General features: G+C 37.2%; 13 protein-coding genes, 3 long non-coding RNA genes, 1 other non-coding gene and 2 pseudogenes across 21 annotated transcripts; 11 read left to right on the top strand and 8 right to left on the bottom strand.

Moving 5' to 3' along the window:
* Window positions 1-11,286: 11,286 nt before the first annotated feature.
* On the bottom strand, window positions 11,287-13,223 carry LOC126610012 (probable cinnamyl alcohol dehydrogenase 1). The gene is made up of 6 exons (XM_050277980.1): window positions 13,079-13,223; window positions 12,877-12,990; window positions 12,555-12,785; window positions 12,036-12,321; window positions 11,783-11,933; window positions 11,287-11,636 (listed from the first exon to the last, which is right to left on the bottom strand). Exons 1-6 carry the CDS (start codon window positions 13,171-13,173, stop codon window positions 11,437-11,439), a joined length of 1,077 nt encoding a protein of 358 aa, XP_050133937.1. The 5' UTR covers window positions 13,174-13,223; the 3' UTR covers window positions 11,287-11,436.
* A 2,944-nt stretch (window positions 13,224-16,167) lies between these two features.
* LOC126612168 (uncharacterized) lies at window positions 16,168-24,758 on the top strand. Of its 3 annotated transcripts, none has more exons than XM_050280503.1 (16): window positions 16,168-16,690; window positions 16,977-17,665; window positions 18,705-19,784; window positions 20,055-20,777; window positions 20,892-20,963; window positions 21,093-21,161; window positions 21,313-21,344; window positions 21,443-21,530; window positions 21,632-21,784; window positions 22,383-22,574; window positions 22,655-22,734; window positions 22,841-22,913; window positions 22,981-23,088; window positions 23,240-23,345; window positions 23,459-23,546; window positions 24,229-24,758. In XM_050280503.1, exons 1-16 carry the CDS (start codon window positions 16,318-16,320, stop codon window positions 24,398-24,400), a joined length of 4,098 nt encoding a protein of 1,365 aa, XP_050136460.1. In that variant the 5' UTR covers window positions 16,168-16,317; the 3' UTR covers window positions 24,401-24,758. The 3 variants fall into 3 exon arrangements, with proteins under 3 accessions (XP_050136460.1, XP_050136459.1, XP_050136461.1); XM_050280502.1 differs by having other exon boundaries at window positions 21,093-21,173; XM_050280504.1 differs by lacking the exons at window positions 22,383-22,574; window positions 22,655-22,734; window positions 22,841-22,913; ... (2 more) ...; window positions 23,459-23,546; window positions 24,229-24,758 and adding an exon at window positions 21,902-22,337 and having other exon boundaries at window positions 21,093-21,173.
* A 4,887-nt stretch (window positions 24,759-29,645) lies between these two features.
* Window positions 29,646-33,354, top strand: LOC126610881 (zinc finger protein CONSTANS-LIKE 9-like). Its single transcript, XM_050279028.1, has 6 exons — window positions 29,646-29,862; window positions 30,548-31,259; window positions 31,383-31,601; window positions 31,813-32,099; window positions 32,408-32,543; window positions 32,637-33,354. Exons 2-5 carry the CDS (start codon window positions 30,672-30,674, stop codon window positions 32,541-32,543), a joined length of 1,230 nt encoding a protein of 409 aa, XP_050134985.1. The 5' UTR covers window positions 29,646-29,862; window positions 30,548-30,671; the 3' UTR covers window positions 32,637-33,354.
* A 202-nt stretch (window positions 33,355-33,556) lies between these two features.
* LOC126610882 (uncharacterized) lies at window positions 33,557-36,547 on the bottom strand. Its single transcript, XM_050279029.1, has 8 exons — window positions 35,898-36,547; window positions 35,709-35,810; window positions 35,523-35,604; window positions 35,378-35,397; window positions 35,189-35,249; window positions 34,387-34,445; window positions 33,965-34,072; window positions 33,557-33,823 (listed from the first exon to the last, which is right to left on the bottom strand). Exons 1-8 carry the CDS (start codon window positions 36,360-36,362, stop codon window positions 33,764-33,766), a joined length of 957 nt encoding a protein of 318 aa, XP_050134986.1. The 5' UTR covers window positions 36,363-36,547; the 3' UTR covers window positions 33,557-33,763.
* On the bottom strand, window positions 34,831-34,941 carry LOC126612742 (small nucleolar RNA U19). The gene has a single exon (XR_007619303.1). It is a non-coding gene; the product is annotated as a small nucleolar RNA U19 (small nucleolar RNA).
* A 3,361-nt stretch (window positions 36,548-39,908) lies between the features above and the next one.
* Window positions 39,909-40,527, top strand: LOC126610816 (uncharacterized). 2 transcript variants are annotated; one of them, XR_007618618.1, is made up of 4 exons: window positions 39,909-39,990; window positions 40,079-40,155; window positions 40,234-40,352; window positions 40,428-40,527. It is a non-coding gene; the product is annotated as an uncharacterized LOC126610816 (long non-coding RNA). The 2 variants fall into 2 exon arrangements; XR_007618619.1 differs by lacking the exon at window positions 40,079-40,155.
* On the bottom strand, window positions 40,428-41,261 carry LOC126610817 (uncharacterized). The gene is made up of 2 exons (XR_007618620.1): window positions 40,968-41,261; window positions 40,428-40,659 (listed from the first exon to the last, which is right to left on the bottom strand). It is a non-coding gene; the product is annotated as an uncharacterized LOC126610817 (long non-coding RNA).
* A 9,390-nt stretch (window positions 41,262-50,651) lies between these two features.
* On the top strand, window positions 50,652-52,617 carry LOC126610813 (probable E3 ubiquitin-protein ligase XERICO). Its single transcript, XM_050278948.1, has 2 exons — window positions 50,652-50,834; window positions 51,628-52,617. The coding sequence occupies exon 2, from the start codon at window positions 51,830-51,832 to the stop codon at window positions 52,295-52,297; it is 468 nt and encodes a 155-aa protein (XP_050134905.1). The 5' UTR covers window positions 50,652-50,834; window positions 51,628-51,829; the 3' UTR covers window positions 52,298-52,617.
* A 4,052-nt stretch (window positions 52,618-56,669) lies between these two features.
* LOC126611773 (ribonuclease E/G-like protein, chloroplastic) lies at window positions 56,670-62,601 on the top strand (annotated as a pseudogene).
* Window positions 62,602-62,905: 304 nt separating this feature from the next.
* Window positions 62,906-65,384, bottom strand: LOC126610804 (uncharacterized). The gene is made up of 2 exons (XM_050278941.1): window positions 65,212-65,384; window positions 62,906-65,001 (listed from the first exon to the last, which is right to left on the bottom strand). The coding sequence occupies exon 2, from the start codon at window positions 64,934-64,936 to the stop codon at window positions 63,242-63,244; it is 1,695 nt and encodes a 564-aa protein (XP_050134898.1). The 5' UTR covers window positions 64,937-65,001; window positions 65,212-65,384; the 3' UTR covers window positions 62,906-63,241.
* Window positions 65,385-66,311: 927 nt separating this feature from the next.
* Window positions 66,312-69,049, bottom strand: LOC126610808 (U-box domain-containing protein 3-like). The gene is made up of 2 exons (XM_050278945.1): window positions 68,650-69,049; window positions 66,312-67,341 (listed from the first exon to the last, which is right to left on the bottom strand). The coding sequence occupies exons 1-2, from the start codon at window positions 68,988-68,990 to the stop codon at window positions 66,516-66,518; spliced, it is 1,167 nt and encodes a 388-aa protein (XP_050134902.1). The 5' UTR covers window positions 68,991-69,049; the 3' UTR covers window positions 66,312-66,515.
* A 1,216-nt stretch (window positions 69,050-70,265) lies between these two features.
* On the top strand, window positions 70,266-75,338 carry LOC126610815 (uncharacterized). The gene is made up of 6 exons (XR_007618617.1): window positions 70,266-70,763; window positions 72,703-73,145; window positions 73,230-73,413; window positions 73,548-73,677; window positions 74,069-74,135; window positions 74,990-75,338. It is a non-coding gene; the product is annotated as an uncharacterized LOC126610815 (long non-coding RNA).
* A 3,450-nt stretch (window positions 75,339-78,788) lies between these two features.
* Window positions 78,789-87,556, bottom strand: LOC126610802 (GBF-interacting protein 1-like). Of its 2 annotated transcripts, none has more exons than XM_050278937.1 (10): window positions 87,093-87,556; window positions 85,455-85,498; window positions 85,141-85,246; window positions 84,252-84,719; window positions 83,987-84,166; window positions 82,809-83,202; window positions 81,872-82,172; window positions 81,419-81,577; window positions 80,126-80,617; window positions 78,789-79,661 (listed from the first exon to the last, which is right to left on the bottom strand). In XM_050278937.1, exons 1-10 carry the CDS (start codon window positions 87,253-87,255, stop codon window positions 79,368-79,370), a joined length of 2,601 nt encoding a protein of 866 aa, XP_050134894.1. In that variant the 5' UTR covers window positions 87,256-87,556; the 3' UTR covers window positions 78,789-79,367. The 2 variants fall into 2 exon arrangements, with proteins under 2 accessions (XP_050134894.1, XP_050134895.1); XM_050278938.1 differs by having other exon boundaries at window positions 82,809-83,199.
* A 3,252-nt stretch (window positions 87,557-90,808) lies between these two features.
* On the top strand, window positions 90,809-93,501 carry LOC126610809 (heterogeneous nuclear ribonucleoprotein 1-like). The gene is made up of 6 exons (XM_050278946.1): window positions 90,809-90,975; window positions 91,096-91,136; window positions 91,441-91,604; window positions 91,979-92,078; window positions 92,189-92,358; window positions 92,638-93,501. The coding sequence occupies exons 1-6, from the start codon at window positions 90,920-90,922 to the stop codon at window positions 93,142-93,144; spliced, it is 1,038 nt and encodes a 345-aa protein (XP_050134903.1). The 5' UTR covers window positions 90,809-90,919; the 3' UTR covers window positions 93,145-93,501.
* Window positions 93,502-94,877: 1,376 nt separating this feature from the next.
* LOC126610803 (long chain acyl-CoA synthetase 8-like) lies at window positions 94,878-99,992 on the top strand. Its single transcript, XM_050278939.1, has 12 exons — window positions 94,878-95,043; window positions 95,901-96,495; window positions 96,627-96,707; window positions 96,846-97,115; window positions 97,436-97,567; window positions 97,643-97,816; window positions 97,927-98,156; window positions 98,509-98,626; window positions 98,861-98,992; window positions 99,100-99,234; window positions 99,346-99,552; window positions 99,642-99,992. Exons 2-12 carry the CDS (start codon window positions 95,956-95,958, stop codon window positions 99,804-99,806), a joined length of 2,184 nt encoding a protein of 727 aa, XP_050134896.1. The 5' UTR covers window positions 94,878-95,043; window positions 95,901-95,955; the 3' UTR covers window positions 99,807-99,992.
* Window positions 99,993-100,331: 339 nt separating this feature from the next.
* LOC126610810 (uncharacterized) lies at window positions 100,332-104,788 on the bottom strand (annotated as a pseudogene).
* Window positions 104,789-106,155: 1,367 nt separating this feature from the next.
* LOC126610805 (ribulose-1,5 bisphosphate carboxylase/oxygenase large subunit N-methyltransferase, chloroplastic) lies at window positions 106,156-110,293 on the top strand. The gene is made up of 12 exons (XM_050278942.1): window positions 106,156-106,595; window positions 107,209-107,372; window positions 107,499-107,582; window positions 107,733-107,790; window positions 107,908-107,961; window positions 108,278-108,349; window positions 108,442-108,522; window positions 108,621-108,793; window positions 108,942-109,044; window positions 109,122-109,253; window positions 109,372-109,494; window positions 109,878-110,293. The coding sequence occupies exons 1-12, from the start codon at window positions 106,233-106,235 to the stop codon at window positions 109,962-109,964; spliced, it is 1,494 nt and encodes a 497-aa protein (XP_050134899.1). The 5' UTR covers window positions 106,156-106,232; the 3' UTR covers window positions 109,965-110,293.
* Window positions 110,294-113,091: 2,798 nt separating this feature from the next.
* Window positions 113,092-116,198, top strand: LOC126610806 (indole-3-glycerol phosphate synthase, chloroplastic-like). Its single transcript, XM_050278943.1, has 8 exons — window positions 113,092-113,381; window positions 113,491-113,760; window positions 113,929-114,105; window positions 114,473-114,547; window positions 114,642-114,686; window positions 114,786-114,950; window positions 115,239-115,317; window positions 115,818-116,198. The coding sequence occupies exons 1-8, from the start codon at window positions 113,238-113,240 to the stop codon at window positions 116,051-116,053; spliced, it is 1,191 nt and encodes a 396-aa protein (XP_050134900.1). The 5' UTR covers window positions 113,092-113,237; the 3' UTR covers window positions 116,054-116,198.
* A 2,602-nt stretch (window positions 116,199-118,800) lies between these two features.
* LOC126610807 (uncharacterized) lies at window positions 118,801-121,808 on the top strand. Its single transcript, XM_050278944.1, has 6 exons — window positions 118,801-119,277; window positions 119,381-119,683; window positions 120,292-120,331; window positions 120,486-120,738; window positions 120,964-121,042; window positions 121,239-121,808. Exons 1-6 carry the CDS (start codon window positions 118,957-118,959, stop codon window positions 121,422-121,424), a joined length of 1,182 nt encoding a protein of 393 aa, XP_050134901.1. The 5' UTR covers window positions 118,801-118,956; the 3' UTR covers window positions 121,425-121,808.
* Window positions 121,809-122,183: the final 375 nt, after the last annotated feature.

Genomic DNA, 122,183 nt, shown 5'->3' with positions numbered 1-122,183 from the left:
TAGATTCTTCTAGGAAAGGGAAATAAATCGTCACCAAAGCCTATTTAAGCCTACCTTAAGTAGGGGATTAAATCAACTTTGAATGGCAATTATTTATCCCTACAAGAAAAAGAGAAAGCCAGAGGATATTTGTTCCCCCTCCCTTAGTATTTTTCTTCGTTTGCCCGTGCAAAGAACCGTCTTCCGTTGATTTCTTTGTCTTCTCTGTGTCGCACCAAGGTAAGAAAAACTTAATTTTTTTTGTCTTCTTCTTGGGTGGTGCTGTCGCGGGGCAACCGTTGGGGTAGTGTAGCACGTTGGCTAGCAGGGGCCAGAAGTTAGCTTGGCGTGGGCCGAGGAGGTGGTGTGGTAAAGGCCACAGATTGGCTAGAGCCAAGGGATGGCTCAGCATAGGTCGAGGAAGTAACATAGCATGGGCCACAGTTTAGGCTGCTTAGCTTGGTTGAAGCGTCTTACAAAACTTTTAGCCATAAAACCATTTGTTGGGCACGCTGTTTCAAAAAAGGCTGGCGAACCCACAGAGTCACTATGGCCATGAGTTTTGGCTTCTTGGGGCATCGAGCTATTGAGTTCGTCGTCGGCTGCTACCCCATGACCATTTGCTACTTAGCTGGTATTTGAGTATTCACTCATTTGAGCTGTGTTGCCTGCATCACAACATGATAAAGATCTATGGAATATGAAAATTGTTAACTAATCACATCAAAATGAGTAGTTGTGTGGAAATTCATGGGCAGTTTGCCCCTTTCCGATGAATAGTAGACTTAGATGGGTGTTGGAGAATTGTTTTATCCTTTTGCACTGAAGAGCTTACACAGATGGGTGTTGGGGAATTGGTTTATCCTCTCGCACTAGAGAGCTTACCCATATGGGTATCGAGGAATTGGTTTATCCTCTCGCACTAGAGAGCAGACCTAGTTGGGTGTCGGGGAATTGGTTTATCCTCTCGCTTTGGAGAGCAAACCCAGATCGGTGTCAAGATATTAGTTTACCCTCTTGAACTGGAGAACAATTAATTTACCCTCTCGCACTGGAGAACAATTAATTTACCCTCTCGCACTAGAGAGTTTACCCAGATGGATGTTGGAGAATTAGTTTTCCCTCTCACATTGAAGAGCAATTAGTTTACCCTTTTGCACTAGAGAACTTACCTAGATGGGTGTCGGGGGATTGGTTTACCCTCTCGCACTGGAGAGCTTACCCAGATGGGTGTCGCTCGTACTAGGGAGCAATTAGTTTACCATCTCGTGCTGAAGAGCAATTAGTTTACCCTCTCGCACTGGAAAGTTTACCCAGATGGATGTCGGAGAATTAGTTTGCCTTCTCACATTGAAGAGCAATTACTTTACCCTTTTGCACTGAAAAGCTTACCCAAATAGGTGTCGGGGATTAGTTTACCTTCTCGCACTAGAGAGCTTACCCAGATGGGTGTCGGGAAATTAGTTTACCCTCTTGCAATATGGAGCAATTAGTTTACCCTCTTGCACTGTAAAGCTTACCCATATGGGTGTCGAGGGATTAGTTTACCCTCTCGCAGTGAAGAGCTTACCCATGGGTGTTGGGGAATTAGTTTACCATCTTGCGTTGAAAAGCAATTAGTTTACCTTCTCGCACTTGAGGGTTTACCCAGATGGGTGTCAGGGGATTGGTTTACCCTATCACACTAGAGAGCATAAAAGTCATTGAAATAATCTTCAGCCTGTGAGGTCTTGTTCGGCGATCTGTTTAAGACTTTGAACTACTTGTGGAACCCGTGTAAGGGTGTAAGTGGGAAGTGCAGTGAGCTGCTCTTAGACCTTCTCCATGTATTACATTATCCTTAGATGTTTCGTCATGTGTTCTTCTGAGGCTTAGTTAGTGGTCAGCTGAGAATCTGAATGGATTGGAAGCTTTTTCACCATTAAGTCTTTCGTTAGCAGGAGCTGCTAGTAGAGCCTCGTATTCTACTCCATCGTTGGATGCTTTGAAGTTTGAAGTACTGTGGGCATGATCGATGAGGTTAAGAGTCGCATGGCAAGATCAGCATGGCTATGAGTACGGAACCGGGGTCAGCTTGTGTGCAGCAAGAGAAATTGGACCACTAGGTCCACGGTACTCGGCTACTAGTGATGTGCTGCTCCGGTATTGAATCGTCTAGAGTGATGAAAATAATATATGCCCCTGGTTCTTGGTGGTTGGGTTGATGTGTCATTTTGGTACCCGTCTGCCCCCGGTGCGCCATTAGGTTGAGTTGATGTGTTTATTGAAACAGAAGTAATCTTTGTATCCGCCAGTGTATGTGGGATTGTTCCGTCTGCTCAATCTTGTTGATGAAATGTGACCTGCTTATGTTAGTCATGTCTCGTCAGAGCGCCCTGTCAATAGTGTGAAATCTCGTTCCCAGATTTCACTATTTAAAATTACGTATTTTTGTATTATTAATTTTAACGCATTATATTATGATGTATGTTTTTTTGGAAGCACATCGATCGTATAATGTTGAAAAAAGGGAAGCCACGTGAGTGGCTAGAAAAAAAAAAAAAAAGCTGATGAGTGGCACTGACAGTAAGAGAAAAGGGGAGAGAAGAAGAGTTTCAGAAGGGAGGAACAAGGAAGGAGGGGGACAAATCAGAAGAGGGGAGAGGAAGAAGGAGAACGAATCAGGGAAAAAAGAAAAAAGGGAAATAAGGGAGAAGGGACGCACGGGATCGGATCCCGACCCGTTTTGGTTTGACCCAACTGGCGGCGCGCTATGCTTCCCGACACCATTCATGGCTTTTCACGGCAAATCGAGTCAAATCACCACCTAGAAACAACTTCCTAGCCTACCTTGTACCAATTCCATCCCAAAATTCATGCAATTTGGCCTTGGATTCGCAAGAAATGCACCGGTGGGTGCGATGACGTCTTGGCGGTGATCTGCCATTTCCGAAGCTCACTCAATCGATTATCACCACCAAAATACATTCCTCCACCTCAGGAACAAAGCCCAATCAGTGGTTGGGGCGTCAGAGCATGTTTTGATGTCGAATTGGAGCACACCCAATTCTAGGGTTCCAGTGGTTCGTGGGCGATTTCAGGTGTTTTTCCGCCAAATTGGACTTCGGCCCAGGTATGAAAATTGTTCCCCTCACTGAGATATATTTGCCTGTAAAATTTGGTAATTTTTAGAAATAGTTGGAATTTTCCAGCGAGTCGGGATTGCTGGCCGCCACGTGCGGCGGCGCGTGGACCGAGACCCCCACCTACCCTTTCTAGACTAATTTGGATATCATGATTCCATATGTGAAGTTCGATTGACAAAATCTCATCGTATGATTATAGTTTGGATAGAGACCGCCCCTTGGACCTTAAGTGAATCAACGATCCGACCGTTGGATTGTCACCAAATTTTAATATGTTATAATAGGTAATATTTGAGGACACTAGGAAGTTACGAATAGGGAATCTGTCATACGGATCTTCCCGAATTGGGTTTGTAAGTTCGTAAAATAAAACGTTGACTGCCACTGGAAATTGTGATTGGCGGAGATCCGACCGTTGGATCGTGGTGAGACTTTAGTATGATGTTCTATGAGTATAATGAGGACCTTAGGAAGTTACGGATCTGGAAGCCGATGGGTGGATCTTTCGGATCAAATTATATAGAGTTGTGGACCATACTGTTGACCGAGAGTTGACTTTTGGTCAACATGTCTCTAAACGTTCTAGATACTAGAATTAGTACTATGGGACTAATTAAAGTCTAGTGGGCCTATATTGGTTAGATAGTGACTTGAATATATGAGATATGATTATTACCTTAATTTCTTATATTAGTAACATTGTGAATATGAATTGGTCTTATAAATATGATTTCTATTGAAATGTGATTTTTATATATTTAGCCATAGACCTATGCTTATTAAATATGATTTGGCTTGTGTACTGATGATGTTTGTGATATATATGTGTTTAATTATCTTTTTAATAATGTGATTGATAATTATGATGAATGTTATGACAATTATGAGATCTAAATATTGTTTGATAATTATTTGGATATGATTGCCAACTGAATACCTATTTGAACTTGGCATTACTACCTAGCATGAGATGGAGATGAAAGTCAGGAGATGAGTTAGGTACTTTATTAGATATTTTTAGTAGAAATAGTGATTAAGGGAATTACTTGTGTTGTGCTCCACATGACTATATGCTGGTTGATATGTGGAATCGATAGCATGTATGCGTATAATTATGTATAATGTGTGATGATGAGATTGCACCATGTAGTAGTGGTACATGGATGGTCTTGCTTGGTATATCCGCGATGAGGGACCATACACATGTTAGGGATGATCATGCTTGGTATATCTGCAATGGGTGATCATTGCCTATAGTATTAGACTATGCATATGGTTCTGATTGGTATATCCGCGATGGGGAACCATACGCATGCTAGGAGTGATCATGCTTGGTATATCCGTGATGGGTGGTCACTACCTAGAGTTAGGATGTGGTCCTGCTTAGTATATCCGCGATGGAGGACCATATGTATTTAGGGGTGATCATGATTGGTATATTTGCGATGGGTGATCACTGCCTGCACGATGAGATTATGCCTATGGTTTTGCTTGGTATATCTGTGATGGGGGACCATATGCATTCTAGAGGTGATGATGATTAGTTGTACTTGGTACATTTGACAAACGATCATATTTAGTTTGGTTCTGTTGAGTGGTCCGGAACCCGAGGTTGTTGAAATAATCACGGCCTCTAATTGACCCAGTTTAAGGTGCATGATGGGTCCATGTTTTTTTGTTAAGTCACTCAGTGTGGTGTGGCAGCACACCGACCACATGGTGCAAGTTTCCAATAAAAGGCGGCTTCCATGGCCCTGGGGGTGACTTTAGGCCTGGCTCTGGATCGCGTCCAAAAAATCACAAAGAAGGAAAGAAGTGAAGAAAGGAAAATAGGGCGTTTTGACAATTAGAAACATAATTCGATCCAGATAAGCTGTGATCAATTTCATCATTCGACTTTGGGGTATTTTACGTGCAAATCAAAGCACTTAAATTTGAATCGATATGTTGAGAGTGCTTAAGGTCTTCTCAACTTAAATACTAGTTTTGGATTGGAACAATTTTCAGTTGAATATCATAGTGTGCAATGAACAAGACTAACAAATAATAAGAATATTATTAAACAAACTAAGAATGCCGAAACGGCTACAAAACCCTAAAAGACTACCTTGTGACTAACTTATTCTCTAATGAATAACAAAGCACCTTATTTATAATAAACTAACCCTAATCTCTAACAAAACCTAATTCTAACAGGCTAAGCCCATAAAACCAAACATTCAAATAAACCAAAATACTAATATTTTCCAACATTTTCTATTTGTCGATGTATCATATTCGGCAGAGATTGAACATTTGGAATAAGACGATATTATCTACAAATCCCTTTTAACTTTCATACATTCATGTTGATTTATATTATTTAATTTTCTTCAAATCATTCGATTTGACGGCCAAAAATTAAGGAATGTGTGTAAGTAAAAAATGTCATCCAATAATTTATCACATTAATGAGAGTCATGTGATCAATTGATTGTTACTAAAATTAGACAATTGACTTGTTTGAAAATATCAGGACCTTCTAGCCTATAAAGTAGACCTCTTTGTCCATAACTACAAGTTTGGTAATGAAGTAACATTTTATTTGTTAATATAATTAAGTAACAATAATATATACATTGCTAGAGTTGATTTTGACGTAGTGGGAGGTAAAAAGAGATTTGGAAGATATACGAATTTGGAATCTTCTCTCCAACTAATAAAAGAAGCATTTTGAGTGAGATTGTAACGCAGTCACTCATTGCTAACTCTACTCAACTATATTAAAGCGTTTTATTCATCAATATTTTACCTAAAGTATATAGACTGGAATGAAATGGATTAAAATATTTAAGTGGTTCATTCATAAAACTGGGCTACATTCCCTGTGTTACTCAGATCAGTGGTGAAGTTAGGAAATGTGGTGGGGGGGGGGGGGGTTGGGCGAAATCTAAAAGTATAAACGGTTCCAAAAAATGTAGCCAACCTTTTATACGTTATTCATAATTTATCAATACAAACAAGTTACAATTGTAGTTGGTGAGGTTTCATGTCATGAAATGTCACAAATAGGCTCGTTATTAATAAAAACAAAAACAAAAATATATCTCTCTATTAAAATCTTGAGGATAAAATCGGGCGAAACAAACTATTTTTATTGGTTAACAGATGCAACAATTATTCACCAAGTTCAAAAATACATGCAAAGAAGCAACTCAGTGTTTACCTTATTGAAGCGATCATCCAATTCTTTGAGTTGCATATCAAGGACTTAAAAATAGAGGTACATGATAGTAATGGAAATTTGTGAGTCTTGGAGTTTTATGCTTTGATTTTCCTGGTACGAAATGCAAATCCTCCATGTTAGGAACATTAATATCATTTTCCTCACAAAACTTTTGTACATCAAGAAACTAGTTATCAAAGTCATCATCTCTATTAAAAGAAAATAAGATAAAATAATTTTAAATTTTGGAAAAATATCAAGAATTTAAAAAGACAATAACAAACATCAACTTTTTATTTTTCTTTAGGGGTGTGTGGATTTACTTCTCACACACCCCTTATTAATTTATGTCATTTGATCTTCTTCAATTCATCCCATCATACGGCTAAAAATTAGAAGGGTGTGTGAGAAGTAAAAAGGGGTGTGTGAGAAGTAAAAAGGGGTGTGTGGATATTACACCCCTTTCTCTATTCTAAACAAATGAGAGAGAGGAAAGAGAATTGAAATGGTGGGCTGGTTTCTTTGAGAAATTATGTTTAATCAACTAAACCATAGTCAACCACTAAACCACACCATTTCATTTAATGGAAAAGAGTTATAACTAATAGCACAAAACAAAGTAAATGACACCGTTTGGTTTTAAGTCCTCTTCTTTCCTTGAAAACATTAAAACCTAGCAACGCAGCTCACCAACCCCAAATATCAGGGGGTTCAGAAGATTGGATGGGCGAAATCTTCACTCTCAATGGCGATTTCTGACGACCGGAGGGGCGGCTGCCCCTCATTGCTCCTATGTAGCTTCATCACTGGCTCAAATTATACTCATTTCAAGACTAAAAATAATGCTTTCTAATACACAAACTATCTTTCCTTTTAGTCGACGCTCTTACAGGAGGTTCCCACCCTTTTATTTAGGCTCTCAATGACCACCCCCACCCCCCAAACAGCCTTGAGGCTTCCTAACTTTGCATTTAATGCGCCACCTACGTATACTAGCATTGACACCTTTTCACCTATCAATAAGACATTTGACGGTGAAGTGCCATGTGTTCAGTCGAGATGGCGTGTCTTTTTAGAGTGATGTGGGTCGAGTGTCCAGCTCGACCTTTAGTCCAACGTCATCCCTCCGAGTGTTGTTCTAAGCATCTTTACGTCCCATTTTAGGTTTCTGCCACTGACTGTGAGCCGTCACATGGCCTGAATGACGTCTAGTGCCTATTTTTGGAAACTTGTGTGCCATAAAACTGTCAGTTTGCCCATGTGCTCCTGGTGGTTGGAAAGTTTTTTTATATGTTATGGTCGAGTTAAGCTCAAAGGCGGTCGACTTTAGTGCTAGGGAGTATTCGATTCTAAGCCCCTTGAACCTTGAGGCTTTTGATCTTTCTTGAACTTCTTAATCTCGCTTGAGTTTTCCGTGACTTATTTTCCGATATGTACCATTATGCACACCTAAAAGGATCTCGTGTTAAAACAAGTGTAACCCAATAATTTATCACATTAATGTGATCAATTGATTGGTATTCAAATTAGACAATAGACTTGTTTGTAAATATGAGACCATGACCTTCTATCCTAAACTAGACCTCTTTGGCCATAACCAAAAGTTTGGTAACGAAGTCTAACATTTTCTTGTTAACATAATTTTAGAGATAAATTACATTTTGCACCCTTAAGTTTAAGGTCAATTGCAACATCATACAACATCTTTAAAACATTTTAATCACATATATTTACTTTTAGTTCATTTCAATTTCATACCATCATTAGAAATTTGTTAAGTTAATGGTCAAGTGATGATGTGGCAAATATGAGGACCACATTTGTGCTGATGTGGCAGCCAATTTTGCACCATGTGAATAAAAAAGAAAATAAAAAAATATTAATTAATAAAAATAGTTTTTTGTATAATTAAAATTTTGGAAAATATAAAAATAAAATAAAATTATTTCCTCTCTCCCGTCCAACACCCCGTCGTCCTTCATCCCCCGTCCCGCCGTCATCACCTGCATATCAGTACTTAGAACATCATCTGCATAGTCGAAACCCATTTCGAAACCCATCTTGAACATTCACAAACCCATCTCCAAACTCATCTCGGAAATCTCTTCCTTCGTAATCTAGATTCGGCGAGATACCATTCACAATCCCCAACTCCCACAACCTTAGATCCAATCCAGAATCCAAAACCCAAAACCCTTCGTCTCTCTCGACATTTCCGTCATTGCGACCAACAGAGTTGTACATCCTCCAAATCGCATCATCGCTATTCTTTTAAACTGCACCACCACAACACTGACCCACCGCTGTTCTTCCACACCAGCACTCATTTGATTGTCAAATACCAAAATCCCCTTCCGATTTCGTTGCTGGTTACGTCTCGTGGGTCTAATCGACACCAATTCGAGGTTATAATGATATAAATAGATGGATGAGGTTGCTAGAAATAGGTGGGAGGGCGGCAGAGGGGGCAATAGGTTCTGACCTTTCCTCTATTTTTTTTCTAGGTAATCTATTTTAGAACATACACACTGACACGCCCCGATCCCGATATTCCCTAAATACCAGGATAAGCACGTGTTGGCCAATACCCGAGGGTGACGAAAGTCGTTTATTGAATGCAAGTGCTGAGAATAAGGAATATATAAGACTTAGAAATATAAAAGAATAATGAATATTCATTTAAGGAACATGTTCAGAGCATACAACTAACTAGAACACTAAAAGAAATAATATAAAATTGAATGAGTAAAAGAATGGGTCATACACCGAGAGAACTCGAAGATGTCGATGCGGAAGTGCCTTGACGTCGGGATTGTATACCTCGATTCTAAGTCCTGAAGGGGGCGCAAAACAAACATGAGTGGACCAAGCTATATATATAATAAAACAGTTATCAACATACTAACCCCCAGGTTTTATGAAAACACATATATATCATGATAAACATAGGTTTTCCGAAACTTAGCATGCCGTGCAATGTCTCAAATCATAACTTGTATATATAATAATCACTAGTGAATGTCCGATAATCCCCAGGCCCCATGCCGGCTCCCCGTCTCTGAGCAAACAGTTAGAGGAAAATACACTTCAGACCCCATGCCGGCTCCCCGTCCCTGTGCTAAATAGCCAGAGGAAACACACTCCAGGCCTTATGCCAACACCAAACCATCGTCCGAGATGGACCGGAATCTATTCCTACGTCCCGTAGTGGAAAAAGACCACTAGGTAAGTACAAAACCATTGAACATATATATATATATACATATATTTATTGAAAAGCAACTTCATAGTATAAAGTCATCCATCATCTATACTATAAAGAGGTGTTCGAAACATGTTCTAAATATCATATCGTCATCCATCGGATATTCTATAAGAACACGGGTTATAGGAAAAATAGTAGTAATTCAATTTAGCCTCAGTAAGCATGTTATCTCAAAGCGTTTCATAGAACATAATCATTAAATCATGTTTTTCATTTATGCATTTCTACTATCAAAACATGCATTTTTAGAAATGGTCCACTCATAGATACTTAGCCGTCGAAGAGCCACGCAAGCTAGTAAGGACGGAATGCCACTAACAATTGTATCGTTAGTTTTCGAACATATTAGGTTTATAACTTATTTTTTTGCTTTTGGGTTTGTTACTTATTTTATTTTGGTTGCATGTTAATTTAACTTGGTATGAATGATTGCTATTTCAATTTGTATGAAATTTGGGAATACCAAACCATCCCGAAATACTGAAATTATTTTGGGATTCCTAAAAATTGGGAATACCGAAATTTTAGTTTGGGATTGGTCTTCAAATTCCCGTTCCGAAAATTTTCAGTTTGGGATTCAGGATCCCATTTTTGGTTTGGAGTCCCATACCGAACCACCCATAGTTTAGGTTGCGGGGGAGGGGGAGGGTTCGGTTGAGGGGGGGGTATTTTTGGGTTGCGGGTCGGTTCTTTGGGTGGGTGGGGGTTTGGGTAGCGGTGAGGGGAAGGAGGTTGAAGATGAATAGTAGTGGTGATGGGCCTATTACATATGTTTTAAAAAATATTCGCATAAAAAGGTATTGTTTATTTTTAATAATTTTTTTCTTATGTGGCATGTCAGTGACGTCCACGTCAGCAAAAATGTAATGCCATGTTATCACTTAACGGTCAAATTGATAGTTTGACTAACGGATGTATGAAATTGTAATAAAATTAAAGTTTGTATATGAAATTGTAATGTTTTAAAGATAATATATGAGGTTGTAATTGCATCCAAACTTCAAGGGGCAAAATATAATTTCCCCTAATTTTAGTAAGAATAAACAATATAAGTTTTTAGAGTTGGTTTTGACTTTGTGAATAATAATGTATAAAATGAGCTTATCTAATATTATTTTTTTCTAAAAAATTGTCAGTAACTGCATATTATAGACAAGATTTCTTTCTTTCTTGTTTGCCTCTTTGATTACGACAAGATTTGTTTCTTTCTTGTTTGCCTCTTTGATTACACAAGATTTCTTTCTTTTCTTGTTTGCCTCTTTGATTGCATGTGCCCATCATAAAGCAATTGACTTTCGGAGAAGAATTTACATGTAACTAAGACGTGAAGTGTGATGTTATCTAAAAAATTATGTGATGTTAAATGGGGAAATTAAAAATACCTAGAGGCATGTGATTGGCCTAATATAATATTGCCGTAACATCTCAATTGCATGTAATTTTTTACTCGAGTTAAGACTTAATAAATCAATGAATGGATTGAACAAATTACAATCTGAATACTCGCATTCATGGTCATTTTACACAATCACAACACTTTTACATAAAAATTTATCAAACATTCTTACACTACTTTTTTATTAAAAACACTTTTACAATACATTTTATCAAACACTTAATTGTTTTATTTTAAAATTGTTTATTCTCATATCACAATATAAACAATTTTTCAAAACCACCAAAATACCAAATTAGCCCTAACACACAAGGCAGAAGACGAATTCAAACACTTCTATTAAAAGTAAGACAAAAACACCCAACAAAAAAAACCACAACCCTATTAGATAAAATCTCTGTAAATATTTTGCATATATCTATGCCTTCTCATCGATGCTTTGGAATAGAATCTGAGTTTTCCTTGTTCAATATTTCAGGGAGTTCTCAATATCCACCACAAACCGGTACTTCACATCCTTCTTTATAAGCCTCTCAATTGCTTCATTCACATACTGAATCGGAACTATTTCTATGTTGGGATATATTTTCTGAGCTGCACAGAAGTCTAGCATTTCTTGCATCTCTTTCGTACCACCCGCCACGCTACCAGATATCGATTTCATACCTGTGAAAGAAAAAAAAAAAATTAAAGATCAATGCATCTTGTTCAGCTAATCAGTAAACTACTGCATTGTTTAATGTAGCATAAAATCACTAATTTTCCAAATTTTAAAAACAGCAAAACTTTGAGCAATGAAAATGTTGCAGTACCCAGAATTAGGCTCATAGGACTCAGTTTAACTTCATTTGGTGCCCCAACCATGACAAAAACGCCGGCAGTCTTCAGAAGCAACATGTACATATCAAATGAGTGATCAGCAGATACCGTATCGATGATGAAGTCGAGGGATTTAGCCATGGCCTGCATAAAATGAAGGTTAATACACTCATTACATTCAAATATGTAACAACTCATAACATAGTGCAAATAATGACCAAATTTGGAAGGCTTGTGCATTTCTACCTTCATCTGTTCTTGGTCGGATGAGACCACGAAATTGTCTGCACCAAGCAGAGTTAGAGACTCCTCTTTCTTTGATGTGCTTGTGCTGAAAACTGTTACATTCAGTCCGAAAGCCTTACCAAATTTCACGGCTAAGTGACCAAGACCGCCGAGGCCAATCACGCCTAGTGATTTACCGGGTTGGTTCATCTTATGGCGTATCATTGGAGAATAGACAGTAATGCCGGCGCAAAGAAGAGGTGCTGCTGAAGCCAATGGATAGGATTCTGCTATCCTGAAGCAGTACCTGTATAAATTCAAATACATAACCAACAATGTCATTGATTTCTCATGGAATTGAAAAACTTGACTTATAATTCCTTGAGCATTAGGCAATTAGGTTATATGATGCTGACATAACATGAAATATCAACCATGCCGTTAATGCTTATTTTAACACATTAATTAGTAACGTTACGTGGCAGTACGACTGTTATCAAACTAAAAAATTTCTGATGAGAGGACACAAACGACACCAACCTTTCGCAGACAACAATGTAAGTGGAAAATCCGCCTTTTGTCATGGTACCATCGATGTCGAGACGATTGTAAGTGTAAACAACTCCTTTTTCACAGTAAACTTCAAGGCCGTCATTACAGTAATCACAATTTCTGCATGAATTAATGTAAGTTCCCACTCCAACATGATCACCAACTTTGAATCCGCGAACATTTGAACCGACCTCTTGCACAATGCCGGCAATCTCATGTCTGTAATTTGTACATTGAGCAGTAGTTAACTAAGAATTAATCATATGACAAAAATAAAATCATGAGTTAATGGATGAACATATATACGTACCCAGGCACTAAAGGATAGGTGGCATCCCCATGTTTGTTCTTTGTCCAAACCACTTCAGCATAGCAAACTCCACAGTGTGTGATCTTTATGGAAACATCGTCACTCCCAACAGCCCTGCAGATTCATTAACAAATTCATTGTTAAGTAAGCAGTACGTTTTTAGCATGCAAATTATTAATTAATTAATCGAAATCGAGCGTACCGGCGGGCAAATTTGTAAGGGGAAAGAACCCCAGACTCATCTCTTGCAGCCCATCCCAGGCAATCCTCCCCCTTATTTGCATTTTCTGAGCTCATGTTGCTTGCATATATATGTAAGAGATCGAACGAGATCGTCAAGTAGTTGTGGGTTTGTTGATATATAGTAAAACGAGACCTATTTATATACTTGCAATAGGCTTTAAGGAGGATGTAACGATGACGCAAGGGCATGCGCATATATCACTTCATCATAACTATTTGAGAAATTAACAAGGAAAAAGGTGGTCACGAGTCACGACTCTTATCTCTTATGTTCATGGAAGTGGACCTATTCTTAAACCGTATTAACTAATTAAAATAATGATTATGGAATATTGGATCCTAATTAAGTGTCCTAATTGACTATGTACGAGGATTAATGTCCTTGGCCGACTCTATAGCTGAAAGGTGGAGAGAGAAAATTGATCTGAGAACCTATGACTGGCGGATGTATTGAACCTCGACCGAAAAAGCATCTGATCCCGCCAAAGATCGAGTAGGAGAGAGGAGACGATCGTCTTCTCTTAGTGTGGCTTCACTGCAAAAAGTAACTAACGTCATCTTCAACCGATGACTGACCAGATAGCTCGTTTTAACCCTCTGGTCCTTCAAGATATTAATATTTTAATGAACAGTACATGATCATATATGCCTTCGTCTCCGACCGAGGATCAAAGGCCATAGGGCTTGTTTTAGCCATGTCAGAAAAAACCATCTCCAATCGAGGGCCATAGGGCCAAACAAAATTTATTATTTAAATTTAAAAACTACAACAACTTAAATTAAAAAACTACATCTTAAATTAAAAACTACAACTTAAATTTAAAAACGACAAATTAAATTTAAAAACTACAAATTAATGGTGTAGGAATGATGAATGAATAGTTTAGGTATTTATTGGGAAAAAATTAGAATTTTTCAGAATTTAAAACAAAACAAAAAATGGGCCCAAAAAACCAAAAAAAAAATAAATAAATAAATTGAATCCAACGGCTAGCTAACTAGCTGTTGGATTCAAATTTTAGTTTTAGCATTCCTATCGGTTATAACCGACAGGATTGAGAGTTTTTCTGCCCAGCCCTCCAGCCCTTTTAGATTCCTTGGCGGCCTCTCAAATTCCACGAGCCATCTGGCCTAGCCCTCGGTTGGAGACTGTTTTCGAGCTATTTTCGGGCCTCTGGCCCTTTGGACCTTTCGGTTGGAGATGGCCTAGGTAGCTCCGAGGGTTTCCTTTTCCTTCTTAAATTGGTATGACATAATTCAAAGAAAAACTTATTAAAAAAATATCACTAAATCGTAATAATAATGACGTTTATAGTATAATTTAGAGAATGAAATAGGCATGTAATACTAATTGTTAATTTTTGAGCCCTCTGATCTAGCCCTTGGTTGGAGATAATTTTTGAACGTTTTTCAACCCTCTGATCATCTGGACCATTCAATTGGAGATGGTCTTAGGCCATCTCTAACCGAAGGGTCCAGAGGGCCAGAGGGCTGAAAATAGCCCTAAAACCGTCTCCAACCGAGGGCTAGGCCAGAGGGCTCTGGAATCTGGGAGGGGCCCACGTGATCAGAGAGGGCTGGAGGGCTGGCTGCTTTCGGCCAGCCAGCCAGCCCCGGGCTGGCTATTTTTTTTTTAATGTTTTCCTATTAACCGACATCATTAAAGAATAATTTTTTAATACTGTCGGTTATAACCGACAATAATAGTTATTGAAAAGCAAAATTTTTATTTTTAATTACTATTAGTGTCGGTTATAACCAACACTAATAGTTTGAATTTTTTTCAATATAACGGCTAGTAGCCGTTGTATTAACTTTTTTTTTTATGAATTTAAACTTCTTTTTTTCCCTTTTTTTTTCCTTTTCATATGAATCAAATTTTGTTTCATATTTTTTTTCAATTCTATTTTACAAAATTTGTTTCAATTTTTTTTAAATTCTATTTTTTTTCCTATAACTTCTATTTTACAAAATTTGTTTCATATTTTTTTTAAATTCCATTTTTTTCCTATAACTTTTATTTCACAAAATTTGTTTCAATTTTTTTTTAAATTCTATTTTTTTCCTATAACTTCTATTTTACAAAATTTGATTCATATAACTTCTATTTTACAAAATTTGTTTCATATTTTTTTAAATTCCATTTTTTTCCTATAATTTCTATTTCACAAAATTTGTTTCATATTTTTTTTCAATTCTATTTTTTTCCTATAACTTCCTAGGCCATTTATACAACATTAAATTAAATTAAGTAACATGAAACAACATTAAACAATATGAAATTGTAGTTTTTAAATAATAAATTATGTTTGGCCTTATGGCCCTTTGGCCCTCGGTTGGAGACGGTTTTTTGTGACAGGGCTAAAACGAGCCCTCTGGCCCTTTGGCCCTCGGTTGGAGACGGAGGCCAATATGGCCCTGTACTGTTCATTAAAATATTAATATCTTGGGGAATCTTGGAGGGCCAGAGGGCTCAAACGAGCCCTCTGGCCAGCCTTCGGTTGGAGATGGAAAAAAAGAAAAGGAAAAAAAAAGGGGAAAAAAAGAAGTTTACATTCATTAAAAAAAAAAAAAAAAAAAGAGGCCTAATAATACAACGGCTACTAGCCGTTATATTAAAAAACATTTCAAACTATTAGTGTCGGTTATAACCGACACTAATAGTAGAACTATTAAAAAAAAAGAATATCTTTAATGCTGTCGGCTATAACCGACAGCAATAGGAAATCATTAAAAAAAAATAGCCAGCCCGGGGCTGGCTGGCTGGCCGAAAGCAGTCAGCCCTCCAGCCCTCTCCGATCCCGTGGGGCTCTCCCAGATTCCAGAGCCCTCTGGCCTAGCCCTCGGTTGGAGACGATTTTAGGGCTATTTTCGGCCCTCTGGCCCTCTGAACCCTTCGGTTGGAGATGGCCTTAGCGTCTCAAAAGAGTACCCCCAATCAGCACCTAACTCAAATTTAAATTCAGACAGGAACAAATCCAACAAAACGACTAGTCGTAAATGATGAGACATTTTTAAACCATCAAAATAATTTCCCTCCACACACACACTCACACTCTCTCTCTCTCTCTCTCTCTCTCTCTCTCTGTGTCCCGCTGCGCAGTCCCACAATGACTGACACACAGCGTACTGCTCCGTCCTAATTCATACTGCAAACCCTAATCTCCCCAATTCCCCTCTCCGATTCTTCCATTTCCGATGGCCTCCGACGGACCCGATGAGCCCTGCAACTCCGAGACCGAACCGGAAACAATAGCCCTAAGAATCAAGCAGAAGCGCTCCCGCCGCGTGAGCTTCGCCGACACCGAGATCACCTCCGTCCACATATTCAACCGCGACGAGGAGTACGACACACCTCCCGACCCCAAGCCCCGACCCAGCTCTCAAAACGACGTCGCACAGGCCGAGAACCCGGTGATAGGGTTTTTTAGGGACTTGGGCGGTGACAGCGACGATTTTAGGGATTCCGATGACGATGACCAAAACGACGACGGGAGTAAGTCGTTTTTCAGGCCAAATGGATCGCCCTCTCCTGGGAGTAGTGTTCCGGGCTCTGCAACCTCCAACGACGGTAAGCTATAAACTTTTATCTTATTTTTTGATTAATTAGTGATTAATACACAATTAGGAAAGAAAAGGGAGATTCTTTAGAGGATGTTAGTACCTAATGCCTTATGTAATTGGTGCTTTATATTACCAGCTTACGTTATAATCGACTTTAAATTACTCGTCAGGCTGCAGATAATTGAATTTTTGACAGCATCGATTTTTGTTTGTCTAGGTAGTAATTCCACTGAGTAAAAAATTCAAGTGTCTTAGTGGAAAATTATAGTGCATTTTATGATTTATTTTTGCAGAAGACAATTTCTTTGGCCCTGTATCGGCCAATTTCATTAGACCAGGACGGTTATCTGATTCCGCGGCCTCAGATGATATTCATGAAGCTACATTGGATACTACAGCATTTTCAATGCATTACCGCAGTCTTGCAAGGTCAGACTCCGGAGGAGATCTCAAGACCCCAACGGCAGTGCGCCTTGCCTTTGAAGAGAGGACGCCAATCCATAGTACCAATGTTACTGATTCTGGAAGTCTCATGTCTCTAACAAAACCGAAGATGCTTACTCCTCAGTCTTCGGTCCCTGCTGATAAGGTTAGAAGCGGCGAAGATTCGAATGACATGAGTATTATAGAAGAAAACCCACATAAGTATGAATATGGAAGACTATCTCCGTCATTAGATGCACTTTTGGCAGCAGGCAGCAAGGATCTGCATGCTGACTCTGTTGCCGTCCCTGCCAGTTCAATGTCACCAAAGGGGGATGAGGTATCTGCATCAGATGAAAATGAGATTGGCCACATGAGAAATGGTAGAACTACTGACACGCCTAATGAGGCAGAATCAGTTTCTTGTATCAAGTTGAGTGAGGGAAATGGTGGTTCGTTTCATCAAACTGCTTATGATGCATCATCTAACAGAGGTCGTAATCCAGCTGCAGGTGACTTTGTTGATGGCCAAATCCAGACTCCGAATCAATTAAACAATGTAAGGATGTCTTTTGCAATCAGGATTTGATAGACCCATTAGCAGTTTGGTTTGATCTCATCCATTTGGTATTTTAAATTAGTAGATTTGATGATGCATGTCTTAAGACTCTTAGTTGTTGTTGTGAGGATTGTGGTTGTGGTGTTGTTAGAAGGGTGAAATTTCATGCACTTGAACCAAAAAGGTCCTGCCAGTGCATATGATTTTATGTACTTCGAAAATGAGTTTTAATAATGGTTCAAACAGAGAGTGCCAGTAGCTGATTTGGAAATTTGGAGTGTAGCCATCTTATAGCTTTTGTTGTTTGATAAAATGGACTGTGACTGTTTTGTGGGTGTGGGAAATAAACACTGGACTTTTCTATGGTTGGGTTTTGTAACAAAATAATGCGTGAGAAACCCCCTCTGTTTACCAAAAAAAAAAAAAATAAATAGTGTGTAAGAATGAAGGTAATGTAGTAGCTTTTTATGTGAGATTAAGTTGTTTGAGGTTGATGAAATTTGGCTGTTCAAACATGAAGGGTTTCAGTAGAAAAATTTGGAAGTTGGATATTTGGATTGGACAACAGAAGCTGATAGTTTAGTTTTCAGCTGGAGTAAATGGCCTCAGTTGCCAAAGATTTTGTCCAGTAGTCTAGTTGCTGTGATGGATGATGATTTATCGTATTAAAGTACATTTTTAATTTTAATTGTCACCATGTTATTATTGTAGTTGCATGTCCATAATCAACTTGTTCTATACTTAAATACAAATTTTACCATTATTCCATTCGATCTACACCAAAAAGAAACTAAATATCTGTTGTTATCTTATTAATAGCATCATCTTAGAGTTATCATGCTTAACAATTCAGGACTGGTCCTATTCCTGTCGACTTTAGCTTGCATAATTGATGCATTATTAGTGCTTGCATTCTAATTAACTATTCATTCTATTATATTATATGTTTACATTACCAGTGAAGAAAGCGGGAAGTGTTAAAAAATTAGATAAATGTGAGTTTTTGTATCGGTGAACTGATGCACAGGTTTGTTTGCAGGTGAATAAGGAATTTACTGAAGTTGGATCTCCAAGGGATATGAAAAAATTGGAGTTAACTGCTGTTAATGGCAAAGTCCTACCAGAATTCAATAGTGAAGCACTTCAGTTTAATGTGTTTGTCCAGCATGAACCTGCTTATCAACATTCAAGTCAAGGCATGGTTCAAGAATATTCTCTTAAGGAGAAAACATATAATAAAGATCAACATTTGGACCAACAATATAGATCACCGATGGAGGGGTCCATATTATTGTTATCTGCTAGACATCAGCAATCGGTTTGGAATACTCCTAATTTGGCAAGACACTCAAGGATAGTGACTCCATCCTCGAAACAACCAGGTTCCTTTTTAAGTGCGGAACACACGAAACATAATGAGTGGGTTTCATCAATTCAGAAAAGTATTTCTAGATTCACACTTCCTGAGCCTTCTCCTTGTGCTTCTAGTCTCAAAGATGGAATTGAAAAATTAAAATGTAGATTATCAAGTTACTCATCTGTGAATTCTCCCATAAAGAATGTTATGGCTGACATTAGCAAAGATCTCCAGTGCAAATTTTCTAATTCTCCTACTGCTTGTTTAGAGAAGCAAACAGCTATGCCTGATCTCAACAGTGGACAGAAAAGCTTATTTAACATGAATAGAAATGGGAATGAGAACCCAATAAACATCAGTATGTTGAGCCAGGTTAACGAGACCACAGACCTTGATAAAGATGAAGAGCCTCAGCATAGCATGGTTACAAACACTCCTTTGAAGGATACATTTGGCACACCAAGAAAAGCAGTGGCTTCACCCTCTCAGCTGTCATTATCAGGAAGCAAAATGACACACCACCTCCTGATGTTAGAAACTCCCACTGAAGGATTATTGGTTTCTGCTGGAACTGCTCCCATATTGGCTGGTGAGCGAGAAGATAGTCCTCCCCATCTGCAAATTGAATCTGAAAAGAACTTCCAATCACCTTCAAAAGGTGCAGTCATTCTAAACAGCCCAGATAAAAGCATTCCAGGTGGAGCAGAACCACTGCATTCTAAACCATATGTCTGCAGCAGCATGACTGAACAATACCTTCAGGTCTGTATTTGCTAAATTTTAAAAGGACATGGACACTGCGCCTATGTTTTATACCACACAGATTTGTTTGTCTTTGCATTCCATGTCCATTCTATACACAGTAGGCTGGGTGTTGGGCTAATATTTACTCAAATTTGAAAACAGCTTTATATAGTTTCCCATGCTTTAGTTGGCTGCTGTTAAATACTAGGCTGTTCTATTTAGAGATATCATTACTTGTTCTGTGTTGCTTAGGGGTTTGACATTTTGTTCGGCAAATGGTCAATGCAGAGCCCTTCCAGTAAAGAGTCAGCTGAGAACCCCTCCACGAAGGGGCGAAGTCAGGGTCCACCCTGGGAGAATCCAACCCTGAATTCTACTGGGAGAAAGGTAACTCAGAGTCCCCTCAAGAAAGTGCCAAGTCAGAGTCCCCACAGGAAAGAATCAACTCTGAGTCCTCCCAGAAAAGAACTTACTCCAAGTCCTGGAAGAGAACCAATTCGAAGTCCCTTTGTGAAAGAGCTAACTCGAAGTCCTATTGTGAGAGACCCAATTCAAAGTCCTATTGTGAGAGAGCCAATTCATAGTCCCTTCATAAAAGATATGAATCAGAGTCCCTCAAGAAAAGAGTCAACAAATAGCCCCTCCAGGCTGGATTCATCTTATGCAGCTGACACTGAGAATATGCAACCCTTTGCTGGGAAAGACCTAGTATCCCACGAGTCCAATTCAAATGGTCATCCTAGTAGTGATGACTGTTATCAGGGAGTGTATAATTCACGTAGTCCATTTACAGGGCAAGATTCAGAGAAATCTGTTGAACGGAAACGACGAAACCTAGGAATAATTTCTGAGGATGGATACTGTACAGATATGATCCCCAGAATCCAGAAAAGCCCGAAAGTTCCCAGAAGTGAGAACTGCAATCCAGAGTTCATGCTGCATCAGTCAAATAAAGGTTATGATGGCAGAGTGAAGTGTGGGGGCGATACAACATGGAAGTGCTGGACTGATGTGTGTGTACTATTTCCTGTTTTGTGATAACTACTTGAATAGCCAGGTTCTCTGGCAGATATGATAAGTATTTTATTTTCATACTTTTTCTTATTTCAGTTTTCCCTCTTGCAGATTTTAGTAAAATTCTCAGGAGATACAGAACAACTGCTTTCTCCATCGGCAAGAAAACTAAATTTAAGAGCGGTATATTCCTTTTTTTAATTACTTCCTCCCAAGTAAAATCTAATCTGGGTGATAGAATTAACCATCTTATGGTTAAGCTTGTTATCTGTATCTGTTGGTTGACATTACTGTTTTATCATGATCATGTAGATCGGTGTGCTGGATGATATGCTGGTCCACCTATTGAAGGCTAAAAAATATGGGACGTTGTGTTCTGAGGTCCAGTCTCAGGTTTGCTGAATTAAATGGTCAATCAGGGTCTGTTATGGACATGTTTACATATTATAGTCGGACCAGATAGCATTCTTTAAATCTAATAGAACTTCTACACTTTCAATTTGTATGCTAATAATGTATTTAATGTGTACAGAAGTTCGACTGCATCAATGTTGGGCATAAAAGGTGGTGTCTTTCATCATGCCTTTTTTTTTTTTTTTTTTAATTCTTACCTGTCCAGGAATGTGGGTTAGCTTAATAAGCATTGACATTAACCTTTGCAGAGTAGCTGAAGCAAGATTGCTGCTTTATAAAATAGTGTATGAAAAGGCAAAATTGCAGTTAATGCAAGTGAAGCGCGATAAATTACAGGTTTGCATTTTTTTTTTAATATTAATTAAGGTTGGCTCTCTTATGTTTTTCATTTCTAGATATGCATACAGTTTGTCACCTGGACTTACACTTGCCTGCAGAGTAGAGTACAGCTCTTACGCTCAGCAATTCAGAAGTCTCAGATGCTGAAATTGAATTACATTCGTTGTCAGTCTGAACCTAGTGAATGGCAGACTCATGTTGATGATAGTCATCATCAGTCCTCTTTAGTTAATTCTGAGGGTGAACAAGAGGTAATCATCAACTCTAAGATTGGGAATCTATTTACCATTTTCTTTGTCCCTGTAATCGTAGCTTCAGTAATTGTTCTTGCCAATTTATCTGTCCGGTGTTTCTCTAATTTTTAACAGAAGGATTTTAAACACTTCGAAAACTGTTACAAAGATTATAAACCAGAGAAACCTTTTGTAACTACAAAGCAAGGTGAATGATTTTTTTTTTTTTATTTATTTATTTATTTTTAAAAGCCATTACATGAGATTGTATATTTGCAATAGAAATGCGATTTTATTAATTTCTAGGCAGACCCTACTTTATTGGGAATATATTAATCAGAGTTAAGTACTATTCTTTAAAGTTTTCCTGTGAACCAAATTCCAAGAAAGATGCAGTAAATAAATTTATTAGTAGAATTTGAAAACAGGTGACAGGTTTCTGTTATAAAACGTTCCAGAAAATTAAATAAGATGAATACAGCATAAGAAAACCGTTCTTCCTCCTTTGTCTTTCTCAAACAACCAGTTCAGCTTATAGATATTACAAAAAATAAGTATGTGAAGATAATGAAGTTTCAGGTCATGAGTTTTGTTTATATAAACCTTTTATTGTCAGGCTTCCTATGATAATGTAAGCACAATGAGGCAGGAGCTTAAAGCTTTAGACAGAGATGTAAAAAACTTAAGCAATTTCTTTCACATCCAATGCAAGTTGAAAGGAGAACCAAGTTGCGCCGATACTATTTCATTAGTTCAACATCAACTGAAGACAAGAGCATGTTGCAGGATTATATGTCATGATTTACAGGTATTTTTTACATGATATGACATTTTGCAAACACGAAATAAATGTCTTATGTCACTAAGAGACTCCTGTGATTTCAACAGCTATGGAATATTGATCATTTTGAGATTAAGAATGGCCATTACAACATTCTTCTCAGTTATCATGGTTACGTCTTGCAAAGGTTTTCTCTCTTTCTCTTTGGATGTTCTTTTGGCTAAGTCATGGACATTTTCTTTCTTATTACAAAATTCAAGTATGACATGTGATTTCATGTTGATGATATACAGGTTTATGGGTACTGTGGGCCCAACATCAAACATAGCCATCTCACACAATATGAATGATATAAAAATCACAAAGGTACTGAGGTCAATAAGTTGTTTATTTTACTATTCTTTTTCTAAATGGTTATATTTTTTAACATCAGGAATTCCCAAACATGGATGTTCAAGTTGCATTTGGTTTTGTGCTAAATGCTGAGGCCACCGAAAAAAGTTTTGAGTTGAGATGTTTGCCTTTGGCACAAGAAACACAAGTATGTTACTATTTAAGTGAATGGAATATTACGTGCATTAGTTATAGTAATTGTGATACTGGGTTTCAATTCCCATAGGGTCAAAGTGGATAATATGTTTCTAACTCCACATTCTGTACTGCTTTTTCACTTTGGTCTATATATAATGCAGGTAACCCGTTCACTGCTAAGAAATCTGCTAGATGTGGTTGAGGAAGTGCACCTGGCTCGACTTGAGATTGTAAATTTGATTCAAACAAATTTTCAAACTCCATCTGGTAACAAAATCTACTCCTCTAAATGTGATAATCAATTTGTTTATCTGAACTTTCACCTCCACATATAAAGTTATTTTTGTACTAAATTGTTGGTGATATGTTCTTGTTTATAGCTGAGCAACTTGATCTGAAGCTTTGTTTCCTTAACTTTAAGAGTGGTAGACAAGTGGCACTGACTCTCGACGTGACCTGTTTGAAAAGGTACAATCCTATCCAATTTCCTTGACTATCTCGTTGCTTATTTAATTTGGAAATTTATACCATATTAATTGGCTTCATATAGTTGAACCAGTCACGTATAATCAGTATTAAAGTATTCTATCACCGCTGCAAATTCCTGTTGCACTTTTAGATTTTGTGCCCATTTATCCGTTCTTTGTATCTGTATACATTTAATCATGTTACTTGGCCCAACAAACACATTCAGATTCCTAAACAATACTACACTCTTCTGTTTTTATTTAGGTTCTTAGGTGATGACTCGTGGGTATCATGATCATCATGTGTGGTTAACAATGCAATAATAATAATGCACTTCAAAACTGCCCTCCTTGTCTTTACCACCTTAAAGCTCTCCGAAATGCTATATGGACTACTTTGTTGGCCCTCTGTGTGACAGAGAACTCTCTGCTTCTTTAGAAACAATGTGAAACTCCTTGTGATTATATGCAAATGTTCGTTGTTACTTCGTCTGTCAATATCCTCTATGCCTTTCATACCTCAATGTGCTTTATACGCACATATACCTTAGTGCTTTTGAATAAATGGTGACTTGTTTGTTGCACATATACCTTAGTGCTTTTGAATAAATGGTGACTTGTTTGTTGCACATATACCTGAGTGCTTTGAATAAATAGTGACTTGTTTGTTGGTTTCTGGACAGTGGGATTTATCCCTCAGATATCCTTCCGCATCAGATACAGGCTTCCGAATCTGCAGTAGAAAAGCCGCTGCCTGAGTCACTTTTAGCTGAAATACGAGCTGCAGCGGAGAGTCTTGATTCTGGATATACGAGAATAATGAGGCTCTGCAAGTGTATCTCCAACGTGGTGTAACTTCACACACACAGTATTTCCAAGGGAGGTCAAACGCGTCGCCAATACATCGTTGGAATTTACCTTAGGTCACCCTAGTTGCATATTTAGCTAAAGATAGTTCGATAACTCGGGTTTTTCACCCAAATCCTATAGGACAGACTCTTGTAATCGAGTTCTATCGCTCGAACCGTGCATGGTCACGCTAACATATTGAACTTGGCGAGGTTGAGCGCACATTCTTATCTTTTGTTGTAAGTTCCAACATTTATGATCAGCAATGTCTTCGTATTTTTGCTATTGAAAGACCAAAAGAAAGAACAAATTGTTAGTAGGGCTTTCCAAGGGGACAAATTTATTTATTTCTTTTTCGAGTAAATTGTAGTTATAATTCTTTAACTTTAACTTAATTGGAGCAATGGTCCCTCAACTAAAAATCCATTACCATTGGTCTCTCAACTCATCAAAACGTGCAGTTATGGTCCTTCAACTAAAAATATATTACCATTAGTCCCTCAACTTTAATTCAACTAGAGAAATGGTCCTTTAACTTTAACCCAATTGTAGTAATGGTCCTTCTAACACAACTCGTTTTGACAAAATTTTTGACGTAGTTGACGAAAATGATCATAATTACAGACTTTGATGAGTTGAGGGACTCTAATTATATAAATGGTTATTCCAACATAATTTATTTTGACAAAATTTTGATGAAATTGATGAAAAAGACTATTAGATACACATTTTGATAAGTTACGGGACCAATGATAATGAATTTTTAATTAATGGATCATTGTTCCAATTTGATTAAAGTTAAGGGATTATTATTCCAATTTACTCTTATTTTTCAGACCAAAAGAAAAGTGGATAAGGAATATTTTGTTGCTGCGATGTCGACTAGATATTTTCTGAAAAATTGGAATCTCCAATTTAAATTGACAGGTGGATCTGTCTCTGTGGCCTACCAAGAGCTATTTTCGGCTTGTAAGGTAGAAGATATTTGTCCCAAACGAAAAAAGTGCAAGATATTTTCTTGATCTTTTTAATCTTAGAAAAAATCTGAGTTGAATGGTCAATGGCACCCAACCTTTTTCATACGGGTAGTTGCCTCGGTGGACCGTTTTTCCATATTTGTTACGAAATTTGCTTTCTGGTTTTCTAAAATTGTATCTGGACGTAGCTTTTTAAGGGACAAGTTGAGATTTTCACTTGGGCAAAATGGTAATGTGCAAGAGTTTTTCCAATGGATAACTCATGAGTCATAACTGAGTGACGTGTCCTATGTCGAGATTGAGGGTTGCTACTTGCTACTGATAATTGTCTTTCAACACTCATTAACGGTTTGATGGTCATTCAATCGACCAAAATAGTATTAGGCAAGAGTTTGTCCAATGAATAACTTAGTTGTTGGCGTGCTCTTTGTTGAGTTTGAGAAATGCTATTCATAATTGTTTTTAAACATGCATTAACGGTTAACAGTCACTTGCACGCGTGAGCACGCTTAGGTTTGAAAAATGCTACATAATTTACCTTTGCAACCACAAACAGTTGATACCCACTCATGCGTAATGAAGTTTCTCACCTCCAATTTGAAAATGCTTGTTTTTATTTTTTATTTTTTTTATCAAACAATTTGAAAATGCTTATGACAATTGAACGCTCTTGACGTTGATGGATTTGTGGGCCCCACACCCTACGCACGAGTTTTCCTTACTATTGTTTATGTGTGACTTCTATATATATCTTTTGTTTTAGTACAACAATATATATTTAAATTAAGGGGAGGGAGGAGTTCAGCTAAGCCACACAATGAGCAACCTAATTTGGTATCGAATTCACCATCTACGTGATTCAAACATAAGACCTATTACTTACAAGTGAAGAGGAATACTATCAAACAGTAATACTGTGTGACGGCTTCTATATATATCTTTAGCTTCCGCTCAAACTAATAACTTCTTTTACTCGTTAACGTAAACTTGCTGAAAGAGATACTAATATATTGATACACATTTGCTAGCATAGCATTACAAAAAGGGTCCTCGAAATCTGAAGTTTGATTTTTGTGTGAAAGATTAGCTTATATTTAATAATTAATAAATTATAAATTAAGGATGTTCTGGTTTATAGATTTAGGTCAACTTCTTAATTTTCTTCCTTTTTTGGTGGACTTAAATGATATGCTAATTGCTAATATAATACACGTTAATGGTCTCTTTAACCTTTATCAATGGCACGGGGAGTCGCTGCCACTGGTAAGTCTGGAAGACTGGTAGTGGTAGTCAAGCAGATAATCCAGTCCAGGGAGAAACAGCAGATAGTCCAGCCCAGGGAGGACCGAAAGGATAGGATATTATGTAGGCAACGTGGCATGATGTGATGGAGACAAATTGTTCACAAGAAGGTTAGTTTGGTAAATACACACGAAAATTTGACAGATGACCAAAAGGGTAACACTTTTTTGTGGGAAGAAGATCCTCTCCTGAGATTAGGATGAGAATCCTTCTGATCAGCCCATCTGAGCTATTCAAACGTAATTCAATGGTTACAATTATTATAACTTTTAAAGAGTCTGCCTGTTTGGAATCGTTGGATTAAATTTGAACAACCCAGATGAGCTGGTCAGAAAGATCCTCATCCTGAGCTCAAGAGAGGATCCTCTTCCCTTTTTGTGAGAGTGGGGTTTGTAAGTTGGGAAAAGGATCCTCGTTGGATCCTTTCTGGGAAATCCGTGATATGTCTGTTCATCGTACATCATAAGATCAGAAATAATTTGAAATTTAAAATTTAAATTCAAATATAAATAGTGCATAACGAAAACTAACCGTACAATATAAGTTGAATCTCACATGTCTTTTCTTTGGCCTGCCTTATCTCTTATTACAATTAGCTGAGCACTAATCACAATACATAATAAACTGTTTACCTCAATACATTTGATTAAGCTCATCTAATATATACTTTGCTTCCTATCACCTCCCACTTTTCTTGTTGCTTCCAACTTCTTTGGGGTTTTGGCCATTTGTAAGATTTTTGTATGATAAACAAGAGAGTTGATAGATGGATAACTACCCTAGCTTTTAGGACGTAAAATTACTTGCATCTGGTTGTATATTCATTTGTCTTTGTTACTCTTGTCACACAATGAGTCACGTAGTTTTGCGATGAGAAAATAGAGATAAATGAATATGGCAAGTCTAGGGCTTGATTCCTTTTGATGTACCACCAAAAAATGATAGATAATCCTAATTTTGGATAACAACTTATATGCAACACGATAACTTTTTCCTTTGTATTTGATTGTCTCGTCCCATGATGCGTCATGTGTTGGGCTGAGATTGTTGAATGACCAAAACACAAAACTTTGTGAGTAACGGCTGACCTGAGCTTCAAGCAGCCATTGAAGTCGATGTGAAGAGTTTGAAGTATGCGGAAGCAACTTTAAACGCCTATAGTCTTCTACAAAGCACCCACCCTTATCAACGCACTCATGAGAAGTCTATATGTTGTGTTTAGGGTTTACATAGACTGCTAGGATTTTATAGCTGTTAGGTTTTGACTTCTGTCTATTCAAAGCCCTCCACACCCCCGTAAAATATGATTAGTTTTGGTGAATAATATCAAGACGTTAATCACAGTAACTTGCCCTTTAAAACAAAGCGATCGACAAGCTAATTATATTTGATTTCATGTAACATGATATTAGACTCTAATTACATTCCTATTGATTTGTAGGATCATTTTAAGGTTAATTTATGTTGGAATTCAAATCCAACGTTAATGTTAGAATTCAAATCCAACATCATGTAGTAACGTGAGGAGAGTACAACACAAATGAATAAACATCTCGTTGCGTGTAAAATTTTTCCCTGATTAACTCAATGCTATGTTAGATATACAGAATTGTCATTTAAAAGCACGAAGACAGGTGAATATACACCTAAATTTCTTTCCTATTAACTCCAATGCTATAAATGGTATAGAATATGTCATTTTTAGAAAGGTAAGAAAAGGTATATTCACACACACCAACCTTAATAAATTATAGTCATCCAATTCAATCATGTAGAGTATAAGGTGAGGTGGATGCACCATAGTTATGATAGGACTTAGGTGTGAAAAGTGCAAATATAGGCTATAGTGGGATCATATATTATGTCATGGAGTTATGACTCATTAGAGCACGATTATCATTATTGGCCTATTATTGTTGAATGTCAAATTAATAATTGTATATGGAGACTTTGCCTTCACTTTTTGGGGTATCTTTGTGTTGTTGATATCAAGTTGCCTCATCAACACTCATATGAAGGTTTCTAGAGCTTTAAGGATTGGATTTAGGGGATGTAGTAGGAAATTAAGATAGTGCAAAAGAAAAGTACCCTAGGATTGGATTGGATGGCCGTCTAAGACATCAAAATCAAATGAAAACTCAAATCAAAGATCGAAACGGATGTGGATTAGTCAGTGGATGAAGATGATGTGTCCGTCTTTTTTTATTGGAATTCAGATATCTTACCTTGTTAATTAGAATATTATTTTGTCATCAGTCGAAAAAAAGGAGATATGTGTAAGTTAAGTCGGTTGTCTAATCCATTGTGTTTGTTCACTTAGATCTGAAGTCAAATCTCCGTTCATATAAACTAGATTAGAGCTTTATTTTTGTCAAGTGTAAGAATTTTATTTAAATTCTAATTAAAACTTTACATCAACCGTTAAGATATTAAAAGGTCGAATTAGCTCTGTATGATCCTATCTAGATTAGTTTAGGACATTACTTTGTAAGAAAATAAACCAAAAAAAGAAAAGAACTATAAACAAAAACAAAAGATGATCATCAAAAAAAAAAAAAACAACAGAGTAAAAAAATCAGACCAAGGGGAAAAAGAAAAACAAATAAACAGAAAAGCTATGGACAGATGTAAGATAAGTGATTAGGACACATGACATGGCAAATCATGTGGGATTAGGCCATATAGATTAGATTAAGGACCATGTGGAAGCACTTTTGACAACTTTTACACCTTATTTACATATACCAAAAAGGAAAATAAAAAATTCCCAAAAGAAAATCCCAAAGAAAAAACAGAGAATCAGAGAGATATTAAAAGGGAGTTAGCTTGGAAAATTAAATACGAATTTTATATGATGAAGGGACCTAGAAAAGTGAAGGGCCTAACTTTTTCCCTGCACTAGGAAAATGACAGGGACCCACACAAGTAATGCACTTTTTATCAACTTTGCTGAAGTCACCATCTTTTGGAGCCCCCCTGACACCAAAACAACAACATTATGCTTATGCTCACACCCACCCCTCCTCCCCAACCCAATCTTTCTATCTTTTCCATCTCCACATAAGAAAGAACAAGAAATTTGGGAGAAAAAAACCCCAAAAAACCCAAAAAGTTCATATCTTTGGGAGTCCTTCAGAAATATCAAAAGCTGTTTGTCTACAGATCTTATCCCCCTCTCCCTTTCTCTTGGTAAAGTTTACTGAATGCTCTCTCTGTCTGTTGGTTTTTTGTTTTCTGTTACTACTTTTCAGGCTTATTTATAGTTCAAAGTTTTATTGGGTGTTTGTAATGGATTTACTTTGATATTTCCTCTGTTGGTGTGTCTGATAATTCTTATCTGAAAATTCAGATGGTGAAGAAATAATATATAGGGCCTAATTGAACTACCCTTTTATTCATTTTTTGTTTTGAAGAGAAATTTGAAGCCAAAATCTTTGCTGAAAAACTTGTTTAATCTGTTAAATTCACCCAGAAGATTGTACCTTTTGTGTTTTTGGTGATGCAAGTTTGTTAAAGGCTTTTGCTTTTTCAACTTTCTGATTATATTTTCTTGTCCAAATATATCTGCAAATTTGGTTTTTGTATGATTTTTTCTGGTTTTTTTTTTTTTTTTTTACAAAATAAACATGTTTGTGAAGCTCTTGTTTGAAAGGATGTTTTAGATATTTAGATCCATTTTTAACCAATTTTTCAGATTAGTAATCATAGCATCTCCTATAATTGACATAGTAACTTCCCTGTTTCAATAGGCAAAAAAGAGCCTTTTTGTTGTTCTTGTTTCGAATTTGTTGTCTACGAAAACTTGTTCGTGTTCTTCTTGCAAGATCTTTTTACAGCAGTAATACTGAATTTGTGTTGATGATGTTGTTTGAAGGTTGTAGTGAGATACACTCAGCAGAATTGTGGTCTTTTTGAGAAGCTAGTTTCGGTTGGATTCGTATTCAATTTGGATAATTTGGAGAAGTTTTGATTAGAAGAGGAGAGGAAAAAGTTGAAACATGGGTTACATGTGTGACTACTGCCAGGTTCAAAGGTCCATGGTGCACTGCCGGTCTGATGCGGCATGCTTGTGTTTATCGTGCGACAGAAATGTCCACTCCGCAAATGCCCTGTCTAGGCGTCACTTGAGAACACTTATTTGCGAAAGATGCAATTCACAGCCTGCATTAGTTAGATGCACAGAAGAGAGAGTGTCTCTTTGTCAGAATTGTGATTGGATGGGTCACCAAGCATCTACTTCAGCTTCTGGACATAAGAGGCAAACCCTCAATTGTTACTCCGGCTGCCCATCATCTGCCGAACTGTCGTCTATCTGGTCATTCGTATCAGATTTACCTTCTAACGGAGAATCTGCTTGCGAGCAGGAAATGGGATTGATGAGCATCGCTGAGAACAGCACCAGAAGTGAATGGAGCCAAACTGAAAGTAACACTAGGCAAAGTGCATCTGGTGCAGATGAAGTGAATCCTGCGCATTCCATGGAGAAGTCTGGTATTCTGGTTGGTTCCTCTTCGGTGCCTGAACGTAGTCATGCTCGTCATGTTGTTGGCCAGCTGTCCGGATCTGTAAATGCTTCATTGCCTAAGGTAATTTTTATTCCAAAATTATGATCTTAATACAGTATTGGGTACAGTCATGTGTATGATTTTGTTCTAAGTTTGAAGTTTCTTCATCAATGACCTTTGGAATTTCGTGTTATGATTATACAGCTGTACTCTCATGGGGGCAAAGGTACTGGACTCCCTGAAGACGATGACCTTTATGATGATTTAGACATGGATGAAATGGAATTGAATCTTGAAAATTATGACGAACTGTTTGGTGTATCTCTCAATCACTCTGAAGAGCTTTTCAAGAACGGCGGGATTGATAGCTTGTTTGGGGCAAAGAACGTGTCCAGGGATTGTCAAGATGCGGTTGCTGCTGAGGTAATTTTGTCTCCTTATTTTCATGCTTTATGATGCTCGGTCTTTCGTCATCTGTTCTTGTTCATTGGCTGGGACCTTATCTTAAGACTAGATTACTGTATAACTAAAAATTGCTTTCTTTATCTTACAAGTAGCCGTTCTGAACTTTTTGGGTTTTTCTTTAGAATATTTCCTAATGTATTTGTGGTTAACTATTAGCGCTTTTTTCCAGGGGTCTTCAATTGGACTGGGAAATGCTCCACAGCCAGCGTGCAGTAATGCGGCATCTGCTGATTCTGTAATGAGTACGAAAACTGATCCAGTTATCTGCTTTCCAGCAAAACAAGCACATTCAAACCTTTCGTTTTCGGGCATCACTGGAGAGAGTAGTGCTGGTGATTGTCAAGATTGTGGAGCGTCCTCAACGCCATGGTATCCTCCTTGCCCTGAGAGTTCCATGCAGTCAGCTAACCGTAGTAATGCTGTTATGCGTTACAAGGAAAAGAAGAAGGCTCGCAAGTAAGTGTACTCCAAAAAGTAAATATATTAGCAAGCATGCACACAGACTACTATTTGTTCTTCATTCATTTATTAAGCCAGCAATCGTTTTCTAGTTTCTTCACCTCTTTGTTTGATCACTTCTTGGAGTAGTCTTATGTTTGTTTCTTATTATTCGCCATATATAGAGATTTAACTATGTAGGGTACCTTGATTTCTTTCTCTACTTTCCTTTGGATGAAGTGGTTACACTTTCACGGAAGTCTTATTTGGTTATGAAATTCGCGTTGTCTATTGAACATCTATATTTTCTGTTGTCCTTTTGATAGGTTTGAGAAAAGGGTGAGGTATGCTTCTCGCAAAGCACGGGCTGATGTAAGAAAGCGTGTCAAGGGCCGCTTCATTAAAGCTGGTGAAGCTTATGACTATGACCCTTTGAACCAGGCCAGAACCAGAAGCTACTGAGTACAATTTTTAACCATGTTATATAATATAAAAGACGGTGTGATCCTTATAACGTAATGGTAGATGAAGCTGATGCATCTTTTCCTTGTGCAGTGAAAAGCTGTATGATTTGTATCACAGGGCCTTGGTTTCAATGAAAGAGAAGGGTTGATGCAAACGGCCAGGTTCTGATGCTTCACTAATAAAGTGGAGGAGCAGATTTCTGATTCTAATCACCATGACAGATTGACTGATCGTTACATTATCCAGAGCGTTCGTTTCCCTTTATGTTTCTAGCCGAAGTTCATCTGTTCAATTATTCTCCCGGGAGGATTCACATTGGTCTTCCAAACCATTACTATGCTTGATGCCTCGATTATCCCTGTTATTATATTTTGTCCTCCTGCTCCGATGACTCCTATAAAAAGCGGCTGCCATGGCATCTTTGCGGCTGAACTTGTAGTTTCCGGTCATTAGGTTAGCCTTGGCTTGTTATTTTTCCCCTGTTTCTGTTCATTTGACATGCACATGATCTGTACGTATGCCGTTGAGTGTTATGAGCTCTGACCTCAGAGGTAAACTCGAACTTGTAAATTTCGCTTTCATTTTTGTTGGCCTGTGTAGACAAGAACAGGATGCTTTACATATGCAGTTTAGGGAGATTAGTTTGTAGTTTCTTTATACCGATAAGAGGAGGGGGATGTTAATTCGCTGCCGTTGCCGTAAGATGTAGTATCTTAATTGGAATACACTTCACCTTGTAATTCTAGTGTGTTACTATCACATGTACTGTCAATAAATTCTGCACCGTTCTTTCGGATGCCGGACAAAACGTAGTTTCTTTCGGATTTCAGTTTACGCCTTTTGGATGCTAAGAAAGTCCGGTGTTTTGTTGCGCATCATTGTAATATCCGCAAAAATATATTCCGCTTCGCTTGCAAATGCGGGTGTAAAGTCAATTGTTTCTGTGAGCTGCTTCTTCAAAATCTTCGTAAAAGAAAATTTTGCACAAAATGAGCAAGAAAAACAGGATATTTTCGCTAATTGCATCAGAAAGCACTCATTTATAACATTAATAGAAATCGAAAACAAAATTCCTCCTGTGCAGTAGCAACAAGGATAACACGGTAGTGTTTACAGAGAGTATGCCTAGGAAACAATCAGCACATAGTAGTCTGTGCAGTTTCACAGCATCAATCATCATCGGAACTATCTCCAGCCGTTTGTGCAGTTCCACAGCATCAATCGTCATCGGAACTATCCCCAGCCACCCTTCCAATGTCATCTTCCACAATGGAATCCTGTATGCAAATTACAGCAATTTGTCACCAGAATACATAATTGCAACTAAAAGTGCATTGTGTATGCGCGCACGTGTTTATGTGAGAGCACGCGAGTGTCTGACAGGTGAAACACTTTAAGATGTGATTAAAGATCCTTACCGGCTTCTTATCCCAGTCTTTCAATTTGGGATTTGTGAGCATGTAATTATCTCTTAAGGGAGCCCAGGCTGGCCCTTCACCATCCACTGCGCCTTTAGACGCATGAGCCTGCATGTTAAATCATTCTCACATATAAAACCCACAAATAAATAATTAAGAAAATATACTTCGGCAATTTGGCACTACCAACAATTCAATGGAACCAGGTGGTTGGAAGATAAATATTTCAGAAAAGGACCTTCAACATCAGATATCGATCCTCCAAACATATTTTGGAGCAATGGTATATTTGATTGTTCAAATCTTTGAAAATAAGAAACAAGAATGTCTACAACCATACCTTCCCCAGTAAGGAAGATCAAGATGGTAAAAATGCTGTGGGAGAATGCAAGGAACTAAAACAAAATAAAAAAGTAGCTGACCTTCGAAGATGTTTTGCCCAACTCTGAAAAGAATGCTTCTTTCCTCCGCTTTTTTATCACTGGAAACATTTGGACAATGATATAAGGAGGTAATTAAACACACAATCAGAACAAAGGTTTACACATTTAAACTCAAAATTTGCAACTGCCAACAGAGAAATATGTGTTCCAATAGTCTCACCAACAAATATTAGATTTGTGTAAACTGAATTTCAATAAGCATAAATAACTTGCCAGAATACACTTTGTTTACAGGGTTTGAGTGCTAATGGTGAATTTGTGTTCAAAAGGCATTCATGATTCAAACCAAGGTTTTAAAAGGCAATCAAAATATGTGAAAAATAGGATACCACAAGAAAACATTAAAAAACTGGCACTGATACACCATCTATGAGAAAAATATAAATCATAAGATGACAGCATTCTTTTTTTCAGTTAATTAGAGAATGTGCGAGGCTGCTTGGAGGACAATTGATGGGGAAGAGACAAAGAGTCCCCTCAAAAGGCCTCGCCACAAAACACTGAATTAATATCTGCCTCCTAACTAAGCCATGTATGAAATCCAAATCAACTCATACGGCTACTCAAGAGAGGCAGGAATAAACATAAAATCACAAAACAGTTCAACACTATCTGTGATATGATGAAAACGTATTGCTTTCGCTATCAGTTTAAAATTCAAAACTAACTCAACCACATAGTTGATACCTGAAACTTAACAAAATAAATTGGCAAAACATAGGGCCTCAGCAAAACTGAAGGTCTCAAATTGTAGCCGCAGTACTAAGAAGTCAGAACACACCTTTGGCATCTTTAAACTTGGATGGATTCAGTCCTTTCTGAGCATTTTGTGCCTTGTTGACCTGCATTAGACACGAACACAAGCTCATGATTCAATGCGGCGCAACAGAAACAATCTTACAAAACTTAAAACTTTTAAACTCCCGATTCGAAAACAAGCAAACAATTAAATTCACATAAAGCAACTTACAGCATTGAACAACTTCACCACTGAACATCCAGCATTGCACATGGTAAATGTGAGCTAAGTCAGTATGAGAAAGAAATTTGATAACTCCCACAAGACAAATAACACGATCAAATATATCTTAACCAAAGGGAAAAAATTCCGGTACCTCCTTTAGTAGCAACACCGATTAGAAACTTTTCGTGCGTGTCCAAATAATTGGCCGGCATCACATGCCCTTTTTCTATCACCTATCAAATCAAAACGATCTAAACAAATAAGCATTAAACCTCTCAAGCAAAAATGTTGGATACATACACATTAAAATAAAAAACAAATCGAAGATATGAACTACCGTATGCTTTTCCTTCTTAGCCTCGCCCTTGGCCTTGCGCTCCGTCTGCTCCTCGGCAAGCTTTTCTGCAACAAGCTTCTTGTGCGCCGACATCACGGGTCCCTGTAAAGCAATCAAATTTTGTTATTGAGGAGTCAAGACACAAAAACTAAACAATTAGACATAGCAGCTCAACTCTATATAACTCACCACTGCATTCAGAGAAACTGACTTCTTGATTATACTCTTGAATGCCAACCTAAACGCATTGCAACCCTCCGAAAACTTCATGATTCCGGGCAGAATCTCGCCGTGCTCCTCGTCATCCGAAACTGTATCACCCCTATTGCGACCACCACCACCACCACCTTCCTCCGACTCTTCTCCTGAAGACGACGCGGCACCGCCAATCGGCTCGTTCTCATTGTTTCCCAACGGTTTCGGTTTCACATCTTCCTGTTTGGACTCCTCCTCCGACTCCGAATTGTAGTCCTTAGCTCGTTTCAGAAACAGTTTCTTCATTTTATTGTTAAACTTCTTCGGCTTCATGGCTCTGATTTCCTCTGACGAATGTAACATCTTCGCTTTCTTCTTTGCCTTCGAGCCTTTCTTCTTCCCTATTTTCCGCTTCCTTGGCTCTGTTGCTGCTTCTGGCAGATGGGTTTCTTCGGCCATGGCGTCCTATGCTCCAAACCAAATCAAGGTTGAACCTTTGGCTGCTGCTGCTGCTGCTTCCGCCGATTACTGGCTGGGCTATTTGTGAAAAAGGAAAATCACTAGCAGAGAAGAAACTATAAACCGGCGGCACAACTCGAGAAGAAGAAGATAGTTTGCCCTATTTTTGTTTCTATAATTTGCTAGACGATGGCGTTTTATTAAGAAATAATGATTTTATATATCTATTTTTATCTCTTATACATATTTGTTAATTTTCGATCACTGATATTCTTCGTATTTGATCTGATGGTCAAAAATTAAGAGATTGCGTGAGAAGTAAAAATTGGTGTGTAGGTAGCACTACTCTTTATTAAAGGTTTTCTTTCTTCTTTTTTTAATTTTTTTTATAAAAAGATAGTTTGTCTTTACACGTGGTCTAATATCTTAATAAATAAGATGTTAGTTTTATATCCATGCACTTTTGATAGGGTAGCCACCAATATACCAATGGTGCTTCGGGCTCATATGTCCTGATAGGGGGTGGGCATTTGTGCAAGTCAACCGACCAACTTGACCAACCTACCCAACATTAATTGGGTTGGGTAGGTTAAAAGCCCAAAAAAACTATTCCCGGGTTTAAACCCGGTCACCTGATGTCATAGCCAATATTACAAACCCCATTGAAACCTGGCCATCCAAATATAGATATATGATTGCTAATTTATGCGATTTCTTCTCTCAATTCTGGCCGTCAAACCCGTACCCAATTTCACTCCTCCTTCCGTCAAACCCTCACATTATGTTTGGATGAGGAAAATAAACTTGGAATTTGGTAAAAGTCGGAGTTTATAAATTGACATGCACCAATTTCTTGGAATATGGGACATCTAATTCCCAAGTTTAAATTCCATGTAAATAGGTGTCACAACCCGTCCCGAATTATTTTTATCGATAGCGTGAATTGACGAAATTGCCCTTGAGCGTTTGGTGATGGTGTGTGTAAATGGGCTAAGGTTTTGGACCAATTAAGTTCATTTCCTAACTATTTGGACCTAATCAAATTTTAAAGTTGTATTTGTTTTGGTTGGTGACCCAATTAGGACCATACACATCACCCTCATCCAATTCTATTGACTTTCTTTCTCTCTCTCCCTCTTGATTTTTCTTCCCATTTTTCGTACAAATCGTACAGACAAGTTTCAATACCCATTTCATTCACGAATCGAAGACTTGAAGGTTGGTTTTGTGTTCCTTGAAAGCCCAGGAACACATTGCTACCCTTAGTTGGTCGTGAGGACGTCGGGATAATGAGAACTCGATTCCTGATTTGATGCACTGTTCATGCACACGTAAATGTGCAGTTTTCAGGGAGTTTTGAGGTGATAGGAAGCTTTAGATCACTCCCCTGAAGCTTGGAGAAGAAAGTTGAGGCGTTTTGGACGTCAGGAAGCTCGGGAATAGTGAGTTGCAGAGGTGGCCGGTTATCGTGGATTTTTCCGGCAAGATCCCATGAGTTTTAGGTCCTAAAACTGGTAATGATTTGTTCTACTTGTCTTAAGCTTCATTTTGGTATAAAATTCGTGAAATTTGGTTGAGAAATGAAGAAGATATTAAGGTTTTTTTTCAAATTTCCAGTTTCCGGCGACGGCGATCGGCGATCGGCGATTCGCCGGAGAAGAAATGAGAATATTCCGTCGATATTGACGAAATATTCCTAACGGTAGCTAACGGCATCAGCTTAGTTTTAACAGAATATTCTAATTTTTAGCGGAATATTCCCTAACGGCGGCTAAGGATTCCGTCAGGGTTGGCTGTGCGTAGAGGCATGTCTAGCTGTGCCTTGGCCGGCGCGTGGGACGTCGGAAAATTTTTCTAAAAATATGGGGATGTTCCTGAGGTTGAGTAGGTCACAGTGGTACATTCAAACACCCCAATTGAGCAATGTATGAGAAGTTATTTCCTAGTACGTATAAGACAGATAAGGCAAGTGAAAATGATACCACACTTTGGTACTTAGAAGTTTCGTGATTACTCAATGGCTTGGATCTTGCAAGTCCCCAATCGAGGAGCTTCCCTCACTCGGGAACTTAGGGGAGCACTGTTTGTACCATACTTGACCATTCCCGAAACTACTGAGCACCGATCAACGTTATACAGTCAAGGACTCAGAAAAGTTTCCCTCCAACCAGGAGTCCAATCACAGCACGACACGTGTTGACATCAGAAGTCAATCATAGCGCGACACGTGTCAACATCAGAAGCCAATCACAACATGACACGTGTCAATGTCAGAATGAAACTAGAAACTCTCTTCTATAAATAGAGATCATTCTCTCACAATATTTTCTAATGTCATTTGTACTAAATCATTCACTAGTATTCACAAAAGGAGAGCTTGAACCTATGTACTTGTGTAAACCCTTCACAATTAATGAGAACTCCTCTACTCCGTGGACGTAGCCAATCTGGGTGAACCACGTACATCTTGTGTTTGCTTCCCTGTCTCTATCCATTTACATACTTATCCACACTAGTGACCGGAGCAATCTAGCGAAGGTCACAAACTTAACACTTTCTGTTGTACCAAAGTCATCTCTGATTTTATGCATCAACACCTTTTGTTATGTGTATTTTGTCGGAGTTACGCTTTGATGAGCTTCGATTCCTAAAAGTTCGATATTAAAATGATATGAATATGCACAATGAATGGTTCGAGAGATGTTATTAGTGGTTGTGCGAGTGGTTAAACCTGCTAAGTCGTATGCTAAGAAGTCATAACAGTCTAATCTTTTGTTTGACAAAAGTGAGATCCAAACATGTTGAAAGGGAAAGAACAAACATGTATTCATACAACTATCTTATTCGATCATGTATTGTACCATAAATCTGCACATAGGATTTGATTTGCAACAATGGCAATGATGGGAAGCATTAAAATTAACTACATATGCAGATTGTACTGTAAGTCAATTTGAATAGTATGGGAATTTGGAGTCAGCATATCACTTTCTGCAAGACTAAAGATTGGTTTATAAATGGATATGCAGATCTTCTAGACGATAAACACTATTTGGCTGATCTCACAAGATTGGTTCATGTGACCACTGCTCAGGTGTTGTTTCTTTTTATATAATGTTGAATTGACAACAAATAGTGCTTATCTTCGTTAATTGGATAGGATAAGCACTATTTGTCATCAATTCAAGGTGACATTAGTTTCTACTCAACCACTACCTGAAAGTATAAATTCTTCGTTAATTGGATAGGATAAGCACTATTTGTCATCAATTCAAGGTGACATTAGTTTCTACTCAATCACTGCCTGAAAGTATAAATTTTTACTACAATTTTTTTTCATTTTCTCAAACATGATGTTTTGCAATGTTTGTTAGGTGCCAAATAAATACACTAAAAACATAGTGTGTAGAATATCTTCAAAATTTAAAAACAGGTCTCAATCTTTATTCATCAATGCCTAAACATTTTTTTATATTCTTTACTTTAACTTTGACATATACATGCACTCATTTTTAACTAACCAAATGTATATTTTACTTTCAGATTTATAGCAAAATGAGCATACCTCCAATCCATATTTTGAAAACTTTTCAGTTGAACAAGAAGGTTTAGAATTTGTGTTCTGCAGGTAAAGCTCAATTTCATATAAAGTTTTCGATTTTCTTTTAAGTGAGAGAAGAAGCTGTAATTTAGGTTTATATTTTTTTCCATCGCAGAGTTACAAAGTTGGACCGAGCTTTTAAATTCCAGAGTCTTATTATTGTACAGATTGTTTGGAAGAAGTGATGATGATGTTAGACCCTCTAATCTTCTCTTATCGTCAATTTTGTGAAACCATAAATAACGGGAGTGATTTACCATTGGGTTTCAGGTATGGTATATGCAGTTGACATAAATGAAGGCCGCTTGAGAATCCTCAAAGAGACGACTAAGTTGCGCCAAGTAGATGGTGTGATCACCATTGTTCATTCGGATATCCGTACTTTTTCTGTAAGTCATCAACCCTGTACAACATTGTTATTCGGGACACAAAATTTCTTATGTGTTCGTCATCATTTTCTCCAGGATAACAATAGTACAAAATGTGATAAACTTCTGTTGGATGCTCCATGTTCTGGACTGGGTGTGCTCTCGAAGGTGATTGTATAAGATGGCATGTATTGTGTTTATTTGATTTTAAAAAATTGTTTTGTTATTTGATGCTACTTTTCTTTTTAACTTTTGAAGAGAGCACACTTGCATTGGAACAGGAAATTAGAGGATATGGAGCAGCTTAAAAGTTCCTGCTCTAAAGATCCTTAAGGGTGCGTTTGGTACGTGGGACGGGACGGGACGGAACGGAACGAGGCGTTCCGTCCCGCGTTTGGTACGCCAAAAATGGGTGGAACGGGCTGTTCCACGGGACAGATTTTGGGTGTTTTTGCGTCCCACCTTCCCCCCCTGGAACGGGTTTGTTCCACGTCTGTGGAACACACTGTTTTACCATTTTAAGACAAATATACCCCATGTATTTTTCAAAAATTACACCTTCGTTCCGTCCCGTCCCGTCCCGTTCCGTCCCGTCCCGTCCCGTCCCGTTCCGTCCCGTCTGCGTACCAAACGCACCCTAAGTCTCTAATTTGAAAAACCGAGGAACAATTTTTTCTTTTGAGCAAAAGCCCATCTACTAAAATGTCTAGATTTCTCAATTGATTGAATGAAACATATGGTGAACACTATACTTTAGGCCAAATGCATTTTTGAATCACTTTTCTCTTCAGGGATTCAATGAAAGATGATGTGAAGACTTGCGATGATGGAGTTGTGTAGCTATTTTGTAGCATTTATATTTTGTGATCTCCAAATACACTTTGGATGACTATTAGATTTTGTTATGGATGTAAATAGATTTCAATATATTTCATACGTATAATATAGTTTTACAACCCGCGGCATCGCGCGGGCTCAAATGCTAGTTAGTTTCTATTTTAATCTTGAGCGTTCTTTGAGTGTTTGGGATTTGTCTTAAGAGTGTGCAAAACTTTGACAAACAATGGATGGACGGCCGGGCTTCCTTGTATCCACTTATTCGCATATTTCCTTTGCACATTGGATGTGGGGTGAATGGAGTCTGGAAGATAGCGTATATACACGCCTTGCTGCAATCTTCTATCCTTCATCATAACCATAACTCACATGCTTGCAAAATTTTCCCCAACGTTTTCAGACTCTATTTCTAGCCTTTGGTTATGGACTCTGAGGGAAGATTGAAATATTCTGTGGATGCATTGAATTGGTGGAGGCAACAATGGAGACAACGATTAGGTGGAGGCAATGCAAGAGGGGCAAAGTAATATGATTTCAGATTTATGTAAGACAATTTCAATGCTTATACATAACTCGTACAAAATTTTATAAACGAAATTCTAAATGTTTGATTGGTTTAGTTGTGAGAATTACAAATATGCATATGCTTGAATTCTGTAGATCACTTGGTATGTGTTTAATTAAGACATAAAGTGGATTGGATATCATCGTTCCATTTCACGTTGCTTCTTATTTTGTATATATGTCGTGAGCAGTTTTCTTTTCTTTGAAAATGTTTAATTTTATACTATTGAGGAAATTGCAGTGATAGATATTGGAACGGTATGGATTACTTATAGTTATATGGCATGAGGTTGTTAGGACCTGCAACTTAAAAGTGGCAACTGCCTTATAACAGCAAACTGTCCTGTCTAATGCAAAAGGTCTTGCATCTTTTGCGATATGTGTTGTTGTGTTCTTGTTACTGAAAGCATGCTTGAAGCGATGCATACGCTTACTTTACTTATACATAGACATGCTTTTGTTAATACATGAATAAACTTAAAAGCCAAACTGGAAAAGTGATTTGAAATTAGTGCTTTTGTTGACATTCAAAACTATAAAATCATGCTGTTGATGATTCATATATCTTTTGATAGGCTGCTTATAATTTGCTGATGCATATCTTGATATTGTGATATATTTCTTTTTGTAAAATTTTGATATATATTATGCATGACAGTATGTAAATTATCCAAATAAGAAGGTTAATGGGATCTTAATTAGCATACTACAATTGACTAGTGCAATGTGCGCACTAAATGAATTTAATTTTATTGTTAAATCAAAGATTAGCCTCTAGTAAAGGTCAAGTATTGCAATGAACCAACTATAATTTTGGACAAAGTTGGATCTCACTAATTGATCATGAGGTTTGCAATGATTAGAGGCAGGTTTACATGAACCCATACCTGCCATGTGAATTAAATCCTTAATATATACTAGGATTGATTCCCAAGAATGTCACCATTTGTCTTGTATGTGATCTGCAACCCAAGGAAATAGGTGAGTTTACCCAAATCCTTTAAATAAAAAACTTCAGACGGTTCTTGAAATATGTGAGCTCACTCTTAACATGCTATCAAAGCATGTTAAGAGTTGCAGAAGTACATTATATGAAGACGATTGCAAGCACCAAGTGATTTTCATATAATGAAAACACTACTATTTAAATTTTCCATCCAAGGTAACAGTGTTTGGTCCTGTAATGTATGAGGAAGTTGAGCAATGGCTCCTAATACGCATTGACTTAAAGTACTATAGTTACAGGGTACTGCATGCTTACCTATATATGATCGGGGAGGTGTTGCGCCTTCTCTAGGCGACTTGGGCTAGTCTCTAGAGCACTTACGAAGGTGGATATAGACACAAGGCCAATCTGCGTGTCGGTTTTTAGAAACACCCGTAAGGGGTTCAAAAGTAGATGTGTCTGGTTAGGTCATAATACTGGGATCGTAATTAGGTTCAAAGCATAGCTACTTCTCCATCTCGATTTAACCTTGATGTGTCTTTACTAAGCTAAGGTTCAAGTCCATAAGATACCTTAGTTATGCAGTACTAGGCTTCCAAGAAAACCGCTCAAGAAAATTTTACAATATGTTTTCAGTATATTGTATTATTATTTTGAAAGTGGTGGAGGGATTGTCTCTGTTTAAGTGTCTGGGGTTTGTCTTAGGAGTGTACAAAACTTTGACAAACAATAGGCGTAAGGTCGGACTTGAGGGCAAATAGAGTATGAAAGAAAGCATTTTATACGCGATTTGAAGCAATCTTCCATCCTCCATCATAGTCATAACTCACATGTTTACAAAAAATTTCAAACATCACTTACGCTGTTGATTTCTTCCATACATTTGGATGTCTAAAAGATATCAAATTCAAATGATTTTTGCATGAGTAATCTTCAAATGAATATCAAGAAATTGAACGGTTTCAATTCTGAAAATGGTAAAAATTCACAAAGAGTGGGATATGTGCTTCTCCTATGGGGAACGCAAAAATTATCCTTTAACCTTTCACACCCCCGAAAAATAATTCAAAAATAAAAAATAAAGGTTAGAATTAAACATGAGTGTAAGAAAAGCTATAATAAATGTGCTATCATTTTCCTTTACAATTATCCCACCCTTAACTCCCATCGAGGGTTTGGCAAAATAATCTAAATACTTGCATTGAGTGAACTCATCAATTTGTGCAAGAAAAAGGACAAATAATGTGAGAGAGAAGAGAGAATAAAAATTGGTCAATGGGCAGGACGCACCCAAGATGGTAACAAGAGGTAGGGTTTGCAAATGGTGATGGACAAGAAATAAATAAGAGATGGATGAGCACGTGAAATCCACCTGATAACATATCATTATCAGGCTTTTCCTATCAGAGTTAGCTATAAAGTTCAATGAACTTTCATGGCACTGCACGGCTCTCTTACCTTTCAAAAGATTATATATATATGTGTGTGTATATATAGTCCTTTTTATGAAGCCACTCCTAAATTCTTAATCTTATAATCCTTTTAAAAAAAGGGGCTTTTGGATCTAGGTTAAAAAACATAGGTAGTTTTGGGACTGAGTCCAGTTATCCAATTACATATTTTGATATCAATTTTGACCCTTCAAATAAAATTATTTAAATTCTTTAATTTTTTTATCATTTATTCAATTTTTAAATTTTGAATATTTAAATACTCAAACTAAAATATTATCTAGTAACTACCTACTATTTATGAAGAAAACAAAACCGATATAATCTAGTAACTACCTACCTATTGTATAGGAAGAAAAATGATTTATGCCTACAAAGCAGATATAATCTACCTGCAAAACAAAAATAAACTACCTATTGTATTGGAAGAAAAATGTTGGGAACCTACATGGCGGAACATAGAAATATAAATATGATATAGAAAACTTCATTTTAATCCCTAAAAAAGATGAGTTTTAGATTATAACCATATGTAAGATTAAAATCCAATTTTAGTCCCTAGCACATTTAATCATATCATTTATTAGTTGTATTTTGATGTTTTATTTTATCTTTTTATTTTTATTTTAATGTATTAATTACATTTACATTTAATTTTTATTTCATTCACCATAATATATTTTAATGTCTACATTTAGGCAACTAAATTTTTTATAATATATATTCCGATAACAATTTTGTATGTTCTTCATTTAGGTACATTAATACATTTGAATATTTTGGTATATCTATCGGTACAAACATGTAGTTACATTGATTCAATATAATGCATTTCGATCAATATAATGCATTTCGTTACGTACACTTTGATACACACATTTGAGTATTGACTTTTAGGTACATTAATTCAATTATTATTTCGGTAAATACATTTAGGTACATACATTTTGGTATTGATATTTAGGTACATACATTTTCGGTATTGACATTTAGGTTCGTACATTTTGGTACATACATTTCGGAATTGACATTTAGGTACACTTGTATTGACATTTTTTTATTTAGGTACATACATTTTCGGTATTGACATTTAGGTTCGTACATTTTGGTACATACATTTCGGTATTGACTTTTAGGTACATTAATTCAATATAATACATTTCAGTACATACATTTAGGTTCATTATAATATATTTCGGTACAATCATGTAGGTACAAATATTTTGGTACAAAAAAAGTCAATTTTATATATTTTGGCACAATCATTTTTGTACACTTATGTATCTATATATTTTTTTATCACAATTTTTTTTTTAATATTTTCTCATTTACATTCATTTCTAATTAAAACAAATTAAATATGTGCATATTAATAAAATTAAAATTTAATATGGAGAGATTAAATAAAAATACACATTAAATAAGAAAAAGTGAATGTAAATTTTGATAAAAGTACACTCAAGGGATTAAATTGAATATTTAATCTAGCATCAGGTTTTTTTTTAATTTTAATCTTTTGCAAGGACTAATGTTCAAAAACCCCAATATGATATAATATACCTCCATTAAAGGAACGAATTTGGAGAGAAGAACACAAAAATATCAACCATGAAAAGAAGAGACAAAAAAGAGGAGGATTGATAGAGGGGATTCTTTGGAAGAAGGAAAAAAGAAGGGATGAAACAGACTGGGGGTTGAGGTGATTATATGGCTATAACTAATCCTACAATTAACGGATTAGTTAAACCACAAATAATCCCATAATTAAGAAATTTTGTGTATTTACTACAATTTATAAGCCTAAGGGGTAAATATGGTACAAACCACAAATAAGCATACGTGAAATCTCAATTATTAAACCTATTTCAATGAAGTAGACTAATTCTACTAATGGCTCACAAATTGAATCTATATTAAGTTATTCCTTAAAATAAACAAATAATAGCGCATGCAAATGTGAACGTAGCCGTAGTAGTTAATGAATATGTATACTGCGCCATGTACTCAAATTATAGATTGAAGCTTTTTTTCGCAATTTAAATTTGTTGAACGTAGTTATATAAAACAAATGAAGTTTTCACTACAAAACAATAGCATGCATAGTTAAACGGAAAGATATGAGAACGTAGGTATATGGTGTTTCGAGTTTAGGGTTTAGGGTTTAAGATGCGGACTGGCCGTACGTATGCTAATTTGTGAAGAGATTTGGAGAGTTTTATTTATTTTAATTTTAGATTAGGAGATTGTTTGGAGGAGGAGAATGAGACACCCAGAATCTCTGGTTTCCACTCCTTTATTCATGACATGGAGACAAAACTTATCGATGCGAATATATACATTTCATCATCAAATTTGTGCTTGATGCCTGTCGGATCTGTATTATTGCATCCAGAAGCGTTTGAACTTGTCAGGCTTCAATATATTTTTCCAGATTATATTACAAACTGTGCATGTGCAGGTCCCTGTCCATTGTGTGTGCACCAGCCAACGGCCATTAAAAGGAGTCACCAACAATGTTGTCTAGTACACGTCTCAAGTTTTACCATGCATGTATAGTAACGTCATATGTCATTTCTTGACGAGGTATTTCTCAATTTCTTTCGTCCTTCATTTCGAATTTATAAGGAGTTGTCAATTTCTTCTATGATTTAATTTTAGTCATATCTAAATATTTTAATTAGCCAATTTTTCTCTCTATACTTTAATTTTAGTCGATTACCCCTACCCCGAACTTCTATTGGTCAATTTTCTTCTTGAACTTTAAATTTCTAATTGCAGAAAGATAATTTTATCCCTAATGTGGACAACATATTGTTTTCTTGTTCTTCTTCTCCTCCACTAGTTCACCTCCTACACTTTTTTGTTTGAATTTTAGAATTTAGGGGGGAAATTGAGTTCCCAATGGGGGGAACTGGCCAATTATAAAAATTCAGAAAAATAATCGGTTAAAATTAAAATTAAGGAGAGAAATTGACCAATTATAAAAGTTCAAAATTAAAGTTCAGCAGGAAAACTAGTAACTCCTTACAAGTTTGCGTGGGACGGGAAAAATCGGTCAATACCTCTTTCTTGAAATGTAAAATAAGTAAAGAATTCATGCAATAACTGAGTGCATGGATAAATACTGTTAATAAATAAGAGATTTACAAAATCTTTGCTCACCTATCAATCACTAAAATGTCTTATTGTTTGACTAAAGAACAATACCAAGCTACTTATTACAAATATATCATTATCAATCATAATTTGCAAAGTTGGCATTTCCAAAGATGAAGTTATCTACGTAATCTTATGATGAAAGTTTGGAAGAGTTAGATATGTTTTAATATTTATACTCAATCACAAAGCAGCATTTAGATCACTAATCCAACATCAATCCAATCAAGTTGGGTAAGCAATCTTTAACTTACTAGTACAAATGGTGTTTATTATATACATAGCGAAAGTCCTTTTCTTTTGGTAGAAACCTTCAACGCGTTAGAATATTTCTTTCAACCCCATACAAAAGTCAAATAATGTATAAAGTTGTACGAGTGTGAACATTTTACACTCATGCACAGTGAGAAATCAACTTTTTAATTACCAATAACTTATTATAATATTAGAACTTAACACGTCATATTTGACAAGAAAAACGCAATTTTAGTACACATTGCAAAACGCGTGATATCAAATCAAAATAAACTCTAAAATAATAGATATAACCTCGAATAACAAGAGGACAAACGTAGAAAAAACATAGTTTTGATCAATGGCGTAGCCACTCATAAGGTTAAGGTGGGTTGTAGCCCAGAGAGGTTTTCTGTAAGGGTAGTGTTATCCATTCACTCATTTTTATTTCTTACACACTTCTCTTAATTATTAGTTGTTCGGATCGAATGAATTGAAAATGATCACTAACAAAATATTAATAAGGATGTGTTTGAAGTAAAAATGAGTTTGTAAATAGATCTATTTTTTTGTAAACTCATGCTTATAGCCTACTCAATTTCAATACATATTATTATTTAATGTATATTTAGTAGAGGAGAGGTAGTAAATAATAGTTTTATGCTAAAAATTATAAATTAGTTCTATCTCTAGTCCCCCTTTATTCTATTCTTTAAAGGAAAATACAATTTACCCTATGTAGTTTAGCCTATGTGCTTCTTACTCAAGAAAAGATTAATAAGTTCTTTAAATACACAATTAAATTCTTATCTCTGCAATTCCTGACTTTCCGTTGCACTTTTTCAATGGATGTCACATTTGGTACGTTCTTAATCTCTTTATTTACTTATTCTTGATTTAATTAGTAGGTTAATTATTTATATGGTCCTTGAATTTATCAGTTATGGTTATGATTTTGAGAATAGTTTATATTATATTGTTGTTCTTTTATATTGATTATTATATATTTTATATAAGCAAAAAAAATAAACATATAATTTTATGGTACTATTTTCAACTAGCCCATCCAAGAAAAAAATCCTGACTCCGCCCTTGGTTTTGATGTGGCAAGTGACTATCCATTTGTATAGTTTTGGTCTTTCCTTTGCGTGCAAGCATGAACCACTCCGTTCAATTATTTACGAAACCAAAAGGACATTTTGGCATGTTTTTATGGGATCAGATCAGATTCCAGGAAAGATGTATCTGTAACCCTAAATACACAAAATATAAACTTGCAAGACACTCCCTCTCCTTTTTCTTTTGGCTATGAAATTGGCAAAAGAGAATCTGTAAGATGTGAAAGTTCCCAAGCCTTGAAGAAAAAGGTTAAAACCCCAAAAAGAAGGTTTATCTTCATCCTTATGGACCATGCATGGCTAGTGGTAGTTGACATCGTGTGGCCATTTGCCGCGTGGAAAATGGTGCTGATGATTGGGGTGCTCGGCTCCCATTGGCCCACTACCATGTCGTTTTTCTAGTGCTCCTTTGAAGAAACGACACGTAGGCAAGGGTTACTTTCGGAGAAAAGGGTAGTCCAAACAAAACCTTACCTAGAAATGTAGACACATATGCACCTATGTGCAGAGAGAATTTGTAGCAATGGGACACATTGGCACGCGACAATTGCTGAAAAATGACATGTAATCAGACATCCCATGACACATGTCTATTGGAGGCGAAATCTTAGAATGGAGGGACAATCTTACCTATATTTTGGCCACTCGATAACATGACATGATGAGTCTATAGAATTTTAGAATTTTTTTTTCTTTGAAGGTGGATTGTGTGCCCTCTCATTTTCATACTTTTTTCATGTTCTCTGGTGATATGTAATCACGATTAAGCCACGTCAACATTTTATACTAATTTTTTATAGAAATAATAAAACAAAAAGTAATAGGAATATAAAATGTTAACGTGGCTTAACCGTGACCACACAAACAGGAAGAGATGAGAAGAGTATGGAAATAGGAGGGCAGACAATCCACCTCCTTTTTCTTTAGATAAACACTAACATTCTCTTAAAGTGAGATTCTTAATGGATTTTTTGGCACTTTATGTTTTTGACATTATGTTTAATTATATTAGCACAGAATGTTAAAAAAATGTGATGGGGAGAGTTCATGAAGAATTTTACTTTTGAGAAAGTCTCCTTAACATTTATTTATTTTCTTTATTACACAATAAACGAGATAAATACGTCTATACAACTGACTATATATACAAAATGACTCAAGTTGCACGACCCTTTGATGTGTTAAAAAATATTAATTCAATTGTGAAACTCTTGTTACAAATGTAAATTCATCTGACGATTCACTTTGTTGCAAGAGATTATGTGTAAGGAGGAGAGATGAAGGGTAATGATTTTGAATTTCTATTTCTTTCCTCCACTCTCATTTTTTTCAATCTTTTGGTTGAATAAATTAGCAGAGACTCAAGCAGTCACGATACTAGCATTCCATATTTGTTGGGAATGTAAAGAGGGAGGGTGAGAGCTGCTTGAGGCTGGGACCAAGGCCCTAGCAGACTTATGCAGGGCCGCGCTCCTAGATTCGGAAGATATAATTAAGGGGAGAAGTGCAAAAGAAGAAAATAAAAGCGTGAAAAAGCAACATCAAATTGTTTCAAAAAAAAAAAAGCAACACCAAATCAGAAATTAAGACATTCTAACATTTAAAAGTATTTCGAGTCTTCAACCATAAAAGATGGCATATAGTAAAGCTCTTATTAAAATCACACCATTTGCCATGTAATTTTCCATGACATCATCTTTGCAGATAAATCTTGTCATGCTATACTAGGTAGGTAAATCGAACACAAAGCTCCATGAAGATAAAATTGGCAAGTAAAACGAGAGAATGTTTTACCAAAACAAGACATGAAAGCTGAGACATGAAAATGGGAAGAAAAGCAGGTTAAAAAGCCTGTAAACAGAGCAAGATGTTGATATAAAGTAACCATGGTTAACAGAAGATGGAGTCCGCAAAGGACGGAAGCCTAACCATGGTTAGACAACTTGGGTTAAGTTGCCGGTAATCTTTGGTGAGGATTGTTCCTCCTGCTATATATATATATATATATAGTGAGGAACGGATTGTGCAGAGCAGCCATTGTAAAACAAAATATATATTTATATGCTGATTGTGTGTGTGTGACAGCTGCCTAAAATCCCTAGAATCCCTTCTTCTTCTTCTTCCTTCAGCTCCTTTGGTCGGTACTCTGTTTTTATAAGGACTGGAAAAGCTTAAAAGCTCCAAAAGTCTTCTCTCTGTAAGTCTAAATTCTCAGCCATTTTTTGAAGTTGCAGACTTTATTTTCTGCTTGTTTCTTCATTTTTCTTTTCTGGGTTTGATCAAAATTGTTCATTTTTTCTGTTAGTAATCAAAAGAATGCATTTTTAATGGTTTTTTGAGGGATTAATTCGAAGAATTCTAGATCTTATGAGACATTTGGTGCTGGGTGTGCTGGGTTTAGGAAATTGGGTTGTGGGGTGAGATCAAGTTGCTTGCTTTATCTGTTTTGTCTTTAATTTGGTATTGATCTTGTGATTTTAACTGGTTTAGGCTTCATCATGGTCAAATTTTTGCTAGATCTTGATGGTGGTAGAAGCTTTCTCAATGGTTTTTCTTTAATTTGGTACATGCTTATTTTTGCTTCAAATTTTTATCTGCTGGATTTGAGGAAATAATTTGTTCTGCTCTTTTTAAAGTCTAGGGTATAAAGCATGGTTATTTCAGTTATATTTTTTAACATTTCATTGAGATTAGGGGGAAGGGGGTGTTTTAAGAAGAAAAGGTATTGAATTTTCAATTCTTCTACAGGTCATGCACTTTTCATGTCCCTATATTTTGTGGATTTGCTGGATCGGTTTTGTTATTCTGTTTATTTGCGTATTCATGATCTCCATCTCTTTTTGATTTGATCGAATAATCTTTGTGCTTGATACGAATTCCGCTGTGAAAGTTTAAGCTTTTAATGCTCAAGGATCTCCTTGTGATCAATTTTTATGGTTCAATCTTGTTTTTATGAAAGGTTTCTAATACTTTCCTTCATTGCATTGCAGGTCGGATAACACCAAGATATCGGTGACATTTCAACTTCGTTTGAATTAATCTGTCTCCCGTTTCGTGTCTTTGCCGGTTCATTCTGGTTTCACTGTCCCTCAACAATCTTTTACTGATTTTAGCTTTGAGTTTGGATATTCCGGTGTTTACCATACATTTATATTCACAAATCCGAACCCCCATAACATCGGTTTTGTTCAAATGGGTCTCTCAAGTCTACCAGCTCCATCAGAAGGAGTTCTATGTGTGCTTTTAGTAAACACAGCCCTATCAGTCTCCATTATCAAGGGGATAATCCGATCAGTCCTGCAAGTCGTTGGTATCCGTCTCACATCAGCCTCGTCGTCTTCTTTCCCATCAGAAGACTCTGCTGAAAACCTCTCAGAATCATTTGAGTTCCATGTCAATCCTTCGGCTAGTTACATTGAGGACATCAGGAGCCATATCCCAGCAATTCGGTTTGATGCTGTGTGTAGCTTCAAGCAGCAGGAACACGAATGCTCTGTCTGCCTAACCGAGTTTGAACCTGAATCAGAGATCAACCGCTTGTCTTGTGGCCATATTTTCCATCAACATTGCTTAGAGAAGTGGTTGAATTACTGGAACATTACATGCCCTCTTTGTAGGACTCAGTTTATGCCTGGGGAGGACGCACCCTGCGTCTGGTAAAGGGTTTACAAAGCATGAAAATCGCCAAGAACTTCACGTACAGTGTTTAGTGTACAGGTATTTTACAAGAACGCTTCGCCGGGCCATAGTGTTGTTATACCTATGTTATGTGCGAGTTAAAACCTTGATGGTATGTCGATCGGTCTCAGAGACCAACATTTTTACGATTGTACATATTATGGAGGTACCGAAATTTACATATCTACGTTTGTCTTTGAGTTATGTTTATCGAATCTTCGAGTTTTACTTGTGTCATGGTTTACTGTGATTATTCCCTTTCCTACTACTTCCAATCAAACATATGCATATTTTGTGTGAAATTTACATATCCGTGAGCCAAGTACCAGAGTTCTAGCTGCAATATCTGATGTATATGTGGAACAAAAAACATGAAGTTTTCAACTCATAAGGGCCAATGTAGTTTTGGTTTGTAAAGTCTGCGTGGTTCTTTGACCATCTTCGACTCTTGGGTTAAAACCTAAAATTTAGGTTTTAAACCCCCTAAAACTTGCTCCAGACAAATACCGGCTAAGATCTAGACCTGGTTAGTGGGGCTGGCCCACGGTGTGCGTGGACGCGCTTAGGAAAATGGGAAACTACAACAGGGCGACGAGGCCAACTCGTTGAACACGCGAGGCGCTGACAGCAAGGCGGCCCCACCTTGATGCGATTGTTAGCCACCCAGAACGAGCCCAACGGCTCTATTCCGATCTGACGGCATGGGTTATTAATCCGTTGGTCGATTAAGCGGTCTATATTCAAAATAATTAAAATTTTAAACTTTAAATTTATAAATACATTAAATAAGTGATTGAGATTGAATATGGTCAAATAATAGTTAAAAAAAATTTCAACGACCCAAAATTGTATCCAACAACTAAAACAATTTAAAAATAATTTATCGGCTAAGCACATGTTTCATGGGATTGGTTTAATGATTTTAATATTTATCAGAACCTAAATATTTTTTGGTTAAAATGTTCATAAAAATAAATTACGATAATCTACTTAATTTATTTTTAAGAAAATTACTTTAAAAAACATTTAACTTAAATTCATTCTTTAATAATCTCAGACTAAATTTTAACCCAAAATCATTTTGGAGATGAAAGAGATGTTAGTATAAAAAAATTTAGGTAATCTTAGGTGTTACTGAATGTATATAACTAATGACTGAATTTCTCGAGGTGTTACTAGTTGTATACATATGATTCTATATAATGGTGAAACGTCTAATTTTCTTGTGAAATATAGGGTGGAGTTTGCTTCCTTCTTAATGAAGGTGTTATGAATCTATGGATGGAGTTTTCATTTTCTTAAGTTAACATCAAGGAAAGTGAAACTAGGAGGAGGCTTTAAAGGACCATTTCTTCTCAACGGTTTGAGAAAATGGAACAAACCCTAAGAATTGAAAGCATCAATTGAACACTTGAAACAACTGTTTGGAAGAAAAAATAGCTACAAAACAAAAAACCCGAAGATCAAATAACGTTATAATGGTGGTCCTTTTTTTCTTTGTAGCTTAGTAAAATGTGTTTTCTTCTACGGTAGTGTTATCCACACATCCATTTTTACTTCTTACACGCTCCTTTTAGTTTTCAACCATTGAATTGAATGATTGAAGAAGATCATGACAAAAAATTAACAACGATATGTGGAATGTAAAAATGGGTGGGTGAATAGCACTATCATTTGTTTTACTTTCTAAGGAAAATGAAGAAGAAATTCTTGAGTGCACACAACCGGAGGTGGTTGAACTGCACACACTCCATCCCGTATATTATGGTACCACTCACTTTAGCCTCATGTCTAATGTCTAGCACTTGCGTCTAGACGAAAGAATTTCTCCACCGATGAAAATAGTAATAAAGTCATTTGCTTTCAAGCACCTTATAGTGCAGTGCATTCTGTCATCACAAGCCAAAAAACTTGATGGGGATGAAAGAGACCTTGGGCAGACTCAAAGCTAAATTCTTGAACTTTGGTTTAACATGAACCTGTTGATTAATCTAAAATTTTGTTTTTCCACGTATTTAATTACATATATTGTATTCTGGGAGCCGAATATATTTTGGAAGTTGGAATTTGAAATAGTTCTAATATGTTACGTGTCAGTAAACATATGAAAAGTTGTAATAAAGTAATATCAGTACATTTTCTAAATTAGTAACATGCTCTTAAGTATATATATTTTTTTTGAACAAACAATATTATCTTTGTTAATAAGGTGGGAAGTGGATTAATCCTCATAATGGAGTCTAGCAATAATGTGGTTCAAATTTACTTTCGATGAGAATCGAACCTAAGATCTCTCACTTATAAATAAATAAATAAATCATTATACCATAGTATTAAATGACTGCTCTTAAGTAAAATTTTAGAAGAGAACTGTAATTAGCATTCCCAAAATCTCATTATACACTACTCACAAGTGTATTTTTCTTTCTAATTATAAAAAATTTAAAATGAAAAATAAGATTTTTAAATTACTAATAACAATTCCCTATAAAAAAAATTAAAAAAAAAAACTGCCAACTTTTGCTATTTGTGGAAGACAAAAAAGCTGCCAAGCATATTTGGGGGTGCCATGTTGTTATGCTTTTGACAAACTTTTAATAAAGTGAATAGGTGTGTCCATATGGGCAGTTACAACTTACAGCCAGAATATGGGAGCCATCATTAGACATGATCTGTCTCTCTCTCTCTCTCTTTTTCAAGTGAAGTAGCCATATTTGACTGTAATTTTCACTTTGGGACCTGCCTCTCAAGTAATTTTATCTTCATCGTTTCCACCCATTTTGGTGCATTCAGTCTAGAAGAAGAGTTGGGGAAGCTAATATGTATACAACTTCTCATTTGAAAAGTGAGCTGCCTTGGCTTTTTTCTTCTATCACTTTCCATCCATGGTATAATCATTTATTTTTATATTCATGCATGATTCAATTATATATCTATATTCAACGCAAAATGCATAATTTTAATAATGTGATTGAGTTGATCGAACAATTTTTACGAAGCCACGTGATTGTATTTCGACAAACAGGAAAGAGAATCAAGGCCATGTTGAATTTCAAGGTTTCTGCAGCACCTTTAACATGGGATAGGCAGGCAGTACCCATTACTTGTAAAGATGCTCTATGGTGGTACTGAATGAATTTCCAAGACACTATGCCAATAGGATCGAAATAAAATTTTGGTTACGAATCAAAACTGTGATGTAGCTATTTATAATTCATAGGTGATTAGTTGAAAATGAGCTTTTTGATAAGCTCACTTTGAAGAGAGTTTCAAACTGGTAAAACTGTGAGTTAGTGAAAAACATCTGAAAGGTTAGGAGAAATATACCTATTGAGAAGTAGTTGATCACTATTGAGTGGAAGTTGATATTTAGAAAGTAGGGTTAAACTTGAAGGACAAGGATTGTCTGCCCTCTTTGTTCCCGTGCCCTTCTGTTTTGTGTGATCACGGTTAAGCCACGTCAACATTTTATATTGTTTTTTTCATAGAGATAATAAGACAAAAATGAATAGTAATATAAAATGTTGACGTGGCTTAACCGTGACAACACAAACAGGAGAGCATGGGAGGGCACGAGAACAAGGAGGGTAGACAATCCTTGTCCATACTTGAAACATATTTGACGGTCATTTATTGAGAAAAAAATTTATGTTCTGACATTATGCTCTATTGTCAAATTTGTCAATTTTAGTTGATAAACAAAGAGAGCGATTTATGATTCATAACTTGACAATGTAACATTTCATATACCAAATAAGAAATTATTGGCTGTCAAAATTTCGAGAAAATTATAAATGGTCTTTTAATTTTAACTCAATTGGAGCAATGGTCCCTCAACTAAATATTTATTACCATTGGTTCCTTAACTCATCAAAATATGTAGCTATGATCATTTTTGTTAACTCTATCAGAATTCCGTCAAAATGAGTTATGTGGAATGATCATTGTTACAACTGGGTTAAAGATGAGGAATCATTTCTCTAATTGGGTTAAAGTTGAGGAACCATATTTGTCCCTCGATTCAGCCTCATTTGTGTGGCCCATGATTCATTTTGACAAAAGTTCTGAGGGAGTAGAAGAAAAGGATAATAGTTGATGACTTTTACTCCAACTGAGTTAAAGTTGAGGGATTATTACTACAATTTTCTCTAAAATTTCTCACATCTTTTGTTTTTGGAAGTTTTAACGAAACATTTCCAGTACTGTTCACTTTTAACAAAAAAATCATATTTTTACATTTCCCTTATATTATTCACTACACATTTATTTACCATTTTTCATTAAAATTAAAGTTTTTTTTTTCTTGTACTTTTCGGTAATTTTTATTTTATTTTATAATTTTCTTCTTCTTCTCCCAACTCACTCACAAAGCAGCAACAGTTCATTCTATCCAGTTTCTCCACAGTCCCAAAGCTGAAGCCTTTAAGCTCAGCACCCATCAAATGACGGAATGGCCCCTTCATCCAGTCCTAACTTACCATCCCAGCACCGCCCATTACGGCTTTTCACTGCCCCTGCTCCACTGAAGCACTGGAGTCGCGGCGTCTCATGGGCGTCCCGGAAGCCCACGCTCGTTCTCGGCGCCAACACCACCTCCTCACGAAACAGACCCACTTCCCCTCTTCCCCCTCTTGGCTCGTTCGCTCCGTCAGCCTGAGGTTTTTATCACCGTACGTTTCAAATTCAAAATTTTCAAATTTTGTTGTTGATTGTGCTTCTGAATTTGTTTGGGTTTTATATGCTTCGAATTATGCACATTGAATTGAGCGTCTTTTGTCGTTATAGAGTATGAAAGCTTGCGTTTTTCGATGTTCTGGAACCGGGTCTTATTTGGGTTTTTTTCGTTTTCAGCATTGCTCTACTCGCAATGTACGTCAGCATACACTTGGGAATCAGAGTCAGTGTCATCTTGATAGGAAATTGTGTTTAAGTTGAAGCGGATTATTACAGCAGCGATACGCGACCAAAGGCATCTTATTTCCTGTATAACTTTCAGTACCCAAGGTAATTATGTTCATGTTTTTGGTTAATCAAATCATAGGAAGCATGAGGCACAGGATTAATGGAGTTTGAAATATATTCGCTTGATTACATGTCAAGTGGTAGGCATTGGTTCCAATGAAATTTCCAGCATTAGTAGTTACTCTACCCCTGTCCGTGCATGGTATGAAAACATCGTTCGACAGATGAAATGTGGGATTATCAAATTAAATGCCAGTTGCTGTAGTTCCTCTGTCCGTATTTGTGCATACTAAGGAAACTTCAGCATTTGTGTCTCAAAACAAGATGAAAAAATTGCATAGAAATGCTTTAAAAAATACTTCTGTTAAGTCTGACTGTCTTCGTACTTTGTATATCTCTGTTTGTCTCTTTTTCTCTCCATGGAAGGATTTAATACATTATGGTACCAGAGCAGGTATATATACCATCACATACCCCTCGGAAATGCGTTCAGATTCACTCTCTGTATGGCAAAGCATAGTTCTTTCCTGAGTTCTCCTATGATGTCCATAGAGAAAGGTAACGCAACTGTACTGTTTTTGAACATCTTTGATACTGTTTCCTTGTCTGTGTTAGTCTTGCATTAATACATTTAAGCTCATTTTATTGTCCGGTTTGAGAACTTCAACCTACACACCACCTCCTGGCAGAAAAAGATGCATTTGTGGTAGTATTTTCTCTACTTATAGGACTTATCATCCTCATCTATGTTCAGAGTTCAGACAGACAACTACGAAAATGAAAAGAATTAATTTGAGATTTTTCTTAGCATTATGCCTCACTGGTCTGAGCGATAGCGTTGTAATCTGAAGTTTTCCTTTCCACGATGATCATTCTTAGTCTTGTTTCTACCTATGATAAGGAAATATGTAACCTCCTTTTTCAACTCTAATAAGAAACAAGGATTGTAAGAGAATGCCTCTCTTGGTACTAAAGTAAACTATTATGTCGTTAATGTTACACATCAATGACAGCATCCTTTCAGTAAGTACTTTCCTATAGTTAAAAACGGCTTGTGGATCTAGAACATTCTAGTTTCTCAGGAAAGTCAAATGCTGCTTCTAAAGTAATGTGCAAGATAGTCTGGACAATAGAGGCTGATCTAGAAGCTGGCCAGTTTCTATACATTACTGGGGATCCTACTGTTCTTGGCTGCTGGGAGCCAGGGATTGCTATACTAATGTCTCCTATGGAACATACAAACTTATGGAAGGCTGAAGTCAAGGTACTTTTGCCAAGTTGCACAAAGTAACACGTGATTATGTTGGTTTTGTAAAGCATGAAATGATGCATGAATTATGGTATCTGTCAAATATGAGTTTTATTTATTTGTTATGACTTGCACAAATAAAAGCAAACAACAAAATCCATACACATGTTTCTAATATGACAAAATAAGTAGTTATAGATTTCCCGTTAGCATAGAAGTAACTAGAGATGTTTCTCCAGGGAAAAAGACGAAGAGAGACACAGAGAGGTACATAAAAATATTTCATTTTTATTTTATTATAGGCTGTAAGGTTCGCTTATTCACCCTTTACTGTTTGGCAGATTAATGGTGGTGTCAATTTCAAGTATAACTATTTCATAAAGACAGAAAGGTGGCCTTCATATGACATCACTTGGAGCCCTGGACCTGAATTGTCTATATCTGTACCCTTACCTGTCAAACAAAGTGGAAAAATTATAGTGAGGGATTCATGGATGAGGACCGATACCACAATGTCTCCGATTCGTTCATGGGGTTCATGGGTAGAGGAGGCATATCTTCCAATACAACTTTTATTCTCAGCTCCAGCTAGAGGTAAATCTCTCTCATAATGCCTTAGTATATGCAATCTCTTTCCTTGACATGTTTCTGAACACTCAAATGCTTCCAGTGGTTCGACAGATGAATATGAGATTATGCAATACCTTAAAAGTGATACAATTGAATTAAAGCCAGCTTTAAATCTTCCTATGGAGAACGCTGATGGCGAACTTAACAAGGGCTTAATTTGAAGTAATGAGATTTTAGAGTTGAACCCATTCTTAACTGAACCAATGGACGATAATGTGTACTCTGATGGCGACCGTATGGCAAATAGCAGAGGGGCTCAACTTCTATTAGTGATAGAATCGTGATAGAATCGGAATCTCCAAAAAAATTGGCGTACACAATTAAAAAGCAGATTCTGGGTATGTTTTGATTCAACCTTTGCCTCCTTCAATTTTTCCTTACTCTTTATTTTTATGAATTATAACACCTCTGATTCTTTGGGTTGCAGATATTGTTAACTCGTGATAGAATCGGAATCTCCAAAAAAATTGGCGTACACAATTAAAAGTCATAGCAAAAACTTTGCAGCCTCCTGGTTTTGGTCTGACGGTAAGAACTGTTGCTGCTGGTCATTCTTTAGAGGAACTGCAAAAGGATTTAGAAGGCCTTGTTTCAACTTGGAAAAACATTACAGAACATGCAAAATCTGCAGCTCTTGCAGCAGATGAAGGTGTGGAAGGGGCCATTCCTGTGATTCTCCAACGGGCAATGGGTCACTCTCAGTTGTCCAGGATTATTTTATTGAGAAGGTGTGTTTTATCATTTATATCGAAGTCTTTCTACCTATTATTTGTCATTTCCGTTATTTTCTTCACTTCAAACTTTACAAAAATCGTGCAGTCTTATTCCTATATTGTGGATGCTTCAGGTTGAGAAAATGGTGGTTGACTCTCCCAGGACATATCATGAGGTATGGCCTAAATTATCATATAGGAATATTTTAGTAGATTAGAAACTGTCAAGAATTTTTTGGATTGAGACAAATGTGTGTGATGTGTAGTTTGATCATAATTGCTGTATACGTTCATAGATTATTAATAGGAGAAACTGAGAACATGATATTGAAAAAGCATCCTATGATTCCAGACTTCAACATGTCTACAATTGATTGTTTGTATATCTTTGATGATTTATCTTTCTCTATTTGCAACAGTGTAATCACTAGGTTTCTGATGATATTTTGCTATGAAATACTAAGGTCAACTTTTATCACGCTTTCCAGGTTAGCAATTACCTTCAGGAGATTGCCCCTGATCTTTGTGATCGAGTAGAGTTATACAATAAAAAAATTCCTCTTTTTGATGAATTTAAGATAGAAGAAGAGATCAACAGCATGCTCAGTAAAAGATGAGTGGCAGGCAATATTGCTTATGCTCTCAGTTGTCACATTTTCTAACTCTGAAGATGCGTATTGACCCATTAGTTAATTTTTGTTTCATGATCTCTTCACTTCATTGACCCTGTATATTTGGTTTTTCTCTTTTTTTCTTTGGGGGTGCGGAGAGAAGTATTTTTCGACTATTTTTGTTGATGTTTACATCTATTGCCTTACAGGGTTCCACTGGCTAATGGAGGTTCTTTAGTGATAGAGCAAACTGAGGCATTAGTCTCTATTGATGTAAATGGAGGACTTGGGATGTTTGGCCATGGAAATTCACAGGAGAAAGCTATTTTAGAAGTCAACCTTGCAGCTGCCAAAGAGGTATGCTACATGCTGAACTCTAGCTCTCTCTTTATGACTTGTTTGCCTTGCACGGATAAGCAACTTGTATATTTCTTGCCAGGCAACATATTACTCAGCTGTGACTTGTAAGATGGTAACAGAGCATATTACCATGTTTATGCAACTATTACTTGGTTGCGGTCCGATTTCCGAAAGATGTTATATCTTTATTTCAAAGCTTTAAGATAGATTCTCCTATTTTTCATCTGATTCTTTAAGCTTAAGGTACTTGTTTGACAGTGAATAACGTGTTTCAGATTGCTAGGGAGTTATGACTGAGAGATATCAGTGGCATAATTGTGGTAGATTTCATTGACATGGCTGATGAGTGTAAGTCGAAGTCTCCCTCTCTTGTGGGTTTGTGGAAGTGCTATTGACATATTTAGGCATGACCATAAGTTCGTAACTGGTTTTGTCCCTAGGATGTATAGAAACTTACAGAACTTCATGTTTTTATGGGGAAAAGGAGGCAGGTTAATAAAAATACATAAAAAGATTCTGAACCGTCATCGTTTTAATTTTGAGAAGTTATATATATTCATGAATTCCTCTTTGGCACTGCTTTATTTCCAGCAAACAAGAGATTGGTCTATGAAGAAGCTAAGAAGGCTGTTGAGAGAGACAGATCAATGGTTAAAGTCTCCGAACTGTCAAGGCATGGACTTATGGAAATAACAAGAAAAGTAAATAGTTGTTGAAATTTTATCAGGCGATGATGGAAGAGAGACCGGACCCAGGAAACCCCAAATCTTGGCCGAAATTTATTCTGAGAGTTGACCGTCACATGTGTCTGTACCTAACTTCTGGCAAAAGGACTAGACTTGCATTCTTGAGAGGTTCCCTCAAGGTCTGGATTCTACTAAAGGTACGTAAAACCGACGAATATTCTTGATCCCAATCCTTCAGTTTCTGTTCAAGATTTAGGATGACATGAATGACTCCACTCACACCACCCTCTTATGTAAAGTGACCTCTATGGTATGCGAAATGCACAAGCGAATAATGGTTAACTTGAAACTTTAGATTCATCAGTTCCATTAGTACAAACGAACACAACATTCTTGCCCCGTACTTTGTAGCTGATACGTGCATCTGGGTAATGGGATCGCCTTAACTTTTTCATGATTTGCATTGAAATTCACTGATTGTCAAGAGGCGTAAACCTCTTTCAGGTGGCTAGAGGTTTCACTAGAGGTGCATTTGAGGTGAAGCCATTTTCAGATGAAGAGTCGCATAAAGATCCGCCTCCAGAAACGATTTCAATGTTACGATCTTCGGAAGGCAGGGCTAACAATTCTGTCCGAAAGGTGACCTTGTTTCCGGTCATAAAGTGGAAGACCGGGCGAAAATGAGACTTGCCCGATTGATGTGTACTTGTTCTGTATACGGACTGGAAAATTTTCCTTCTGATTCTTTCGGATGTTTGTTATATCAGAGGAGGATGTAGAGTTAGGAGAAAAGTGAGGATTAGATGGCATTTTGTTGATAAAAGCCTGTTATTTTATTGGATCACATTGTGATTGTAGTAATGCTTGGCCAACAAGTTTTGTTATCGGCAGCCAACTATTTATTTTCTTAATAATACCTAGGATTGTTCCTTTCTAAAAGGGTAGCGATTTTCACACTCTACTCGATTATCATAGCACGAAAACAAGAAAACAAGAGCGATGAGTGCGAATGGATAAAATGAAGTAGCGACTTTCACACTTTACTCGATTATCAATGCACTCCTCTGCTTTATTATGTCCTTTGATTCTTCTTTAATTTATTCAATCATACAGCAAAAACGAAATAGGAGAGTGCAAGAAGTGAAAATAGAATAACATTAACAGAAGCACTAGCAACTTGGTGGTTACCTTCTCTAATTAAATGTCCTCCTCAAGGTAAAAGATAAAAGAGAACGGAAATTTGGGAATCGTTGTCGGGAATCCTCATTAGCACTCCAAACTAGTCATTTTGCCCTACATTTTTCTATTTTTTTATGACTTTCTTGGAATGCGGGTAACAATTCCCTTGTTGGAAAGAAATTAAAAATCAAGAACCAACATAAAAGAAAAAGTGAACTATTTATTGAAGGCTAATGATTAGAGACGAGTAAAAAAAATTCTGGAACAACTCCCCACAAGATCACATGATTCAATACATCGACATTGACATCAAACAAAACCCAAGTTCAACTGAACACTTACGAAATTCGAAGTGATGAAATATTGAAAGTTGCTTTTTCTACAAGTACAAAACTCATGACAAAAGCTACTTAATTCTAAGACAATCAGTTCAGGCTTACAATTTCTCAAATGCAAAACATAACAAAAAGCTAAACGGTACACGTGGATATCGGCAGTGTAGCAAATAACGAAGTCACAAACCTTATTTGCGGGGATCAGCTGGTCGCGGTGCTGCAACTGTTGATACCATCCTTGCAGTCGTTGGTGAGATCGTTGAAAGTTTCAATCTGCTTTTTCCCTCTCAGGAACACTTCTGTATCAACCGAGACCCTCATGTAACCGTCAAATTCAACCGGAACTCCATTGTTGAGCTTAGTGGTTTCAGAGTACCACTCGCTGTTTTCATCCCAAAGATCCTTGTACTCGTCAAGGAAGTGAGCTGTATACTTGTCTTTCAAAGGATCAAAGAAAGATGTATCCGGCTCATTTGTTGCAATGTAGAGGTCCCTCCCGTCTTCAATTTTGTTCGGTAGGGTTGAGAGCAGCGCATTGGGTGAAGTATCTGCATCAAGGTTAGGCCACAACTCCTTGTTATGTGCCTTCTCCCCTCTCTCAATATGCACAGAGTCATAATCCCAGTTCAATTTTGATGCGATTGCAGACACTATATCCATCAACCTTCTTGATTTCCACACCAAATGCCATGGTCGTTGAACAACGGACTCTGTCTCCCCTTCACACACCCTATACCAATAATTGTCTGGCTCCACAGACCCAAACTTTCTCATAATCAAAGTATCCTTGGCATCATTAAGTTTCATAGGTGTGACCCTATAATCCTCCACAAGATGCAGACCCAACCCATCCTTCTTCTGCCATTTTTCCCAATCTGTCCAAAACTGCTTCGCGTCTAACACAGATGCAGATTCTCTTAAATGCTCGAAGTCAAAGTAAAACCTGAAGTCCTTCCCTTCCTCATCTTGATTGGATGAAGTGTAAATCGAAGACAGACAAAGAGTCAATTCCATGACCAAAGTTCGGTTCAGGTACTGAGCTTCACCTAAAGCACACAAGAAACTCCACAAGTAATGGTTCATGCTCTTGCACCTATCTCCACCACCCGTATATATTAAGTATTTCCCATGACTGAATGAAACTTCAGACTCAACCACCGGTAGGGTATCATTCACAATCTCCCCAACAACCGGCAAAGAATTCTCCTCAGTCTTCCCTTGCTTATCAAATCCGGCCTTCTTCTTCCTCTTCCTGGCATTTACTCCAGTATGGTACTCTCCAATATCACCCACACTAAGAGTACAATTCTCAGACTTCAAAATGCTAAACCTCCGATAGTCCTTGTAAAAAGAAGCAGTCTTCCCTTCCTTAGGCCTAAACCGCCAAGCCATATCACAACTGTTATCATCCGAACCCCGCACTGGTTTCCCAAACCGGTAAAAATGAATATCCTTAAACTTCTCTATGGTGGCCCTCATCATCAAATGGAACACTTCCGGGTCCCTGCAATCAATGGGACCCTCACAACTAGCAGATTCTGCTTCAGAATTCTCCGTGGTCGACTTATCGCCCTCGCTCAAGTTAACAACATCAGTCATATTGATAAAATTTCCAATCTCTGTTTGATTGGGAGCCAAGAAATTCTCACCAGTCCGGACCACAGTGTCATCGGACTTGAAAGTGGCATTGGATTTGGATGTGAGGAATGTGGTGATCTTGGTTGACGGGTGAAACAACGGGTCTTCGGGTTCATAGGTGGCGGCAATGATAGTAAAGATCAACACTCCCAGCACAAAAAGCGTAAAGCAAAGGTTCCCAATCAAGGCAAGGGCATTGGGGCCCAAATTCTCAGGCCTAAAGCCTCCAGCTCTGGCAAATGGGGACCGACCCATCATTTTTCGGAACTAGAAGCTTCTTCTACAACCAACCAAATCCACAATTTACCACAAAACACAACCGCCTAAATCACCAAACCACCCAAAAAAAACGAAGATTTAGTACAAAAAATGGAGAAAAAATAACTATATGGGATTCGAAAAAGATAAGATTTTTATCGATTTGGGTCCTTTAATTTCAGATCTTGGAATAAATTCCAAGTGGGGTTTTGGAGATCTACGAATCGATGCAATGTACGAAGCCAAAAGATTAGCAGACGAGCAAAGATTTTTACCTTCTTCTTCTGCTTCCCACGTGGAGAGATGGAGCTAGAACCGTCGGGAAAGCTTCATTTCGTCACCATTTTCGTCGGTTCTGTCGACTTGGCTTCTCCAGTGCGAGTGTGAGCTGTGTGCAGCTGCTGGATTTTCTCTCTCAAACGTCTCTTACTTTTCGGTGAGGGACGATTGTGACCATTAAACCATATCACAAAATTCTAGACTGCGCAGGGGGTGTACTGCGCTTATCCGTTAGGATGGTTCCACGTGGAAGAAGCGGCTGCGTGGAAGGAGATGAGTGGTGTGGCGTATTGCGCCACCCGTAATGAATTGCTGAGTTCGGTGTTTATTAAAGGGAAGTGTCGACTTCACAGCTCAACAACTACAGACACACCGACAGTGGTAAAAATGTAATTTTAGCTTCTACTATTAATGATAGTTAAAGTAATTAATTAATAAATTAATTATGTATTTTAAGCTCCAACATATCAGCTCTTTTAGTTACCGAGTTAACAATTTTTTTTACCTAAATTGATGTCACATGTTAAGGTTGGTGCCTTAACTAAATAGATAACTGTCCTTGAGCTAAAGTACAGAAAGGAATGGATTCCAGCCTTTGCCACATTTTCCAGGAGCATGAGAGCGGACATGTACGCAGCCAGAATGTCGTGTAAGGCAGTTTCGCGAGTTAAATCACATTTACATGTGAGAAAGTTAAAACGCATGACAATGTGTGATTGACTTGAGACGACGTTATATTGACATTCCTATTATATAGGTAATGACACTGATGCGGTATACCGAATGTGAGAAAGCTAAAATGTTTGATAGCGTGTGAATGACTTAAGATATTGCCATAATAACGTTCCTAATATAGATAAATTACTCCGTGTAGCACTCCACCTTTTGGGGTTGCTTTGAATACAAGGTATCTTCAGTTATATAAATTTTTTTTCTTTTGTTTAATGGAGGAGAGGGAGTCGAAAACAAAATCTCTAGTGCAAGGAATCGTCTTTGAGCCAACTGAGCTACAAGCCCCTTTCCGATATCCTTAAATTTTGGACATGGATTACCAACTTGACACTGCCTATATTTTCACTTGTGGTCAGAAGAAATGTGCGGTAAAATATCAGAGCGATTTTATATATATACATGAACAAAGTTTGAGATATACAATGGACTCACAATTCACCCTTACTCCAATCCGACATTTAAACTCCAGTAACTGGAGGGCGATTTAGCAGGGTGCAGAGTTTTAACTGACCAAACAAATAACTTTTACCCCAGTGATTTGTGAAACTCCAACAGCCAAACAAAATTATTACGTAGACTGCGTATTCGAAGGTGTACAAGATGCAGCTCTCTGCTCGATTCGGTTCATGCTATGCTCCATGCTTCTTTTAACCATGTCTTCCAATAACCTCTTTGCGGTTTCAGCTGCTTTGTCCGCTCCATCTACCCTTGTGGCAATGTCGTATACAATTCTCTCTAAAACGGAGGATGCCAGTTGCTTTTGCTGGGGAGAATCTCTAAGCAAGTCTAGTAGCGTATGAGCTCTCTCCCGGGCTTCAGCTGTGCCATCTACTGTCAGTCGAAGAAGACCTGGGACTGCACCTTCGTTAAGAATGAGTTCCCTGTATTTGTCGCGGCAGCTCTGACACATGGAGAGCAATGCTCCAACCGCATGTTGTGTGCTGATTAGGGATCCATCTTCAACAGTCTCTACTAAGGTTAATATCCCGCCTTCTGTGTTTGAGATTGCAGTACGTCCTTCTTCGAAATTGGAGAGGATCTCGAGAAGGGCAGTAGTTTTTTCAGCAAACTTGGAGTACTTTTTGCATTCCTTGAGGAGGTTGATAAGAGGACGAACGGCTGTAGCATCCAGAATAGTAGTTGAGTTCTCTTTGCAGGTGGAGAGATTGTGTAAGGCAGTCACAGCATCAACTTTTCCTTGAACACTTCCGGAGCTGAGGATCTCAACCAGGAGAGGCGCCGCTCCAGAATCTGCAATGATTGGCTTGTTCAGAGCAGCAGCTGAGAGTGTTAAGATTGCTGCAGTTGCTAAATCCCTTAAACTACCATTTTGGAATTTGAGGAGCTCAACAAGTGGGGGAACGGCTCCGGCCATCACAATCTTGACCTTATTCCTAATTAGCATCAAACAAGGACCCAATGAGACATACAGACAACATATTGAATATTATACTAGCAACAGCCATAACCTAAAACGAGGGTAATAGCCAAAGAGCAAAGAATTGCAGTACTAGGGACCACTTTAAATTTCACATATAATAATGCAACCATATCTACCACAATGTGAATTCACATGATTATAGTTAGGAGAATCCTCCACAAAAGAGACAAAAAAGGACTAAAGGACACCATTTAAGCGCAATAACAGCAACAAGTGCTATTTTTACTCAAGGTGACTTTCTGGTATCAGAATGCTTGTGCAGCATTAAGATAGAGACAATAAAGTATGTGACTATCTGAATCCAGCCAATGGATTCTGAACTAGCATTTAATTAAAATACAAATATTTAAACTCTGAGAAGAAATTTCTCTCTATTAACTTCCACACAAGTTTCCATCACCATGCATACAAAGGAAACCAAATAAAAACAAAACTAAAATGAAAAACTGAACTCGACAGCCTCACACTCTTTAACAGATACATATACAAACAAAGCCATCTCATTGGTCAAGCCTTTGGGCATTCCATCTCATTTGCAGCAAAAAGGACAAATCCTCAGTAAGAAAGGGTAGGAATCAAGATCCAGCTGGATCTTCCAATACATCGGTAAAAGGAGAAAAAATTCTTCAAAAAAAGCTCTCTCCGTCAAGTAGTTTGACATTATCAAGCACTGCCCCTTCTCTCATTTGTTCTTTTAATAACCATCACGAGGCAGAAATTTCGGTAAATTGGACTGAAAGGAACCTCATTCTTCCCGAAATTAACAATCATTTTTAGTATCAACTCTTTGGCCCAATCCCAACTTCATCAGTAGTAACCAAACAGAGGGCAAATACACTATCATCTATTTCTTCTTCTGCTTATCATGTCACCCTCGCCCAGCTAGTAAATAAGGAAGTCATCAAATCCACACAATTACAGAAAAAGATGATTTGTATTCACTAATCTCAATCAAGAAATCACCAACCAACTTATCAAAATCCATTCATTTCCCAAGTAATGTGATCAATTCTTTTCATTTTTTGAATCAAAATCTAGAAGCAAAGCAACCCAATACGAGAAAACATAAACCCCACATCATATCAACTAATTTCATCTCCAAAGAATCATAAAACAATCACAGAACACAAAAAGTTTCAATCTTTCCCAAAATTAACACAAAGCAAATAAAACCCATCGACAAAATTAGTAATTTCTATTCCTTCAAACCTCATCAGTGAATAAGCAGAGATAAATTCAAAGGCAGAGCAGCAAAAGTTACCGTTCGTTTCGGACGGCAAGGTTGAGAAGCGCGAGGAGGGAAACTTGGCGCGCATCTGGATTAGGAGAGCAGAGCATCAACACCAGCGGCGGAATCACGCCCGCCGCGCCCAGCTTCGAGCGAGTCTTGGAAGACGAGGACGAAGTGGAAGACTTTCTGACCAAGTTTCTGATATCTCTGGCGGCTTCAATCTTGGATTCGAGATCGCCATGGATAAGCTTCGAGGAGATTTCGAGTATAAGGATTTGTTTCCTTTGGTTCCATGTCTCTGCCTCCTCCTCCTTCTCTGCCACTTCTTCTCCTTCTCCCACTCCCACCGAGGTTTGCTCCTCCTCCCCCATCTCTCTCCGTACCAGCAGAGGAGTTTCTGTTTCTGTTTGGAGGAGTTTTTTCTTTTTCTTTTTATCTTTTTTTTTTTGCTTTATTATCTTTTCGGTTTTTTTCTTCTTTTTTTATTTTTAAAAATTTCTTCTCCAATGAAAATGCATTAACGAATGCTACGACTTGCAAAACCAAAGGGGTTATTTTCCCAAAAAGGAAACAATACGGATTGGAATACTTAAAATGGAGCATGGTATCGACAAACTCTTTTTTACTTTTCATATCATCTCAATTTGGTTTAAATTTTATCTCTCGAGCATTATTCTCATAAATGTATAACTTATGTTGCTAAATTTGTAATATATTAATGTATGACATATATTGCTGAATTTGATTTATTTTTTATTTTAGACAAAAATTAATAATAATCATGGTTGGATCTACTAAATAGTGTTGCGGTCAAATGTGAGCGCTGTTTCTCCACAAACCCAAATCAAAATTGCCAAAATTCAAGGGGGAAATTGCTGAAATGTGTAAGGGTTCGTTTGGATGTACTTTTAAAATAATTGAAAGTATTTTTAGATCAAATATTTTTTATTCCAAAAACACTTGAGGTGTTATCTGTAATAGGAATCAGTTATGTGTTTCTTCCGTAAAACACTTTAACTGTTTTTTCAGGATTTACTTGCATCTTAATTAAAGATTTGTTCTAAAATTATTTTCACAAAAAATATTTTCAGTCATTTTCAAAGTACATTAAGAATGATTTTTTTAGAATATTTTCCGTTGCAACTCTCTACCACAATTGTTTTGTGTCTTTTTCTATGCAGTTGGCAGGAGTTTATTGAGGTCAAAAACCATTTCTCGTTGCCTTCTTCCCCGTCGAGCCCATTAGGATCTAAGGTTGCTACTTGCTAGAGAAGAAGGAGAAAGTGAGCCCCTTTTAGTATTCTTAATTTTATTTTCAAATTGATTTTCTTTAACAATGAATATTCATTTTTTAATTTGTTTTTTATAAACGTTGCCTAAATTATATGAGTTCCGCGACATGCACATGGGAAAATAACAGAGAAACTAGGGGTAGGCAAACGGGTACATGAACCGTGGGTCGGGGTGGGTAATCAAGGTTCGGGACGGGTACGGGGCGAGTACGAGACGGGTTCAAAAATTATAAATACAAAACAGGGCGGGGCGGGGCGGGGCGGGTACAGGTAAATAACGGGACAGGCCGGTTCTAGAAATTGGAAAAAATGGCCCCCGGCCCGGACCGTTGATTTCCATCTTGATTTCCTTCGTTGATCTCCTACCGTTGATTTCACCCTCTCTCTCTTATTCTTGTTCGGGACTCCCAAGACTCCATTCCATTCTCAGACCCAATTCACTGAATCTCTCCCATCTCTAGATCTCTTTTCCTCTCTCGCCGCCACCATCATTATCAGACCTCTTTCTCTCCTCCTAATTCGCTCTTGTCTTCCTCGCTCCATCCACTACCAACATCATCAGGCCTCGATCTCTGGCGACACTTTGTTTGGCGCTGATCTCTGGCGACGCTTTGTGGTGCGCCGATGACAGGGTCGTCGATGAGTTCGTGATGGAGCAACCAATCCTGTTGTACCTATTCGTGTTTGTCGTTGACAAAGGGTTTGGGTGGTTCTTTCAGTTGTGGCTCTGAGAATGGTGAGGTACACGAGCGCCACATCAAACATCATACACGACTGCGACAAGGTCTTCAACTATTGGGAGCCTCTCCATTTCCTTCTCTACAAATCTGGTTTCCAAACTTGGGAATACAGGTTCCCTTTTCAATTCTCTTTCTTTTTCCTCTCTGAAAAATTGAAACTTTGTTCTGTTTTTTAGGTGTTTTGTTTCTGGGTTTTGATTGTTTGTTATTTTCTGGGTTGTTTTTATTTTGTTTGTTATGAAATTATTTGTCCTTTTGGTTATTTGAAGTTTATTTGATATTAAGATGTTAATATAATGCTATGTTTGGTTATAATTTGTAGAGAACTATTAAGCTCTGGATTTAATTTATTGGGGAAGTTGGTTGTCGTCGAAAAGTTTAGTGCTTGTTAACATACAAGATTTTGTAGAGCATTGCAGCTCATGAACTAATTGCAGCCTTCAAATGAACCTATGTGATTTACTTCGTCACAGTAATTTAAAAAAAAAACAAAAACATAGAGGACCTGTGTACCTGGCCCGAATCGGCCCGTTTGAAACGGGTCGGGTTAAGTCCGGTTCCAGTGATCAGATTTGCAATACCCGGCCCAGCTTGTCCCGTTTTCTTTTTAAGCAGGTCCGGTCCTGTCCCTCCAAATTTGGGCCCGACCCGTGCCCACCCCTAAGAGAAACTAACAAAAATTAAAACAAATGTATGATATTGAAATAAAATAATAAGTAAATGTATGAGATTAAAATATTTTAAAAATGTATAAAATTGCAGTTGAACACAACAAACCTAAAGAAGGGCAAAATGTAATTAACCTCTTTTTATAGTTTTTTTTTTAATTTTCAAATATTAGGTTTTTATTTAGCTTTTTCACGTGGCATCATATCATTGGCCTTATAAGTCCCCACACACATGCCACGTCAGCATGCAAACATAAAAGTTAACGGAGTTGGAAGGAAGGGATGAATTGATGTGTAGACCAAACCATGGAGGATGACATTGATGAGTTTGAATTATAAAGAACTAAAAGTCTGACTTTTGAATACACAAGGGACCATAAAAAAATGAAGACTGACCACAACGTTTTACCATCGATGTGCATGTAAACCATGCAATCAATGAGTCATTCTAAAGTGGTTCGAATCCACCAACTAGATTCATTAAAATTCTTCAATGTATGTCTAATTGTTAAATTCAGCAATATATGTCGATACATTATTGTATTGCAAAATTTTCACACAATCAATACCATTTGAATTGATGCCCAACTACTAGTGGAGTTTTTATCATTAATATCTCTATAACAAATGAAATTTTTGGTTGATGCTATCATCATTTTTCCTTCAAAAATCCAAACTACTCAATAGTACAAAACATGGAGGGTCAAAATTGAATCAGGGAACTATTATTTTTCTCAACTTGTCAATCTAATTGATAAAAGTCAGACTACCTAATAGTTCGGATTATTGAAGACGAACCCCATAAGGCATTTAGTGCTGAGTCATGTAAAAATGGTACTTACGCAAAAGACATAGGGAATTTGTACATTCTATGTCTTATGCTACATATGCCCTTGTTGGATGCTCAAATGATTCTCTCTTGTTAAAGAGGACCAAAACAAAATGGCAAGGAAAAGGTTAAATTGTAAAAAAATATGCTTTCTTCAGAAAAACCTATGTTATTAGAGATTATCATATAAGTAGATCATACTAATTGATTTTATGTTGTATACATAAGTTCTCAACAAACATCATACCATTCAAATAAATTCACATAAAATGCATTAAAAAAGTTCAAGACGACTCCAAACTCAAATTAGAAAGCACACAAAAACATGTAATTTCTTCTCTTTGATATAACAGCTATTGTCCATGTGACCTGAACTCAGATCTATTAGACGAAACGGCTGCGGTTGAGACATCCAAACGAGGCTTAAAGCTCTAAGCTTTGAGAATGATTTTTTTAGAATATTTCCATTGCAGCTCTCTTCTCTACCACAATTGTTTTGTAATATTTCCATTGCAGCTCTCTACCACAATTGTTTTGTGTCTTTTTCTGTGCAGTTGGAAGGAGTTTATTGAGGTCAAAAACCATTTCTCGTTGCCTTCTTCCCTATCGAGCCCATTAGGATCTAAAGTTGCTACTTGCTAGAGAAGAAGGAGAAAGTGGGCCCCTTTTAGTATTCTTAATTATATTTTCAAATTGATTTTCTTTAACAATGAATGTTCATTTTTTAATAAGAAAACTAATGAAAAATACTTGAAAACTTTTAGTTTTAACGATAAGGACAAAATAAAGAGTAAAGTGAATAGTAACAGGATTGACTTTTTAGTGTAAAAATGTGGTTTTTCGTTAAAGTGAATAGTATTGTGGGCTTTTCGTTAAAACTCCCTTTTTTAATTTATTTTTTGGGGCTTTTAGATCCAAGTAAAAATGTCACAACCCGTCCCGGGATTTCTTATATCGGGGACGTGAAATGACGAAATCACCCTTGACGGGTATTAAGGTATGTGTGTGTGTGACATTATTTAGACTCAAATTTCATAAACTTTGGAAATAACTTATGTGGGGTATAATTTTTGTGGTTAAGGAATTAGGAAAAGAAATGGATGGTGAGGATTTGTGATGGAACACACACACACACACTTCCTTCTCTCTCTCTCCCTCCCCTGTGTCTCTCTCTCCTCCCTCACAGCTTTCTCTCTCTCTCTCCCTCTCGAAGTGTACGAACAAGGGCCAACACCCTCGAATCTTCACGGATCGAAGTCAATAAGGTGAGATTCTTCACCCTTTCGACCCCCTGAATCGTTTAGTAATGGTTTTAAGATGTGAAACCCTCATAATCGTCGTGAAACCCTAACCCCGAAAATGTGCATTGTTCATGCACACGTAAAATCTTGCATTTCAGGGAATTTCAAGCTCACAGTGAGCTTAAGGAGATCCTCACGAGCTTCGGGATACTTCGTTGGTAGAATTTGGACGTCGGAGGACGGAGAACGAAGCCTTTCAAATTTGGCCGGATTATCGAACTTCCTCAGGTAAAATCTAGTGGATTTTAGACCTTGAAACTAGTCTATCGTGATTCTACATGTTGAGGGCTTCAAATTGATATAAAATACGAAGAAAACGGTTGAGAAACGACGGAGAACAAGGGGATTGAAAAATCCTCAGTTTTCCGGCCACCGGAAAAACCAGTCTGGCGAGCCAAGGTAGGAGACGCACGTGGGGGCGCGTGAACCCGTGCCCTTCCCGGCACGTGGGGGCGTGTGCCACGTTAGAAAAAAATTTCTAAAAATTTATCGACGTCCGTGACGTCGAGTAGGTCAATGTGGTATATTCATATACCCAAATTGAGCATCGTATGAGAAGTTATTTCGAATCGTCGGTTATGTGCATTAATTAACGTTTTTATAGTTCTTTCGCATATAGGTGACACCTATCCCGAGGACGAGCGCATCCAAGGACGTCACGGGGGTTACGACCCATCGACTTACCAGTGAGTGGGCAGTTTTGTTTTCGTATTACCTATATACTATTAATTCTCCCAGAAATTTAATTTACATGAAAGTATGTTTCAATTGCCATGCATGCATATTATGAATATTATGGATTGATGTTAATACATATATATGTGTGAATTGGTACTGTGGACGCACAGGTGAGTATCAGGTGAGTTTTATGGAAATCATGTGAATCATCGATAATGTGAATTGTGTTGAGAACTCATAATTTGCACCCTTGATGTTAATGCTCATATTATTCACCGCACCGCACGCTCACCTTGGATGTGCATGTCGTACAGACCATGTGAGGGTTCCGACATGCTAGTCGTACAAACCACTGAGGTGGTTCCGACTAGTAGGTGACTTTCGATTATATGCGCAGATCATTGATGAGAGGAGCACTAGAGCGTATTATTTTACTATCTTAGTCGTACAGACTACTATATGTAGTTCCGACTTATGTGCAGCGTGGTGCCGTACATGTCACAATTGGTGACTCCGGCAGGGCCGTACAGGTCATAGTTGGTGACTCCGGCTGGATGGGATATTAAGCTATGGTATCAGCCGTACATGACCATTGTAGGGTCTCCGGTTGATTTATTATTTTCACCTGACTTATATTGATGCATTCATATTATATTTTGGCATATGACATGGCATGACATATTCTTTCTGAAAAGCGTTGAAGGATTGTGATTTGAACTTTTGATGATATATATATGTTTATATACTATTTTTCTGGGAAGGTATACAGGTTTTACAGTGAGGGGTTAGAAGTGTTTTAAATAAATGTTTTGGAAAGCTTTGGTTTTACTGACCCACTCAATTTTGTTTTGCGCCCCTCCAGATTCTAGCTAGCAGTTGGCGGCTCATGAGGTTCTTTTCGGCATTCTGATAGACACCCTGCATGTAGGACTCACCTGCGGGTGTTATAATTTAACTATAGTCCTACTTGACTGCACCTAGTACCTTCGCTCTGAATTGTGCGTTTACTTTATAACTCGCTCTAGTATGCTAGTTGAATATTTCTGTTAGTAGTTGGTTTTTATTTCTTTGTATGTCTTAATTCCTTTGCTTCCGTATCGCACTTATGGTTACGTCACGCTCACGTGGCGGCCAGCACGCCCTGATTTCATGATTGGGGTGTGTCAAAAAAAACATAGAGTATTTTAAGAGTGAGTCCAGTTATTTAATTATATGCTTTTATTTCTTTTATACTCATTTTATATCTTCTAAAATATTAAAAATCAATTAAAATCTTCATAAAAAATCTTTTAATATTATGCATTTTCCAACTCCAAAATATCTAATTAATATCTTATAACAAAAAAAAAAATTAATATACTAACATAAATCTATTTGCAAAACATTCTACCCTAACTCAAGTAGCAAATATATGAATGTATATTATACCTATAAGTGAGATATGAAACCTAACTAAAAGGTAGAAAAAAACATAATATACTTACAAGCAAGACACATTAATATGTAACATGTTCACTATGAAAAAGAATATGTCATATAGGTAGATAAATACAATTAACCTGTAATATATGTTGATTATAAAAATTAAAATAAAATCAATAAATGGGTTAAAGCAGGAGGAATAAGAAGAAATAACAAACAAATAAATAAAAAGAAATAATCAAAGAGATAATTAGGAATAAATTTTATTTTTATAATAAATTTTTCATTGAAGTGATAATTATTGATAATAAAATAATTAAATTTAAGGAATTGGACTTATTTTAATAAATTGGACTATTCCTACTATTGGCTCAAAACAATGGACTTATATCAAGTTTCCCCTTGTTTTTTTATATACGTTGCCCAAATTATGAGAGTCCCGTGAAGTGCACATGGTCAAATAACAAATAAACTAACAGAAATTAAAATGGATGCATGATATTAAAATGAAATAATAAGTAAATGTATGAGCTTAAAATATTTTAAAGATGTTGTGTGAAATTGCAGTTGAACACAAACTTGAAAGAAGGGCAAAATATAATTTACCTCTTTTTATAGTTTTTTTTCTTAATTTTCAAATATTAGGTTTTTATTTAGCTTTTTTACGTGGCATCATATCATTGGCTTTATAAGTCCCCACACACATGCCACGTCAGCATGCAAACATAAAAGTTAACGGAGTTGGAAGGAAGGGATGAATTGATGTGTAGACCAAACTATGGAGGATGACATTGATGAGTTTGAATTATAAACAAGTCTAACTTTGGAATACATAAGGGACCATGAAAAATGAAGACTTTGACCATAACATTTTACCATCACTAGGTCTAGCGGACTAAGACCATATAGAGTCATATAGTACTCCTATACTATATCGTCCATACTACAAGGAAAAGAGATAACAGAGAACAACGAGTGTGTGAAAATCGCTAATTTTTTTGTTTATAATAGTTTTTGGTGATACCATTGACGTGCATGTAAACCATGCAATTAACAAGTCATTCTAAGTGGTTCGGATCCACCAACTAGATTCATTAGAATTCTTTAATACATATCTAATCGTTAAATTCAACAATATATGTCATACATTAATGTATTGCAAAATTTTCATGCAATTAATACCATTTGGATTGATGCTCAACTATCGAGGGAGAGTGAAATAATAAGTTGATATATCAAGGTTTGATTATCTCTGTAACAAATGAAATTTCCGGTTGATGCTATCATGCTACAAAAAATCATCTGAAAGGTCACTTATTCTTCAATAGTCCGAACTAATCTATAGTACGAAAAATGTATGATCATAACTGAATTGAGGAACTATTATTTTTCTCAACTTGTCAATCTAATTGATAAAAGTCAGACTACCCAATAGTCCGAACTATTAAAGACGAACGAAGAAGGCATTTAGTGCTGAGTCATGTAAAATTGGTACTTATGCAAAAGACACATGGAATTTGTACATTCTACGTTACATATGCCCTTGTTGGATGCTCAAATGATCTCTCTTGTTAGAGAGGACCAAAACAAAATGGCAAGGAAAAGGTTAAATTGTCAAAAATATGCTTTCTTCAGAAAAATATATGTTATTAGAGATTATCGTATAATTATATCATACTAATTGATTTTATGTTGTACACGTAAGTTCTCAACAAACATCATACAATTCAAATAAATTCACATAAAATGCACTAAAAAAGTTTAAGACAACTCCAAACTCAAATTAGAAAGCACACGAAAATATGTAATTTCTTCTCTTTGATCTAACAACTATCGTCCATGTGACCTGAACTCAGATCTATTAGACGATACGGTAAGCAACACGACTTACAATTAACCTGTTCTATAATCGATTAAACAAAAACAGGAGTATATCATTATGATCAAACTGTCTATAGGGAAGGGGAAGGGTAACACTCTTATTTCTTCACACGATCGTTCCCATGAGTTTCTGTGATTGCTGTAAATGACGGTTGCCATGTCACAGCACTTCGTACCCTTCTCTTCCCTCGATGAGATTGAGCGCTCGAGCTTTCACTCGAGCGCTCGGTTTCACCACCGTTGTGCTTGACATCAATGCCACTGAATCTCACATGTTTCTTGCCAACACTTTTCTTTCTTCTGAGAATACCACAAACAGAAGTGTCACGTAGCTCACCAGCCGCGGCACCTTGTTTCCAGCGCGAAATTGTCTCGGCTGCGGTTGAGACATCCATGGAAGATTGAGATACAAAAGGGTTGACGGGAAATTCTTTGTTAGGTTTTCTCATTCCACTCCGGAGCTTCCTCACGGTTCGTTGAGGAATAAGGAGTATTTTCTCACCGGGCGTGAGGATCTCATCAGGCTTAACTACCGAATCCCAGGGCCGCCTAAAAACCTCAGGCCTAGCCAGCAAGAAAGAGGGGTGCTTCTCCAATATCTTGGCCGCCGGAGTAGCCATGTAGTACCTCTCAACACGTCCGCCGACATGGACAATCTTCAAGACAGAAGTACACCCATCCTCCTCCGGCTCTGCTTCTGGGGCTTGCGGCCGCCGTGAGAACGGTTTGAGTTTATGGACGTTGAGAAACTTATGGAACATGTTGGCTTGGCTATTATTCTACAGAGTCGGACATTGATCCTGCAGTCCAGCACAGAAACACTTGGCTTCCCTTTAAAGTAATTGACATCGATGAATACAAGAACTCGTTTTGCGCCCCGATTGGGCAGAGTTGAAGTTAACAACGTTAAACAAATAAAAGGTCAATAGGCAGGAAAGCGAAGGATTGTCCGCTGCTGTCGGCAGGCGGCCTGCAGCTGAATTCAAGAGGCAGGCATGTTTCAAAGAGTCACCACATCAAACTCATCGCACCAAATTGTACTCATCTGCACAGACTATCTGATCAAACCGCATCAAACTTTGGCCATCAAACTTCAGCCACTCCGCCATTGAGCGCCGTTCGATCGTACCACCGATCAAGCGTGACACTGTTCAATCATCAAGCTCTTTGATGTGCAGAAACGCATCCAGACAGTCAATTCAGCATGTGAAAAATTACAAAATACGCATACAGCATGTATCAGAAAGTGAATATTCTGCACTAACATTATCTGAATTCAACTACGTATTTTTTTCTGCGAAAATATTCGACTTGCAACCGTGCAAACTATGAGAAGCACCATCAGTACCCGAGCCAGCTAATAATAATGACATGTTTGCTTCTGTTATAACAAATACAACAGTTGAATACAGATGTTTCTTGCTATCAAAATTCACTTTACAGGTAAGACAGCAGAGTGGAATGCTAAAAATTCTTCGGCAGCCTATAATCTTACCTTCCTTAACCTATAAGACCTCAAATATAAAAGAGTAAAGAATGGAAGAGATTCTCACCACGCAACGGTAAATTCTCAGTTCAAGAACTCCAAAAAAATAAAGTAAAACGAACTGAAGGGAAGAGACCAGATAGGACTCAAAACTATGAAACGGAAAAAATGGTAACACCATAAAGCAGCACAAGAAAAAGACGACCTGCCATACCTACCTTAACCAACTAAAACGGTCAATCTCAGTTACAGGTGGACCGCACCTTTTATGTCCTCAAAACAATCTGAAGATACTATCAGCGAATTCCTTTTTTTTTGTTTCCAAGCCTCCTTTTACGGATTTGCACTCAATCTAAGCCAACTTCGTATCCTCTTGATGCTTCTCTCCACCCAAACTAGCTGGAGTTGGATAATTTCCAAGATATTCTTCTTTTGAAGTTTACAAAATGTTTCAGTAGTTACTCGGCCAGTTCATTTGTGCATGTTGAGGCTGTTGATAAACATTGCCCCCAGGTCCCACCATGTCAACAGCCCCAGCCATGGTCTGGGGCTGTTGGAGAAGCGGATGAACTGCTGCTGCTGTTACTGCTTGTGCAGGGTGGTAGAGACCAGCAAAGGTTCCATGGCCAGCCTGCGTTGGGGTGAAAGTCATGTGCTGACCCTGAGGGGGAAGGTTGTAAAATGAACTTGTTAAGCTGGATATGTCTCGGCCAGGTGCTGCAACCCACACAGAAGATCCTTCACTCTGTAGAAGAGCAATTTGCAAATATCATGTAATGGTAATTATGGTATGGAGGGGGAAAATGGCAGGACTTGATGAACACAAAAGATGAAAAGCCAACACTCTACAATACCAAAAAAATAGTAGTACCACTTAGCGATGATGAACCTTCACAAATTCACAAGACTGGGTAAAATAAACAAATCAAAGCAAATTTCGTCTACCTATATCAAACTCAAAGAAATCTATTCACCAAAGGGAAAAGCGAGTATTCAATAAATTTGTCAAGTTAAAATAAATGAAAACAAATATATACAAAATTATAGTAAAAAATAAGTATTTTAGAGACGTGCTTTGTAAACACCTTACTGTTCCTTTCCGTCAAAATTAAATTCACTGAGTTAGCAAACGAATAAATGAAGATCAAGCTCTAATCTTTTACTGCTAGAATTTTGACATATCAAACAAGGGAAAAGATAAACACCAACCTGCTGTCCCGTGATGTATGCATTATTTTCCTTGAACTGAGATGAGGCAAGATCCTCATTAGACGTAGAGTTTCCTACCGTTGTGGGAGCACTCGGATTATAACCAGCTGGGGAAGAGCCATATGGCCCATAACCACTTGCCATTCCCATATGGGCAGAGTTCCCTGTATTAGTCCCTGTTTTGTATTGCGGCAGTGAGTATTTGACTCCTGTGGCTGCTGCTGCTGGCGGAGCTGGATACACACCACCAGCTTGAGGTTGCTGAGGAAATGCACCATTGCCCAAAAATTGGTGGATGGCTGGAGGTGGAACATAGATTGGGGAAAAGTAGTGACTGTAGGGAAAATAGTTATGAGGATAATGAGATATGTGCATCCCAGCTGGTGGTCGAAAGACAGGAACTGGCTGCTGAGTTACAGATATCGAGCTCTGAACAATCCCAGGAGCCTGTGTCACCAATGGTGTTGGGCCAGCTGCAGATAGAACCCCGCCCTGAAAATAGGCATTAAATATCATCAGAATACAGGAAGCATCTTAAGAACCAACACATGTCACCTATGTCCATCCACACATCACAGAAAGACAGTACATACATGCATAAATAACCCTACTTCATCCTATCCAAGAAAATGAGCTACTATCAAAAGAGGAAAATTTAGTACTAATCCTGAGTGCCCAATGAAGAGCAAACCTCAACATATACACATTTTTGCAATATCGTTCACCAGTATATTTTAAACCCACGGTAGTTTTTCATGAGAAAAAACCAGAGTTGAATGGACTATTAATGTCAACATCAGATATTTTGGTGCTTGAGTATGCAATGCCTTTGTTCCATTCATGCTAGCATCTTTGGTTGATACTTGGTAATATGGAAAAGTTGCTATGCCTAGTAAGCAAGTAGCGGTATCAGAAACATAATTTTAAAAATTAATAAATTAATAAGGTGTTGTTATCTGTGATTTCCTTTGGAAAGAATTATGATGTTATAAAAATATAATTTAAGGCTCACTTTCAATATGACCATGTATATTAAGATGAAATCTCTTATGCTTGGATAGGCTTCTTTATAATCTTCTCAATAAGAATTACATCTAGCAGTGAACACATATTAATCAATCAAGACAACTTGGTGCTCAAAGTTTGGAAATTGCAACTAAGTCAATTAAGAACTAATCTATAACGACTAAAGCTAGAGAGACATGGCACCGAGGAGACCTCAGATAATGCAATTACGTTACAAACCCAAAACCTCTTAACTTTGAAAAAAATGAAGCTGCTATTTGTGCAAACCTCTTGGGGAGACTGAGAACTTTGAGGCAATACTGCAACGTTCGCATTGTACTTGGTGGAAACCCCAGGAGAAGGAAATGGAGAAAGGCGGCCATCACTATCAGCACCTGAGCGGTAATATTGGGCATAATAACTTGCTGGGTCAAAGGGTGGTTGTACCTATTGACAAACACAATTAGAGCCACTATCAATTGATTGCAAAATCAAAGAAAATTCTATTTGCAAGGAATGTAAAATCATATTTCACACCAGATCAGGCAGAAAACGTTTCACATCAATCAACATGTGAACTTTAAAAGTCACTGGACATTTAATCTCGCACTCCAACTAATTGAGATCAAGGATTAGTTGAATTGAGTTCTAGACATAAGAAATTAAAGCAATGCACAAAACATAAGCAGTTACAATATGGCTATATCCGATAGTATAGGAAGCTTAGGTTTGAGAACTCACTACAAAGCTTGGAAGGCGAGAAACATCACGTGCTTGAGACTCAGAGTTTTCAAATGGTGCAAGCTGACTCCCTAAAATTGGGGGCACAAACCCAAAACTGTAGTTCGGAGAAGTATGAGCCACCGAGAACTGATGGCCCCCAGATGGCAATGCAGTGTCATGCTTAGATTCATTGTGTCCTGGGGATACACTGGATGATACATCACCCTCACCAGATGATATATTTTCGGATACTAGAGGAGGTGATTGCGGATGATCAGGATAATCACCTTCATCAGCAGTTGCCGAAGCATTTTGATTGCTGCATCCAAGAAGAAAGGAAAGCAAACAGTAATGAATTAACATCAGCACACGTTCACTACAAGATAATAATACAAAGAATATACCACACTAAAGATGGAAATGCAGGGATCAGAAACATGTTTGTTTACTGATAGTACACTATAATGGCTAAATCCAAGCACAGGCTAAAACAAAATGATGGAAACGGGGAAAGGGATTGCTTGCAAATGAACTTTATTGGATGAATTAGGATCTGATGAAGTTTGTTGGTTTACCACTAACCCCAAAAGCTTAAGCCCTTAGAATTTGGAACAACAATTATTTTATATTCTAATATTCCCCCTCTAATATGGGACTCTTTCCCATACTAAAGTCCAACATGTGGAATTGGGATGTCGCAATTGCAGAGATTTGAACTCAAGATTTCCTACCAGGATAAGGTTTGATGCTTTACCATTATCGTGAAAAAGCTTTAGTTGGAATGGAATTGATCAACAATTTATCTCAAGCTAGGTCAAAGTTCAAACACAAGCCAATTAAAAGCGGATTGATAAATGAACATGCTCCAAATATAAAGTTCCTTGCAAATGAAATTGCAGTAAACATAAGAATCATGCCAAAGTAAAATAAATAATGATCACTACAAAGGACAAACCTTGAGGATTGTTCCTCCACAGATTCTTCAACAACCTGAGAAGTCTCGGACCGTGGTGTTGAGCTCTTATCACTCTCAGGAGCACTCACATAGCCAGTACTTATGCCAAACATAGCACCAAAACTTCCAAAACTCAACTTGGTTCTTTCAGATTCTGGAACATGGATGTGATTTGGAAGAATAACTACTTTGCGCTGAGGAAGGTGTAATTCCTCTAGCTTTCTCTGCAGTTTTGAAGTTGCTTCTTCTGAATCAAGGACTCTTGAGACCAGCTGTGACTGGGAAGGGACCTCTATAGAATTGGAAGAAAGCTCAGATGTGGGAGCAGTTCCCAGACCTTGAACAACAGCAGAATTGATTGGTTTTGGTTTCCACTCTTTGTTGGTACCAACTGCTGAAGAGAAACAAAAAATTACAAAAACAGTGCAAGTCAAAAGCTATCATAAATTATTAAGCATAGTAGAACACATCAAGTCATCAAGCGTAATTTTTCTTGAGAAAACTTGTGTACCAAGTTACAACTTAGGAATTATGTCTCCTACGTAGATTCCTGTTATGATTGATTTCACTTTTCTAGTAGTTAGAAATTCACCCTGTATCGTGATACTGATTATCTCCAAATTTACTAAAGACTGAACTGACTCTCATTTCTTTCTTTTCAAAGGAGAAATGAAACATCTAAAAGTGAATTAAGCAGTAGGGACCAAACAGAGAGACAAAACTCTATTTTGTCAAGCAGTAAACCATGGCTATCTTTCAGAAGAATGTCAGTCAACCATTCTGACCATGAATTACCTTAGTTAGGCCGATTCAGCCGTGTCAGAATCAGAAGCCAAATTAACACACACATAAGGACAAATAGTTCGAGGACAATTGTCAATGTTTAAAATGCTTCAAACAGATAAGAACAACTCCAATACTAAGCTCAGTGTATTAGTATAATGCAAAATAACATCAATAAAATAACAAAAGCAAAAGACAGGTCACCATATTTTCTTCTTTTTAGGGAGGAAGTTTGGAGGTGAAGTCTAACTTTTAATAATACCTCTAATGTTTGAAAGAGATTCATATGACCTTTCAACAATTTCAAGGACACAACACATCATTATGGCAAGAAGGATATAGGATTTTAAACTATATACACACTCGCACACAAACAAATGAAACCAATATCATACCTTTTTGACTGCCAATCAATTGTTGTGACCGGCTACTGTAATTAGATGATGGTCGACTACCTGAACCACCATGAGTTGATGTAGATGAAGAGCGTGAAAGATCAGAAAGCTGACTTTTCCCAACTCCCTGTGTCTTGCTTGCCACTTTACCTTGTGCAGGAGAGCTACCAACCTCTGAAGCTGTTATATTGTCATCCAAAAATGCTAATTCGGTTTATAATCAACAACTCAGTACTAAAGGCACGAGTACAGCAATTTGACTCACCTGGAGGATGATGGCTCCCTACTTCACGTTTAATTGTGCCCACAGAACCTGGGAGCCGTGAATCATTAGATGGCATGAGTACAGGATCTGAAGGTGAGAAACAAGCTGCCAGTGTAGATGCTGGGTTTGCCAACACTGAGCTGCTACTGGAGCTTGGTGCGGGCTGCTCCTGCAAGTCCTCATTGCCAAATTTAATGCTGGGACTTTCTTTTGCATTCACTGGGGGGAACAAACTTCCCAAATTATCCCCAACCCGTGACAAACTTATTTCAGGACCACTTCCAGCAGATAAATGGGGGGGATGCACCACACTAGGACCTCCAGAAGCCACATTGGTGGGCCCATCCACACTTCTCTCTTTATTTTTTGTCTCACGAGAGGGTGGGAAAGAGGGAGAACCACCTTTCTCGGCACCCTGACTGGGTCCATTCTCAGTTGCAGGACCAGCATTTCTGCCACCACCAGCATCTGACAAGAATTATGCAGAAGACAGTTAGCTTGGACATTGGTGGCACAATAAAAGTCTAACTCTTAGACCAGTCAAGGAGCATGTAAGTAAAAATTTTGAAATCTATTAAGTGCACTTATATAATTATATTGGAGAAGAGGAAGAGATAACTTTCCCTCAATTTTCACACAACGCAAGGCTAGAGACACCAAGAAAATAAAAAGGTGTTGTTCACACAACTAGGCAACTTTCTAGTGGAAGTGTTAGATTAACACAAAGCCAATAGCAGTTGGAGGAAAAGGTATCTACAGTTGTAGTCAGAAGAAAAAAACATAACATTTTATCTTAATCAACAAACACACAGAAATTTCATATAATTGAACCGAGATGCTTTGCAAGGGATATGATCCTGACACAGGATCTAACTTAAGCATCACTTACCACGTGGCATATGACGAGGTGCAAAATTCGCCCGGCCACCCCTACCCCCCCGTCCCTGCCCTCCAGGTCTCCACCGGGATTCTGCAGACTCTTTGTTGTTCAGATTCTGAATGATAGAAGACAACTAATTATTATTCAAAATAAAAAGTACCAAAAACTAACTCAGCATACTCGTATTGAAACAACATAATAAATTTTGTTAAAAAAAGGCTTGATAATAGAACATGTTAAAAATTCACGACCTTAACTACCACTTTCCCAAATTAATTGATTTGGCTGATGAAAAAACTCAAATTGTGATTATAACTTGTTACCTCTTTTCTCTTGTCGCGTTTCCTTTTAACCTCATGGAATGGATCTGCATACCAATACATAAAATTTAATTTCAGTTAAGAAAAAATAAACAGAAGGAGCAAGAACAACAAAAACGTCAAAACACAATAGCCCTTCACATAGAAGAGATAGACACAGATACCATTACACATAGTGTCACCTTCGTTTCTTAGAAGCTACTACGTAGAAAGCGCACAACAACATGCAACCATGAATACCAGAACCTAAGAGAATAATATTTGCAATAGTATGCAAAGATGACAAGTGGAACCTTCGCTTAATGTGTGTTTGAGTGTCTTTACACACACAAAAGAAATATATGAGAGAAAGGAAAATATGGGAATCCATATAGATAGAAAGACATTGCAGGTCAACAAAAACCAGAAGACAGCAAACCCAACAATCCAACAACACATATTATCGATATCAGTTCCATCCATCATCATAACAAAGTCAAGCTATTTCTTGCTACATGGATCTATAACTTTGTTATTAGTTCCCCCCCGTCTGCTAAAGAAAATACTATTGAGAATCTTTTTTGGATAATTTTTGTGAAATATAATTAATACAAAAGTGCCTTCGCCCATGAGCGGTAGGTCTCGGGTTCGAGACTTGGGAGCAGCCTCCTCATAAATGGGGGTAACGCTAGCCGACATTCACCTCTCCCAGACCCTGCGTAAAGCGGGAGCGTAAAGCGGGAGCCTTGTGCACTGGGTACGACCTTTTTATAATTAATACAAAAGTGTGAGCAATAAGTTCACCCCACACATTCATCATAAACCTACATTACCTCATAGACTAGACTAGAAACCAGCTAGTCTACAATGGCCTTCCAATCTAGTCTAGTAGTAGATAACAGAGAAAGAGAAAGCCCTAAACTCTACGGATACAAATGACCCCAGTGAAGCCAAATCCAACTCTGTTCTAGGGATCCTTCGTCCAAACCCCTGAGTAGTCTTAAAAAATCCTCCAATTTCTCTTCATCCAAAGGGAGAGTAAATTTAGGAAATGACAAAGCAGATGACTTCACTGGCCGCAATGCAACTAATTTCAACATGAATGTAGCTTGCAAAAAGTTTGAACCAAAACGACAATGAATCCTAAACTTACTTTTCTTTTCACCTAAACGGAGAACATCTGTTCAGCTTCAATAAAAGTAAAAATCAAAGCTGTAGGCTTGTAGTTTACTTCTGGTCACCAAATATAAACAAAGTTTAACGTAAAATAAAGTCCCTAATTTTACCCAAATGCATCTCACTGTTGCCGTAATCACTCTGAACTGCCTGACCATGATTGCAAAGAACCAACGTAGAACCAGCTCAATCCCTAATGATTTCAGAATCCAACCAAGCCCTTATAAAAGCAGAACACAAACAGTGAAAACCCATTACAGCAAATAAAAAACACAACTGGTTTCCCACTTCCCACACAACCAAAACACAAAAATCAAATCAACCAAACAAAAAATCAAATCACCAAACCAACACGACCCAGAAGAAAAAATCAAAACTTTAACACACGGATCACACCAAATCACCAAAAGCAAAAACAAGACAATCCAAAATTAGAAAAACGAGCAAAGGAGAAGCAAAAGCAGGAAAAAAGCAATTATGGGTTACCCTGAAGGAGAAGCTTCTGGGCGGTCTCGTTAGGATCCATGTTGCATTCTTTGAGCATTGCGTGGATTTCCTCCTCACTGTGATTGCCGGTGATCTCCTTGATGTCCTGGATCGTCTTCCTCACACCGTTGGGGATTGAAACCCTAAGCCCGCCGCCACTCATGGTTGCAAACCCACAAAGCGTAAGGACCCAGAAGACTTGGGAGTGTATGTGAGAATGTGAGAACAGAGACTTCAGATGGAGGAAAAGGAATTGCTGGGTTGGGAAGATTGGGGCTTTTAGATGGCCGCTATACGAACATGGACCAAAATAAACAAAAAATTCTCGAAGGGTGAAAAATATAAGCTTTTGGGGCTCTTCGAATTGATCTGCCACAAATAAGAGAAGAAGAAGAAAGAAAGGGGGGAAGAGTTGAGAGAGGGGGTGCGGAGGGAGGAGGGAGCTAAGTGCAAGTCCTTTTGGAGTGTAGGGCTTTTTGGTTTACCTGCCTTTTCCTGAATTTTAATTATTTCATTACGAAATTAAAAAAAATATACACACTATATATTTACACCAAAAGCAAGTGGAATGTTATTTACTGGTATGACTTCGTGGTATTTTTTTTTTTAACAAACGATATTATTTATATTAAATGGAATGGATGAACTTGACTTCACGATGAGCTTACAATAGTGTGATTTAAATTTGCTTTTAATGAGAATCGAACCAATTTATTTTTCTATCATTTAGTGTAAATATATAGTAGTATAAAAAAGGACTAGAGAATAAATTGGTTTCGAATCGTCATTACGAAATTTGAATCTAAAACTTTTTACTCACCTATAAAAATATCATTGGACTGTGTATTATGTACCAATTTTATTATTATTATTATTATTATGTGTTTTAGTCCATTTCCCAAATGGGGTAATTTTTTTTGTTCATCACTGTTAAGTGATAGTGACATTTACCACCTTATTTATCACCATTAAATAAGTTTAAATTTCGAAATTTGATTAAATTTAAATTCATCTAACGGTAATAAACAAGATAGTGAACAGTTACTTGAGCATGGTGAACAAAAATGCACCCTAAATGGGGCGTGTTGTTTTTGCTTAGGGTTCATTTTATGGACCAAGTGCAAACATTTCTATGAATGCAGTGTGCACTTTTCAATGTGTGTGATCCCTAGCTCAACCATATATCATCCACTACCTTGACAATCAAATCTAATACATATTACCGTATAAATTTTTTCTTAACAAAGTGATATTTTAAATTACGTTGAAATAATTTATTTTTTTAATCACAATAACTATACATTGAAAAAATTCAAATAGTACAACTCAAACACTAACCAGCCCAAACATGCAAAAATGAAAGGGGATAAAAGCCGCTCAAACAACTAAAAAACTCACATCACTAAAATTACATATGACTACCGTCGTAAACAACTCATAAATCTAAAAGAAAAGTACCACTATCACTTCAGGGTCACCGTCAAAACCTACTGCATATAGTCATGAAGAAAATAAGAGAAAATTCGTTATACTATAACAACTTTGCATGTAGTCAAATATCCTAGTGAATTAGGTGTTGGATTTTATCTATGGGTCCCAAGTTCAAAACTCCTCCCTCCCTTAAATTACTGTAATAGTTTCGATTTCTCCCCCTTCCCCTTATTATTGCAATGGTTTCTTCAATTTATAGATCGAACTACCAATATTAACACACAAAAAAAAAAACTTCTTGAACAAAAGTGAAAATTTAAATAAAACAATAGGAACTATATTAGTGAAATTAGGCTCTTAATAAAATTGCAAAACATAATATTATTTTATATGGAGAAAAATATAAGATGAGCGTAAGAGAATTTGCTTAAAAAGGTTAATTAATTAGCTTATCCTATGACCAATTGAAGATAATGTAATATCCGAATATACTTGAGTAGTTAAAAAGGTACCATTCCCATGATGCGTGCGTATTCAAAACAATGGGAGGGAGTGTGATTAATAGGGTTTGGGTGGTCAAGAATATACGCCCACTATCACTATGTATCTATGTATCTATGTCCTGTTATTATTAGCAAAGTTGATGTTTCTAAATCATGGCCATTACTACCTAATAAAGTCCTAAATTATGCAATAATGACATAACTTTTGTGATTTACTTTTAAAACTATATGATTAAAGGGTTGTTTCAAAATGCTTTTAAAATTACTGAAAACGTTTTTGGTGAAAGTGTTTTCGGGTTCTAAAATCACTTTAAGTGCTTTTGTAGGATTCACTTGCATTTTACTAAGGATTGCTTTCAAAAGCACTTTCATCAAAACCGCTTTCAATCATTTTAAGGGCACTTTCAAACAAGTCCTAATTTGATAAATGTTTGATTGACCAGTTGACTTCTTTAGTGTGTTTGACATGTATTCCTCTTTCATGTTTGTTTTAAGACAAATTGTTAATTGTCACTTAGTAGTATCACGGTCTAATGGTATCTCTCTTCATTTGTAAGTAAGAGGTCTTAGGTTCGATTCTCGCCAAAGGCGATTTTGGAGCACATTATTGTTAGTTTATTGTCGGGCTAAGCCCACCCCCACCCGCTTAGTGTAAATAATATCGTTTGTAAAATAAAAAAATAAAAAAATAAGACAAATGGTTAATTAACCAAGCAATAATTTAAACTTACACCTCTTTGAGTACTAATTTTAACGGGAGATAACACTTTTCCTATTTTATACGTATTACAGAGAAAGTTTAAAAGGTTAAATGACTCTCGCACTTACATTTAGTAAACCCATAGAACACAATAAATAATAATCAAAATGATATTTTAGTAAACCCATAGAACTCAATAAATAATAATCAAAATGATTTAAATTTATTCTTCATTGTCCCACTTACCACTACAGACTATGATCCATTAATATTATTTTAAATTATTCTTGTATACAAGTATCAATTGTGATTTGTGGGTTGAGACAAAAATAAAGATAATAATTTTGTTTTAAAATAAGACAAATAAAGAAAATTGGGTGAAAGTATAATACCATCTCCAAAGAGATGTCAAATTTAAAACATCAAAATAATGTTTGATGCCTTATGTGGCAATTTGACATTTATACAATTTTTGCTCCACCTAATATGTTAATTAATAATATCATTTTATAATTTTTTTTTCTCTTTTTGTAGGATCAAATTATTGAGATAATCAACCAAATACGTGAAACACATAATAACATTTATTATATATTGCATCACATTTTTAAAAAAATTATTAAATGGATTTGACACTTGCTGTCAAATTTGACAGCAGAACGACTTGCCTTCAAATGACTTAGCACCACGTAGGAAACTGAAAGCTCAGTTGAAAAGAGTTTGCTGCTATTTTTTATTGTTATATATCTATGTGACAGTTTTAACATTTCATTTGGAAATGTTCTAATTACTTAGGAATTAATTTAGGGAACTTTAACGAAAAACTCTCGGTAATGTTAATTTTAATGAAAAACCGCATTTTTACACTAAAAAGTCAATCCTGGTACTATTCACTTTACCTTTTATTTTATCCTTATCGTTAAAAGTCAAAGTTTTGAAACCATTTTTATTAGTTTTCATATTAATTTAACCCAGTACAATATTACAAAATTGATCAGTATTCAACAACCTGAGGCCCAAACTCAAGGCCCAGGCCCAACCCTAGCCTTCAAACTCTGATCGCTTGCTTCCCCTTTGCTTTACAGATAATGAGCACATAGTGTGTTTTTTCACTTTTTGGTTCCTTGTTGGCTCCAAAAAACCAGAATTCGCTGGTAATTTCAGGATCTTCGACCACTCAAATCCCGACGGACATGGCTTCCAAGAAGAGTAACTATAACCCTCTCTCCGGCGATGGTGCTAGCCCCGGGTTCTTCCTCTCTCTCTCTCTCTCTCTCTCTCTCTCTCTCTCTCTCTCTAAGGGTTGTTTCATCTCCGACTGTGATAATAAGCTAATGGGTTGTATATTTTGTGTGTTCTTGTTTTGCAGAAAGATCTTCATCGGTGGTTTAGCCAAAGACACCACTTTGAGTAAGATTCCTTCTATTAACTTTTATGGGTTTTCTTTAGTTCCGCCATTTTATGGGGTTTTAGCTTTAATTAACAGTTTCTATCAAGATTATCTATCGAAATTTTGATGGGTTTTTTGAAAGTTATGATTTTTTGCTTTCTAGTATGATTTTAACTACAATTGGTATGAATTTTGGTGAATTATGATGTTCAATGGACTTTGTTGACAGCTTGCATCCTTGTTTTGCTTTAAAATTTTGATGGGTTATCGTCGAATTTTGCTCATATCTACCTGCAATGTGTTTGTTGTATTATCTGGTTACAGATACCTTCGTTCAGTACTTTGAGAAGTATGGGGAGATAATTGACTCTGTGATCATGAAAGACCGCGAAACTGGTCGACCTAGGGGGTTCGGGTTCATCACCTATGAGGATCCTGCTGTTGTTGACCAATTAATTGAAGAGACTCATGTGATCAACGGAAAGCAGGTAAGCAGCATCCTCTTCCTTCTTTTGTTATGATTGGTTGTATAGAGAATTGTTTAGTTCACTTAAGTGTTGAATGCTTCATTGGTCTGTTTGATTGAGAATGAATGCAACGGACATTATATGGAATTGGTGTTCCTTTTAATATCCATAAAGATAAGGAATTGCTCCTTCTATTAGCAAATATATGTAGGCCTGTTCTGCAGTACAATGTCTAGATTCGATTAGTAAATATTGAGGTTATTTTTATCAAATTGTGACAGTTGATATGAAGTTTGTATTCAGATTAAAGCTTCTTGACGTTTCCACTGTTAAATTGATTTCAATGTTCTTTTAGGATTTTTCTTTTACATATTTTTGTGGTCAATTTCAACCAGGTTGAGATAAAGAGAACCATTCCAAAAGGTGCTGGTCAGGGAAATGATTTCAAAACAAAGAAAATTTTTGTTGGCGGGATTCCACCGACCTTTACTGAAGGTTTGTTGTAATTCTTTTTCTTTTGTGGGATGTTTACTAATGCTATGTTTTTTCGTTGCACAACTGATGAATTGTTCGCTTCTAACTCAAATTGTCCATTTGAATATCAGATGAGTTCAAAAGCTTCTTTTCACAATTTGGTAAGGTGGTGGAGCATGAGATCATACGTGATCATGTCACTAAGCGCCCTCGAGGATTTGGATTTGTTGTATTTGACAGCAATCATGATGTTGATAATGCTCTCGCAAATGGAAATAGGATTGATATGGCAGGTACACAGGTGAGTTATTGGCAACAGTCATTCATGGTGTTGGGTATATATTATGGGCGTCTTATGTATAAAGAAATATTTGAAGGTTTTCCTTTAAAGTATTATCAGAATTGTGAGATTTTTGTTGTATACGTTTGTCATAGTTTCAGTCAACCTAGTTTTATCCGGATTTCATCATTAGTGGACTACTGAACTTGAATGCAGGGTTTTCTCCCTCTACATAAATCCAAGTCCTACAAAAAACTTGCTAAGTATAAAAGCCTAGGTTAACTCACTTCTTTATTGTAGGTTGAGATCAAGAAGGCTGAACCAAAGAAGGCCTCAAACCCAGCACGTGTTCCTGCATTTGGTACTGACTCTAGGGCACACCCTTACAATGATAGATTCAGTGCATTTGGCGACCCCATGAGTAGTTTTGGTCCTGGTGGTTATGGCCCTCCTCCTTATAGGTCACTTGGACGTTTTGGCAGTAGGTTTGGTGATTATGGTGGATATCCAGATAGTACTGATTTTGGAGGTGGTTTTAGAGGTGCCTTTTCTGGTTATCGTGGGGGGTCATCATTCGGCTATCCTAGTCGCTTTGGTTCCTACGGTGAAGGGCTTGGTGGGGGATATGATGGTAGTGGGTTAGGTGCATATGGGCATGAAGTTAGGGGCTATGGTGGTTACGATGGTTCAGGCTCTGGTGATGGCTATGATTCAGGTCCTGCTGCTACTTATGGTGGGCCTCGAGGCATGTATGGTAGTAGGGCAGGTTATGGTGGGAGTAGTCGTTACCATCCCTACGGAAGGTAGAATTATGCTTAAGCTTTCCAATAGGTGTTGCATGCAGGTTACTGCAAGAGGCTCTAAGCTAGGAGATCAAATCAACCATTAGTTTGTTCGATGGTTTACTCTATCGCACGGACAACCAAAGTTAGATCATCACTAATTTAGAGACTTCTGTCGTTTATCAGTTAGGCATCTTATTGTCGTCGTATGTTGGGATTTAGAAACTTACTGTTATGTTGTAACATATTTTTGGTAGAATCAGCCTAGACTAGAGTTATCTGCCTATTATCTTTCGTTGCATTGGTTTCTCTATAGTGTGCACAGTGTGAAATATTCAAATTAGTTTTAACTCTTTTGTTAATATACAGCTACTTTCCGTGAGTTGACATAACTAATATAAATATGTCTAGATATATTACAGGCCTGTTTTGAAGTGCTTTTTAAATAACTTTAAGCGCTTTTTGGTTACAAAAATTTCTTTCAGATTACCAAATGTTTGACAGAAAAAGTTGAAAGTGCTTCTTAAACATTTGAATGTACTCCAAAAAGAAGTGCTCTTATTGAAAGCGCTTAAGAGCGTAAGTGTTTTTTAAAAGAAGCATTTCCAAACAGGCCTATGATTCGAGTGATATAAGATTTGGTTGAAATTATGTTGGTCTTGCTTCCCTTGCTAGCAAATAGGATAGGAGACAGTTTGAGTCTTGTGCTTGGTTAATGCAACTGCATTGTAGGTTTTCTTATTCTTTGTAAATCCTGTATGATTTGTATTTTCTCCAAATCATACAGGATTTACAAGAAATACCGAGTTTCTTTTTGGTTTCGAGCGGCATTCTAAAATAATCTAAATTACGGAGTGTGGGATCATGCTGGTTTAAATTGTACAAGATTCTCACTAAGATTGACACATTGAATGAGAATGTATGTACCATCGAGGCTTGTGCCACATTGCCAGTGGACTTCTCTACAAATTGATCTGAGAATTAGTAAATTTTATTATGCTCCTGTGTACGACGTGCATTGGACAAATGGAAAATAATATCAGACCGGAACTTCTTACTCAGAATATTAAACCGGATTTGTATTTAGTCCGGCTTAAGGGTTGGACTAAAACACATTCGACGTAAATACAATTTTGTGAGCCATTGTTAGAATTAGTCCACTTCATTAAATTACGCCTAATGCTTGAGACTACGTAAGTTTATTTTTATATTTTTTTACCAAATTAATATCAAAAGCTCCAATAAATGTGGAACGAAAAATACCGAAACCAGATTACAAAATCTTAGTAAAACACAGGTTATGTAATCGCTCACGTGTCACTTCTCGATACGTCACTCAATACGCCAGCCGTCCGCCTCGTGGCGGTTGCTTGTCCCTGGAAGTATTCTATTTTATTTTCTCTGTTTCCGGAAACATCCGATTTTTTATTTATTTTTACAAGGAGACATAAACTTAAAGGATAAGAAAGATTATCATAGAATATCATGATCCTACGAGATCTCAGTTACATCTGTATTTAGCAACCGGTAATAAAAAGAAAGAGCTTGTTTAAAAAATATTAAATTCAAATTACATGACAAATCCAAACGAGACAAGCCGTCAATAAATTTTTATTTTTTTTTCACAATTAATATGATGAATTTCACAAGTTTAACAAAACTCTTTTTATTTTATACTTTGGACCCTACGGTTGGAAGCTAAACGGAAAGCATGTCCGACAGAGTAAATTACCGAAAGCACCCCTCGCTGATTCCAAAGTCCATTGAATTCAGCAGTGTCGTTTTCGTAATTTTACTATAAATACGGTGGCATAAAAGAGCCGAGTCATCTGGCTCGCTGCCACCTTCGATACCCTGCTCTGCTTTTTTCCATGCTCAAAAGATTGTTCCTTCTCCATTGCAATCGCCTTCTTCGATTCCAGAGGTGAACTTTTCGGGGTTTTTTCATGTTTTAATCTCAGACCCATATTTTTTTTGCACTATTTTCTCTTGGTGATGATAAATACTGTTGTTTTTGTTAAGATTTGGTTTATTTAAAGGTTGATTGTTTTTTCTAGTTGATGCAGAATACTTTCGTGTGATAATCTGTGGGTTTATGAGGCAATTGGGTTATTGATTTATTATTTTTCTGTGATATTGTATGGGAATCTGTTGATTGTGTTTGCTAATAGTGAGGTGGGGTGGCTGCCCGTCTGATCATGTTCGAGTGAGCATTTGATCGAATTCAACAATTTTAGATCATGGGTTTTGGGTTATATTCTTTGGTTTTAATACCGGAGGAAGAAATATATGGACTTTCTGCCATCTGGGTTTCGATTACGTGTGGGATCACTGTTTGGTTTTAATACCGGAGGAAGAAATATATTTTAGATCATATTATTTTTTTTTCGGGCTGGTAGTGTTTTGGAAATGAGGAATTCATTTGGATGGAAGTTGTTTATGATTAATTCGGTTTTTTATTTGCAACTGTGGAAGTCGCAGAATCGGCTCGGTGGTTTGCTGAGAAGAAAGTTATGAAATGTAGCACTTCTCATTTGTGCATTCCATGTGGGTGACAACTTGCTCTTGTACGGTGGAATCAGATTTAGTTATATGTTGTGTACATGAGATATAGATGGAATGGTACTATAGTAGTGACACTAACTTTAGACATTGCAATCTTTTTTTTCGTCCACACAGATTAGTGGACGTCTGCAATTTTTTTCTAACAATAGAATTTATTTCCTTATTTAACTGCCTGTAGCTATTGATGATATTACTAATCAGTGTCATCTATACTAGGTAACTATTTGGTCTATTGAGGGAGGAGTTATTTGTTATTAATAAACATTTAGCGATGGAGGATTCTGAGAAAATTGTGTCGGTGCAAGACAACTTGGTTGCTGATGATCACTTGTCAGTTCTGAAAAGCTATGGAACATACGGCATTGTTGGCGCTGTTGTTGTTGCCGTACTTATACCTGCATTTCTGTCCACTGTGTTTGGGGGAAAGAAAAGGGGGAAGCAGAGAGGAGTTCCAGTTGAAGTTAGTGGTGAGGCAGGTTATGCAATGCGCAATGCTCGAGAAACTGAGTTGGTTGAAGTTCCTCAGAAAGGAGCCACAACCATGGCAGCCCTTTTTGAACAATCTTGTAAAAAGTACTTGCATAATCGATTCCTTGGAACAAGGAAGTTTATTGGAAGGGAATTTGTTACAGCTAGCGATGGAAGGAAGTTTGAGAAGCTTCACATGGGAGAGTATGAATGGCAATCTTATGGAGAAGTGTTTGATCGTGCTTGCAACTTTGCATCTGGGCTTATTAAGTTAGGTCATAATATGGATAGCCGTGCAGCAATTTTTTCAGAGACCCGTGCAGAGTGGTTTATAGCCTTTCAGGTACCTTTCATTATTTTTTTTCTTTGTCTGCCTTGAGGTGTCCGTTGTCGTTCTTGGAAATTTCTCTATTTTTTTGTCTAAGGACTTGCAAGTGCATGGCCAGTTCTAAAATTAGTTGGTTTTGATTCCAGGGATTCTTCCGGCAAAATATCACCGTTGTCACCATTTATGCTTCGCTAGGAGAGGATGCGTTAATTCACTCCCTCAATGAGGTGTGTGGCAAAATCCCTGCTTTTCTATTCTTTACGAGTTTATTAAATTTATTTAACCGGTTATAGTACTGTTTACCTATAATGACTGAAAATGGAGAACATGGATTGTCCTCATATAGAGCTTTTATACTTTGACAGACCCAAGTTTCGACATTGATCTGTGATTCCAAGCAGTTGAAGAAGTTGGCTGCTATAACCTCAAGCCTAAACACCATTCAAAATGTTATTTATTTTGAAGATGAGGGAAGTTCAGATGCTATTGTATCTGGGAGTATGGGCGATTTGAAAGTTGCATCCTTTTCTGAAGTTGAGAAGCTTGGACAAGAGAGTCGTGTTCCTCCAAGTTTACCTTCCAAGAATGATATTGCTGTTATTATGTATACAAGTGGAAGTACAGGTCTACCGAAGGTTTGTTTCACTAGCCCTTCATTGCAAATTTATTGTTTTCTATTTGAGCAGTAAAGCTGAACCAGAATATGGTCTTGGAAATCTTTCCATTTGGCCATCTGTGAAAAACAATATTTATTAGTGTGTCTTCTTTTAAATTGTAGATTCCCAAAGTTTAAAAACTTGAGTACTTATTATGATCTAAGAATTTCTATCTGGCCATGTGGCATCATCGTTATTTGAATAACATAGTGTGCGATGTATCCGAACATGACTATTTATTTTCTAAAACCCAATGTTGTTTATTTTCCTTTAACACGATCTGGTGTGTAATGATATAGGGAGTCATGATAACTCATGGCAACGTTGTAGCCACTACTGCAGCGGTTATGACAGTGGTTCCGAGTCTCGGTAGTGCTGATGTCTACCTGGCATACTTGCCCTTGGCTCATGTTTTCGAATTGGCAGCTGAGGTATGCTTGTTTTCGTATTTGTATTACACTACTACTGTACAAATGTTAAATTGTAATCATGTTGTGGTTGTCCAGTCTGTGATGCTGGCTGCAGGCTGTTCAATTGGTTATGGTTCAGCATTGACTTTAACAGACACTTCAAATAAAGTTAAAAAAGGAACCAAGGGAGATGCAACTATGTTACAGCCAACCATCATGACAGCAGTTCCTGCTATTTTAGATCGTGTTCGAGATGGAGTTCTGAAAAAGGTGAAGTTGATATTATTCACCTTGTATGCGGTTGTATAGCATCTGTTATTCACTTATATAGATTCAGTCACAAAGGTTGAGCTTGCACTAATCACTACGGTGTATTACAGGTTGATGAGAAGGGGGGCTTTGCTAAGAATCTTTTTAATCTTGGGTTTAGACGGCGACTGGCGGCTGTAGAAGGAAGCTGGTTTGGGGCTTGGGGTTTGGAAAGGATGTTGTGGGATGTCGTTGTCTTCAAAAAAATACGCTCATTACTTGGAGGACGCATTCGTTTTATGCTCTGTGGTGGTGCTCCTCTGTCTGGTGATTCACAGCGATTCATCAATATTTGCATGGGGTAATTGCTCTCTCATCTTGAGATAACCAGATAGTTGGAAGAATAACCTATTTTCATTTTATTTTTCCTTCGAGATAACCAGATATCTGATCAAGGAAAATGAAATTTCATGGCAGGAAGTGCTTTATATTCTTATTCTAATATTGGTAACAGAACACGATATGTCCAATGGGTTAACATCCCTTTGTTTACAACAGTTAGAATCAACATTGATCTTTCTACCGTGTTAGGATCAGTATCTATACCTATTCTTTTAGTTTTATCAATGTCTGGTCAGTATTGTCACAAAGGTTCTGTTGATTCTTATCGTGCATGCAACGTATTTAATTTGTATGCCATTGTTTTTTAACAGGGCTCCTATTGGGCAAGGATATGGTTTGACAGAAACATTTGCTGGAGCTACGTTTTCCGAGGCGGATGACACAACTGTGGGCCGTGTTGGTCCTCCCCTTCCTTGTGGATACATTAAGGTACTAATTCCTGGAAAAAAAATTGCTGGAAGTTTATGATCAGAGCAGGATGTTTAACAGGAGAGAATTTACCGTGTGTCATGGCCAGCACATTTTTCAGTTATTCTAGCTTTTGTTCTCAGAGTACCGCTTCCTTTTTCTTACAGGATGATATATCATCGTATATTATGTGAGATGTACCAGGCAGGATTTTGAAGAGTTCAATATGACAGTTATCCTTATTTGATAATGCAGCTTGTTTCTTGGAAAGAAGGAGGATACTTGTCATCTGACAAGCCTATGCCTCGTGGGGAGATTGTAGTCGGGGGATACAGTGTAACTGCTGGTTACTTTAAGAACCAAGAAAAGACTGATGAGGTGTTTAAGGTAAAATTCTAAAGATCCTGTACGTCTTTTTGTGTGTGTACCTGTTTTGCTTCATGATCGTCACTCCTCACAGGCCCTAATGATTAGTGACTCGTTACATGCTGCAGGTTGATGAGAAGGGCATGCGTTGGTTTTATACTGGTGACATTGGAATGTTTCATCCTGATGGATGCCTTGAAATTATTGATAGGAAGAAGGATATCGTTAAACTCCAGCATGGAGAGTACATTTCCCTTGGAAAGGTGCCTTTATAAGTTTCGTACTACTTCTGATAAATTATGTTTCCAAATGAACGCTCCCAATAAATTTTCTTCTCCGGAGTACTAATTAAATTCGTCACTGACCTGCTGCAGGTTGAAGCAGCATTAGCATCAAGTAATTATGTGGACAACATCATGGCATATGCAGATCCCTCACACAACTATTGCGTAGCTCTAATTGTCCCTGCATGTCAGGCCCTCGAGAAGTGGGCACAGGAAGCCGGTGTCCAGTATAATGATTTTCCCGAGCTGTGTGAAAAAGCTGAAACAGTCAGTGAGGTTCAGCAATCCCTCTCCAAGGTCAGTCCATCCATCCTTATAACCTAGTAGACGATTGGGCAAGAGTTGAATCCTTTCGTTCCATAAATAAATTTCTAGCATCTTTACAGGTAGCAAAAGCATCGAAATTGGATAAGTTCGAACTTCCTGCCAAGATTCGGTTGCTGCCTGAGCCTTGGACACCCGAGTCCGGATTGGTTACTGCTGCTATGAAGATTAAGAGAGAACAGATCAAGGCCAAGTTCAAAAATGAGCTCAACAAGTTGTATGCTTGAACACGAACGGCTAATGTCTCTTTTACTCTGCTGTGCTACATTGTTCTTGATTTTTAGATATTTTTCGGTTTAAATTTTTCGAAATTCCAGTGATTCAGTGCTGCTATTGCAGATGTTTAGTTTGATGCGTGTATGTGGTTAAAACCTTCATGGGCAAGGAATAGGTATAGCATGTTTCACGTGATAGTTAGAAAGCATAATGCTCTAGCACAACTTTACGTAACTGTGTTCGAAAACAGTATTACAACACAAACACGAGACCACGAATCTGTATGGTATGTTAACAACTTTGTTAAGTGGTCGTTACAACACGAATCGTTGTCATGTATACAATTCAATGAATCTCCAATCAGGAGGATGATTTGAGTTGTGTTTGTATGAGAAGCTAATGACAGGTATAATTCGTCCTCTAAGCGTGTCCGGCGGTGTGCTTACCGGGAGTTCATATCTCAGTAAGTTTCTGAATGACGGTATATGCTCCTTGTCTGCAGAGTTATAATCTGTACCCGTCTTGTGTCACGGTGCCATGCGAATGATGTTCATGCAGAGGTTTCAGTTACTACTTCGGCTCAGTAGGGCTAAGTGACGTTTTCTCGGTTGGTAGCGATGGCCGTAAGACGAGATATAGAGCAGGGCCTACGAGTGGCACCAACGATAAGAACAGAAGCCAAGAACCTTCGTCGAACCTGCGAAAAGAAATGGAGGCGTTTGAATATTTTGCACCAAATGAACTCTCCCTAGAGGGATTCAGAGCTTGAACTTAAGAGAAATGTACACATCAACAAAACAGTCACCATTTCCGGGCAGTCATATCGTTGTAGACCCAAAACGGAGTTCCATTTTACAATGATCGAAAAATCATATCGAAAAAATCAATGTTACTACGACTATGTTTCAACTATTTACGCGAAAATATTCAGATTGTCACTTCAATGATCGTCATTTATCGATGAGTAAATACAAGTTTACAACATAAAAGGAGGGAGAAACAAAGGAAATATCAAATTGTAAGATCGGTTGAATGTTTCCGTCTGATGCTAAACGGTATCTTCCAGAAAGTTGAGTGTGAACAGGAAGTGAAAAGTTTCTTTCCCAAGCAGTTAATTTGGATCCAAGAAAGTTGAGAGGCCTTCTTGTGAGCTCACTTTCATCGACAGGAGGTGGCGGTGGTCTCCACAGTACAAAATAGGGAAGAAGAGCGTATGGCCCGCCAAAGCATGAAAGTATCAAGAAAGGCCAGACAGGAACTTTGCTTCTTGAGCTGCACATTATAGGATAACAAACAATAACAACAAAGTCTTTTCCCATTAAGTGGTGTCGGCTATATAAATCCTAGAACGTTATTGCGCTCGGTACTGTGTCACATCTTCCGTTATATCCAAGTACTCTAAGTCTTTTCTTATAGTCTATTCTCAAGTCTTCCTAGGTCTTCTTTTACCTCTTCGACCTTGAACTTCTATCCCGTAATCGCATATTTTAACTGGAGCGTCAGTAGGCCTTCGTTTCACATGTCCACATCACCGTAACCCATTTTCTCTCATCTTTCCTTTAATTTCGGCTACTCCTATTTTACCTCGGATATCCTCATTCATAATCTTATCATTTCTCGTGTGCCCACACATCCAACGAAGCATTCTCATCTCCGCTACACCCATTTTATGTACGTGTTGATGTTTCACCATCTAACATTCCGTGCCATAAAGCATTGCCGACCTATAAAAATTTCCCTTGAGCTTCAGTAGCATACGATAGTCACACAACACGCTGGATGCACGCTTTCACGTCATCTATCCAACTTGTATTCTATGGTTGAGGTCTCCATCTAATTCTCCGTTCTTTTGCAAGATAGATCATAAATAGCGAAAGCAGTCACTCTTTGGTACTTCCTGGTCTCCAATCCTCATCCCTAACTCATTTGAGCCTCTGGTTGAACTAAACTTGCACTCCATATACTCCATCTTTGACCGACTTAGCTGAAGACCTTTGGATTCAAACATTTCTCTCCAAAGGTTAAACTTCACATTTATTCCTTCCTGAATTTCATCTATCAACACTATATCGTCTGCGAAAAGCATACACCAAAGAATATCATCTTGAATATGTTCCGTTAACTCATCCATTACCAATGCAAAAAGGTAAGGACTTAAAGATGAGCCTTGATGTAACCCTACAGTTATGGAGAAACTTTCGGTTTGTTCCTCATGAGTTCTTACGACAATCCTTGCTCTATCATACATATCCTTTATGGCTTTGATATATGCTACTCGTAAAAGGCTTTCCCAGCAGACTCTGACTTGGTCTTCGAATGGTAAGTTTAAGCCCGTTCTCAGCTTTTGCCTCACTCTCAGGTTGGCCCTTCTACTTGGCTAATTAGTATTGCACTCATGCAATGGTTTTAAGAAGAGATGTGAACTCTTAGGTAGCTCAAGCCAAGAGGCATCATTCGTTGTGTTACATCAAAAGCTTTTTAAGAAGAAAGTTATTTGACTCACTGATAACTATCCACTATAATCCTTCCGAGTAAATAAATAGAATCGCAAACCAAAAGAAAAAAATGGGGGGGGGGGGGGGGGGGGGGACAAGAAACACTCAAGATGATGGAAGAAACCCATTATGTACCAAATGGGCACAAGCACTTCATTCATTCTAAAAGCGTCATCTCCCTTCAAATTCAAGAATTTCTTCAAGAAATACATGTCCCTTGACTGAAAGAACCAAGTTAAAAGACTGTACGTTAAGAATGTGAAATGTAGGATAATCCAAGAGCCTAGTTTGCAGACATTGCAAAGATCAATTGATTGAACTATCATTTTGAACTATCATACATTTCAGGATGGCCATTTAACCAAGAAATCCTCAAATAACATCATAGCTAGGGATTATTCCTTCAATTCGAAAGCAACATCCTTTAGCAGTTTCACTTGTTGCTATTAATAGTGTCTTTCGACAGAAGTAACCGTTTCAGTACGAAACAATGAAATTAAACCTTCCAGATGCAGTTTAGTGAACCCAAACACAAACACAAATGTAAAAGAATAACAGCATGATTGCAATCAAATGTCCTTGCTTCTAGGCTCTAGCAAACACCGCAACTACTTCAACAAACCAAATTGAATCCTGCCTAATTAATTTCGGTCCTGTTTACAAATGCTTTTAGAATAGCTAAAAACACTTTCAGATACCAAAAATGCTTCATGACAATTAAACATGCTTATGGGTTAGAAAGAAAAGCACTTTGAAAGTAGCACTTCAACTACTTTTCCAGCAAGCACTTCGATTTTTTTTTCTTCTAAAAGTTCAAAGAAGCACTTCAAAACAGGCTAAGAGCATCTCTAGAGACAAAATGAATCTCCAATGGATCGGAAAGTGAGTCCCTAAAGTATAGGGACTTGCCAGATACTTGGTGTATATACCCCCATATAGACTCTATAGGGACTCAAATGGTGGACCTAATAGGACAATTTAAGTGGAAAAGTAGGTGTGGGTCCCAGTCACATGACCTTATTTTTTTTTCAACCATTTAAAATAGAAGGTCTAGATTGATTTCCTGCTTTTTAAATTTTTTTACCATTGAAAGATCAACGGTTCCAATTAAATAACTGTTTCAATTTAGGTTACTTTCTCATGTTGGTTTTCAATTTTGTTTTTTCTCTTTTCATATTGCTTCCGTTGAGAGATTAATAGTTTCAATTTGAGTTACTCTCTCATGTTGTTCTCTCATCATTCCTATAAATACCAAATTATCCAACCAAAACTCACTACAACTTCATCTCTTATTCTCAGTTCACTCATAATCAATTCACTCAATCTAGTTACATTTTTGTGAAGAAAAAAATTGGTGTCCAAATTTGAATTTTTTTGCTTAAAATGTTCACAAAAATATTTTTCGAGAACGTAATGTTAAATAAATTAAAAAAATGTGCATCTAATCAAATTATCAAATAAAATTGTAAAAACCTTAAATGTATGGATTCTACCATAAGAACTCTCCTATTGGAGGCAATATTCCTTTAAGGACATAAAAATTCTTTTTAAGTCCTGAAATGAGTACTAAAAAATCGTGGTGAGAGTCCCTAAATAGGGACTCCCATTAGAGATGCTCTAACAAAAGCACTTTTATGATTTCATCACTTAAAACGTGAATTGCACAATACCGGAGTCTGATTTGGAGAAAGAGTGAGCATATAGAACATGAGTGCCCCCATAACACAAACAGCAAAATTGAAGTCGTCCAGTTCTTCCTAGCACTGCCATTTTCCCCCTCATTTAAAACTGGAGCTTCTGGTTTCTTACCATTCAAGGTACTTTGACAAATTTGGAGACGACTCTTCTGCTTCTGAGATGTAAAGATTGAAGTTTGAGTAAATTGTAGCAATGGTCCCGTAACTTTAACTCAATTGGAGTAATGGTCCATCAACTAAAAATTCATTACCATTGGTCCTTCAACTCATCAAAACGTGCAGTTATGATCCTTCAACTAAAAATCTATTATCATTGATCCCTTAACTTTATTTAATCCAATTGGAGAAATGGTCCCTCAACTTTAACCCAATTGTAGCAGTGGTCCTTCAAACATAACTAATTTTGACAAAATTCCGACAAAGTTGACGAAAATGAGCATAGCTACACGTTTTGATGAATTGAGGGATCCTAATTGTAGAAATGGTCATTCCGACATAACTTATTTTGACAAAATTTTAACACGAAAAGGACCATAGCTACATAGTTTGATGAGTTGACGGATCAATGATAATGGATTTTTAGTTGAGAGGTCATTGCTCCAATTTAATTAAAGTTGAGAGACCATTGCTACAATTTACTCTTGAAGTTTAGCAAAACTGCGTTGCAGAAAAGATTGAAACTTTGAGCTTTTTTGAGAATGTCAACTTCTGGGATTTTAGTGGTGAATTTCTGAGCGTTGGGTTTTTTAGTGGAAATGATGGGAAGTTGCAGGAGAAGAGGGTGGCATTAGCCAACAACATATTTGGAAGATTGATAAAGTTATAGGATTTTGACATTCCTTATTCAAGCTCTTTGCTTTTTAGTTAGCTGAGTCCATCAAAATGATAAGAGTTCCACTGCATTTGTTGGCACATGTCACCTCTTGGTTACGTTTTAATGTTGGACTTGTTCATAATTTTTGAAATGTCATATGAACTTGTTCATAATTTTCAATTTGTCATATAAACTAAAATTTTAAGCAATATGTGATACCAACTTTACAAAATCTTTAATTTGTCATCTCAATCTAACTTTGTTAAGTTTTCCATCAAATATAAGTCATGTGTGGGCACATGAATTGTGTTTGGGGTTATTTAGGTTATTTTAACATCTTTTCACAAGTTTTTAACTTTTCTTTAGTACAAACACCTAAATTTTTAGTGCATATGCATCTACAACTCCATATATGGCACAAAACATCAACATGTTTCTCATTTATAGAGCCCATGACATGCTAAAATGTGAACTCCCACTTGTGTATCATTACATATTTGGAATAAACAGAAGAGAGTGCATTGCATGATCATTTTATGCTATCATATCAAAAATATTGTTCCATTGCCTGAGAAACCCTATAATTTTTTTGTCGAATACAACTTAATAAAAGGGAAGTAAGGTATTAAAATGACCGAAATAACCCTAAACACAAGTCACGTGCGAGGCAAATGACTTATATTGGATGGAAAACTTAACGGAGTTAGGGAGATATGACAAATTAATGATTTCAAAAAGTTGGTATCACAAATTGCTTAAAATTTTAGTTTATATGACAAATTGAAAATGCGTACAATTTCATATGACATTTCAAAAAGATTTCCTATAGGAATTGAATCGTAATTCTGATGAGTTTGTAACTGTTAAATTGCGACATTTTCTTTTGCGTGTCTCACATCTTGATTATGTTTTGGCATATTTGTCTTATGTACGCTTTTCATTGTTCTTAGAGCATCTCCAGCGGTAGGGCAATTGGATTAAAGAGCCTTTGGGCTGCAGAAAACAGCTCTAGCAGTTCGAAAACAAGGGGGCAATTGGGCAAAGGGCTTATGCCCTTGCAATTCTTACCAACGGGGTTTGAACCTACACAGTAATATAAGGGCAACACTCCTCTTTATCATTGTGGTAAAGGACCACTTGCAACAATAATTATGTAATTGAAGTATCGATAATAGTAACAGTACGAACATATTGAAGCATCCACTCATGTAAACTTTCTACCCCAAAAAAAAAAAAAACACTAAATCGTAGTACTAGTAAGGAGTTACTGCGTTTAAAAAAACCCAAAAATACATTTTCACCCCAAGACAAAGAAATGAACAGAGAGTGATAATAAAAGGGCGCCTTTTCTTAACCGCAAAAACGACCACAAACCAAACCATAACGCTCAGATAAGGCTCCTCTCTTTTACTCTCTGCGCTTTCGACAGCCATGGCTGAAGCTTCAAGAGTTCTGCAGACAACTCTCCTCCCCACCTTCCACCCCCAACACAAAATCGACACATTCCACTCGCTCCCTTTGAATTTCCGTAGAAACCCAGTTCAGTGCTCTGTCTCCACGACCGACGGCGCCAAGGCCACGGTGGCGCAGAAGATTCCGTGGGGCTGCGACATTGACTCCTTGGAGAACGCTTCTGCTCTGCAGAAATGGCTGACGGATTCGGGGCTTCCGCCGCAGAAGATGGCGATAGAGAAAGTGGAAGTTGGGGAGAGGGGACTGGTTGCTTTGAAGAATATAAGGAAGGGGGAGAAGCTGCTCTTTGTGCCTCCCTCTCTGTTTATCACTGCTGACTCTGTAAGATTCTTCTAAATTTTCTTTGCTTTTTAATTTGGATGCCGGTAATTATATGTTTTGTGCACGAATTGGACACTCCTGTTTGGACGTGCATTTCTAGAAAGCACTTTTACTTGTGTTTATGTAAGATGCACTTCTCCTCATAAGCGGTTTTGCCCGGAAGTGCTTCTTGGTAAAGCAGTGCCACTTGAAGATACATTTGTAGGCGCTTCTCGGCAAAGCACTAAAAGTGTTTTGTCATTCAAAAGCACTTTAGATATAGAATTTCTGTCAAACGTTTCCAGAAGTGCTTTTAGGCCTGAAACGGGCCCCTTAATATAGTGGTTTAACTGCCAGTAATTATGTGTTATGCGTACAACTCCAGTTGAAAATGCTTCTTTAGAAGACACTTCTGCTCATAAGTGCTTTCATAGAATTACATTAAATGTTTACTAAAAATTCAAGTGATTTTTGAAAAAGCATTTGGAAGTGTTTTCTGAAAACTAGGTGCTTCTCTAGAAAGCACTTCTAACTGCTTTTATAACCCATAAGCAATTTTAACTTTTTCGGCCAAATGTTATTCCAAGCGCAGCCATTCTGAAAGTGCTTGTTTTGCCGTGTTTGTAAATGTTAGGAATGGACTTGCGGTGAGGCTGGTGAAGTGTTGAAGAAAAACGGCGTACCTGATTGGCCATTTCTGGCAACCTATCTGATCAGTGAAGCAAGTTACCTTCAATCTTCTAGATGGAGCAACTATATCTCTGCCCTACCAAGACAGCCTTATTCCCTTCTGTATTGGTAAGTACTAACTAACTAGTAACTACCTCCTTTCCATGTTTTGATGGCGGAATTTTACGAGTCTGTCATTTACTTTGGGAAGAGTCTACTCTCAGATTTTTCTACAGCCTTATTGTATCCTTTCAGGACTCGCGAAGAACTTGATCGGTATTTGGAAGCATCACAGATCAGGCAACGGGCGATTGAAAGAGTTACTAATGTTGTTGGAACGTATGGCCTTGTATTTGTTAGTATAATTTTCTTCATTTGAAATATTTGACGTATGTTATTCTCGAATGATAATAGTGCTTCGGTGAGTCCAACTTCATGAATCATGATCTCGTAGTTATGGGGCTGAATACTTATTCCTCTCTGGTGCAGATACAACGATTTAAGGATGAGGATATTTTCCAAGTATCCTGCTTTATTTCCTGAAGAGGTATTAAACTTAAACGATGAGCTCAATGCGTGTTGCTAGTGTTGAATATAGCCACATATCTTCTTCGTTTTTTCACCATGTGCGACTTTTTTACTCCGCTCCATGTTTTGTTTACAGGTGTTCAACATTGAAACCTTCAAATGGTCATTTGGAATTCTTTTCTCCCGCTTGGTGAGTTAACTATTCTGTTGATAATGACACTGCCATCGTAAATTTGTTTCTGTATCTGCAGAATGGTGTCAAATTGTGTTCAGTGTGTGATGATGATGACGATTTGGTTGTTAATATAAGTAAAGTGCACAAATTTATGATGTGTAATGATGTGACCGTCAATTAATTGGAAGGAATTACTCAAAATTTCTCTGCTTCTAGGTCTAAAATTCTGATATGAAATCCAGAAGTAGGTTGAAGTGTGATATTGGATATTTCCTAAGCACAGTGATTTGTCGAAAACATGACCACAACATCTTCTTTCTCCTAAGCACAGGTTCGGTTACCCTCATTGGGTGGAAAGGTTGCGTTGGTTCCTTGGGCAGATATGCTGAATCATAGTTGTAAGGTCTGTCAATGAGTCTCTTTTAATAAACACAACCCGAAGTATGAGCTGCACAGATTTTACTCACATTGTGCATCTTAATTTGACTGGTGTAGGTAGACGCATTTTTGGATTATGATAAATCGTCACAGGGAGTTGTCTTTTCAACAGATGTGGCATATGAGCCAGGTGAGCAGGTAAACAATATTTTTTTTCACAACTTTAGGTCTAAATCCGTTGTTGAAGTTGCAAAGAAATCAAGACCTCTAGTGATGCTTTTGGTCACTTAATGCAGGTTTTCATTTCCTATGGAAAGAAATCTAACGGAGAGCTGTTGCTATCTTATGGGTTTGTTCCAAGGGAGGGCACCAACCCTAGAGATTCTGTTGAGCTGCCACTGTCGCTTTCAAAATCCGACAAATGTTATAAGGAGAAGTTGGAAGTTTTGAGAAAGTATGGATTGTCAGCGTGAGTACCCGATAGCTCAGAAAAATCATGCTTAGTCTTCAGTCACTCTTTCCATTCCTTTCCCTCTTTCAGTTGAATCTCCAAAATTTATGTTCCTCCTTTACGTTGTACCAATCTGGGATACCAAACTTTATTTTTTATCAAGCAGATCTCAGTGCTACCCTATGCAAATCACCGGTTGGCCATTGGAGCTAATGGCGTACGCTTATTTAGCCGTGAGTCCTCCAAGTATGAGTGGACAATTTGATGAGGTGCGACAGTTTTAGCTTCCTATTGTTAATCAAAGTTTCCATATTGTTGAACATTATCTGAAAGTTCTTTACTGTAGATGGCTGCTGCAGCATCAAACAAATCTACAGCGAAGAAGGATTTACGATACAGTGAAATAGAGGAAGAAGCGTTACAGTTTATACTGGACACCTGTGAAGCCAGCATATCAAAGTATAACAAATTCTTACAGGTGAGGGACTGATTTGCAACAGAATTTCTACATCTGTCCATGACTCTATGAACACTCTAGGTCGGTTGAAGCTGAGAGATTTAAACATTGAAACCCACGATTGATTTTTCGCTGACAGGCAAGTGGATCCATGGATTTGGATGTGACGTCTCCAAAGCAACTAAACCGAAGGTTGTTTCTGAAACAGCTAGCGGTAGACTTGAGTACTAGTGAGCGGAGAATCCTATTTCGTGCGCAATATGTAAGAAAATTACATCTTTCGTTTTCTATAGATTGATTGTTCTAATAAGACTGAAGCAGGTTTCATCTGTTGTGTGCTTTTAATCTAAGTTTTGACACAGCTTAGCTCTTGTGAATGCTTCTTTGATTCACTCTGTGCTCTGTGCCTCATATGTTTCTGCTTTACCTTAGCTGAAAACGTTGTGATCACCGGAGATTTTCAAAAAAGAATAACTGAAAATTGTGGATGAGTAATGAGTTGATCTTATGAGCTCAAGAACTTAAACAATAAAAGTTCCGGCTGAGATTGCATGTCTTCTGCAAGGATTATGCATTACTGTTGTGCTTCATAGCAAAATCTGCCTTATTTTGTTTGGCTGATTACGAAGTCGTGACTGGTTTCAGATACTGAGAAGGAGATTGAGGGACATAAGAAGCGGTGAACTGAAAGCTCTAACAATCTTCAACGGATTCCGAAAGTTTTTCAAGTGAGAAGAGCTTCAAGCAAGCATGATGTGCTGCTGGGTTTTCTGATGAGCCCTGCCTTTTTGCTCAAGCTACATCTAGTGGCATTTCTTATGTGACTTTTGGGACCTAATCAATTGAGACAGCCTTCATTTGGAAAGGAGTTGAGGTTCCAATTCATACGATGCCATGAACATGTAACTACCAAAGGAAGCAAGAAAAATGCTACAACTTTAAGGTTTTTCTGGTTAATTTGATTGTATTATAGTATGTGTCATGAACTCTCTTTCCACCTTCATGCTAGCTACCACACCTTTGGACCAATTTCAATAAATTCGTCAATGTAGTTGGTTAAAGTGTCAGGGTGCCAAATTTTATGCGTCGTAACGTAATTTTATTTATAAGATTATCTCTGATGGAGATATTAAATTAAAATGTCAAATTTCGTTTTTATAGCTATTGTGGCAAAATAACATTTTAAAAGTCGCTTACTCTAGTTGAGATGTCAAATTAATTTTTTTTTATAATTTATATAATTAAGTGGGCCCATAATATAATAATAAATAAATATGTGGGCTTGTCACTATAATACAACAAAAGGAAATTTTTACCGTTGCTTTCAAATTTGACAGCAAAGTAGAAAATGTTAATCTATGTAGAATTTTGGTATCTCCTTTTTTTATGTCAAACCGTCCACGTGGATTTTTTGACATCTCATTTGAAAATGTTGTAACAATATTTTTTTTGGATAATGCTAGTGAAACTAAATTTATAGATAAAGTTTTGAAAACTAAAGGACATGGAAGTTGATGATTGATTTATCACTTAAATGTTGATAAACGTATTCATTTTTATTGGTGACACATTATTTAGTTTATAAATTTAGTCTCCCTAACATTACTTTTTTTTCTTTTTATTATTGTTAAAAATATAAAAAATTGAGGTCAATGATTATCGGGAGTAGTGTCAACCAATTTCCACTTTCTCAGAGTTCAAAGCTCATAAATATAGTTGTTTAAAATATGAAGTATAAATTAGGCCTAATCGGATAAATGGTCCCTGTGGTCATAAGGTATTCGGATGATAGCCCCTGTGGTGACAGTTTGTTAGGATTTAAACCCTTGTGGTCTAAGTCTGTTAGGATTTATGCCTTTTTGTCATTCCTCCATTAGGTTTAGGTTGGCAAAATCGGATAAATGGTCCCTGTGGTAAAAAAAATTCGGATTTAAACCCCTGTGGTCTAAGTTTGTTAGGATTTATGCCCGAAACTAGAGGTTCTGTCATTTCTCCACTAAGCTTACAGGTGAAGCAGAGTTTCTCTAAGGAGACGCGACAGAATGAGGTGGAACTAATAAATCACATAATTCATTAAAATTCAGGATAATAAATCAAATAATTCAAAATGCCTTTATAAAATTAACGAGTTTTTGACTCCCGAATATCCAACCGATTAATTAATTCTTTACTAGCCTCTTGCCACACGCATACGCGTGTGGCAATTGACATTTTTATATATTTTTTATTTAAATAATTAATTTACATATTTTTTTAAAAAATATTTAAAAAAAAAGAAATGAATTAAAAACGTGAAACCACCCACTAATGTGGGAGGTTTTGTTTTTTTTTTCTATAATTTTAAATATTAAATTCATTCAAAATAAAAATATGGTTAAATACTTTAGCTTCTTTTGGTTCAATTGTAATTTATGAAATTCTTAAAGGACAATTTATGGTATTTTGAATGTTTCACCATTTTAGGATGCTCACTTTATATATATAGATATATGTCTTTTATTTAAATAATTAATTTACATTTTAAAAAAAAATTATTTAAAAAAAGAAAAGAAGAAATGAATTAAAAATTATTTAAATCCAAGTTTTTTCTACCACAGGGGCTATCTTCCAAATTCCTTATGACCACGGAGACCATTTATCCGATTTGGCCAACCTAAACCTAATAGAGGAATGACAGAAGGGCATAAATCCTAATAGACTTAGACCACATGGGTTTAAATCCGAATTTTTTTACCACATGGGCTATCATCCGAATACCTTATGACCACGGGGACCATTTATCCGATTAGGCCTATAAATTATAATAGAGAAAACTAGTATAACGTTTCCGCTCACACCAAAAAAAATGTTTAACGGTTTACTTTTTCGCACTTATTATTTTTTTGTCATTGATTTTTTTTTAATTTTTTTTATTGATAATTAAAAGAATGTGTAGAAAGTAAAAATAAGTGTGTATAGATTACTATCCAAATTGAAATAGTTTAGAATGAAATATTATAAAAGAACTGATAAGCAAAAAGAAATGATTAAAAGAGTGTAGTCAAATTTGGATTTGAGAGGATTTTAAAAGGCTTTAAAATCCTAATGTAGTCAATTAAAAGATTTTAAAGGATTTTAGAATCCATTCAAATCTAGATGTAGTCAATTAAAATATTTTAAAAGATTTTAAAATCCATCCAAATCTAAATGTATTAAAAAAATAAAGATTTTGGAGGATTTCAATAAGTTGTGGATTTTGTGAGATTTGAGAGCAAAAAATATATATAACAAAGACTAAAAAGAATCCAACCTCACCCCCTTTGTCACATCCCAGCCCAAACCCCCATCACATCCCGGGCTTGACTTCGCCGTGGCACGATATTGTTCGCTTTGGGCCCCGACCACACCCTCACGGTTTTGTTTCTGGGACCACTGGGATTGCTCTCACGCAAACTCGCTTAACTTCGGAGTTTCGATGGAACCCGAAGCCAATGAGCTCTCAAAAGGCATCGAACTAAGTAGAGATGAGAATATACATATAAGGCATACAACATCCATTCAAATTCATTAAAATCCATATGAATTTTGTAGGAGTTTTTAATCTTTTTAAATCTTATCAAATCTATCACTTTTAAAATCCTTTAAAATCAAAATCTTAGTTTGACTACACCCCTAAATCTACCCAAAAAAAGAAAAAAAAAATCCTTAAATAGAAGGATAGTAAAATGAAAACAGAAATCAAATTCAAAAAATGGAAGCAAATCTCACATACATGATACACCCCACCTCTCACAATCAACCAAATAAGCATCCAAAAATGCTTTTCCCCTTTAAATTCCCAAATTCCTAATTAATCATAAACCCTAATCCTAATCCTAGTTCCTAATACAAATTAAAAAGACTAATGCTTTCTTACTACTTGTAACTCTCACTTATCAGATAATTTGACTTTCTCCAGCACATATCCCCCAGCAAAGTGCCAAAGACATCCCCTTTCTTTTTTTCTCTGCAAATCCCCATCCGACAATGGAGGGCCTGGCTTCCTTCAGGGCTGTTGCTTCTCTCTCTTCCCGCCCCAGAAAACCCATTTCCACCTCCGCTTTCGACGCGCGAAGAGCGAACTCGCTCTCTCTTCCGTCGTCGTCTTGCTCCATTGTTCGAGCTCAGCAGGTTCTTAGTTTTTCAGATTTCTTAATTCTCTCTACTCTTTGCTGGATTTTATCTTGAACTGCATTGAAATGGTGTCTGCATGTAAGGGTAATTGTTTGTTTTTTATTAGATGGAGTCTAAGGGTACTCCGCCATCGGCGGTTGCAGTGGAAGGCGAACAGGAGCCGGAGAAAGTTGAGCTGGAAATCAAGGAATGGGAGGTGGGTATGTACCACAATGAGGTGGCTGCGAGTCAGGGAATTAGAATCAGGAGGAGGCCTCCCACAGGACCCCCTCAACACTACGTGGGACCTTTCGAGTTCCGGTTGCAGAATGAGGGCAACACTCCACGGAATATTCTGGAGGAGATCATATGGCATAAGGACACTCAAGTTGCTCAGGTAAAGTCATCAGCTTTGTGTTTTTGGTGAATTGGGTTGTTCGATAAATCGAAAAGTTTTGGGGGTTTTGAGGACCCAATTGGAAGGGGGGAAAAAGCAGAGTGATTTGGTCAAGTTTTGTATATAGGATTGTTGCTAATTTGATTACTGCTAATGATATTGATTCAGTTGAAGCAGAGGCAACCTCTGTATTCATTGAAGAAGGCTCTTGACAATGCTCCTCCTGTGAGGGATTTTGTTGGAGCTCTGAGGGCAGCGCATTCACGAACTGGTCTGCCCGGTTTGATTGCTGAAGTGAAGAAGGCTTCCCCAAGTAGAGGAGTTTTGAGGGAAAATTTTGATCCGGTAAGTCTGCATTGTTTCATCCTTATTCCTGTTCTTGGGAGTGTCTCTATTCCTGTTGTGGCGTTATGAGATTCAGTGTGCTGAACTAATGATTTCATGATCATCGGAATAGAGGAAGCATCATTGTCTATTTTTCAAACCTTAAAAACTGTAATTCTGATCAGGATGTACGTGTTATCCTCCTTGGAATGGAACAAAAGCATTGTATGCATGTGTGCGTTGAGTCATTTCTAATATAACTCTGTAACTTTTGAGAAAAGAGAACTTGAGTGGGGATAGCTGCCCCCGGTCATTGTTCTAGGTATGTGAAAATGATTTTCTCCCCCAATCTCACCAGTTCTTATTCTTTTATAAATTATCATGATAGGTTGAAATTGCACAAGCTTATGAAAAAGGGGGAGCTGCTTGTCTTAGTGTTTTGGCAGATGAAAAATATTTTCAGGTGGGCAAATCAATTTGATCTCTCTTAGAAGTCATTGATGTTAAAAGCAAAACTCTTAGCTGTATCTCACTTGCTTTTTGCTCAATAAATATAGGGAAGCTATGAAAATATGGTGGCGATAAGAAATGCTGGAGTTAAGGTTTGTCTGTAAGCAGTGTTCCTCATTTTGTAGTATTCTGCACATGCTAGGATGTACTTTGGGTATAATTTATTCTTCTAACACTAGCAAAATACGCAGTGCCCTCTGTTGTGCAAAGAATTTATCATTGAGGCTTGGCAAATCTACTATGCTCGAACCAAAGGTGCAGATGCAATTCTTTTGATTGCTGCTGTTTTGCCTGACCTTGACATCAAATACATGACAAAGATCTGCAAGATGCTTGGCATGGCAACACTTGTTGAGGTTTGAGTTGCACTTCTTTCTCCATTGTTAGTTTTTTATACTTCTGTTTGTATGTTGGAAGTTTGGTGGGTTTCAACTGGGAAAATCCGCCCTTGTCTATGTGAGTTAGACTGATTTTACGATTCTTTAATGTCTGGCCTATTTTGGGCTTCGTTTGGATGCAGAGTTATGCATCAGTTACAACATATCCTTGTGTGTGCGTGTGTATGTGTATCCTTTTGTCGAAAAGAAAAAACCATATCCAATGAAATCTAATCCCGAAACATCTCGTGTGTTACATTGTTACAGGTGCATGATGAGAGGGAAATGGACCGTGTTCTGGGCATTGAGGGGGTTGAGTTTATTGGCATCAACAACCGCAATCTTGGTAAAATTTCCTAAGCTCTGTGAATTGGCTTATGCTATGAAACTTCTGTTTCCTTGTCATTTACAATATGGCTGTTTGCTGATCATTTCATCTTTATCCATATTTATGAAAGACTAACGTTATTAACCGTCAACCAGTATTTTGCAGTAATATGTGAGAGCTTTTTGAAAGCCTTCAATAATGTACTTCCTGTTTGAATTTGTGATAGGATCCTCAAAACACTTTCTCCATTTGCCCCCTAATATGCATTATTATAGGCACAGTAATTGTGTGTGGTTCAGGCACCATAATTGGTAGTTCAGTCTTCTTATATTAATTATTAATTTCTTTTTAAGTGAGGATGTTGATGGGGTTTGAATAAGATGGGTCGGCAAGCTATATATAGAAGGGGATGACGTTGAACCTGCCGATGTTCATGTTTGCTATCTGTCAAAATTGGGCTGTGTATTGCGTGTGAACTTTAATCGCAATATGATAACCTTATATTGATTTGACTGCAGAAACATTTAAGGTTGATACTAGTAACACAAAGAAGCTTCTTGAAGGAGAGCGTGGCGAATTGATCCGTCAGAGAGACATCATTGTGGTAGGAGAATCTGGGCTGTTTACACCGGATGATATTGCCTATGTACAAGAAGCTGGTGTCAAAGCGGTTTTGGTAGGAGAGTCGATTGTGAAACAGAATGACCCTCAGAAGGGAATAGCTGAACTTTTCGGTAAAGACATTTCCATGTAAGTCGGTTTAGGGAGATTACAACTGTATTTATGTATCAGTGAGTAAAGTGGAATAAGTTTGGATGCCTCAACTGCTTGTGAATTCTGATAGTGAGTTTTGTAACACAGTTTTTTGTTCTACTTAGTGTGCTTTTCCGAACTTGCAATCGACTTTGCTCCCTTCCCTTATGCTTTCGTTTTGTGTCTTACGTTACCCTATTCCGTCAAGTTGTCGAGGAAAATTGTTATACTTGTCGAACTAAAGCCAAACAATGAGTGCCAAGTTTTGAGCAAAACGCCAGTCCTACATTAACTAGGGTACAATTTTTCTAATGAACTTGGTGGAATAAGTTTAACTTAGTTTACCGCTATGGAGCACTTTTAGCCCTCCTGAAGTAGTCCCAAAGAGGCCTTCATAGTGTTTTTGTGTTATAAATGGCTGAAATTGCTTTTAGTGAAAACGTTTTTGGAACTGATCCTTGGTAAAAATATTGTGCTTTTTGCATGGCGCACTTCAAGTGCTTTTGGAATTCAAAAACATTTTCTCTAAAAGCGTTTTCAGTCATTTGAAAAAATATTTACAAACAATCCCTTAAAAAGCACATAAAGTAATCTAAAATTCCGGATGATTGTGATTTTGTATCGTACTCATGGCTATATACCCAACTAGGGATTCAAAGAGATTTTACTCGTTAAGAATTTGACTAAACGAGTTTCACATATGGATACTCATTGCCATACCCAATTAGGAATTAAACTATTGGATACTTTTGAGTTTTTAACTGATGATCTAGGGTTAAAAACACAAAAATCAAGATCTGATGATCAAAATACACGAAGTATCCTACACTCTAGAGCACCATAGAATTTTTGTACCCACATATACACTATACCAGAAAAAACACAGCCACTGCTGGTCCTTTTTTTATTCTTTGGGTATAAAATACCATTTCAATTTGCATGTATCATCATTAGGTCCACATCATATGGTCCCAATAGATCTAAATGGGAAAGGGATCTCTTCCACAAAATCCTCTCAATTAATCAATCTGGATCCTTAAAATTTGATCAAACGGTTAAAAACAGGAACCCCTTTAAAAGTGTTGAACACTGAAATAGAAAGGAACGAAGTTACCCGAAAATTGTAGAGGCCTTGAATAGTGAATGATTCTTGGGATGAGTCGCGGACTAAGTCGCTCTCTTTAAGACGTTTTGCGGCTCTGCCCAAAGTGTGCAAGCAGTTCACAAACACCACGTCGTCCCCAGGATAAAACAGCCCAGAACCTTCTTCTTTTGATAAAGTTCTTCCTTGCACAATGGAAGAACCTTCGAACTCACACCCTCTCAATATGTTGCTTTTCAAAACTTTATATCAGAAAATATATATATTTTTTTCCCTAACTAGCATTGTACCCAAGGACTGCTATATATATACTAGAGAGAAAAAGACGTTGAGAATTTGAGAGATTAATGAGAGCTTGAAAGTAGGACAAAACGGAAAAACCAAAACATAAAGTAATCGCATAGAAAAGGGCAAAACGGTTTGAATATATATAAAGTACATATGATGCTTTTCTATGTATATGGGTTGTTTTACATGTTATTTAGTCAAAACGTTTGAATATTTATCAGCATAAATATTTAGTCAAAACGTAAAACATATTCAAAGTGAAAAGGACAAAACAGTTTGAATATGCTTAATAACATGATCATCTTCTCTATATAGAAAAGGAATCCCACGTTTTATATTTAAGAGGAGATAACTCCTTGATAAGGCCAAATTAAATTGGCTGTTATGTATATAATATTGATAATCAAGCAAAACATAAATATATATATTAAATATTTAAATAAAAACATATTTACTCCAACAAAAAGTTACAATAATTTTAATCGTTGGATTAAATTTCAAAGTTCCGGATTGATTGATTGAGAGGATTTTTGTTTTGTACTCTTAACAAGGAAAATTTTCAAATCCTAATTGATGTTACAATAGATCCCTCTCCCCTCCATATGACCTTAATAATGTTAAGCTTCATTGAATGACGTGTCAGTATTCATGTGAACATTTCATTACTCACAGTCTATTAATAAAGTTCATTAATATTGTATACTGCTACTTATTATGCCAAATTCTTCTCTTTCTCCGTATGTCAATATCTTGTCTGTCATCCAGATGATAGTAATTGCCGTTCGATTCATTTGTAGGTTTATTGGCATTGTAATTTTGCCAATTCTGCTATTAGTAGCAAATTAACGTCTGAATAATGATAAAATAAACGACGAAACCAATATATTAACGTCGGAATAAGAGAATAATAAATATATTATATGCATTACAACAAAATTATACACACACTCATGAATTATTCAATTATTGTTCAATTGAATTTTAGAAATCCGAAAGAAAAAAAAAATCGAAAAATCACAGTGAGTGCATGATGATGATGTCATGGAGGCAAAAGTGTAATGTTATTCATACCATATTTTTGTACCACATTTTCATATCATTTTAGATGACATTTGATGTGTATAACCACATCATTTGAATTAATCATATTTTTAAATTTAGTTTATTATTTAATAAACTAATAATTAAAAAAAATTAGTTAATTAAATGATGATTGTGATACACGAAGACTCTTACTCACTCATTTTCTTGGATTTTGCAGATTTTTTAAATAATGTGACTGTCTACGTTAGATGCCCATTTAAGATTATATAGAAATGTAGTATAAAAACATGGCAGTATTAATAGCATTAATCGAGGCAAAATTGCGGTCGCTCCGCTGACACAGCAGAGCATGAGCTTCACGCTTGCCAGCGAGCCGTAACCAAAAGAAGCGAAACGCCACCAACAAAGGCAAAAGCAGCAGGCAAGTCGATTTTTCAAGAGAAAGGTGGTGGCGGAACAGCGACGCGCGGATGGCGATGGAGTTCAGGTCCTACAAGGACGACGCGTGGTACGACGTGCGTATCGAGACGGAGGGCGGCAATGGCTGCGGTGGCGGCCCCCTGAGACTGAGAATCAAGTTCCTCGGGTTCCACGACGACCAGGACGAGTTCGTCGACGCCAACAACTTCAGGTCGGTGAGTGACGTGGCCGAGTTGAGGTCTCGGTTCAGGTCCATGTCGGCTCAGCTTCAGGACTCGGAGTGCTCTCAGGTGAACAGGGGGATGATCGTCTGCGCCGCTCACTCCGCTCTCCCCGACGATCGCCGCTTCTACGACGCCGTCGTGGATGACGTCAGTCACATTTTCCCCAATTTTCCCTCCTTCTCTCTGTAATCTTAATTTCTGCTTAATCACGGCTTAATTAGGTGATTAATCGGTGAGTAATGATGATTAGGTTGTGCATAGTAAGCATGTGTTTGCAAACGGAGAAGAACAATGCACATGCACCTTCATCCTCTCATGGCAGCACGGTCCGTTCGCCAGGACGCTGACCGCCGAAGCTCTCGAGCACATTTGCAGAGTCCAGCCTCCGGTTGCTGATGACGAATTGAATCCACTGCTCATCTCTTTTCTGAACTTGGTAAGGAAGAGAATTGAAGCAACTGGCTTTTCGGATTCGAATGTGAGTTCTGCTGAAGCTGCTGCTGCCAGCAATGGCCGAAATGGCCCCCCCGGCTTTCCTCAACGCCGAAATCAGGCAAGTTTCTGATTACTCGTGTATGAAGATGTTTAGCTTTTGAATTGGAATTGTGCTGCTGGCTGCTGCATTTGATCTTTGTTAGAATTAGTCTGGATTCATTTCGATTTGAGTTTGCTTTCCTTCATTGGATGGGGTTATGGTTCTTGATTTTTTTCTAATTTTTGAAGGATTTTTTTTCCTATTTTTCCCCAAATGATATTAATATATAGACTGTGAGGTTGTATATAATAGTGTGCAAGATTAATGTAAGAGGAAACGAGAATTTGCCCGGGAGAGTTTCCGATAGTGTGCAAAATCGTAAGATTGTAAGCGGAACAGGAGCGAGTGAAATAGAGCTGATTTGGGAGGTTGAGAGTTCGGGAAATTCTTTAATTCTATGGTTTGTAGTGGGATTTTCGATCCCCCTGTCCATGGGTGACAAGTTTGTCAAAAATCTTACGCTTTTGGTACCTGATAGTAACTTTGTATGGCTCTATGCTGGATACTTTTGTACCTGACAGTAACTTTGTATGGCTCCTCTTGTTCATGTGCTCTGGATACTTGTGGTATATTGTTTAGATGATTCATGTGTTTTTTTTTCCATGTGCTCGTCCGTCCATTTGCAGGAAACAAGGCCTTCTAGGTTGTCCTCAGGTCATGTCAAAGGTTTGTACTTTGTACTGATTTGCTTAAGTTCTTTTCTTAATCTTTTAACTACTCTTTAAATCACTGTGAATATTCTCCACATTTTAGTGGACTATATTTAAACAATTCAAACCTATCGGTTACTTTATCTTGTGTATGGTATCTGAATGAACAGGACATGACGTAGATATCGGAGGGGTGCCGCATATGATCATTATAGACAATCTTGAGAAGGGGTTATCGCCATCAACAATTATGGAGTTTATTCATCAACAACTTTCAATCTCATGTCAAGCATTTGTTTCACCAAGTAAGTTGTTAGAGATATATGCACGAGGAGGCATTCTGTTGCACAGCAAAGCGAACTTTGACAAGTTATTGGTCTTTTTGGAGAATCCAGATCACATCATCATTTCCTCGGGAGGAAGGTATACAGTGTAAAAGTCTCTTTTCAGTAATTATAAATCACGCAATTTTTTCTTAAATTGGTGTTTGTTAAAATTTAGTAATTAGATATCTAAGCAAAAGAATTAACGCGGCCTTTATGTAACTTAAACAGCCAGCTGGAACCTACATGTAATTTTTGGCATTCTGAACCTTTGATTTGTTCATTGATTGTTAAAAAAATTTCATCATTTTGTATTTCTCCGCAGACCTTGGTTCGTGACTGAAAAATTACCGTTACATGGCTCACTAAAGGCAGTGACTGAAACATTTGCGCTTGCATCTCAGGTCAGTTTCCTATAATTCTTCATGTGGTTGTGGCTAATGATTATAACGGTGAAACGTCATACTAGTAGCCAGAGTGTTTTGTTGGCTAATCATTGATTGGAATCAACAACTGTATACACCAAAACCTGATAGAACATGAAATAACTAGTATAAAAGCACCGGGTTTCCTCTAAAATTACCGTTATTGATTTTGCAGAAAGTCTTACAGAGCAGAACCGGAACTTGCAATGACTTGAAGGTGGTTGTTTCTGGTACTAAAGAGTATGAGCAGGCTAAGCAGCTACGTGATTTGTTTAAGCAATTTGCCAAGCATCAATGCATGCTTCAGCAGAGATTAGTTATTGAAGAGGGAAGGATCTTGCAGCTGTCTGATCCGGTGTAGAGATGACGAACGTTTAAAGCTTAAATCCTTGTGAATACTTTTTGTTACGTTGCAGTTATGTGGTATCTGCAACGAAGGCGACGCACTGTGACTGCACAAAAATGTAAATGTGACGAGCAAATGAGGCACCTCTGACCACCTGCTATATGGATATCTGGGTTGAATCAAAGGTACGTGGATATACCTAAAATTTTGGTTTGTAAAATCTGGGCTGAACAAAAGGTTTTTTCGGAATTCGGTTAAATTGTGCATTTTCAGTGTGATGCTTCTCCTGTAAAATCTGGTATATCAGTTGGTGCATTTGGGAATTCGGTTAAATTGTGAATTTTCAGTGTGATGCTTCTCCTGTAAAATCTGGTATAGGTGCATTTGATTTGAGGATCATTATGTGTGGTCTTTAACTTTTTTCTCCTACGCACTTTTTTTTTTGTTTGTTTCGTTTGATTCTTCTTTACCTTATTCGGTTGAATTATTCAGTCAGTTTTTGTCAGGTACTGTTTGTGTTTAATTTTAAATAAAAATATTTAAAATAATTTATGATAGTACGATATACGATAAACGGATACAATTCACAAATTCCTGAAATCCTGATAAAGAGGATCCGACGATTATTGGATTCTAATAAAAATGGTAACGCTTAGAGCATTTCCAGCGTGGGAGCCTTCCCCCCAGGCAATTCACTATTCAATCCACCCAGTGAACAGTAATTGTCATTAATGAACAATAACTACCTTATGCATCTTCAGTGTGGGAGCCCTC

Source organism: Malus sylvestris, chromosome 17 (assembly GCF_916048215.2).
Source record: "Malus sylvestris chromosome 17, drMalSylv7.2, whole genome shotgun sequence".
Classification (NCBI taxonomy): domain Eukaryota; kingdom Viridiplantae; phylum Streptophyta; class Magnoliopsida; order Rosales; family Rosaceae; genus Malus; species Malus sylvestris.
Note: the sequence above shows the minus strand (reverse complement) of the source record. Positions and strands in the feature narration are given on the sequence as shown.

Bases quoted from the DNA above. Each gene is read 5' to 3' on its own strand.
- LOC126610012 (XM_050277980.1), bottom strand. From the start codon at position 13,173: ATGAGCTCAGAAAATGCAAATAAGGGGGAGGATTGCCTGGGATGGGCT. The intron at 12,786-12,876 runs GTACGTATATAT...TACAAATTACAG, and splicing joins ACCTATCCTTTAGTGCCTGG to ACATGAGATTGCCGGCATTG. The intron at 11,934-12,035 runs GTAGAAATGCAC...CATTTTATGCAG, and splicing joins CCGACCAAGAACAGATGAAG to GCCATGGCTAAATCCCTCGA.
- LOC126612168 (XM_050280502.1), top strand. From the start codon at position 16,318: ATGGCCTCCGACGGACCCGATGAGCCCTGCAACTCCGAGACCGAACCG. The intron at 21,531-21,631 runs GTTTGCATTTTT...ACTTGCCTGCAG, and splicing joins TGAAGCGCGATAAATTACAG to AGTAGAGTACAGCTCTTACG. The intron at 22,575-22,654 runs GTATTTTTTACA...TGATTTCAACAG, and splicing joins TTATATGTCATGATTTACAG to CTATGGAATATTGATCATTT.
- LOC126610881 (XM_050279028.1), top strand. From the start codon at position 30,672: ATGGGTTACATGTGTGACTACTGCCAGGTTCAAAGGTCCATGGTGCAC. The intron at 31,602-31,812 runs GTAATTTTGTCT...GCTTTTTTCCAG, and splicing joins AAGATGCGGTTGCTGCTGAG to GGGTCTTCAATTGGACTGGG. The intron at 32,100-32,407 runs GTAAGTGTACTC...TCCTTTTGATAG, and splicing joins GAAAAGAAGAAGGCTCGCAA to GTTTGAGAAAAGGGTGAGGT.
- LOC126610882 (XM_050279029.1), bottom strand. From the start codon at position 36,362: ATGGCCGAAGAAACCCATCTGCCAGAAGCAGCAACAGAGCCAAGGAAG. The intron at 35,811-35,897 runs GTGAGTTATATA...ATTGCTTTACAG, and splicing joins CAGTTTCTCTGAATGCAGTG to GGACCCGTGATGTCGGCGCA. The intron at 33,824-33,964 runs GTAAGGATCTTT...ATTTGCATACAG, and splicing joins AAGACTGGGATAAGAAGCCG to GATTCCATTGTGGAAGATGA.
- LOC126610813 (XM_050278948.1), top strand. From the start codon at position 51,830: ATGGGTCTCTCAAGTCTACCAGCTCCATCAGAAGGAGTTCTATGTGTG.
- LOC126610804 (XM_050278941.1), bottom strand. From the start codon at position 64,936: ATGATGGGTCGGTCCCCATTTGCCAGAGCTGGAGGCTTTAGGCCTGAG.
- LOC126610808 (XM_050278945.1), bottom strand. From the start codon at position 68,990: ATGGGGGAGGAGGAGCAAACCTCGGTGGGAGTGGGAGAAGGAGAAGAA. The intron at 67,342-68,649 runs GTAACTTTTGCT...GATGCTAATTAG, and splicing joins CTTGCCGTCCGAAACGAACG to GAATAAGGTCAAGATTGTGA.
- LOC126610802 (XM_050278937.1), bottom strand. From the start codon at position 87,255: ATGAGTGGCGGCGGGCTTAGGGTTTCAATCCCCAACGGTGTGAGGAAG. The intron at 84,720-85,140 runs GTAAGTGATGCT...AATTCTTGTCAG, and splicing joins ACCTCGTCATATGCCACGTG to ATGCTGGTGGTGGCAGAAAT. The intron at 80,618-81,418 runs GTTTGCACAAAT...GCCTATTTTCAG, and splicing joins GTTCTCAGTCTCCCCAAGAG to GGCGGGGTTCTATCTGCAGC.
- LOC126610809 (XM_050278946.1), top strand. From the start codon at position 90,920: ATGGCTTCCAAGAAGAGTAACTATAACCCTCTCTCCGGCGATGGTGCT. The intron at 90,976-91,095 runs GTTCTTCCTCTC...CTTGTTTTGCAG, and splicing joins GGCGATGGTGCTAGCCCCGG to AAAGATCTTCATCGGTGGTT. The intron at 92,359-92,637 runs GTGAGTTATTGG...TCTTTATTGTAG, and splicing joins TTGATATGGCAGGTACACAG to GTTGAGATCAAGAAGGCTGA.
- LOC126610803 (XM_050278939.1), top strand. From the start codon at position 95,956: ATGGAGGATTCTGAGAAAATTGTGTCGGTGCAAGACAACTTGGTTGCT. The intron at 96,496-96,626 runs GTACCTTTCATT...TTTTGATTCCAG, and splicing joins AGTGGTTTATAGCCTTTCAG to GGATTCTTCCGGCAAAATAT. The intron at 97,817-97,926 runs GTGAAGTTGATA...GGTGTATTACAG, and splicing joins GAGATGGAGTTCTGAAAAAG to GTTGATGAGAAGGGGGGCTT.
- LOC126610805 (XM_050278942.1), top strand. From the start codon at position 106,233: ATGGCTGAAGCTTCAAGAGTTCTGCAGACAACTCTCCTCCCCACCTTC. The intron at 108,523-108,620 runs GTAAACAATATT...CACTTAATGCAG, and splicing joins CATATGAGCCAGGTGAGCAG to GTTTTCATTTCCTATGGAAA. The intron at 109,045-109,121 runs GTGCGACAGTTT...TCTTTACTGTAG, and splicing joins TGAGTGGACAATTTGATGAG to ATGGCTGCTGCAGCATCAAA.
- LOC126610806 (XM_050278943.1), top strand. From the start codon at position 113,238: ATGGAGGGCCTGGCTTCCTTCAGGGCTGTTGCTTCTCTCTCTTCCCGC. The intron at 113,382-113,490 runs GTTCTTAGTTTT...GTTTTTTATTAG, and splicing joins CCATTGTTCGAGCTCAGCAG to ATGGAGTCTAAGGGTACTCC. The intron at 114,548-114,641 runs GTGGGCAAATCA...CAATAAATATAG, and splicing joins CAGATGAAAAATATTTTCAG to GGAAGCTATGAAAATATGGT.
- LOC126610807 (XM_050278944.1), top strand. From the start codon at position 118,957: ATGGCGATGGAGTTCAGGTCCTACAAGGACGACGCGTGGTACGACGTG. The intron at 119,278-119,380 runs GTCAGTCACATT...AATGATGATTAG, and splicing joins ACGACGCCGTCGTGGATGAC to GTTGTGCATAGTAAGCATGT. The intron at 120,739-120,963 runs GTATACAGTGTA...ATTTCTCCGCAG, and splicing joins ATCATTTCCTCGGGAGGAAG to ACCTTGGTTCGTGACTGAAA.